This window comes from Nelumbo lutea, chromosome 1 (genome assembly GCF_056320005.1).
Source record: "Nelumbo lutea isolate HS-2025 chromosome 1, American lotus-T2T, whole genome shotgun sequence".
In the NCBI taxonomy this organism is placed as follows: Eukaryota; Viridiplantae; Streptophyta; class Magnoliopsida; order Proteales; family Nelumbonaceae; genus Nelumbo; species Nelumbo lutea.
In genome coordinates, this window is record NC_142684.1 from 22,693,522 (window position 1) to 22,819,647 (window position 126,126).

General features: G+C 37.9%; 3 protein-coding genes and 1 pseudogene across 5 annotated transcripts in view; 3 read left to right on the forward strand and 1 right to left on the reverse strand.

The window, feature by feature from the left end:
* OGG1 (8-oxoguanine-DNA glycosylase 1) overlaps window positions 1–1,153 on the forward strand; it is a 17,338-nt gene extending 16,185 nt beyond the window's left edge. Inside the window, exons 3-5 of one of the 3 annotated variants that reach the window (XM_088964888.1) lie at window positions 334–519; window positions 642–804; window positions 892–1,153. In XM_088964888.1, coding sequence (XP_088821014.1) covers window positions 334–384 — 51 coding nt within the window. In that variant the 3' untranslated portion in view covers window positions 385–519; window positions 642–804; window positions 892–1,153. Of the gene's footprint in view, window positions 1–299; window positions 520–614; window positions 805–891 lie in introns of all 3 variants that reach the window. The other 2 variants (XM_088964887.1, XM_088964886.1) reach the window with 2 other exon arrangements.
* A 9,118-nt stretch (window positions 1,154–10,271) lies between these two features.
* LOC148873932 (uncharacterized) lies at window positions 10,272–15,522 on the forward strand. Its single transcript, XM_088966073.1, has 4 exons — window positions 10,272–11,636; window positions 11,754–13,094; window positions 14,300–14,414; window positions 15,137–15,522. Exons 1-4 carry the CDS (start codon window positions 10,881–10,883, stop codon window positions 15,361–15,363), a joined length of 2,439 nt encoding a protein of 812 aa, XP_088822199.1. The 5' UTR covers window positions 10,272–10,880; the 3' UTR covers window positions 15,364–15,522.
* A 3,138-nt stretch (window positions 15,523–18,660) lies between these two features.
* LOC148873933 (uncharacterized) lies at window positions 18,661–96,580 on the reverse strand. Its single transcript, XM_088948308.1, has 39 exons — window positions 96,401–96,580; window positions 96,221–96,316; window positions 95,983–96,095; window positions 95,826–95,835; window positions 95,480–95,572; window positions 85,424–85,567; window positions 83,890–83,948; window positions 83,686–83,748; window positions 80,697–81,150; window positions 74,578–74,806; window positions 73,580–73,668; window positions 72,898–73,223; window positions 64,737–65,114; window positions 64,391–64,622; window positions 64,053–64,109; window positions 63,810–63,879; window positions 63,211–63,299; window positions 52,619–52,686; window positions 51,293–51,398; window positions 51,022–51,109; window positions 50,798–50,916; window positions 49,591–49,745; window positions 48,967–49,432; window positions 48,858–48,863; window positions 48,594–48,667; window positions 47,897–47,978; window positions 47,589–47,697; window positions 47,081–47,477; window positions 46,377–46,767; window positions 45,797–46,229; window positions 29,864–29,973; window positions 28,684–28,771; window positions 28,265–28,522; window positions 27,034–27,134; window positions 24,308–24,418; window positions 19,799–19,878; window positions 19,241–19,577; window positions 19,051–19,102; window positions 18,661–18,770 (listed from the first exon to the last, which is right to left on the reverse strand). The coding sequence occupies exons 1-39, from the start codon at window positions 96,578–96,580 to the stop codon at window positions 18,661–18,663; spliced, it is 6,423 nt and encodes a 2,140-aa protein (XP_088804434.1).
* Window positions 96,581–109,524: 12,944 nt separating this feature from the next.
* On the forward strand, window positions 109,525–110,505 carry LOC148873934 (secreted RxLR effector protein 161 pseudogene; annotated as a pseudogene).
* The last annotated feature ends 15,621 nt before the right edge of the window (window positions 110,506–126,126 follow it).

The following is a 126,126-nucleotide window of genomic DNA, read 5'->3' on the forward strand; positions in this document are numbered from 1 at the left end:
CCCATACCAACTGGCCTTGAAAATAAAGCTGATAATCCAAATGCAACTTTATTGTCATTTGGCTTCACTTAGCCTCTTTCTTTAGAGGGTGGGTGGTGGAGTAAAGAATTTTGTGTGTGTGTCTGCTTTGGCAAGTTCAATGATCTAAGGTTATAAAGCTTATTGTTGAATGTCATGATTCATGTGTGCATAGTTTCTTTTTTGGCAATGATAAAGCTGCATCTTGCCAACTGTTATGCTCAGTGATCCTCATCAAGTTCTCATTTGCAATTGTTCATTTTAATGGGGTTGAGCAAAAGATTGCTACTCGATACCTCATTCCAGAACTTGCAGGTGCACGTCTTACCCCCAAGCTTTGCGGTCGTGTGGCTGAGGCATTTGTGAGCAAATTTGGAAAATATGCTGGCTGGGCACAAACTTTACTTTTCATTGCTGAGTTGCCTTCTCAAAAAGCCTTCCTACCATCAGGGTGCTTGAGTGCCAAGGAAATCAAAGCTGCCAAGGGAGATGGGGATGCAGGTAACAGAAGATTGGTATTTTTGGAAGTTAATAGAACTTCCTAAGTGGAATTGTAAACCTGATTTTTTGATTATTCCTCTTTTATGGATTTTTAGTAACTGCTTATTCATTGATTTCTCAAGAGGCTGATTCATAAATATGACTGTGTCTGGACTGGGAGTGGTATGGATGAAAGACTTAACAACAGTTTTGGACTTGTTGAAATTAAATGGAATCAGATTCTTTGTTGAACGTGTTGTACTATGTACTGGTAGAGATTGATTTCCAAGTAGATGACTCTCTGAGGTATCTTTATTAGCCTCTTTCTTCTGTTCTTTATTTTTGTTTTACCCATTTCTGTTATCTAGTAATTTTCTCTTTTGCTCATCACAGGTAAATGGAATGATTGACGGCGGTAGTTGGTTTGTCATCAGTGTAAGTGCAGCTTTGTTTCTTTATCCAATAGAGCCGCACTTCATTTGTATATATATTTGAGCTCTGATTCTTGTAATTCCAGTATTTCGCCTTTGATAGTAGACCAATTATGAGATCTGTTTAGTGTTTGGTGGAGTTGCAACAAGGTTACTTATATGAAGTCAAATTGCAACTTATTTGTCAGGCAAGTTAAAAGTAGAATTTGAGTATCGTTAAAGCATATTGCAATCTCTCTAGCACACATACACATGCACATGTACATCAAGCTGATCCTTTTGTCTTGATTGAAAAAAATTCTTTTGTTAGAATGGTTAGTACAAGTTTTTTCATCGGATAAGAGACAAACCCCATTTATAAAGGAATCTGCCCCTTATCATTTCTGGCCCTATGGTTGGTGGTTATGTAATAGCGCTAGGCCTTTGAGGCCAGTGTACATCGCAATATAAGTTACTTTTTCTCTCATAGTCAACTTTAGATATTGTTGTGATATAATGAAAAATTAGCGGGGACTCGTGTAGTGTACGGGCTTTGTTAAGCAAAAGCTAAACAATATAAATACATAAGAGTATACAATTGTTTTATATTATAATTATTTATATTTTATATACTATTTTTTAATAATTTTTTTGCAATATAAAAATAATAATAATTAATTTCAGTTAGGATGATTCGTCAAACTAATGAAATTGATGAAATTGACCAACCCAACCTAACTTGACTTGAGTTGTCAGTTTTTTAGTATTTTCCTGTTAGCCTTGGTTCAGCAATTTCCCAACCCGACCAAGTTGGGTCAGTTTCGGTTTGGTCATTTGTAAATTGACTAAATATTTTATATTATAAATTTAAATTATTTATTTATTTTTAATAATACTGCTATAAGTTTTTAAATTTAAAAATCATTTTTAAGCATAAATCTTTTGAGTTGATTGTCCAAATTCATACAACCCAAGTTGGCCAATTTTTATTAATGGTCAGTTGGTTTCGGGTAGACCCCCGGGTTGGGCTTTTCCTCTTTATAAGCAGAAAATGACTAGGCCCTAAGCCTAAGCCTGGCCCAACCATTAGGCCTAGATCTTGAGCCCAAGCTTGAACCCCAATCTAGACAAATATTTTATATTATATTAATTATACATTTATTAATAATGTATTATATATTTTATAATAGGGCAGATTTCTTAAATTACCCCTACTATTTAGCTAATTGACTAACTATACCCTTATTGTTTATCTATTGTCTTGCACCACCGCTACCGTTTCTAACAATTGTCTAAAACCTCCTTTGTCGTTAATGCTCCATCATAAACCATTCACATGTGACATCATGTGACTTACATTTTTTAAAAATCCCTAATTTACCCTTTTATGGTAAAAAATGCATTTTTTTCGGTGTTCCCTTTTCTCTTTCCTTGCTCTGCATTTTTTTTCTAGGAGAGAGAAATATCACAGGCACATAGTCAATCAAATTCGAGAAAGATGCATGTGTTCTCTCTCTCTCTCTGATTTTGAACTTGGTTTCAGTTTTATTGGTTTCTGGTATGTGGTTTCATATATCTGATATCTAGGTCATTGCGAAAGGTATGGAATATGATATCCTCTTGTGCCCAAGAAACACTAGAGCTTCGTCTCGATTTTTAGGTGAATCTTGCAAAGGAGAGAGCAGATGGGTTTTGGTGATGACTTCTGTACGTGTGGGTTTTAGAACATTTTTCACAACGCAGCAAGGCCATTTCTGAAAAATTCTCTCAATGTTATTGCTTAAAAAAGAAAAAGAAAACTAGTGATATGATCAGAAAATTGAAACATTGTTGGATCCTATTACACCGGAAGGGTTGAGGTTTCTTGTGATTGGAAGTCGGTGGCCGATGGGAGTGCGAAGTTGCACAATGTTTTGGAAGCGGGTAAGATTTTCAAGGTCCCTAAGACGGTAAAAGCTGAGATTTGAGGCTTTTGGGGTGGGTGGAAAGGAGATGGGTTTTGCACATAAAAGAAGTAAGAACGTGTAGGAATCGAATTGGGAAGATTGATGGCTGGTTTTCTTCTAGAAGCATAAGGGCAAGGTAGGGGAGACAGGAAAAGGGAGGAGCTCGTCGTCTTTGTTAGTGGGGCAATTGGGTATCAACATCGACCTTTTGTTCCCAAAATACCAATTCTGGTTAATGTTCTCATGACTGACGACAACCACATAACTATTTCCATGAACCTCAGGCTGCAACCCATCTCCTTGGCAAGGTCAACAATCGAGAAGGAATCTGGGTTCATAAGAAGCTCCCCCAGCTTGGTCCTCTGCAAATGGGTTCATTGAAGCAACAAAAGGTCACAGTCCCTCCTTTGTCCTCTTTGCAAATGGGTTGATACGAAGCAACAATGGTCATTGTACAGACCCTCAAATGGGTTCATACGATGCTTCCCCAGCTTGGAACTAGAACCCTTGCCGGTTCTTACTTGCTCCTGTATGGGCTGTTGATAGAGAAGATGCCTCATTTGAGTCACCCGAAGGTCATCTCTTCCATGACCCTTGCTGTTTCTGATGCGTAATCCCGACCTATCCTCCAAATGGGACTGTTCCAACAACGATAGAGTTACGATCTGCTTCCTGTCTTCTTAAAATTTGGGTTTTATTTTGAAAAATTGAGGAATAATGAAGGGCAAATTTGACATTTTATTTTTTCTGTTAGCACTTACCCACGATGTCAATTGCTTGAAACAATAGGGGTGGTGCAAAACAATAGTTAAACAATAAGGTTGTCAATTAAATAAAAAGTAAGGGTAGTATAAGAAATTTGCCTTTTATAATATTCCACATATTATAATATATGGTACAATTTTCAATACTAATTTTATTATTATATAATATATATTTTATGTATTATTAGTATATTATATTTTTTACTATATATAATATTATTGGGTCTGGCTTATTTGGGGAAACTCGAACCCAGCACAAAAAATAGTGAGCCCCAATGTTTAAAGCTCAAGCATACTTGAGGCCAATAAAAAGGTCATATCTTATCCACTTGGGTTGTCAAATAAAAAAATAAAAAAGATGGAATTTCAATTGATTGAAACACTTGATACACAAATTTTTTCATATCAAAAGTATTTGATACTTTCGAGATAAAAAAAAAAACTTTATTCAATCATCGTCAAAAGAGAATTTGAGAACCCTAAGGCTGTGTTTGGTTTGAAGGAAAAGGTAGGGAAAGGAAGGAAAAGACAGGAAAACTTATACAATGTTTGTAAAGGTTTCCCTACCTTTTCCTTCAAACCAAACATAAGGTTAAAAAAAAGGTGTGATAAGGTCAGATCGTTCTACAATACAAATTGAGAGCCCAACTTGTAGCTAAACAAATTTTGGGGTTTTTATTGATTTCCCCCACCTTGTAAATATAAGTTTTGTATAATTGGGAACAATGACATGGGAGGAATTTATCAAAATCAAAGTTTTAGAAACAAACTCAGAAATAAAAGGCTTAAGCCACCGGATTCTAATCAGTGTGGTTCAATTGCCTAGGTTGAACGGTTCAAACCATTGATTTAAATATACACTGGCCAAGGGTGTGGGGTGGGAGATTCACGTGTATCCTAAAATATACAATGTATTTTATATCTCAGTGTATTAGTGGTTTGCTGACCAATTCAACAGTTTTTACAAAACAACAGATTAAGGGGAAAATGGAAATAGCTAAGTAATTGGTTTCTCAATTGAATAATTTGACCACTCAGGTCAATAACGGTTTTAAAACCATGATAAAAAATAGGGATACCGTAGAATTGGTGGGGATTTAAAAAATAAAAATTTGAGGGGGGAAACAAATTCCCAGAAATGTTTTGCTTTTACGTAACAAAGGAATTTTAATCAATTAAAATGTTGTGCAAAGGGTCTTTGTGGAGGCAGTACTGTAGTAGCACATTGGTATCTTTCTTACCACTAAATTTTTGGAATAAAAATGAAATAAGAAGGTTAAATCCCGCTGAAATAAGAAGACTAACTGATAGTGGCTCAATTGGTAAGATCTCCAACTCGTTGTAACATAGATATGGGATCAAATCCCACTGCCACTTGGGTTGACAGTTGAGAGGGTTAGGGGGATGGGGATGGGCCATTCCGTTGTGAGATCACATCTTCGCCCCACAAGGAGCCACCCCGATGCATGATATTATAGGGACTAGTACTATCATTGGGAGATGTTTCCAATACATGGCGGAGATGTGCTGTGGGGTGTTGTGGGACGGCTCCTTGTGGGGTTGAGATGTGAACTCCCCCGTTGTGCCCTAGAAAAACAAAAAAGGGTTAAATGGATAAAAACCTTTTTTGGTCAAAAGCCGTTGATTTGGTCAACAATCCAGTGACTTGGGTGGTCGAATTGTCAATCCGGAATACATTTTTTGGCTGTTATTTTATTATTATTATTTTTTTAAGTTAGGATGGACCATCTATTCGAACCGGATGGTCGGGCCATTTGAGTTGGAAACCGATCCCAGAACGATTCCCTATCAAGTCCGGTTTGGTTTTAACAACCTTGATAAAAACCTAGATAGATGTGAAAAGTTATGTATGATTCTTTTTTGCAATATACTAGGCCAGTCGTGAAACACAATGTAGTCTCCATACATGTGGGACCTACTATCAAGCTGATGTAGAATACCATGATAGGTTCAATATCTTCTAAACGATATGAAAACTACTGACTATGTCCTTGTGGGGAGCTCCCTACTTTAGGAATTCACATCTGCGCCCCACAAAGGGCATCCAACTAGGGGTGGCAACGAGCTGAGCTTTTCACGATCTACTCGAGCTCGGCTCGTGGAAAGCTCATCTCAGCTCGGTTTCAATCGAGTTCGAGCTCGAACCCAATTTAGTGGCTTGATTATTAAATGAGCTGAGCTCGAGTCTACTAGAACTCGGCTCGTAAGTCGGCTCGAATATATATATATATAATTTTTTTTTATTTTTTTATAAAATATTTTTTTCTCAAAATCAAGCTCGAGCCTAATACTATTCGACTAGGATCAAATCCACCCCTACGTCCAACAAAGCCCACAATATATCCCAACCGTGTAGTGGGAACATCTCCCATTGACAACTTCAGGAGTGGTTCCCAATGCACGCAGAAATGTGCAGGTGGAGCACAGATGTGATCTCCTACTTTATTCGATTAGGAAGTTTATCCATCTTACCCCTTACTACTAGATCGTGAGGTTAGAACTTCTGAATTGCAACTTGGAACAGCCCAACTAAGGCAAACATCATCTTATTTCAGTCTAAATAGTAAATAGTTTTTAGGCTATGTTTGGATTGATAGAAAATGTGAGAAAAAGTTAGGAGAAAATTATCAAGGCTCCCTTTGGTGGAAGAAGTACAAATATAAATATGTATAGTACAAATACATACAAAATGATACAAAGTTTAAGGTTTTGCACTCTACATATTTGTATTTGTGCTCCTTCCAAACTGAGCCTAAAGAATTTAATGAGAGCAAAGAGAACCTTCTTTTTGGGCTTGGTCTAAGCATAGTTTATCTATATTTCATTGTAAAATATTTGTTTTCTACACCGTTTAATTTGTTTTGATGTAAATGGCAAAATATCTTTTTTTTCACTATAATAGGGGCAAAAATATGGTTGTGCTTGAATGGGTATGAACTTTTTTCCAAATACAATATCTTTATCTCTTTTCACAATGTCATTTACAAACTAATCAAAGGAGATTCAAAAAAACTTTTTTTTGCTATAAAAAAAGGATGAAAATAATAGCTGAATTATTTTTGTTTTATATTCATTTTAAATAAATTCAAATGAAACCTATACCGATGAGAGATTGGAGTTAAGAAGTGGGTTTGATCATGCGTCTATTGTTTTCCAGAAAGATGGTGGCCATCTTAACAACCAAGTCATAGGCATTAAGATGATAAAGTATGAGTTTGAAACTATGGACATTTATTGACTAAATGTTTTGTACTTTATTTGTTTTGAAAACTGGGAAAAGCAATAATGAACCCGTTTATTGATGCTTAGGCACCATTAGGCATTACATCAGCAAAATAATGAATAAATGTATATCCGTTGGGGGAAGCGCTAAAATGAAGCTTCCTCCAACGGTAGACATGCACATAAACCGAAGCCTACTTTTGCAAGTCCATATACATACGAATTCATATAATGGGGGAAATGTTGAAGCGGTGCCTATATGACCGTGTTTATTTAATAAATGTGCATGGTTCCAAAGACCCTCAGAATTAGAGGATAAACAACTGGATTTAGGCAAATTCATATCTCCTGCTACCGACAATTACTCACATAACACTATAGCTTTACATTGAGAACACCTCTTGTGAGGTGTGGGTAGGATTCTCTCGATTTAGGCATCTTTGGCATCATTGTGTTGGGTGCCGTTTCTCTGCCATGTCAGTACCACATAGACAATTATACTTTGCCAAACAATAATCTTGTTTGGTTGGACTAATCAAATACAATCTTTTGTAATTTGTATTACATTTTATTTCAGGTTATGTGAAAATTATTTTTTTGGAAGAAATACCATTTGGACCTTTATTGCTCAAGGGGATGTTAGGGTCAAATACAAGAACCTCCCTTGAAAATTCTGACAATCATAAAAACCTCTTCTATAGTTTTACTTTAGTAAAAACCTCCCTTCTATTTTCAAAAAAAAAAAACGACAAAAACCTCCCTTCCATCAATGAATAAAATGGAAAACGTTAAAGAATTTTTTTTCAAAATACCTATTTTACCCTCTCTCCATAATCCATTTGAACACTGTTCATCTTCTTCCTCAAACGCACTATGGTAGAATGGCTATACACTCCCCGTTGCACTTCTATACTCCTTCGCTCGAACAACCTAATAGGGACATTGATTCCACGAGGCCCAATCTGAGCTTGAGAAACCCCATTGCACTCCTGTACTCAAGAAGTTTTGCTAGAGGAGACACTGTCAGTATTAGATGCAGTGAGATCGGAGGGAACTGATGACTCGTTTGTTGGCATCCATTGCGAACTGGTCTTGTAAGCCAAAGCAATGGTAAGGAGATCAACAAAAGGTTTGAATCAGCAAAGAGAAATGAAGGAATAAAGAGCGGCCTGAAGAACTACGAAAATGGAGAGAGCAAGATCGAACATTGTTACTGTCTTCAATTTTTCTTTACGTCCTTTCCTTAAGGACTTGTACAAGAAAAGCAACTCATCTGTATGATACAAACTTTGCAAGGGAAAAAAAGGGGATGCAAGGACCCTAGACCAAACTCTCAGAAAAACAAATTTCTGCCAGACAAATCAAAAGATCGAGAAAATTCAAGACCAAGAATGCAGCTTTGTTCTCCTTCTAGAAAAAGAAATCAAATCAAGGTCTTAAAGGACTAGATTCAGCTAGAAATAGAATATTGGAATGAAAACAAAAGGAGAGAGTTAGAGAAAGATTGATGAGAAAAGAATGAACTATGATTTTAATTTAACAAACCCCCCTGCAATTTTGAAAGAAAAAAAAAAAAAACCTATAGTTACAAAACTCAGTGAGAGGTTTGTGGAATTGGCATCCATTGCATATTGAACAGTCTTTACAAAGTCGGAAATGCTTGAATCCCGATGTAATCTACCATCAAACAATGCCCTTCTACCTTCATCAATAATTGATTGCTGCAATGCGCGAATCACAATTTTCAGATCCAATGAGTTTTTTTGTCAACAGTGTAATCTGAACTTCTTGTTAAAGGATTTGTCATTTTGGTTTTGCCCGGTCAACGTTGCTGATCAATGGGTTTTGAGTTCTCCATCTAATCTATTCCTCCAGGACCATTAATCTTCCCTCTCAACGACGTCGTCCTCCTCCACTCTGGTGTAGCCTTTCTCATATTACTCAAATTGGGCGTTGGAGCGACCTTCATCTTACTAATCAGAAGTGAGAACTATTCCCCTTCAAATGAAACTGATAAACTCCGCGTAGAACAACATTTTTGAAGCTACTGAAACTTTGGCAGCATTGCCCGTCCTCGTCGAATCAAGCAAGTGGCGTGGTGGGTCGAGGGGTGATTGGACGTCTCCGCTAGACAGACTAAGACTGTTTGATCAAAGATGGCAGTGGTGTTGAAGCGGCTATTAAGGTAGTGGGCCTCGAAACAAGAGGAGGTGGGCATTGTCTAAAAGAAGAGGTGGAAGTGGAAGGGTACATGTACCTAGAAGTGATTTCTTTGGATTTCAGTCTCCGAGAACCAACGACGCCATTGTAGGAGGTAATAGGGGAGGCCTTTTTGGATTTCAATGAATCTCTTCTTGTTGTGAGGAGGTAAGCGAAGTGCATTGATGGAGATGCCTATTGCAATCTTCTGGAGGGGGGAGTGTATAGCCATTCTGCCACAATACATGTGAGGAAGAAGATGAACAGTGTTCGAGTGGATTATGGAGAGAGGGTAAAATAGGTATTTTGAAAAAAATATATCGATTTAACATTTTCCATCTTATTCATTGACAGAAGGGAGGTTTTTGTCAATTGTTTTGAAAATAAAAGGGAGGTTTTTGCAAAAGCAAAACTATAGGAGAGGTATTTATAATTGTTAGAAACTTCAGGAAAAGTTTGTGTATTTTACCCAAAATGCCCAAATGCATATGTTCAATAAAGTGCAACACTACATACCAACCAAACACTATCTTAATGTCTTTTAAGTGCTCTCAATTGACCCAATAGTTGAGATGTGAAAAACTTACTATTAGAGTAAGATAGCTGTTTGGAAGTTTACCCATTGCTTTGGAGCCATGAGTTTGAGATCTGACACCCTCCTAACATAAGACGTTCCACCACGGTAAGGGTTGCTGGACCGAGACCGGATGGTCCCGATCTGCTTCCCACAGACCGTACCTCACGCAGACATCACGGTTTTAGGAACATCTCCCAATAATAACACAAGGATGGAAGATATTCCTAATACACGGTGACCTGGGACTCATGTACAGCCTGCCCTGTCCTTTTCTGTCCCCTGCGCTAATTTGTGTTATGTTATGCCAATAAAACCTCTAAATTGCCCTTATGGAATATCAATTTTCCAGGTTTGTTGAGACAAAAAAGAGCATTTAGTGGGGTCCACCATGCGGTATGGGCTCTCGAGTTTCCATAACATTCCACCCAAAAAAATAGAGCGAATGCATTTTCAAGTGGGTCCCACAAAATTCCGATGTGTGGTTCAAGATCCACTTGTAAATTGTAATGGGCCATATAATAAGAAAAAAAAATCTATCTTGAACATTTCTCTCGGTAAGGTGGTATATCTGGACATGGACAAATAAAAAGACAAAAAACCCCTTATACAACAGTCTAGTTCCAAATCTGCACATGAGCACGACCGGGTTAGAATATGAGTAAAAATATCCGCTCTCATACGAAATCTTTCCTCCAGCGAAAAACCTCTTCAGTCTTGGAGCCATCGAACGACCTCCGTCATCCACTCAATCTCGTCCCTTCGGTTCTCATCCGACGGCTTCCGTAAGCCGCCGTATGGCTTCCAGCGTTTTTTTTCTTAAAACCCTAGATGGTTCGTACGTAGAACCCAGCACCAACAGCCTCTGTGACGCTCCCTCAAGAACTATGTGAATGGTGAATCCCTCTCAACTAACCGTTTCGCCCAATGGAAGATACATGTTGAAGCAACGGATAATCGAAATCGTCGTCAGATTGTGATGTCTCCGTCCGCCTTGAGAGATGAATTCTCAGTGGTCGGTTTTTGATGCTTTAATGGCGGGCTTTCATGGGTAGTGCGTTGTCTTGTTGATTTTGTTTCTTTTTTTCGTGTACGGGATGGGAGGAGGGTGACAGAGTCTGAGAAAGGTTGAATCTTGGGTCGATGGTTTGGTTTTACGGGCATCAGGGGAGTCTGTGCTGAGGCATCTGAATCGGTGTTCGAGAAGGTTTGCAGAGAGTTTTGTTTCTTCTAGCGTATTTCCCCCATGCCTTCCGTTGGTATGAGGAGGTCGACTAGGGTTTTTGTGCCGAAATCGATCGGGAAGGATGATGGGGCTAGGGTTTTACGGTCGGGAAAGCGGTTGTGGTCGGAGCCCGAGAAGCCTAAGCTGGGCAGGGGCTCGGATGGGGACGAGTGGTTTCGGTTGCTGGATAATTCTGGCGACGGAGACAATGTTTCATTCTGCAAGGACAATGACAGGCATGAGGTTGATCGGAACAGAGAAGTGCCCGTAATGGAGTTGGGAGGTGAAATGGGGTCTCCGGAAACTTCGGATGCAATTCCTGGAGCTTCGATGGCTGATGACAGTGTAGATAGGTTGTACGGCGTTGTTTACCATCGAAAGCGCCGGAGATTGGATATTTACAGGGCAGAGAAGCTTTCCGACGATCGAATGTATGGCATTTCGTTTGTCCGGAAACAACGAAGAGACGTACTTCCGGTGTTGTCAACTGATTCATCGAGAGTTTCAGATGGTGCTTCGGAGTATCTTCTGGCGGGAAAACCAGCTCCACAGGGGCATTTGGAGCAACACGCGTTTCTCGATGGTTTCCTCCGCCAAGGGTTGCTTTTGATCATTGTTGAATCCTCTTGCAGCAATTCTCAACGGCTTGCATGTTTTCTGTACTCTGTTCTTAGCTACATGGCGCGGGCCAGGCTGAGACTGTCGAAGTTTGCTGCATTTACTTGTTTAAGCCCGATCGCCCGAGTTTTTTCTTGTCAAGGCATCTATTTCTTGCATGTAGGTGGACTCTTCGAATTATCTGTACTTATGCTTTTTTTTCTGATTTCAGTTTTTGTTACTGTCTCTGTTCCGATTTTGTTCTTTTTACTGAAATTCCTGTTTTTCTGCTCCCAGGATCATTATTGTAACAAAGGATGGAAAAATGATCTGTCATCGTTTGGGTTGTGCAAGATTTTTGGGGCTCAACAGTTTATACCTCTGTTTTCTGTTGATTTTTGTGCGATTCCGCTCTCTTTTATGTGTTTGCATTCCACTATGCTTCTTAAGTCTGCTTATTGTCCTCGTGTTCATCTTCAATATCTGATGCATTTCTGCACAAACCCTCCTAGATTTAATAAAGATCAACAGTCTCCTTCATATGTTCCTACTGAGGTAGATAATTATATAAGCAAAATTGTGGCTTCTGGAAATATTTCTGTTCAGAGGATTGGGGCTGGTCAAATTTCTAGAACTCCTGGATTAGGTGGCCGGGTTGTATCCGGTAGACACAGGGTGCATTCCCGTGGTGTTCACAAGAGAAGGAATAATCTCAGGGGAAGACCTAAAAGTCCATCAGTTGACTTGCACAAGTCTTCTAGTTACAGAGGTGCAAATTTTCGTACAGTTAGGGATGGTTGCACTTCTTTATTGTCTCCCATATGCAATCGCAAGCGGAGGAAGCCTTTGGGAGAAAATATGAAGGAACTGAAGTCTACCTTAGAAGAAATTAGGCAGAACATGGATTCAATGGTCTGCAGTGCCAATATCTTGGTTATTGAATCACACAAATGTTATCGACATGAAGGGGCAAAGGTTACATTAGAGTGTTCAGCACCAAACAAATGGTTTTTAGTTGGGCGCACAAAAGGATCCTTGAGATTTTTGCATAAAGCACAGAAAGTGATGAAACCCAGCACATCCAATCGTTTCACCCAGGCTATTATATGGGCAGGGGAAAATGGTTGGAAACTAGAGTTTTCTGATAGAAGAGATTGGTTTATATTTAAAGAGCTTTATAGAGAATGTTATGACCGGAATGTGCAAGCTGCCTCTGTGAAGACTATCCCTGTGCCTGGGGTACGTGAAGTACAAGGATACGAGGATATCAAATATATTCCATTTATTCGAGGTGATACTTATGTCATGACAAATGACCTTGAAGTAAATAGAGCTTTAACAAAAATGACTCCAAATTATGACATTGAATCTGATGATGAGGAATGGCTAAACAAGCTTAACAATGAGTGTTGTGATGGAGAGGATGGTAGGGCTGACTGTATCTCAATAGAGAACTTTGAGAAAATAATTGATGTGTTTGAGAAAGCTGCATATTGTAGTCCAGATGATATCTCAGATGAGAATAAAAATATTGACCTCTGTTTTACTTTGGGGAGGAGGGAAATGTTGGCAAAAGTTTACGAGTACTGGCTCAAAAAGAGGAAGCAGAGACGTTCAGCTCTGGTTAGGGTTTTTCAGGTAAAAGTGCCACATTATTATTTTTTGATCAATTAAAAGTGCCGCATTATTTATGTTTGGTTTTATATGTATAATTGTCTACCCTTTTGTTCTGGTATTTTCTCATCGTATTGAGGCTTCTACGATTAAGCAGTGCCTATCTATCTTACAATTCTTTGGTAGTTGAGGATGTGGAAATCAACATAATGTTAAAAACAATATTTTTGTACTCTGTACCTTTGAATCATCTTTTAACATGTATTACTGATTATATTTTTCAAGAAATTGACTATCTTGGAATTTTCTTCTTTTTGCTCTTCAATTTTCTTTTTTCCTCGTACTCATGTGGAATGTTCGACGCTGTTGATGCTATTTACAATACTGGGCAGACACTCATCCCAAATGGTATCAAAAGCATTTCTTCATCAGCAGGTCTTTTCATATTGGTATCCCATGAAGATCTTTCATGTCACGCCCGTAATCTAACTTTTAAGAGGAAAATTTAAGTGTAAATTTGTTTCTTCAATACCAAGCCAACTTTTCGCAACATGGTTGTTTGCATTTACTTTCAATTCTAATATTTCTACAATACCCAGCAAAAAAAGGAGAGAAAAGGATAAATAAAAAAATCTGTTATGTCTATGATATATTACAATTCTGTTATGTCTATGTATATTTGCTGAATTAGAAAAGCTTCATGCTGTAACTATGGCACATAGACCCAAACATTTTGACAAAGAGTTGACTGCTCTTTTGGGGAAAGACATTTCCTCATGCCACGAGTTATGAGAGTTGGCTGCTCGTTAGATCTCATGTGGCAGAAAAGTTATGACTTTAGCCGCAATTCAGCAAAGATGCATCTTTCAAACATTATGAGGAAGAGGCTTGGAATTGGCACAGGATGTAAGAAATACCCTGTCCAGGAAAGAAAGGATTGAAATTCCAAGCAAGGTTAATTATCAAAAAAAAAAAAAATCCAAGCAAGGTCTAAAAGATGTACTTTGTTTGTTGGCAGTCAGTTGTCCTGATCTTGCTGGAAACCATGTCCTTAATTCGTCATCCTTTTTGGTTATTATTTATAAATGCTGTTTGTCCTTTCTTCCTTCCGGATGTTAAGTCTCTCCCTTTGCTATAAATGGGTACCCTAGGCTTTTCATGAACTTAAGTGTATATGGTTATTGGACTTCTCCTTTTATGCTGAACTTGAATGATCCTTCCTAATACAGTTTCAACCACCGAGGAGAGCTCAAGTGGTGCCAAAGCCCTTTATCCGCAAGAAAAGATCGTTCAAGCGACAAACAAGTAAATTTGGTAGAGGAAAACAGCCAAGTTACTTACAAGGTACATATCTATTAACTCAGTTGCGTTATCTTTGGTTAATGTTGGTGCAGAAACAGAGGGATGCAAGGAAAACTTAAGCTGTGTTAGCACAAGATTCCAACAGCAAATATTGTTGTAATGGGCCAGCAAATAAAAGCTTAAGTTTTAGTGGACTAAGAGGAGTGCCAATTTCCTTGGCAGATTCACTGGCCAAACAAGGGGTGGGAAGAGTCAATCTATTCTGCGCAATATTGTAAATTAAAATTTACCTTTAGGGAGGGTTAAGAGATTTTATCCCTCCCCTTGTATTTTTTTCTCTTAATATCTAATAATGAAAGAGTCTGTTAATTATAAAAAAAAAAAGCTTGAGTTGGGCCAAAATCAAAAAGAAAAAGTGCTTGAAGCTGTAAAACAGCCTTATGTAAAAGTTGCTTCTTTTTCTGTTTAAGCTCTCTATAAGAGATTTATGTGTGTATGTGTGTGTGTGAAGAGGGGGGGGGGGGGAGTTATCTCTCCCATATTCTATAATAGCCTTCTCCGTTGGAACTAGGGAGAATTTCTCCAATCTGAGTAGTCGGAGATATATTTTTGGCCTTTTATAGCCAAGACTTTGTTTTTTTCTGCTTCTACAAAGAAACAAACACCGCTATTTTTGTAGTTGGCCAACATCTAACTATTTGGATACTATCTGGGTGTAGCCTCTATAATCTCTCTGACCCAATTTATCTTTTGGCCATATGCAGCCTTAGCAGCGGAGCAGGATACGAAGGCAGCCAAGCATAAGCTCCAGGAAGCTGAAGCATCTGCAAGCAGGTCCATGGAGGTGGCAATATCTAAACGCCAAAGAGCACAGAAGCTCATGGAGATTGCTGAAGCGGCTGTATATAAAGCAACTCTTGCTCTCAGGATAGCCGAAACGGCCAGCATAACAGAATCCCAGGATGTTGCCGTGTCATCTTTTCTGTGTTGAACAATAATCTCAATTCACAGATGTATTTTGACTCAAGAATTCTTGTAATTTTGTATATAAGATATGTAATTTATGTGACAAGAAACTTGTATAACATGAATTTTTGGTGTTTGCGCGAAAGGAAAAGAAATACAGCGAATTGAAGCCTTTTGAAGGTCACTGTATGAATAACATCACTTTAACCAGAGAGGAGTGTTTACCTCGTCATTCTGGAGTTGACTGGGGCCGAATCACTGAGTTGAATTAATATAGTAGTTTGGAGAAATTATTTGGTCTTTCCAAGTGCTTTATAATTTGCATTGCTTTCTAGGCTGTGTTTGGATAAGATTCTGCTAGCAAAGAATTATTATTTCGAAGAATTCAGTTATAAGCAAAATCACTTATTAAAATGAATTCCGATCTAACTAGACCTGAATTCTTCCATTTTAGGACTAAAGGAGCAAAAGTGAATCCAGTAGACCTATACTTAACACCTTATGTATTAAATATTCAACTTTTACCCTTTTGCTTAGATTTGGTAAGTGATTTGACCCGAGATCCCAATCCCATTGGAAAGATGAAAACACCCCTAGACCTATGTATTGATTTTAGCTTTATAAAATTGTATTAAGTAAAAGGGTTTGATTGTCATTTTGCTAGGCATGTCCCCAATTTATAAAAATCAGACTACCCAGAACAATCCCATTTGTTTGTCTTAACTTTTTATGCTTTACACTTTACGACCTACATGGTTGTTTTATTGGGTTTGAATTTGAGTCTTTTACTGATCTGGAAAGTAGATTTTAGGGTTGATTCTAGCATCTTGTGGTGAACATGGATCCATATTGAATCCGATAGGATTTGGGTGAAACCATATTTAGTCCAACTATAAAGAAGGCAAACTCAGATTACCTTGCAGCCCAAATCTTGTCTTGAAGCCTAATCCAATAAACAATAGTATATCTAACTACATATTCTTTGTTGGAAAAATTGTGGAAAAGAAAAAGAGAATGAGTCCTTGCCTACTCAATATAAGCATCATTAGACGATTATAGCTCTTGGCCTCTTGCTTGATGTAATAGAAAAATCTTGGGCTGATAAACATGAGAATGCTGGTCAAGTCTGAGAAGGTGAGGTTTGTATCCAGCCTGAGAGCAACCAACAAAGTTTTTATTTAGTTTTGAGCTCTACTAGAATCTTTGCCACAATCTAAGTAAACATTGGTTTTTTAATTGAAAATAGAATAGTTATAAGCATATCTAAGAAAGGCCATTTACCAAATGTTTTTCTCAGTCACGTGGGTCTGGGGAGGGGTGGACGGGATGCAGACATGATCTTTGTCTTTTTTATTGCACGAAGTAACGGTTCCAAGACTCAAACCCACATTTACCAATTGAAGAAGAACTTGTGAATCAACAAAAACCAGGACTCAGAATCTGTCTGGTTGCTTTCAATTTTTCATTATTGTTCTTCCTCATGACTGGTGGTTCAATTGTTCCTTCCATCAAAATCATCCAAAAACCAGGACCAGAAATCTGACTAGTTGATTTCATTATTTGATTTACAGACTTGTGCCCACCTGGTAAGTTGATTTTTCTTGTTGCATGCTAATCCAATAGGAAACTAATACCAAAAAGAAAAAGAAAAAAGAAAGGAAACTTTTTAAACATGGCCAGCTTAGGTAGGCCTTACACAATAAGAGAAGCATACCAAAAAACAGTACCATAAGAGAAATCATAGGACTGTGAAGTGTTAATTATCCAGCTCACTCAATATTTATCTGATCAGGTTGTATGGTGGAATCAGGCAACATTAGGGATGCAACCTGGGTTGGCCCAAGTTAACATTTTACATTGCTTAGGACTTGGGCTTTCAGGCCAGGCCCATTGGCTCCATTCAACTTTTGATAAAAGCCAAACGCGAATCTGCCCCAAGTTGCACCCTCATCAGGCTGATTGCTATTATAATTTTGTTTATTATAAAAACAAGTCCACATGCTTCGTTTATAATCGGACCAAATTCAGAACCAAGGATGCAAGTTGGGCCGAGTTTGGTTAAAATGAGGTATGGCCTAATCCTAACCAACCCGCATTTGTTGAATCCACATCCTAACTAACCAGTAACCAACTCGTAGGAATGGTCACAGGGTGGGGTGGGGATGGGATTTGCTCCCCAAGTCCCCATCCCCATTCTTGTCCTTGCCAATGGAGACAGTTTTCCTCATTCCGCAGGGATCCAGTCCCACTCCCTGCCTTTTTTTTTATGATGTCAAATTCATTTTATTTTTTATTTCTATTTTATTCCATTTTTAAATAAATAGTTGTAATTTACAATCCTATCAAAATAGATTTAAATATGATCAAACGGATTCAACCATATTTTCTAAATATATTAACTGATTAACACAGACACACACGCATCAAGTAATTGGCCTATAGTATTCACACAGCAAATTAGACATTCAATCTCTTCTATCTTTTTCCCTTCCAATACAATGAGCCTGGGTGCCAATTGGACTTACAAATGAACCATGTCCAATCCAACCCGACGAATATTTAGGACCACTTTGGTATGGTCCAATTCAATGTCTGGATCGTCCAATCTGTTCAAATTTGTTTTAATTTAGATTAATTATAATCCAAACCTGGTCCATTGACACCTACATTCTTCTATCAATGGATTAAATATTGGCTTGATCCAACTCAATCCAATATAAATTCATTATGGATGGACCAGGTCCAATTCAATCTGTCTTGCTGGTCTGTCCAATCTGTCCAAATTGATTTTGGTTTGGACAGTGTCCAATCCAAAACCGGCACACCCCTATATGAACTTTAAATGGAATCCATGTAATAATCAATTATGGAACATGTCAACACTGAAAATCAGAGGGAGAAAATCAGAATGCATGTTTTATCTTACGTGATGATTTCTATACCAAGGAACCTTTTAGAAAACAGAAACCTTGGTGTCAGTGTAGAGAGTATAAAGTTTCTTTAAACCCCAAATTAACATGGGGCTGGGGTTAAGGACTAGAGAGAGAATTCAAGAAACGATTTTAGTTATAAAGGCTTTTATTTGCATCTCCACTGAATTGATAAATTACAAAAATGTTTTTTAGGATTTTGATTGGTCATGGTGGGTTCCATGCCTATCTGAGTATTTGGAACTTTGATGAACAAGAATAACTAAAGAACAACATTTCCTGCAACAATTATAAGCAGGAGAAAAAAAAACGATACATCTTCAAAAAAAAGTAGGCTATTAAATATTCCGTGTACATATCAATTATCAAACCAGCTGCTGGAGTAGGGAGTTTCAGCTGCACATTGCTTCCACAGCAAGCTTCTTTGTCAAGTTGGGGCACAAGTATTTATTGAAGTTCTCTTCAGATAACGCTATGGTACAACCATTTTGTTCAGGCAAATCTGCAATAGCAAACAAACAAATTTAGTAATCTAGAGATGAGCCAGTCCAATAACTAAATTCCTGAAAAATATGTAAGATCTGATATACAAAAGTCAGACTCAATACATGGTTAGGTTGGATGGTTTATACAAGGCTTGTTTGGTCGTTGGATCCTACTTTAACAAAGAAAACAAAGAAGTGCAAGAAGAAAAGCTTATAGAAAGATTGGAGCTGAGTGCTTTTGGGGCTTCATTTGATCCAAGAGTCCTGGTATATTGGGCTTTGCTCCAATCACACTACCACTAACATATTCCGTCAAGAACTTTACTGGTGGAACCACATCATTCGTGCACTAGTAAATGTTTAGATGTTAAAACATCATTACATTTGGATTTTTGGGCTCATTGGGTTTTGATATGATGGTAGGGCAATTTCTGACCAAGGTGACGAATTGAAAGATGATCAATGTATTCTGTTACTGATTCCTTACCTTCTCAACAACAGAAGAAGAATTAGGATCATGGCAATCACCCTTGCTGTAAGATCCACATGTTCCAGTAGGAGTTCCAAAGCTTGCAAACTTTACGCCGGTAATGACAGTTTTGGGAGGACATTTCAGATCAACAGTTGCTTTGGATTTGCTACCACCGTTGATACCCTTACGCCAAGATTCAGGATTAATAGGGGGAAAATCTTCTGAAATGAGAGCACAAACATCAGACACTCGTCGTTTTGAGAATTTAATCTCAGTTGGATTTCCACCTTTCTCCTCAAAGATCACCAAAATATTTCCTGATGGCCGAAACCAAGACCGTGGAACATGGTACCTGTTCCAAAAAGAAGAAATTGCCAGGATAATCAGATTTATACACACATTCACAGCAAACTCATGAATAACTCTATTATCAGTTGAAGAAATCTGAAAAACTTTAGGAGGTAAGGCAGAAAAACATTTAAGGGCAATACACCTGCTTAAAATGATTTTTTATTTAAGAGATTATTTCAAAAAGGGAACTATTGTTGTCTTCTGAAATACTAGGATGCTAACTGGGTTCCATCTGACAAATTCCTCATTTTGAACAAAGAATCCTTAATGTTTTCAGAGCTATCTTTATTGTCAAACACTGTCTGTAGCATCATGCATAGTATGGCCGTAAGGGTAAATTAAGTTCTACTGACCAAAATTAAATAAAAAGAAGAAAGGAAAATTCAAGAAGAAGAAGAACAAATTAAGTTCTTGGTGTTGAAAATAGGTTGGGATAACAATCAATTTATGCCAATTAAAATCAGCTTCAGTTATATCATTAAGAAACATGGATTCAACTTGGGACTTGCCCAGAGCCCTGGTACAAGTCAACTTTGAGTGTCAACTGGGTGTTGAAAATAGGCTGGGATAATACCAATTTATGCCAAATAAAATCAGCTTCAGTTATATCGTTAAGAAACATGGGTTCAACGTGGGACTTGCCTAGAGCCCTGGTACAAGTCAACTTTAAGTGTCAACTGGGTAAATGGTGTAGACTTCCTAGAGAAGGTCATTCCAAAACTAATCATTTATCCTTTATTTCCAAATTGATGCAGCTCTCCTATGTACTTGATCTTTGAGAACTCAATTGAGTTAGTGAATGGTAATAGTATCAGGAGGTACTCGGAAAAACATTAAATGCTTGGTGAGTGCCTACAAAACCATGTTTTCTTAAGCAAAAAACCAGGTATTATTTCCAGTTTAGTTTCTTCGTAACAACTCTAATATAATTAGGTTGGTTTGACATTAAGGTCTCTAGAGAACTACTAAAATTTGGGCATATAGAAAGAACATAGATGACAGAAATGTGAATTTCCTGCTTCGTGTTTTTGGGTTCAGCATTTTAAGTTACCATCTTTGAGTTGGTTCTCCACATCCAGTGTTACATTTGTCTGGGAAAAATTTGCCTCTATAATTGCATTCAGGAGGGCACTCATCATATATAGAACTTGTCCTTGGCCAGTATCTTCCAATTGCTTCTCCATTCAGCCAAGCTTGTCCTTGTCCTGTAAAATGGGGACAAAGTAGTAACTTCTCAAAAACAGTTTAGAGAAAAACTTTCTTCAGAAAGGAAGTATAGACTAACTAAATCCAGTGCTTGCAGCAGGGCTGGCAGGCATTCAAGTGATAATCAAATGGTGCAGTAGTCATTTGCTTTTGCTACTTGGGAGCTGAAACACAGCATAATGCATCAAAAGTGCTACAGGAAAGACATTGTAACTTGTAGGAACATCATAAACTGCTTGTATTAAAAATCTTAATCAATCACCCAGCTCAATTAAAGCCTTGTCCCAATTATATGGGGTTGGAGCACAAAATGACAATTCGGAATCCACGTTAGCAAGAGGTTAGCAAAAAGTTTTAATGCCAGGTGCCAACTTAACACAACCCCCTTCCTTTATCGGTCTTGGCAGTAAGACAAGCTCAACATTGGCCATGTACCAAACATCTTAATCAATCACCTCATGAGCATAAAATATTCACTTTCCTTCTCATTTGTTGTTTATCTTGAATTTATTACCTACTATCTATGCTACGAGGATGTTGATATGTCCAACATTACAGTGTCTAGGAAATAAACTTTTGAGAACTCCCAAAATGGAAAAATGTTGTCACAGTATGTGCTATTTATCATGAGAAATGTTTCTATTGTAAGAACAGACGTATATAGTACTGCACTTGTAATAAACGTATTTCAGTAATAGTGAGATATAGAATTATGGGGTATTTTTGTAATTATATACCTTTCTGATTCATTAAATACTAGAGAATGACCCCCGTACTAAGTGCGGGGCTAGTATTTTCCTATTTTTTATTCATATATTCTAATAAATTTTGTTTGACACACTGTACTAAGTACATGGCTACTACACCTAAGTATAATTTTGTTTGAAATTTACTATTTATTTGGAATATCTAATTTAAGTTTGTTATTTAATGTTTAATTTGTAATTGACAACCTATTTCATATTTCATACCCAAAAAAAAAAACGGAACCTACACCTTTGAGAGTCCTTTATTCGAATTTAAAAAAAATTAAATCAGAAAGATTATAGGCCTACATATTTTGAGGTGAATACTTTTTCTTTATAAGTAGCTGTGTATAGGGCAATTAATTTGATCTATTTTATTTGACACTCGTACTTAGTACGGGTCAAGTTTTTTATTGATTTAAAAGATTAAATCATGTTTTATCTGTAATTAATAATCCATTTTATCTAAAAGAATGGACCCCACACCATTTTATCTAATAGGCCATTTATTGGTTTGAATTCACTAATACTTAAGTGGGTAGTTTTTATATTCAATAAATAGCCATGTGTGCCTTCTTTACAGAGTGGAGTTAACCACTTCCACCTTTTTTTTTTTTTTTTTTTTTTTTAGAATGAAAGTGGAAAGTGGAGTTTTGTATTTCCACTTTTTTCTGATAGTGGGAAGAACCACTTCTGAGATCCTATTTCTTGAATTAATAGGAAGCCATGTGTTTGAGCAGGGGGCTTTAGTTACTCCTAACAGAATTTATTTTAAAAAATCTGACTATTTCTTTTCCTCCAAATAACCAGAAAAAAGAAAAAATGCTGCAGGGATCATGTTCCACATAGGATTGCCTCCCTGTCAAACCTTTGATATGGCAAGCCTCCAAGAATTTCACCACTGACTCTGGGAAGCATATTTTAATCCCAAAGCAGTTTAACACTCTAACCCACAAAGAAGTAACCAGACCTCTCTTCAACAGGTCCTCAGCTGCCACCTAGACCTGGAATGAGGTCTTTGACAGGACTGCTTTGCACCTAGGAATGGCAACGGGTAGGGTACCCGTGCAAATTGCCCTACCCATTCCCAAATCCGCCTATGTATCCCTGATTCTAAACCCGTCTAACTTTTCCTCTCAAATTCCCCAACCCGTCCTGTCCCAAATCCGTTAAACCCGTCTCGACCCGTCCCACCCATTAAACCCCTTAACCAAATATTTTCTACTAGAAAAAAGTTTCTTAATGCTTATAGTGTGACTTGAACCTGAATTAATTAATGATAGCACCGATTCTCTTAACACTACTTTAAGCCACTAAACCATCTCATATTTTGTGTTTTTAATGAAGTAAAATAGATTGTATTAACTTTTGTGTTCAAAACAATCAATACATACATATGATTAACAATTCCAACTAAAAATTAAAAGAAATAATATTTAAAATTAGCATTTTATAACTAAATGAAATAAACAATCTACCAAATCCAAATTTAATAATAGAATAATTATCTTAGTACTTAAATTTTATAAATTTATGCATGATATATATAATAGGTTCATATTTATGCATCCCAGGTATCGGGTATCGGATACCCTGAAGTCAAAACCCAAACCCATCCCAACCCTATAGGTTTTTAATCTAAAATCCCAAACCCTATAGGGTTTTGATAAACGGGTCATATTAGGGTTGGGACATGTCGGATACCCGAAAATTCCCACGAAATTGCCATCCCTATTTGCACCAAACTTGAGAACTGGGGAAACTGCTATCTTCCCCTGGATTTAGATACTTGTACATTGACTCCACAGAGAAAGCTTTAGATCAATCCCACAACCATATTCTATTATACATTGATCTCCTATTTGGACTGACATTTTGAAGAGTCCTCAGTAACTTGGTGAGAGAATCAATTTCCTAGTCATTTAAGCCTTCTCCTAAACAAAGGGCTCCAAGCAAAGGACCTGTTGGTAACATTATAATTCTCCAATACCACTAATCTTTTTTTAGTAGCAATAACATACAGCTGAGGGAATTCATCCTTCAAAGATCTTACTCCAGCCCAAATATCCTCCCAAAATCCCACTCTAGCTCTACCCCCTTGCCTCAAAGCCCCAGAACTAAGAAAATTTCCATAGTTTACAAGGATTGAAAAAGTGGGAGTTTAGACACAAACCTTCATCCAATCCCTCCATATTTCTCTAAAATTCATCCTCCTTAACACATAATCCAACAAACCCCAATTGGCATGATCAAAAACCTTCTCCACATCCACCTTGCACAAAACCTAGGGGTGATCATTTCCAGCCTGGGACGGCCCAGCCTAGAAATTTATGGTCTTGGGCCTAGGTTTTGACGTTTAGGCCCAGTCCAGCCCGGGCCCACATCAGGCCCATAAATTTTAGGGCTAGGCATGGGCCAACACTTCAAGTCTGGTCTGCAATATATTATTTATATATACATGTTTTATATCATATTATATTACATAACTATTATAAAATGACACAATATTATATGCATGATAAATAAAGAAAATTTCCAACACAAATGTGATAATATCAATTTTTTTTGTTTAAATGTAACTACTGGGATGTGAAGATGATAAAATGAAAAAGTATGGCCCTTTAAAGAATGAAGTTGCAACTACATTAATTTTCATCCTCTTTGATGAATTTGCATAGTTGCTGAACAAAACAGAATGTTGGAACAGGATTCATGTAGCTGATCCCATATAGCTGGGACAAGCCTTAGATGATGATGACTGAAGAGAATTATGATATACCTTGTACCATGTGAGAGGTTTATTCTTTGGTGGTTCTGAAGTTGAAATCCACTTCACATTATTCAAGTCATTGGGGTTGTAAATGTTTAAGTGCTCTCCCTCCATTCCGATCTGGAAAATGAAAGTAAAGAAAGAGAGAGAGATAGAGAAGATAAAGAAGACTACACTTTCAGATCTTTACATGGATGCTTAATACCAATAATATTTCTATGCACAACAGAAAAAATGGGGGAATATGAAAAATTGTGTAATGCCATTGAGTTACCTATTGACTCTGAAGATAATGAGGTAATTCATTATTCCTGAAGACATGATATACAGAACAATGGAAAGACAAATCAACAAATAAATAGAAAGTTGTTTTTATAATATTTTTCAAGTCAGGGCACACTGATTACTGTCATTATGAATTAACCTCTGTAAACATTTGATAAGAACAACTTTAAAAAAGTAGATTAGAAGGATCAATATCCTTGTTACCTCCAGAAAGAGCACATTCGGAGATTGGAGTTATTAAAGAGATGACACTAGAAACAAAAAAAAGAAACAGAGAAATAAAGAAGAAAAACTTCATCTCCTACTATACTATGGAAATTGAACCCATTATTATAAGCAGATGGAAGGATCAATATCCTTGTTACCTCCAGAAAGAGCACATACTGGGTCCTGACGGTTTCACCATTTTATTCTATAAGAGATTTTGGGAAGTGGTGACAGAGGATTTGTCGAAAGTTCTAGATGAGTTTCACTCTGCCTCTTTGGAAAGGTCTTAATGCCACTTTCATTTCCCTGATCCCTAAAAAGAATGGGGCATCTGGTCTAAAAGATTTCAGGCCAATCAGTTTACAAGGCAGTGTGTAAAAAATCATTGCAAAATTGCTGGCTTCAAGGATGCGAAGGTTGATGGAGACCCTTATTTCCTCGTCTCAAGGAGATTTTATTCATAACAAACATATCCAAGATGGTGTTCTTATAGCTAATGAATTAAGTGACTCAAGGAAAAGAAGTGGGAAGAAGGGGCTGGTGTGCAAAATTGACTTGGAAAAAGCCTACGACCATGTTAACTGGGCTTTCCTAGACTACATGTTGAAGAGGATGCACTTTGGGCAAAAGTGGAGGAACTGGATGAAGGCGTGTGTTACTACTCCTAGATTCTCAATCCTTTTAAACGGTCCAGCAAAAGGCAATTTTAGAAGTTCTAGGGGTTTGCGGCAGGGAGATCCCCTCTCCCCCCTTTTATTCCTTTTTGTTATGGAAGGTTTGAGTAGGATGACTGCTAGGTCTGTGGAGGGGGGTTGTTTAGCAGGTTTTGAAATAGTTCCTAATGGATAAGAAATCCCTCTTCTCCAATTTGGTGATGACACCCTGTTTTTCTGTGGGGCTAAAGTTGATCAGATTTTAGCTTTGAGGAATATCCTCTACTGGTTTGAAGTGGTTTCAGGTTTAAAGGTTAACCTAGCTAAGAGTGAAATGTTGGCTGTTGGAGAGGTAAGTAACCTGCAGTCCCTAGCTGATTTGTTGGGTTGTAGGGTGGGGGCTCTATCTCCTTCTTATTTGGGGCTGCCTTTAGGGGCCAAGTGTAACTCCAAAAGCATTTGGTCTCCGGTGGTGGAAAGAATGACCAAAAAGTTTCATCTGGTCATCTGGGATCAGATCTGTAAGCCTTTCAATTCTGGCGGTTTGGGAGTCAGAAATGTGAAGAATTTCAATATGGCCCTTCTTGGGAAGTGGCCTTGGAGGTTTTTGCAGGAGCCTAATGAGTTATGGAGTCAAGTTATTGTGCAGAAATAGGTTCCGGCAAAGCCCAACCTCTCTTATGGTTGAGGTGTGGAAAGGGATTTGCAAAGTCTATCATCTTTTTCAGAAAGGTATGAAGTTCAAGCTAAGGAATGGATCCAGTTTGAAGTTCTGGTCCGACCCTTGGTGCTCTGAACCCCCTTTGAAAAATTTGTTTCCTGACTTATTTCAGCTGGCATCGGATAAAGATGCCTTGGTGGCGGATTGCTCTACTGGTCCACGAAACTCTTCAGTTTGGTCCCCCTCTTTTAGAAGAGATTTCAATGATTGGGAGATCCCGCAGGTTATTGAGTTGCTTTCAAGGTTACAGGGATGCAGGCTAAACCCTCTAGATCCAGATCAGTGTTTTTGGGGGTGGTCAAAGACTGAAGTATTCTTAGTAAAATCCGTCTATTCTGATTTGGTGCCTGAGTCTTCTAGCTCTTTCCCCAGTCCTTTGGTGTGGGGTAGTGTAGCCCCCTCTAAAGTTTTTTGTGTGGGTGGCTGCTGAAGACAAGTGTCTGACGAAAGTTATGCTGGTTAGAAAAGGAGTAGTGCTACCAGATGTGTCACCTGTATGCTGTGTGGGAGGGGTGAAGAAACCTCAAACCACCTGTTTCTTCATTGTGAATTTTCTGCAACAATTTAGGCCCATTTTCTCAAAGCAATTCACTGTTCTACATGTTTGCCTAATTCAGTAAAGGCTCTCTTAAAAGGCTGGAAAGTGGGGGGAATGAATAGAAAGGGAAGGATTCTGTGGAGGGCAATTCCTCTAGCAGTGCTATGGTCGATTTGGAAGGAAAGAAACAGAAGGATCTTCGATCAGAATCAGCTTCAAGTTGAAAGGGTGATAAATTTAATTGTTGATGAGCTTATAGCTAAACCATCTGCTTGTAAACCTTAAAAATTCATGATAATGCAAGTACTCTGGGATTGAGTTACAAAATTACCTTATAGATCCAAGAATTTGAAGACAAGTCAACAGTTCCATTGTTGAACCCCTCTATCACGACTCTGGTTAGTCCAGCTCCCACCCATTCATAAAATGGTCCTGCATTCTTAAAGAAACAAGAAAATAATACAGAAGGATCAGCAAACAATTGAAGAGGAGGGAAAGTTAGATATCATGTAAATAATACTTTTGATGCTACAAGTAGGTTAATATATTATTTGTTGGGTATGCTATTATTATGAGTAGTGATAGATAAAATTGCTTATTTTCAAAACTATAACATATTACATTCATTGATGAAAATTCAAGAACATAACCAATCCTAAGCTCTTGACACTCGGTTTCTTCAAGTATTTCAGAGATTCTGCTGTTATATCCATGTTTCAGATTTGTGAAAGATGTGATTCAGACCAATAAAAAATAGTAGAATAATTTAGATTATAGCAAAAGAAGTAAAGAAGAAGAAGAAGATAGCAAGAAGAAAAAGGAAGAATGGTGAAGAAAGGACAAAAGGAGGAGTTCGATAATCTCCTCTTTCCCCTATTCTAATATTTTATTAATCTTACTTAAGTTACATAATTTACAAGTCTGCCCTTAAGTGGGCATCCACCTCATCAGCTAAACATGAATTAAAAGCCCATAAAGAAAAGACCCTATAAGAACAAATAATAAGAAAGAACTAATCAATAAGACACTAATGGGATAGGGCCCATTCGGCTCAGTCTCTCTACACTCCCCCTCAAGCTAAGCATAGATATCAATCATGCTCGAATTGCTTATATAGTGAACCAACTTTCCTTTAGGAACACCCTTTGTCAAAACGTTAGCCAACTATTCTTCAGAAGCAACAAGTGGTAGGCAAACTTCTCCTGAAGCAAAACTCTCTCGTATAAAATGCCTGTCAACTTCTATATGCTTAGTTCTATCATGTTGAACAGGATTATGTGCAATGTGGATAGCGGCCTGGTTGTCACAATATATCATGGACTTCTCATAGTCTATACCCAGTTCTTCTAAAAGAGATCTCAACCACAAAAGTTCTGAAACTCCATGTGCCATTGCCCTGTACTCTGCTTCAACTAAGGATCTAGCCCCTACGGACTACTTCTTACTCCATGATACAATGTTCCTTTAACCTAAAGTGGACCTCCTATAATCAATACATCCAGCCTAGTTAGCATCAATGTATGCTTCCAGCTTCATGTGTCCATGTTTAGCAAACAAGATACCTTTCCTTGGAGTCCCTTTTAGATAGCACAAAATCCTCTTAGTAGCTACTAAATGTGTATCCCTGGGAGAATGCATGAATTGGCTAATTACACTAAGTGCATAGGAAATATCTGGTCGAGTCATACAAAGATATAATAACTTCCCAACTAATCTCTGGAACACTCCCCTATCAGTCAACAATTCACCATTAGTAGTTGATAGCTTATGATCTAGGTCTATAGAAGTAGAAGCTGGTCGAGCACCCAGTTTGCCAATCTCTGCAAGAAGATCAAGAACATACTTCCATTGAGAAATGAAGTTACCATCCTTAGATCTGGCAATTTCAATTCCCAAGAAATATCTGAGTTCTCCCAAGTCTTTAATTTCAACTCAGTGTTAAGAAAGCTTTTGAGATGAACAACTTCTTGAGTATCATTACCAGTAACCACAATATCATCAACATAGACAATCAGAAGGGTCACTAAGGAATCTCTCCTCTTAACAAACAGGGTATGATCCGACTGAGTCTGTGTGTACCAAAAAGTAACAAGAGCAGCCTGAAATCTGTCAAACCAGGCTCTAGAAAATTGCTTAAGGCCATAAAGGGACTTCTTCAATTTATAGACCTTCCCTTGCATCTCCTTCCTATACACCCTTGGAGGTAAAGACAGATAGACCTCTTCATGTATGTCCCCATTCAAGAAAGCATTTTTTACATTGAACTGATGAAGTGGCCAATCAAAAATAGTAGCTAAAGATATCAAAACTCAAACTAAAGTCATTTTGGCCACTGGGGCAAAAGTTTCCAGGTACTCAATACTGTACATCTAAGTGTATCCTTTAACAATCAAACGAGCCTTACATCTCTCAATAGTACCATTTGAATGATACTTGATAGTGAACACCCATTTACAGCCAACCAATTCCTTTCCCTCATGCAAATCCACAATTTCTCAGGTACTATTCTTATTCAAAGCATCTTGTGTTCTTTCCTCAAAGAGAGAGACGAGAGAAAAGAGAAGAGAGAGGAAAAGAGAAGGAAGAGAGAGATTCGATTGGGAATCAAAAACTATAGCTGGCGGCACCCAGCTTGTTATTTATATTCACTTAATATAAAAAGATCAGAAGTTACAAGTATGCCCCTGGCAGCACTTCCTAATAATAAACAAATAAAAAAGAAAGACAAGAAACTAGCTGACAGCATCTTGGCTGACTAGGCTGACAGCATACTAACAGCAACTGTAGAAAACAAATAAATAAGCTTCACAACACTCCCCCTCAAGTTGGTCTGTATATGTCTATCATGTCCAATTGTCACACAACTCATTGTGCCGTGAGTATGGAAGTCCTTTTGTGAGGACATCAGCAAGTTTTTTGATAAATCCAATAAATTGGAAGTAACCCCAAGTTTACATAATTGATATGCCTTAATCAACATATTAGTACTGAGAAAACAAGATGCAATAGCATACTGAAATGCTATAAATGGTTGAAAATGAATCGTACACTGTCGGTGTTTAGCCATTTGCGGGCAAAAATGAAGTTAGAATTGCATAAATGCAAAAGAGCATATAAAGAATATAAAATGGAAATTGAAAAATCAAAATATGGTAGCTTACTTGTAAACCAACAGTCATGCTTAGAAGAGCAATTTCATTGTTTCCTGCCTTGAGAGAAATTGGACTTTCAAATTTGAAGGTTGAATCAGCACCATGTCCAGATACACTAGCTGTATACGAATTGAAGTGAACTCACTATGGGAGATTATTCATACAAAAACACATATTTGATAATAAGATTATTTATGATAGTCATGACAAAAAGGACGTAATATATTGGCATTCACAAGAAGACATAAACCACACAAAGTGTGTACATATGAAAAAGAAAAGAACTAAATAAATTTGTACAGGGAAGATGAGGGCAAGTATTTCATATTACTGTGTATGGGTGTACCATTTTTTCTATTTAATTTTCCGTTTAGTCCCTCAAAAGTGACCATTCTGTAAATCTCCCTTTAGTAGGGACTCTTTAGTGACTAAACATAATTTACATTATAATATATAAGGCTGTTTAGTGGCTGTCAACTGGTTGCCACAAGTTCTCACATTGTTGTGTGCTTCTTCTCCTATTGTCTATTAGAATAGCACTGCTTAATACTATACGGATTTACATGGTATCAGAGCAGGTTTTGTACATGCTACAAAGAAGGCCTTAGGATCTGCTTGAGTGTCTTCAAAGGCAGATGTTTTCACATGGCTTGCAATTTTGGCAGTAAGAATCTTGTTGACAGTTGTTTATGTATTCAGGTTTAGTACCATAAGGGTACTGTTGTAATTTCTCCTCTATTTATATTGTTCGACTGTACTAGTATAAATAATAAAATCATTCTTTCGCCCCCTAAGTTCTAGAGGGCTTTCAGTCACTCGACTCACCTCTCTTCTCTTCTCTCTTCTCCTCTCCTCTCTTCACTTGCTCTTGCTCAACATGGTATCAGAGCAAGTCGTCCAGGCTTGAAGAGTGATGTCAAGCTAACTACTGTTGCATCCAGTGCTGTCTCCAATCGAACTCCTAATCTGATGAAATCAGTTCGACCCAGAAGTTACAGAGTCTTTTCGTCTTCCAGCTCAGAAATTGCTCCTCCTGTTTGCTCGACTGTAGAGAGACTATTGTTTGTAGTTTGTAGAGGGTGTTCTGTCTTCAGAAAGGCTATCATCTGAAACTAAAAGAAGTATTGCTCATCTTCTGTTTGGTTTGAGGATTCGTAGGAGTTCTGGTTTACCATAAGGGAGACTATCATCTGAAACTAAAAGAGGTACTATCATCCTTGTCTATTCGGCTGCCTATTGTTTGATGAACTGTTCGGCTACCCTACTGTTGTCTATTTGACTACCTACTGTTTGATGAACTGTTCGGCTGCCCTACTGTTAAGTGACTGAATTCCTTAACACAGTAACTGTATTCAAACCTTTTTTGTTGGTATTATGGACTGTTGATGGTCTGTTTAGCCGATTGATTGTCTGCTCAATATTAATCTTATTGATTGACTGTTCGGCTACCCTATTGATCTCCTTGACTGGTTAGCTATCAGGCCTACTAATTTGGTCATTCAGACCTGTTCTTGTACTGCAACAGTAGTGTGCATACTTGTTTCAGTGAAACCGTAGGTCAGAAGGACCTATTTCAGTACTGCAACAGCAGTGTTCAGTTTGTTGTTTGTTCTCAGTGAAACTGTAGGTCAGAAGGATTTGTTCTTGTACTGCAACAACAGTGTTCAGTTTGTTATTTGTTCTCAGTGAAACTGTAGGTCAGGAGGACCTATTCTTGTACTACAACTGCAGTGCTCTTTTTTTTTTTTTTTGTTCTTAGTGAAACCGGTGGTTAGAAGGACCTATCTCTGAAATAGCCTTGTACGGCTGTACTTTTTTGGTTGCTGTTTCAATTTTTATTTAGATATCATGGGCAAAGAAGATTCAGCCACATCTGGAGTTTCCTTAATGCTGAATGGAATGGGTGGGGGTGACCTATCCTTTCCTATGGCTGTTGTCCCTCTTTATGGTTTAAATTACCTGGAGTGGTCAAGAGGGATTAAATTATACATCACTGCAAGGGGGAAGATAGGCTTTATTAATGGGAGGATAAAAGAACCATCATCCGGGAGTGATGAATATGATAGATGGAATCAGGAGAACAATATTGTTATGTTCTGGCTCTTGGTTTCCATGCATCTCAAATCAGGAAGAATTTCATGTGGGCTGGAACTGCGAATGAAATCTGGGAACAAGCAAAGTCTACATATTCAGAATTGCGACACTATGCCAAAATTTATCAACTGCAGGCAGTATCTTCTACTTGTAGACAGGGGGAGAGGTGTTTATCGGTCTATTACTCTGACTTAACATCTATCTGGAAGGAGTTGGATCACTACCAAAGTGTGGATTGGAAGTGTGATGAGGATGCTAAGAAGTACAAACAGCTTGTCTCCCAACAAAGGGTGTTTGCATTCTTACATGGTTTGAATCCTATGTATGAATCTATCAGGGTTCAGATTCTCAGCTCTAAGGATCTCCCATCTGTTCAGGAAGTCTATGCTCTTATACAGTCTGAAGAAAGCAGGAGAAATTTGATGAACAGCCCTGGTGAGGATGCTGTTGTGTTGGTTGCAAAAGGAGGTGCATCTACTGGTGTGGGATCTAGTTCCCGTAAAGGAGATCTCCAGAAAAAAACAGAAGATAAGGAAAAATTGTGGTGCACTCATTGCTAGAAACCCTAACACACCAAAGATACCTGTTGGGATCTTCATGGGAAACCAAAATGGGCTCAAGATCTGACTAAGAAGCAAGGTTCAGAGGTGAATAAGAAGTACGGACAGCAAAATACAAAGAAACATCACATGGCCAACATGGCTACTCAGGAGAATCAGCCCCCCATTTCTACTGTGACTCAGACACATCTCACTGGACTGACCCGAGGGAGGACATTATGAATTCCTTCTGTGACCATTTAGAGCTCTATGGTAGAGCAATTCGTCAGATGGATGCTCCTCCCTCAACCTCATTTGCATCCACGTCAGGTAACCCTGCCACTGCTTTCCATGTTGCTTCTCACACCCCTGACTCTCCATGGATTATTGATTCTGGAGCATCAAAACATATGACTGTTACGTCCTCTTACTTTCAAACCTATCACCATCTTTCTGGAAGAGACAATGTGAGACTAGCCGATGGATCATACTCTTCCATAGCTGGTCAAGGAACTCTCTCTCTTCCTCTTGGCCTTACCCTTTCTGATGTTCTTCATGTTCCAAATTTTCCCATTAATTTGTTCTCTGTTAGTAGTGTTACTAATTCCTTGAGTTGCTCAGTGACTTTTTTCCCTTCTCATTGTGTGATTCAGGATCTGGCCTTGGGGAGAACGATTGGTAGGGGTCGTATGGCTGATGGACTTTACATGCTGGAGAATAAGGCTGGTCTTCATGTTACAGAGTCTATGAGTTAGTCTATGAGTCAGTCCTGTCAGAAAAAAATCTATTTATGGCATTGTCGTCTTGGTCATTTGTCTTTTGAGTCTTTGAAAGTTGTATTCCTAGAATTGTTTAAGTCAATGTCTGTTTCTGATTTTTCTTGTCAAACGTGTCAGTTGAGTAGGCATTGTAGAACTCATTTTCTTCAAAGAAATAGTAAATCTGAATCTCCGTTTCACATTGTTCATTCTGATGTGTGGGGCCTTGTTACTTTACCATCTGAGAGTGGCTACAAGTATTTCATTACCCTCATTGATGATTATTCTAGATATACTTGGGTATATCCAATGCGTACCAGGGAAGAAGTACCAAAAATCATTCAAGAATTCCAGCGGATGGTCTTCACTCAATTTCAAACTGAAATCCAAATTTTTCAATCAGACAATGCAAAAGAATTTTTTCATAGTGACCTCACGGAATTTTTTGCTTCGCATGGTTCCCTTCACCGTAGTTCTTGTGCCCGCACACCACAACAAAATGGTGTGGCCGAACGGAAGAACCGACATCTCCTTGAAGTGGCTCGGGGTTTATTACTTCATATGAATGTTCCCAAACGGTTTTGGATTGAAGCTGTTCTTTGTTCCACTTACCTTATAAACCGTATGCCCTCTCGTCGGTTAGAGTACAAAGCCCCACATCAACTTCTCTTTTCTAAGGCTCCCCTTCTTTCTATTCCTCCTCATGTCTTTGGTTGCCGGTGTTTTGTCCAAAATCTGTCTCCCACCCGTGGGAAATTGGATTCTCGTGCTATCCCTTGCATATTTCTTGGTTACTCCTTCACTCAAAAGGGATACTGTTGTTTTGATCCTGTTTCTCGTAAATTCTATGTCTCCATGGATGTTTCTTTCTTTGAAGATGAGCCTTTCTATCCTGTTTCTTCTCAGGGGGAGTGTAGGCATGAGGAGAAACTGGTTCAGCTTCCCTCTCTCCCTGATCCTCCACCTTTTCGTGTTTTTTCTCGTTGTCGCAAAGGCCAACCAAATTCAAGAGCTGTAGAGAATTCGGAAGCTGTACCTCCAGTGCCACCAGACTCCTCGGGGAGGATCATACTCACTCAGGTATTTTGGCTCCCAATGATGTTCTTGAATCTATTGAAAATGATTCCTCTACTGCTAATGATCTTGACCGTCCTATTGCTCACAGGAAGGGCGATAGATTGTGCACCACTAAACATCCCATTTCCAATTTTGTCCCCTATGAGAACATTTCACCCTCATTCCGTGCTTTCCTTACCTCTATTGACAGTGTTCCTATCCCTAAGAATGTGGTAGAAGCTCTTTCAGTTCCTGAATGGACAAATGCCATGAGGGAAGAAATTAATGCCCTTCACAAAAATGGCACATGAGAACTTGTTGATCTTCCTAAGGGAAATGTTCTAGTTGGATGTAAATGGGTGTTCACAGTCAAGCATAAGGCTGATGGAACAGTGGAAAGGTATAAAGCTCGCTTAGTGGCAAAGGGGTTTACTCAAGTGTATGGAGTTGATTATGCAAAAACTTTTGCCCCCGTTGGCAAGATGAATTCCATTAGAGTCCTTTTCTCTCTTGCTGCTAATCTGAATTGGGTTTTACACCAGCTGGACATCAAGAATGCATTCTTGAATGGTGACCTTGAAGAGGAAGTGTACATGATTCAACCTCCTGGTTTTCTAGCCCAAGGCAATGAACAGAAAGTGTGCAAGTTGAAGAAGTCCTTATACGGGATGAAACAATTACCAAGAGCTTGGTTCAGCAGATTCCATGTAGCAGTTCAGCACAAAGGATACATGCAATGTCAAACAGATTATACACTGTTTGTGAAAAAAGGTGAAGGTAAAATTGCTGCTCTAATTGTATATGTGGATGACATAATTGTTACTGGTGATTGGGAGGATGAAATTCAGAAATTGAAACTTTTTCTTGCCACTCAGTTTGAAGTGAAGGATCTACGACCTGCCAGATACTTCATTGGAATTGAAGTCGCCCGATCAAAGAAGGGTATCTTCATTTCTCAAAGGAAATATGTCCTAGATTTACTTCAGGACACTGGGAAGATGGGGGTGAAGCCAGTTGACTCTCCCATTGACCCCAACCATAAATTAGGTGACAACTGTGGTGAATCTCTCAAGGATGTGAAACAGTTTCAGAGGCTTGTAGGGAGATTGTTATACTTTTCTATGACTCACCCATACATTGCATATGCTGTTGGTCAGTCAGTTCATGTATGCTCCTAGGTCTTCTCATCTTGAAGCAGCAGAGATAATCCTCCAATATCTAAAGAAGTATCCGGGTACTCGTTTGTTATTTCAAAAGCATGGACATTTGAAAGTTGAAGTTTTACATATGCAGATTGGGCTGGATCCCAAAGAGACAGAAAGTCTACCAGTGGCTACTGCACCTTTATAGGAGGGAACCTTGTTACATGGAGGAGTAAAAAGCAAAATGTGGTGGCTAGATCCAGTGCTGAAGCTGAATATTGTGCTATGGCCCATGGAGTCGCTGAAGGCATGTGGATAAAGAATTTGTTGGGGGAGTTGGGTTTCCTAGTGACCAAACCTATAACTCTATTTTGTGATAACAAAGCAGCTATAAGCATTGCTGCCAATCCGGTGCTACATGATAGAACAAAGCACATCGAAGTTGACAAGCATTTTATCAGAGAGAAAGTTATCACAGGCGAAGTGTGTACCTCCTATGTCACTTCTGAGAACCAGCTTGTAGACATCTTTACAAAGGGTTTTGTTAGCGTAGGGGTATTTCTGTCTTTATACCTTGATTGATGTTGCTGATCTGTAATGTTGTGTTGAAATATGTGCTCTTAACTTAAGTAAGGGCACATAGGTCTTTTCAGTTATGTTTTTAATATTAACATAAATTCTTATTGGCCGAATGGGAGAGGACATGCTGACTCTTTCAGTTCGAACCAGAATTCTCTCTTTCTCTTTCTCTATCATTCTCTCTTCTTCTACATAACTGAACTCAGTCAGGCCAAACTCTAAGGCAGACCTGAATTCTAACAGGTTTAAACCTTTCTAGACATCATGATCTTTGTGACAAGTTGGGCATGATTGATATCTATGCTCCAACTTGAGGGGGAGTGTTGATAGTTGTTTATGTATTCAGGTTTAGTACCATAAGGGTACTGTTGTAATTTCTCCTCTATTTATATTGTTCGACTGTACTAGTATAAATAATAAAATCATTCTTTCGCCCCCTAAGTTCTAGAGGGCTTTCAGTCACTCGACTCACCTCTCTTCTCTCTTCTCCTCTCCTCTCTTCACTTGCTCTTGCTCAACAAATCTAAAGTAAATTCTTTTGATTTGGTTCAATGAGAAATATTAGTTAAAGTGTTGGAATGTTTTCTCTGAATTTTCTGGTTAACTTTTGGGTTCTTTTCTATCAATCCACATATTTTCTATTTTCCAAAATCAAACAAGAAAACAATTTAGATCATACTGTTGATGTCTATGATTAGTTAGGTTTTCTGATTGATTCTTCTTGATTCATAATCACCTATAAGATATATCATCTCTATCAACGTATTAAAACTGATTTTCATTTGTGTGAAACTGTTTTTACTGCTTGAGGTGCTTAGACACCTATTCTGGATGCCAGAAGGGGGATCTTTTCTGAAATTTGTCACATTTTGTATGTTTGGTGATCAGAAACTTTTTTGTTCATTATCTATGGCTTCCGAAAAATCTGAAATCCTCTCTGTGAAGGTTAATAGGATAAACAATGCTATTTGGAAGTTTCACTTTCACTGTTTTTTTGGAAGGTCTATGGGGCTATTTCAATGGCTCTGAGGCTAAGTTTGCTTCTTCTAAGACTAGGACTTTGCAACGTGGCAGATCGACAATAATAAAATAGTTTCCTTGATTCTTAGTTCAGTTGGTATGAACATTGGAATGCAGATGAAAGGTTTTCAGCCTGTTAAGGAAATGTGGGAGTATCTTGAGAAGGTCTATCAACAATTATGCCATAGTTTTTGTTGAATATTAATCAGTTTTTTGATGTTTTTTATGAGTAGATGTTTTATGTTAGTTGTTAAATAGGAGGTAGGGACCACAGTAGTTATGTGAGTCCAAATTTTATTATGTTTTTGTGTCTTATATATTCTGTTTTATGTCTTGCCGCCCTATAAGGGCATAGTTTTCTTTGTACTGCTCTATTATTTTTAGTATAAATAATAAGTGAAGGGGGCGGCCAGATTATTGCTCTCTTTTCTTTCAACTTCTTTTATTCTCTTCTTCTCCTTCTCTCTTCCTTCTCTCTTCAAGAAACAACTTTTCTTTCATATTTTTTTATTTCAGTAGATTTCTACTTGGTATCAGAGCCTCGGCTAGGGTTTCTTGAAGCATTCTCATGCAGCCCTAGAACAGCGACTGCATGAAGTAGTAAAGGGCTGATCGATCTGCCATAGATTGCCTAGTTCTTGGATTTTTTGGTGGGATCTAGTCATTAGGAAGGTGATCTACTGTTCGACATCAAAATTAGGAAGAGTCTTGGGAGGCGTGGTTTGTTAGTTTTATTTTGATTTTCTGAAGAGAGCGGTTTGGTTTTTGGAATTTTTTGAGCCTCCTGGAGTGATTGGTTCACTCTTCTCTCTGTTGGGAGGCGTGGGGAGGAGATAGATTTCTCTCCAACTAGGGTTTTCTTCTTCCAGAAGGGTTGGTTTCTGTGTGTTTGATATTAATTTATTTTTTGAAGGTCTCCAATCTATTTTTTTCTTATTGTTGAACTGTTTGAAGTAAGATGGAGAGTTGAAATACCGAGATGAAATCTACCAGTACTGTGGGACTAGGTGTTGGGGGTAGTAGTGATATTTTTGGGTATGGGATCATTATTACAGTAAAACTTGATGGTACAAATTATTTGGAGTGGGCACAATCAGCTAAGATGGCTATTGGTGCCTGTGGAAAATTAGGGTATCTTACTAGGGAGAAGAAGAAACCTGATACAGACTCTTCCTGATGGGTGCATGAGAATTACATGGTAATGTCCTGGTTGTGTAATTCTATGTTACCTCATATTGCAAAAAATTTCCTATGGGCTAATACTGCTAAGGAGATTTGGGATGGATTGACTGAAACCTACTCTTAGAAGCAAAATAAAGCCAGAGCTTATCGGTTAAGAAATCAGGTGATAAGTATGAAACAGGGAGAAAAACCTCTTGTTGTGTATTTCTCCATGCTGAAAACCCTATGGCAGGAAATAAATCACTTAGAAACTATGGTATGGGAAAGTGTAAATGATGCAACAACTTATCACAGACTGGTAGAGAGGAGTAGGGTTTTTGAGTTCTTGGCAAGGCTGAACCCTGAATTTGACATTGCTAGGTAGCATATTCTTTCTAGGGAGGGTGTGACACTCTCTCAGGCCTATGCCTTTGTCTCTGGAGAGGAGAATAGGAGGAATGTAATGCTGAGACAGCCTGGGATTGACCAGTCGGCTATGGTTGGTACAACAAAACCTAAGCCGAATGGAGACAAGGGGAGTAGTAAGACTAGATGGGAAGATAAGAAGGACTTGGTGTGTGATTATTGCAAGAAGCCTAAGCATACTAGGTACACTTTTTGGAAGCTTCATCCAAATCTTATGCCTGCTCGGATAAGAGAAAAGAGGGGAAATGAAAATGTAGCCACTATAGGAGACTCTTCAGCCCCTCTTTCCCAAACTGATTGGGAATCCATTGCAGTAGCTGTAGTGAGAACAAAATTGGAGAGGTTTGGACAGATTATGAGTAAGAAAGGTTCACCTAGCTCTAGCCTTCCAGATGGACAGCAGAATGCAGGAGCCAACTACACCACTTCCTTTGCACATACAGGTAGTTCATATGCAATTGCAAATCTTGCATCAACATCGGGTAAGGAGGGACCTCCCAGGATTATAGACTCAGGAGCATTTGAGCACATGACTAATGCCCCTGCCCTTTTCAGTTCCTATCAGTTGTGTTCTGGTAGAGGCAGAGTCTCTACAGCAAATGGTTCACATATTCCCATTGCTGGGAAAGGGACAGTTGGAGTGACTAATGATATAACTCTATCTTTTGTTTTACATGTCCCTAGACTTCATACCAATCTATTGTTTGTTAGTTCTTTGACAAAGAATTTGAATTGTTTCATGACCTTTCTTCCTAGTAATTGTGTTTTGTAGGATCTGGAGTCAAAGAAAATGATTGGGAGTGGTCGTGAGGTGAATGGAGTCTACCTTCTGGATGAGATTCCGAGACATCAGGGCCATCATGTTCGCAACAATAGTAGTAGTGGGTCAGAGTCAGTGAACCAGATTATGCTCTGGCACACTCGCTTGGGACATCTTTCTTTTAGTTCTTTGAAATGTCTTTTCCCAAAGTTGTTTGAGTCTCTTTAGTTATCTACTTTAGAGTGTGAGAGTTGTTAGTTAGGAAAGCATTGTCGACAATCTTTTAAACCAAGTAATAAAAGAAATACTTTTGCTTTTAATATTATTCACACTGATGTATGGGGGCCATATCATATCCCTTCCATGGGAGGATTCCGTCACTCTCTCTTGTTTGTGGATGATTATACACGATATTCTTCGATATATTTGATGAGATCATGTGATGAGGTTCCTAACTTGGTACGGTAGTACCACCAGATGGTTCTCACACAATTTGGAGTGAGAACTAAGGTTTTTAGATTAGATAATGCTAGAGAGTACTTTGAGAAGGACCCGATCACATGTTTCCTAGAACATGAGGTAATTCATCAGAGCAGTTGTGCATATACACCACAACAAAATGGAGTTGTCGAGAGAAAAAACAGACACATTGTGGAGGTGGCAAGGAGTCCTATGGTGTGTGCTTCAGTTCTTGTGTAGTTCTGGGGAGATGCAGTTCTTACAACTGTGCATTTGATTAACCGTGTTCCTTCATAGACTTTGGGCTTTAAGGTGCCATTTAGTCTGCTTTTTCAGATGGGGAGATACTTCATATACCTCTGAGGGATTTTGGGTATGTTTCCTTTGTTCACATTCTTGGCCCTCATTGCAAGAAATTGGATCCTAAGGCCAAGAAATGTGTTTTTCTTGGGTATGATCAAAAACCAAAAGGGTTAATGCTGTTATGACCCAGTGTCGAGGAGCAGATTTGTCACAATAGATGTTACCTTCTTTGAATTCACCTTCTTCTTGAGTGGTTCTCCTCAGGGAGAGAGTTTTGGGGAGGAGAACTCACAATCTGTTCCTCTTCCTATTTCTTTGGTGCCTTCATTAGTTCAACCAACACCTGCACCTTCAGTTTCATTACCTGAGCCACTACAGGCAGCCTCACAGAAATATTAGCGCTGGCAGATGATAGTTGACTCCACACATCCTCAACCCACAACACTCTCTGTTAGTCCTTCTGAAACTCCAGATTTGGTAGATACAGTTCCAGGTATTCCTCTTGAGCCTGAGCCTGTTATGTTTTCTGATGATAATGTTCCTGTCCCTAACACCATTGTTGCAGTTGATCCCACTGACCTTGATCTTCCCATTGCACTTCGTAAGGGGAAAAGTGTACAACCCAATGCATTTCACACCATCTTTCCTACAATGCCTTATAACCCTTCTACCGTGCTTTTCTTTCTTCTCTAGATTATGTGTCTATACCTAGGAATGTTACTGAGGCTCTCTCCAAACCTGACAACCATGCAAGATGAGATGGATGCTTTGGTTAAAAACCAAACTTGGGAAATAGTTGATCTCCCCCCAAACAAGGAGACAGTCGGATGTAGATGGGTATTCACAGTGAAGTATAGGGCTGATGAAAAGATAGAGAGATACAAGGCAAGGTTGGTAGCAAAAGGGTATACTCAGACCTATGGTGTTGATTATCTAGAAAACTTTGCACCAGTAGGTAAGATGAGTTCAGTTCGTATCCTTTTATCTCTAGCAGCCACCTATTCATGGCCTTTGTTCCAGCTTGATGTCAAAAATGCCTTCCTCAATGGTGATTTACAAGAGGAGGTATATATGGACATTCCAGTAGGCTTTTATGAGAATGTTGGCAAGGGAAAGGTATGCAGACTCAGAAAACCTCTGTATGGACTGAAACAATCACCTAAGGTTTGATTTGATAGGTTCAGAGGGGCACTCATGCATTTTTTGATGATCTCAAAAAATCATTGCAGCAAGAATTTGAGATCAAAGATCTTGGTGAGCTCAAATACTTCTTGGGGATTGAAGTTGCAAGATCCAAGCATGGGATCTTCATTTCACAAAGGAAGTATGTACTTAACCTATTGCAAGAGACTGGGAAGTTGGGGACCAAACCAGTAGACACTCCTATTGATCCAAATCATAGAATTAATGGTGTGGATGATGCGTTGGTAAAGGATGCAGGGAGATATCAAAGAATGGTGGGCCGACTACTGTATTTGTGTATGACACGACCATATATTTCTTATACTGTCGGTGTTGTGAGTTAGTACATGCATGTACCTCGGGTTCAACACTGAGAAGCTATTGAGAGGATACTTGCATATCAGAAGAAGCACCCTGGCAGAGGCATTATTTTCTCAAATCATGAGAATCTGAAGCTAGAGTCATATACAGATGCAAACTGTGCAGGATGCTTAGATGACAGGAGGTCTACATCAGGAGTGTGTACCTTTGTAGGTGGAAACTTGATCTCCTGGAAGAGTAAGAAGCAAGTGGTTGTGGCAAGGTCAAGTGCAGAGGCTGAGTATAAATCCATGGCTCATGGTGTCTCAAAACTTCTTTGGGTTAGATTTCTCAAGTGAGATTGGGGTGAAAGTAGAGGAACCTATGATGTTATACTGTGACAATCAGGCTACAATCAATATTGCCCACATGAAAGGAGCGGCCAGATTAGTTTTCGGATTTCTCCCATTCTTTTCTATTTCTCTCCTCTTCTCTTCTCTGCAGAATTCTCTTTTCTCTTACTTTTCTTTCACAGATTACAAATCAGATTGGTTTTTGCAGTTTCTACTGGTAACTGAGAAAAGGGGAGGATCAGTTGAAGAGGGTGTTGGCATCAGTTATTCCTAGGAAGGGACTGTGAATCCACTTGTAGTCCGAGAGGAGTCGGAATCAACTAGTTCACCTCGAAAAGAATCTTTGGAGGAAGAAGCAACCCCAACGACAGGGATTATTCTGGGTAGCTAGGAAGAAAGGAGTGTGAAAAGCTCAACTCAAGTTCCACAAGAACCCGACCAGAGCACCACACATTCTGAAATTGGCCTATTTGGGAAGAGTTTCGTGTCGGAGGGTGGAGAGAGGGACGAGATCTCTAGTGATAAAGGAGATGAAGAGGTTTGCAGACCTGAAGAGGTAAGTCATCTTGTTATTTCTATCCCGTCAACCCTGCTCAAGACTGAGAGACAAAAGAAAATAGGAGTCCCAAAGGAAGGGATTTGGGGATGAAGAGGTGAAGAGAGTCAGGGGGGAAGAGAAAGAGGCAGGAAAAAGAGACAGAGGATTATTTACAGAACAAAGTTTATAATAGAAGAAAGGTGTCAGGTTCGTTTCAGGGGAAAACAGGGGTAGAACAGGTTGAGGCTTTAGAGGGGGAAAGAAAAAAGGGAGGGGAAGGGGAAAAAGGAAGAAAGGAGGACCTGGGGAAGACCACTGGGAGTGGAGGAGCTGGTCAGTTGATGGTGATTGATCTAGACAATCTAGTGGAAATGGAGGTGGCGATTGGGAAATTACTAGGCCTTCATTTTTGGGGAGGGGAGGTATTCGCGAGAATTGCTTTCGAGCGTTTTGAGAAGAATAAAAGAGAAGAAAAATTAAAAAGAGAGAGAAAATCAGACAGGAAAAAAATATAGGATGAGGAAGGGGGTGAGGAAAATTACTTTGCAGACGAAGAGTAATGGGACAGAGGTTGGGGGAGGCAAGAAGTAGGGGGAGCAAAATGAAGCTGTTATCCTGGAATGTCTAGGGCCTGAAGGAGGAGGAGCTGCACCCCTTTTGGTGTTATGGAAGGAAAGAAATAAAAGACTGTTCGAGGACAAATCAAAAGGCACTGAAGTTGTGGTGGCCTTGGTTGGAAATCTTGTTTCAAGCTGAGTCTCGATTCTCTCAGAATTTGAGCACTTTAACAGTGTAGATCTAGTAGAAAATTTCTGGGGTGTTCTTGAGATCCCAGCTTGTAATGTAACTTGTTTTCCTAGTGTCCTGTTGGTTGGGTGTTACCTTAACACCCAATAAGTTTGTACCTATCTTTTCTTTTTAATAAAACTTTTTTCATTACTCAAAAAATGTAAAAAGAAAACTGAAATTCAGAAGCTGTGGAAGTTATTAGATACTAAGTTCGAGGTGAAAGATCTAGGCTCGTTATGGTATTTCATTGGAATTGAAGTTGTCCACTTCAGAAAAAGGATCTTCATTTCACAAAGGAAATACATCCTAAATTATTACAGGATACAAGCAAGCTAGGAGCATAGTTGTCAAGGCATTGCCTAGGCAACTAGGCACCCTTGGCTGGGTGCCTCGCCCAAATGCCTTGACTTTTAGCAAATAGGTGCCCTTCTAGGCAACTAAGTGCTCACCTAGGGGACAAAAATGACAAAGTGGGCGCCTTTTATAATATCATTTATATTGTTGTATCTTATTAATGTATGTGCCAATACATTTTATTATATGCTATATATATATATATATATATATATATATATATATATATATATATACTATCGAAATTTAAAAGATCAAAAGGTTTTGATGAGATAAAAAGAAAAAAAAAAGAAAGAGGAAAGAAAGAATAGAATTATAAAGAGATTCTTTTTTTCCTATTCTCTCTCTCTCTCTAATTAATAAAATAGAAACTCCATCCTTGTATTTTCTATTTTACTTTCCATCTTGAATATTTATCAATGAAAGTTAATAACCTTCTTTAGCTGCTAATTGATATGAAATTGCTCTTTTAAATACTTATTACAATAGTATTATTTCTGAAAATAGTGAAATTAATATATGTAAAAGATTTTTATCTTTTAGATTCAATGACTTGTCACATTTTTAAAGGAAATTTAATGTTCTTAATAAAGAGAATTGCTAGTTTTTCAATTAATATACCTGTTGAATGGTATATAAAACTAGGGAACTAGCCAAAAGTTAGTTTTTTTTATATATATTATAAAATTTTTATTGCCAAGGTGTCAGGCGATTGGGCACCCCAATGTCGCTCACAATCACCTGACACCTTGAAACTATGGCTAGGAATCATCATGATCCATGCCTTATCCCAACTACATGGGGACATGCAAACTAGGATGAAGCCAACTAATTCGCCCATTGATCCAAATTATAGGTTGGGTGACTATCATGGGGAAACCACAAAAGATGTAAAGCAGTTCCAGTTGAGGGAAAACTCCTATATTGCTTATGTTGTGGGTGTCCTTAGTCAATTCATGCATGCCCCTAAGGCTACTCATTTGGAGGCTGTCAAGAGGATTCTAAGGTATATCAAGAAGTTCCCAGGAGTTGGTTTGTTGTTCTAGAAGCATGGGCATTTCAAGGTTGAAGTGTGTACAAATGTTGATTGGGTTGGATTAGTAGATGACAAAATGTCCACTAGTGGATACTATGCTTTTGTAGGAGGAAGCCTAGTCACATGGAGAAGTAAGAAACAAAGCGTGGTGGCTAGATCCAGTACAAAAGCTAAGTACAAAGCTATGTCCTATGGGGTTGCAGAGATCATGTGAATAAAGAACTTGTTGGGTGAAGTGGAGTTTGTAGTTGATAGCTATCCCCATGTCACTTTATTGTGACAATAAGGTTGCCATCAATATTGCAGCCAATTCAGTAATCCATGATAGAACAAAACACATCGAAGTGGACAAACATTTTATCAGGGAGAAGCTTGTGAATAAGGAAGTGTGCACTCCGTATGTTAATTCTGAAGAGAAACTTGTAGATATTTTTAGAAAGAGCCTACATCACCTGTAGCACAATGACTTGTTTGACAAGTTGGGCATGATTGACATCTATATCCTAACTTAAGGGGGGAGTGTCAACTATTGATATTTTGTAACCATGTGCCACAAGGGCACTATGGCCTTTTTCCTCTTTTTTATTAATTGTATAGGATTGCCCTTAATATAAATAGAATGGATGATGCCGCCAACCCTCCTTTTTGATTCTCAATCAAATTTTCTCTCTTCCTCCCCCCTCTTCTCGCTTCTCTCTTCTCTCTTTCTCTTATTCTCTTGACTCTCTACCAAGATAATAAATATGATTGATAAAAAACAATAAAACTTAACTATAAAAAGAAAATTAAATTCTAGGATACAATTTAATAAAAATATATTCTAACTACCAAACACAAGACAATCACTAGTTACATGAAGAATAGACTAGAATCTAAGCAAATAGACAGTTAAAGCAGTCGAGACTCGAGAAGAAGAAGAAGAAGAAGAAGAAAAAGAAGGGAGGAAGAAGAGTTTGTCAAAGAAGTCAGGTGTTTTACTGTTCACACCCTGAAGAGCCTTTCTTAACATTTGAAGAAAATTACAAATGGGCCTTTGAATAAGCGCCACAATACAAAAAGGATGAAAGGACATAAATGCCCTTACATTCTCAACACTCCCCCTCAAGCTGAGCATAGGTATTTGTCATGCCCATCTTGTTCAAATTGTTGTCAAGCTTTGATTTGGAGACACCTTTAGTAAGCCAATCGGCCAATTGATCTTCAGACCTCACAAAAGGTAAACAAATCTCTCCACTGGCAACCTCTATATGCTTTGTACGGTCATGTTGAACAGGATTGTGGGCTATGTTTATGACTGCTTGATTATCACAATATAATATCATTGGAGTATCAATCTGCACTCCCATTTCTGTCAACAAGTACTTCAGCCATAACAATTCAAAAACTCCATGAGCCATAGCTTTGTACTCTACCTCTGCACTAGATCGAGCTACAACTGATTGTTTCTTACTTCTCCAAGATACAACATTACCACCCACTAAGGTACAATAGCCAGAAGTAGACCGCCTATCATCAATAGAACGTGCCTATTCAACATCATAATAAGCCTCTACCTTGATATGCCCATGATTAGAATACAACATCCATTTTCTTGGACATCCTTTTAAATAGGCTAGTATTCTATTCACTGCTTGCATATGAGATGATCTAGGCTTGTGCATATATTGGCTAACCACACTCACAGCACATGATATATCTGGTCTAGTCAAACACAAGTAGAGAAGGTGACCGACAAGTCTTTGATACACAACTTTGTCAGGAAGGACATCTCCATCATCAACTCCCAACTTATGATTGGGATTAATTAGAGTTTCAGCTGGTTTACAATCCAATTTCCCTACTTCCTGAAGTAGATCAAGGACATATTTCCTCTGAGAAATATAAATGCCCCTCTTTGACCTTGCGACCTCAATCCCTAGGAAATACCAAAAATTTCCAAGATCTTTAATTTCAAATTCAATAGCAAGAAAAGACTTTAATTCAGCAATTCCAGAGATATCGTCCCCTATGATAATAATGTCATCAACATATACTATCAACATAGTCACTTTTCCATTCACTCTCCTGATAAACAAGGTATGGTCAACTTGAGATTAAGAAAAGCCAATTTTTAAGATAGCTTTTTTGAATCTGTCAAACCAAGCTCTAGGGGATTGTTTAAGGCCATAAAGGGATTTATTCAAATGACAAACCTTTCCTTCACTCCTAGGGATGTTCACTCCAGGAGGGAGTTCCATGTAAACTTCTTGAAAGTCGCCATTAAGGAATGCATTCTTAACATCCATTTGAGTTCATCTTGGCTATTGGAGCAAAGGTTTCCTGATAATCAATGCCATAAGATTGAGTGTACCCTTTTTCCACAAGTCAAGCTTTATACCTTTCAATTGAGCCATCAACTCTATGTTTCACTGTGTAAACCCACTTACATCCAACAGGAACTTTGCCCACTGAAAGAGAAACAATTTCCCATGTTTGATTTTTCTCAAGCGCCTCCATTTCCTGGTTCATAGTATCCTTCCAATGAGGGAACTGCATTGCCTCAGTAACACTGTGAGGGATAAAAACAGAAGCAATGGAAGAGATATAGGCACAATAAGAGGGAGATAAGGTATTATAAGAGACATAATTTGAGATAGGATATTTAGAACATGCCCTTTTTCCTTTACGAACCACAATAGGAAGGTTAAGGTTAGAAACCACACTAGAAGGCTCAATAACAGGTTCACCGCAAGTATTAGAAACAAGAAGAGGTTCAGAATCTAGATTACCTGAGTCTGGGAAGTCAGATTGTAATGGACATTCAATCTCTGAAGTCATCCTCTTTTTTCGTCTAACGAACCACTAGTGCCAAGACCGAGGAATAGGAGGAGGCATAGGAGTATTACCACCACCACAAGGAGGAAGAGAAGAAGGAGAAGGATCGACAATACTAGTTATAGCTGGAGCAGGAATCGGCATATAAAAAGGAGTCCCATCTTCACTAGCATTCTCCCCCTGAAGAGAAGGGCAAAAAGAGGAAAAGACTCAAAGAATGTAACATCTTTGGACACATGCCTTTTTCCAAAGTGAGAGTCATAACAACAGTACCCTTTTTGGACTGAAGAATATCCCAAGAAGACACACTTAATAGACTTTGGCTCAAATTTCAACCTAAAGGACTCATGTCATGGATGAAATAGATGCACCCAAAGACCTTAGGAAGAAGATGGAAGGTATCCTCATCAGGAAGAAGAAGCTGATGAGGAGACTGGAGATGAAGGGTCCGCGAAGGAAGTCTGTTAATAAGATATACAGTTGTTTGTACAACATCCCCCCAAAACCGAGTTGGGACATGCATCTGGAATAACAATCCCCTGGAAACTTCAACCACATGTTTGTTTTTCCTCTCTGATACCCCACTTTGTTGGGGGTATGAGGACATGAACTTTGGTGAATTGCTCCTTTCTCTTCAAGGAAAGTTTGTAAGTGTTTCTCAAAGTAATCATTGGCATTGTCAGATCTAATAATCTTAATCTTCTTTTCAAATTGTGTCTCCACCATATTAAAAAGGCCTTTTATAATTGAAGGAACTTCATCTCAGCTATTCATCAAATACTTCCAGGTATACCGCGAGTAGTCACCAACAAAGAGAATAAAATATTTATAACCACCCATACATGGAATAGAATAAGGTCCCCAAACATCAGTATGTATTAAATGGAAAGCAACATTACTTCTCTTATTACTTGCAAAATATGTGGTTACATTGCTTTAATAGTTGATAGACTTCACATTGTAGACCAGAACTAGACAAGGACTCAAAAGACACATGCCCAAGACAGTGATGCCACAATTTCAATTGACTTAGTTTTTCATCATGACAGGACTCAAACTGACACATTAACCCAAACTTTGGAGACTGATCAAGAAGATAAACTCCATCGGCTTCATGTCCACTGCCAATTGTCTTCCCCGTATTTAGATCCTGGAAGACATAATAAGATGGAAAGAATGTTATAGAACAATTATGAGACTTTGTAGGAGAGCTAACAGATAAGAGATTTCTATGTAGTTGTGGGACATGGAGAACTAATTTCAGAGAAAGATTGTTGGTAAGTTTAATTTTCCCAAACCCGAGATTGGGGTCTGAGATCCATCAGCAACAGTAATCTTACCTTATCCTAAAAAAAGTTTATACGCAGTAAAGTAGGAAGGCATACCAGTCATATGATCACTAGCTCCTGTGTCAACTATCTAAGAGCCAGAGGATGAGGCATGACACACAAGTGCAGTACTTGATTTTGTAAAGGCACTAGAAGGTGTATGTGAACCAGTAGATGTAGGCAACCCACTCTTTTCAAGATGGAGCAAGATGCCTCTCAATTTTTCCATCACATCAGAGGTGTCATGAGTAGATGCCTGTGTAGAAGAGTTTCCCTCAAGCATGTGAGTCTGAGAATCATGACTAGCTGTAGCAACATGAGCATTTACCTTCTTTTCGGTTTTAAACTTCTCAAGATTTATGTGGGGATTTAGTTTCCAGCACCTATCCTTGGTGTGCCTTGGCTTCTTGCAATATTCACAAACTACATCTTCAGGTTTACCAGAACTTTGTTTGGGTTTTGTAGACACAAGAGCTGTTTTGTCACTAGCAGGAACTTGCATCATGGAAATCCTCCTACTCTCCTCATTCTGCACCAAAGAAAATGCCGTGGATAATGACAAAATATCAGCACTAAGGATGTGTTTCCTGGTGAAATCATAATCGGAATTTAGTCCAGCAAGAAAACCAAAGGCTTGGTTTTTTTAATGCACTTCCTGTATTGTTTAGCATCAATAGGATCCTTCCACTCCAAAGCTCCTAAGTGGTTCATTTCTTTTCAATCTGATTGTAAGGAAGAGAAATACATGGCCACCGATTTCTCCCCCTGTCGCATATTACATGCTTCTCTTCGCAACTGATAGATTCTAGCCATGTTCTTCGTTTGAGAATAAGTTGAAGTTAACCTATCCCAAATGCCCTTAGCTGTTGGAAGGAACATATAGTTGCGGACAATGTGAGGCTAAATAGAGCATACCAGCCATGACATAACCAGCAAATTATCTTGCTCCCATTTGGAATAATTTGGATCAGCTGATTGAGACCATTCAACAAAATTTGTTCCATCAAGTTTTACAGTAGCAATTTGCCCTCCAGCACTGTCATTACTTCTCGGGAGGACATAGGTAGGTATGCACACATCCTTGTGTGAGTCCATTGATCACCACCCCTCTAAAAACACTTTTCTCACCAACACCACAATCTTTCAACACTAGCTGAACATCCAAACACCTTTCCTTGAAGGTTAAACATGGATTACAACAATAAATAGAAGAAAAGGAGATGCTGGCGGCAAAATAGGGGAAGAAAAAAATTTCCAAAACAAGTTTTAGGGCTCCAAAAAATCTGAGACTACTTCCTGTAGTCTGAGAAAATTACCACACTTCAAATGCAAGTGGGTTTAATAGCAACCAGCCCACCATGTGAGCATGCAAGCCCTAAACTCCAAATCTGTAATTTTCACCAATTTTCATCTAAAAAATCCAATAAAAATGTAGACAAGCTTCAAACCTCCATGAAATGTATATCAAAATTCCTCTAAAAATGAGGTGCATCAAGGGGTGTCAAATCCGCAAATGAACGCTGCCGACTGTACGGGCTGCTGACGTCAACCGGCAACGTGCTGACGTCAGCAGGTTCGTTTGTGAGTCACGACCAGCGACAGATGCTCTGATACCAAGTTAAAGCAGTCAAGACTGAAGAAGAAGAAGGAGAAGAAGATGAAGAAGAGTTTGTTGAAGAAGTCAGGTGTGTTACTGTTCACACCCTAAAGAGCTTTTCTTAACATTTGAAGAAAATTACAAATGGGCCTTTGAATAGGCGCCCAAATACAAAAAGGATGAAAGGACATAAATTCCCTTACATTCTCAACATAGACAATTTAATGAAGTCTGGAGTCATGATAATCCACTGAATTTTGTTTATGTTAAAATGGTTGAAGACTTGCCATAGGGTATATCTTTTGATATCATAGTATGCATAAAGCTAAAAAGAAAGATTCAGAAAGAAAGACACCTCTTGTAGAGGACCTAGAGGCAAAAGGGTTGGCTCATTATGGAGCAGCGCATCCTCACATAGCTTTATTGCTTTATGAAGCTCCTTTAGGTGTCCCCATTTTGGTAGTCTTGCTAAACCTGAATTCATTCAAGACGTACACATTTAGACTAAACACCTACACCATGCTTACAAGCTAAGAAATTAGCAAGTTATTTCTAGAACAAGAAATGTTAGTAAACTACCATATTCATCAGTTGGTGCATCATAATCATAGCTTGTAGTAATGAATGGCCCACCTGAAGTACGGCCAAAATTTGTTCCACCATGATACTGAGCCACAGAAAGGAGAGAACTAAATACTTTAATATTTCAGTGACAATAATACCATAAAATGTAAAATAGCACACTTGTTGGTAGAAATATAAATGGAATTAAGGAAAAGAAAGGAAAAGGAAACAACATAAAACAAGATACTCCATTTTAACTGTCAAAATCTGAAAATAAATATAATACCATGTAATAATTTTGTACGCTACCACCTTTCTGGAAAAAACGAGCAACAGCATAAGCAACATCTTCAGGTGGCCTGTGAGGATTTCTTGCCCCAAATGTTTTAAACCTGAAAATGTAAAATAGTATGATTATCATAATTAAGGAGAGTTCTGACTTCTGAGATTCATGAAACTTCATAGCATACATTCAATGAGCCATTCTTTAATGCCATTATGTCAAACTAATTTTTCTTTACTTCCGGGTCTAAATTTGAGTTCCTTCATTTTGCTAGTGAGAGGAATTTCATGGTTACCCATCCTCCCCTGGAAAGTTGTGGGATATCATAATTTTACATATAAATTTGACAGAAAGAAATCAAGAAACAAGTGACTGAATAAATAGTTTGTCCTTTATCATTTGAGTGGAATGAAAACCATTACAAGAAAATTTTAAAACAGTATTGGTCCAAAGTCATTTAGAAAGGCCACATAATCAAATAAACTGTACCTTTTTTATATTAGAAATTCATGTATATTGTGACTTTTATGAGACTTTAGGTGAGAAATGTAGTCAATGCCAGCACTTTTGCTAGCTCTTTTTATCTACTCATCGAGTTATTGATGTTTTTAAAGAAATATGGTTTTGAATAATCATGTGGAAATTTATATGTGCTTTTTTTTATTTGATTTAGAATCCAAGTTTACATATTCTGATGTGTCAAGTTTTATTTTTAATATTTTTTTTCAAAAGTTGCTCCTTACTTCATTTGGTCACACACTTTGCCTTGTGCTTAATGTGTTTGGAAGCCCTCTTACTTGCCTTGTGTCTCTTGCTTTTAAAACACTGCACTACACAAAACTAACTACTTGGCCAAACCCACAGACAATGCGTAAATTCACCAAAATACCCCTACTATCCAGAAACATAAAATACATAACAATTAGGAAGATCCCATGCTTGATCAGTTGGATCCTGCATTATTGGGTTTCGCAACTTTTTCTGAAAGAAGGTAAAGTATAATGTATTATATTTCAAAAAATATGGTCCTCTGTACAATGAGGTGCTGCCAAATATATGCCTTTAAAGGTCCCCCCCCAAAAAAAAAAAAAAAAAAAAAATATATATATATATATATATATATATATCCACCCCAAAAAAGAAGCAGAGGGTATATCCTCCTCAAATATAATGTGTACAGATAGCCAACTATTTAAAAGTTCTGCTAGAAGACCCCTGATTCTATAGTTGATTTCTGCTCAAAAGTTCTATCGTTCCTTTCATAACAGATAGCCCACATAACCAAAGCTGGAATAGCCGACCAACAGACTTTCCCTTCACTAGTCATACCTGCAACTTGCCACTCTTATAAAAGCTGCTTTACTGATCTCAGAAAGCACCAGCGCAAATTTAGAGCCCTGACAAAATGGTACCAGATAGGTACTAAAACCACAGTGCAAAATAACCAATGTTCCACAACATTGGTTAAACCAAAGTTATTCCGTATAGAAATTAATGAGCCTTGAATTAGGAAGAAAGAAAGCATAAAATTGGCATATTTAAAATAACGAGGAAAAAATATCATAATATTTTTATTCTTTTCCACCCTCCCGAGTTTAAGTTTCCCTTCATTTTCTCCTATTCACCTTTTTCTTCTTGTTCTTTTATTCTTTTATTGTTAGAAGCTGAAAATATTCCAAGATACATGCTTTCCTACCAAAAGAAACAATGTGTAGTAGACTTTATGCCAAACAAAAAAACAGTCACATGAAAATATAAACAACAAAAAGCTTTGATGCATAAAAGAAAATATTAATAAGACCAAAAAAATATAGATGAATCATTACCATCCAGGCCAATTCTCAGTCCAAATTTTTGGCTTGTCGACAGAATTGGGTTTGAATTGGTCACAATAAAATGAGTTACATGTGTTGATCTGCAAAAGTGAAGTAAAAATGATCAAGCTCTAAATTAAATACAGAATATTACTATAAAATAAGAACTTGAGATAAGCAAATAACATGAATTTTATCCATCTTAAAATATGAAAAGAATCATACAGAAAAAGCATATGGTCATGCAAACATCAAACGCAAGCAGGAGCTCATTTCAAGTATTTAAGACAAAAACACAGAAAAAATCCTCAAATTCAAAATAGGGGAATTTAATATCACGTGTTTTAGCAGTTTGTACCAATCTTGTTCTGAGATGAAGAAGAAGAAGAGGAAGCTGTCAAACTAGAGAGTGTAAACCCTACTAGTCGACCATAATCTATATTATATTGAAATTAGAGTACAAGGACAAAACTGCCCCTACTTAAGTATGGGACAAGTGAACTACAAAAGTAAAGCCAGAATTGCCACATCAGCATATAACTTAAAACATAATGAAAAGAATCCAATCTCTTGTAGGAGATTTTTCAGCCATACTAACTTACATGTAGTATGTGCCATGGCTCTGTATTCGGCTTCAGCACTACTCCTTGCCACAACAGTCAGCTTCTTATTCTTCCATGTCACCAGATTTCCTCCAAGAAATGTGCAGTAACCTGTATATCTTCTATCCGAGGTTGAGCTTGCCCAATCTACATTTGTATACCCAACTACCTCAAGTCTTCCTCCTAGTTTATACAATAACACATGGCCTGGAACTCCCTTCAGGTACCTTACAATTCTAAGAACTGCATTTGAGTGAGGCATCTAGGGGTTCTGCATAAATTGGCTCACCACACTAACAACAACAAAGGAGATGTCTGGTCTCGTGATGGTCAGGTAGTTCAACTTCCCCACTAACTGTCTATATCTTCTAGGATCATCAAATATTTCGCTTGTATCCTGCTCAACTTAGCAATCGGTTCCATGGGTGTTTCAGTTGGTTTCGCACCTAATAGTCCTGTTTCATCCAAAAGATCAAGGACATATTTTCTTTGGCACAGGTTTACACATTGTTTTGACCTAGCAACTTCTATACCCAAGAAATACTTCAACTTCCCAAGGTCTTTTTTTTTTTGAAAATGGTCTTGTAGAAAGTTCTTTAGTCTGTCAATCCCTAATCTGTCACTGCCAATTATGACTATATCATCCACATAGACTACTAATAAAATCTTTTTGCCTTCAGAATCATAGCTGAACACTGAGTGATCGACCTGACATTGTTTCATTCCAAAATTTTTCACCACTTCACTAAACTTCCAAAACCAAGTACGAGGAGATTGTTTCAGCCCATAAATTGTCTTTTTCAATCTACACACCTCACCATCCTCCCCCTGAGCAACAAACCCGGGTGGTTACTCCATATATTCCTCCTCTATAAGGTCACCATAGAGGAAGGCATTTTTAATGTCAAGCTGAAACAGGGGCCAATCATACATAACTGCCAAGGAAACTAAGACACAGACTGAACCAATCTTTGCCACAGGGGAGGTTTCCATATAATCCACCCCATACAACTGAGAATAACCTTTAGCAACTAGTCGGGCCTTCAACCGTTCCACACTACCATCTGGCAAGTATTTAACAGTATACACCCATTTACAACCTACAACATGCTTACCTGGAGGAAGAGTAGTGAGCTCCCATATGTGAGTATGCTGAAGAGCAAAGAGTTCATCCTCCATTGCTTGACGCCACTTGGGTGAAGGGCCTCCTAGACATCCTTGGGTATAGATATAGAGGACAACAGAGAAACAAACTGCCAATGTGAAGCAGAAAGGTGAGAGACAGAAATAAAATTGGAAATGGGATGTAGGGTACAACTATGTTTACCTTTCTGTAAAGCAATGGGAAGATCAAGTTCTGAAGGTTCTGGGACAAGAGCAACAACAGGATCCGCAGACAAGGTAAAAGTCGGAGGAGGTGCCAATGTTTGTCATGAGTATACACGTGCTGGATCGGTGGTTGTTTAGTAGGAATCTACACTGGAGGAGGTGAAGGTTCAGTCACAATAGGAACAACTGGAATGGGATCACTAACTGGAAGAGGAAGAGGAATCAATGGTGGAGAGGACAATACTTCAGGTCCCGAAAAGAATGGTACGGACTCAAAAAAGGTGATATTAGGACAGACAAAAGACTTCCGAGTGATGGGATTGTAACACTTGTACCATTTCAAGGTCTGAGAATAGCCAAGAAAGATACACTTAATAGAGTTTACATCCAGCTTGTCTAAACCAGGACTCAGATTGTGAACAAAGTACACACACCCAAAGACCCAGGGTGTTAATGGAAAGGGAGACAAGGTGGGGAACAAAACAGAAAAGGGAGACCGACCGTGAAGGATGAAGGAGGGCATCTGATTAATAAGGAAACAAGCAGTAAGCACGGTGCAACTCCAAAATCATTTAGGAACATTCATATGATGAAGAATAGACTGAGCAATTTCAAGGAGATGAAAATTCTTTCGTTCAGCTACCATTTTTTTGAGGGGTAGATGCATACAAAGTTTGATGAATGATGCCATGTTGTTCCAAATATTGTTGAGAGGAAGTAAAAAGTATTCACGACCATTATCTGAATGAAGAAATTTTATTGGAACACCAAATTGCATACGTATTTCAGCATGGGATTTTTGAAAAATAGAAAATAATTCACTCCTTTCTTTCATTAAATAAATCCATGTCATCCTTGAATAATCATCAATAAAAATGACAAAATACTTGTAACCATTATAGGACTAATTTTAGTCGGACACCAAACATCTGAATGGAGTATAGCAAAAGGACTCAACATACGACTATCAACTCTAGGAGTGAAGGAAACCCAATGGTGTTTCCCATATTGGCACGACTCACACGGTAAAGAAGACAAATGACTCAAAGAAGGAAATAGTAGCTTGAGTGCCTTGAGAGATGGATGTCCCAGTTGACAATGCCATTGGAGAAGAGTTAAGGAAGTTTGAAGTATAACTGACGATCTACCACCATCAAGATATTACAATTCACCGGCCTCATGCCATCCACCAATCTTCTTCCTCGTCTTGAGATCCTGAAAAATACAAGATGAAGGAAAAAATGTAATAGATCAATTAAGGGTCTTAGTTAATTTACTAACTGACATGAGATTGAATGGAAATTTAGGCACATATAGAACAAATGATAAAGAAAGAGATGCAGTGCCAACTTTACCAACACCACAGATGGGAGAAGAAGAACCATTGGCTAGGGTAACACTTTGAGATGTGGAAGTTTCAGAGAGGGAAGAAAACACACCTGGAGTCCCGATCGTGTGTTCAAAGGCTCTAAAATCAATAATCTAGGGAGAAAGTTTGAGGACAGGTACTCTAATGAATGATCCCATGATCAAGGAGACAGGATGCCAAGGGTTTTGAAAAGTATTCCTTGGCATTATCAGATCTAAGAATCTTGATCTTGGTTTCAAATTGGGTTAGTATCATTTGATGGAAAGCTTGGGTCAGAGAGGGGACCTTATCTCGAGAGTGCATAAGATAGACCCATGAAAAACGGGTATAGTCATCAACAAATAATAAGAAATATCTATACCCCTCCATGGTGGGAGTATGGTAGGCCCCCCAAACATCAGTATGCACAATCTCAAAAGGAAGGTTGCTTCTTTTATTACTTAAAGGATAAGATGATCTACTGTGTTTTGCAAATTCACAACTTTCACATTTTAACCAAGACACTTCTACTGACTCAAACAAGTTTGGAAAAAGACTTTTTAAAGACCGAAAAGATAAATGACCTAAGCGGTTGTGCCAAAGCATAATCTTACTACAAGACTGAGAAGCAAACAATTTCCCTGCTTCACTCTGCTCCCCCTGTAAATGTTCTAGTAGGTAGACTCCATTCATCTCACGGCCAATCCCAATCACCTTCTTCATTTTCAGATCCTGAAAAATACACCGATAAGGGAAAAAAGATACCGAACAGTTTTGATTTTTAGTAATACTACTAACTAAAAGTAAGTTAGCATTAAGCTTGGGAACATGCAAAACCGAGGATAGGGTGATGGTATCTGATAATCTAATGCCTCCCTTGCTAGAAATTGGTACAAGAGAGCCATCAGCAATAGAAACTTTGTCTCTCCTAGAGGATTAGCAATAGGTGCTAAATAGAGAAGATATGATGGTCATATGATCTGAAGCACTTGAATCTATTACCCAGGAAGGTCTAGTATTACCTGGGACAGAAGCATGGCAAGCATTAGCTCTTGTACTTGTATGAGCAAGGGCTGAAGTAGGCTGAGCTGAATTACTAAATTCATTTTCTAGCTGAGTTAGAGCATCTTGGACTGCAGCTAGGGTATCTAGAGGAGTGCCTCTTGTGCCTAATGAAGTTGTACTATCAGTGTTGATAACCATATTAGCATTCCCTTTCTTATTTTTGAGCTTTGTTGGAACAAGATGAGGATGCAGTTTCCAATAGGTGTCCTTAGTATGTTTAGGTTTCTTGCAGTGTTCACATACTAAGTCCTTCTTAGCTTCCTTCTTCTCCTTACCCTCCTCCCCTCAGATTTAGGTCTAACTACTGCCAAGGCTGATTCGGAGGGTTGTTGCTACAACATAACCTTTCTCCTAGTTTCTTCACCATGCACTAGGGAATAGGCTTGTGATAAAGTCACAGTATCTCTTGTCAACAACTGCTATCTCACAATGTCATATTCAGAATTCAGACCGGCTAGGAACTCAAAAACTCTGTTATTTTCAACCTACTATCTATATGTTTGTGCATCTTTTTGACTCTCCCAATCAATTGTTTCAAGATGGTCAATTTCATGCCACAGAGATTTTAAGGTTGAAAAGTAAACAGAGACCCGCTTCTCTCCTTGCCTCAGAATTTTAACCTCACATTTCATCTCATAAGCCCTAGCAACATTAAGGGGATGAGAGTAGCTTTCCTTCATAACATTTCATATTTCCTTAGTTGTTTTGGCCCACAAGTAGTTTTGGCTGATGTGTGGCTGCATAGAGTTGCACAGCCATGCCATCACCAAAAAAGTCTCTTGAACCCACTTAGCATAAGTAGGGTCCTCCTTGGTCAGTTCCTTCACAACAGCCATGCCATCACCAAAAAATTCTCTTGAACCCACTTAGCATAAGTAGGGTACTCCTTGGTCGGTTCCTTCACATCCCCTAGCAAGAAAGTTCAGTTTTCCTCTACCCCCAATAGCCATCACGGCTGATTGGGCTCATTCTAAGTAGTTTGATCCATCAAATTTAACAATTGTAATCTGAAAGGTGTTCTCAGTCATGTTACCTAAACCACCACTCCTAAAGACACCTTCCCCTTGGTTCTTGAACTCCATTTTAGGTTAGGAAACCTATTGTAATCAGAAAACTATACCCCAAGGCTGATAATAGCTGACCTAGGACAAGGATTTTGTAGTTACCCAGAACTAGATTACAGTCAACTACTGTCCTGGAATTAATATCAGTCCTGGACTTTAGGTTTTTTTTTTCTCCTAAAAATAGGTGAAAAAGAAGAGATTTTCTAGCCGTACTTATCTGAATGAACAACAAGGACTTTTTGAATATCAGTTTCAAAGAAAAAGAACTTACTTTCTGAAGAAAAGTAGCCAATTTATCTCTTACTGCTGCCGGCCTCAAGAAAAGAAGGAACTTGCCCAGAAAAAGCTGATTGCTTTTACTGCTATCGGCCTCAAGAAAAGGAGAAATTTGCCCAGAAAACTAATTGCTTCCTTCAGTCTACAAACTTGATCAATCAACTACTGTTGGCACCTCCAATCTTGATCAAAGAATCGATCTTGATCACTCAATTCCTGCCTGATTCTTCCTGATTACAAGAAGCACTCTCCAATCTTAGGACAACTGCTAAAAAACTTCTTGTAACCTCCAAGAATCAGCTAAAGTAAGGATCTTTCTGAACTTCCAGCCCTAAATAATTCTCATGTGGTTGGCTGAATTAAATCCACCTGAGAAAACCCTAGATCAAATGCTTTGATACCAACTCGTAAGAAGTAGCACTGTTACTGTGTGACCAGAGAAGTACTACAGGTTCGAAGAGAAGGAGAGAGAGAGAAAAGAAGAGTGAAGAGTGAAGAGAGGAGGAGAAGAAAGAAGGGGTTCGGTGATTGATGATCTGTCGCCCCATACACTTCTTTATTTATAGCTTTAGGTTCCTTACAAGAATAGGAAATAAACATAAAGTCCTAGTCCTACTAAAACAAAACTTAGAAACAATAAGGCCAGCCGGCCTAACTTAAAAGAAATTAGAAACAACTAGGTGTGGGTATGGAACCACACACACTAGAGCCTAAGTGTGGGTATGGAACCCCACACTCATGGCTAACCAACTACTTCTTCATATCTAAGAACATAAAGTTGACACTTATCTTGGGTTCCAAATTGTTCCACAACCATGTCATGATTTTGGCATCTTCTTGTTCCCAGTCATCAAACCCTGGAGATTCAGCTGATGGTTTATCTTCCTTCACATGTTTCACTTTCCTCTTTTCCTTGAGAGAAACTTCCATTGATTTAGCCCATGTCACATAATTTTAAGGGATATGATATCCATCACATGGACGCCCAAAGATTGCGGAATAAGAGGGGCAAATTTCAAAAATTTTTCTCTCCCTTCAACTGGGAATCGCATTCCCTATTTAGAAAATCATATTTTCAAGGATCATTCTTGAACCATAAACTGAACCAGATCTGAACCAAAAGGAGTAGGAAGGGATTATACCTGATACGGAGAAACAGTATCTCCCAATGGAGGTGTTCACGCCCAAGGAAGGATCCAAAATCTGCTCCCACTGAAAATGGCGCAGTGCAGGATGGAGCAGAATCAACAGTGTTCTTCCAAATGAACTTGACCCTTCGCAAGAATCAATAGGATGGCTTGTGAATACAGCTCCAATCAATCTTTTCTCCAAAAGATTGGTATCAAGATCAAATCTTGATTACTCCTGTAGAGAGTAGGAGATCGAACTGCTGGAGGCGGTGGCTGCAGGAAGGAGGCGGCAAGAGAGTATTCGCAGGGTGCAAAATTCTCTCTTCTTGTGATTTCAGCTCTGAAGACAAGAATGTGTTGGTTGCATATCAAAAGGCTGCCGCCCCCTCCTCCTTTTATAATCTTAAAGGGATCAGCTCCTAATCCCATTAGGAGTTGATAATGCAAATCATATTTGGATTAGAAGTCCCTTTAAGTGATAAGGGATAACCCTTATCTTATCTGTAGATCAGATCAGCCATCTCCTAATTTAACTAGGAGGCTTCCAGATCTAAATCTTATTTAGATCTTGGACTCTCTAAGTGGATAGGGTCAGGGCCCAATCCTATTAGGTGATCCATCTCAGAATTCGCCCCTTTTAATTGACTGATCAAATCAACCCAGTTCAAAATGGGCTTAAAGCCCATTTAAGGTTATGTATTCACTTAGCCTTCCAAACTGCTACCCAGTTGGGCTTCCTTGTATGGCATGGGACCCAAACATTGATCTACACATCAGCCACATGGGTTTGGCCCTGCCTTTATTACAAGGCCTGGCCGAATACACTGTTATGGACAGTGCACCCCCTGAAACCCATCTTATGGGCTCTATGGGCCCAACACTTACCCTAAGTGATCCCTGGGCCAAGCCACCTTGTAACACCTAGGGACTGTGGGCAGATGCAAGATTAGCCCATCAGGTATTATCCTCAATGGTCTTACACTTAACTTCTCAGCCCATAATGATCATACATTACCCGACAAGAGAGGACCTCTCCCTCGGCTGCAAGGAACAGTGTTGCACTCTCTGCTTATATGGATCCCGAGAATTAAAACCTTTTGCAAATCATTTTGAAACCATAATATATATACTTTTATATAAAATATGTTTTGCAAAACAAATCTCAACGATTGAAATTAGTTGCCGACAGTCTTGGTTTCCATCAGTGAGAGTGCATCCCCGATCATTACCTTTATCCGACAAAGGGGCTGATCATGTCACTATGATCACCCACTCAGATGAATTCTCAGACTGTCCCAACATATCTAGGTTTTGACCCCCGCTAAGGATCTCATTGAATGGTATATCAAAGACAACCCAATTCGACACCTAGTGTAGTATCATAATCGAGTCTAGGGGTCGGGTGTAACTTTCCAGTTTTGCCCATCAATCTCCAAGGTTCAGGGTAATACTGGAAATCTGGTCTAGTTCAAAGATTCAATTAATCCTACACTGTATGTGCCTAGGGTCTCATCCTAGCAGATGAGACAAGCCACCCCGACCGACTTGGTGGCACCACAGTGTCAACCTTGTCAGGACAGGTCTCCCCAGACCGACCCACTGGCTGTGAATATTCTAAACTAACACGAGTCTCATTAAGTGTCCAGTTTAAGGGTATTACACAGAAATATACCAAGGGAACATGAATCAAATATGCACTTTTATTCATTTACAATAAACTCATAAAGTACATCATCTTGATTGAAGTTAAGGGCATACAAAACTGTCTAACATAATTTTCACCATTAAGTTTAATTGAAATCATTTGCACACCTAGATAGTCTGAGGGGATCATCACACCAAATTTCTGATCATTACCACCATCTTCAATTGCTGCCATTGTGTCCCCCAATACTATTTCTAATGCTGAATTATCAACCACCAAACAAATACTGCTGTCAAGTCAACACTACAACAGTCTCCAAATCACTTATAACAGTCTCTCAACCAGTCACAATCAACAAACTTGATGAAAACTAGCATTCAGATCAAACACTTAATGTAAACTACCATTCAGACACATTCGGCTACCATTCAGATCAAAAACCTTGATGTAAACTACTGACAATTAATCACCATGACTATAACTCAAACAACCACACGAACCCTCTTGAAACTACTCAATAGAGGGTAAACACTACAAACACCACCACACGACTACTAGGGTTGTCACTCATGGTGACAACAGTATTAAAATGATATCCTGGGGCTGCCGCACCTTCCTAACACCTGTAATGAGAATTGCGGCAGTCCTGGAAAAAATAAAATATTGCTGCAGTCACCTAGTGGTGTACCTTATATTTCGCAGCCCAGAGAAGGAGAAAAAAGAAGGAAAGATCACAGGTCAGAATACTTGAAGCCACAGCCTTCTTCTCCTTTGTTTAGCACTCTGATACCATGTTTTAGCAATTCGTACCAGTCTTGTTCTGAGAGAAAGAAAGAGAGAATAATAATAAGAGGAAGAAGAAGAGGAAGCTGTCGAACTAGAGAGTGTAAACCCTATTAGTCGACCATAATCTATATTATATTGTAATTAGAGTACAAGGACAAAACTGCCCCTACTTAAGTATGGGACAAGTGAACTACAAAAGTAAAACCAGAATTGCCACATCAGCATATAACTTAAAACATAATAAAAAGACTAATCTACCCTTACTCGACCAACTCTAACATCATGAATAACAGAGCATATGGTAAATCTACTCCCATAGCCACAAAACGCCTTCTAATGCAGGAATTCCACAAACCAGCCTAATCATCAAAGCCCAGCTTGGCTGGACAGGCCCAACTATCTCTTTTAAACCCTAGGCCTTCCTTTTAGCACCACTCTACTCTCACTTAAGGCCAATGGGCCATGTAACTCAGCCCATGTTTGACCCAGTTTTATAAACCAGAAGGGAAGAAACTAGAAAGAATATTCTAGGAAGATACTTAAAAAGATATTTTGTGCTTTTTCATTTTATTTGTTATTCTTTTGTTGCTTGAGGTGGAAGCTACAACTAGAGTTTCCTGCAAAGGGAACCTTGTTTCTCCATAAATAGTTATTTTGTCTCTCATTTTAAGTTAGTGAAGGATGAATTATTCAATGAAGTTTGTTCCCTGATATTCTCTCTCTCTCTGTTGGTCCCAGTTATCTGGTTGGAAGTTGGGAGGGTTGAACAGGATATGGACTTTGGCCTTTGGCATTTTATAAACGAAGTGGCTACTGTCAAACTTGAACCTACATTCTCTTTCTTGTCTACCTAAGATCTTACCACTGTACCAAGCAGTGGTTCCCAGACGTTGGCAAGATTATCCATTGTTGCATGGACACAGACAAAATCCACAAAGCATGCCCAGGAGCCTGACTTGGAAAGACAGAAAACAAGGGCTCATTAGCATGTCTATGAGCAAGTACAAACTGTTGAGATTTAATCTCACTAGAAATTAAATTTCTTGAGTTTGATTGATTGATTACACAGCTTGATTTTCTTATTATTCCTTTTGGTTTTATAAAAATAGTTTTCTACAATTTTGGTTTTCTCATTAAAAAACTCTAATTTTCCCTTTTTTATTCAAGTCCCACATGGAAAAGTTACAAGATTTCTTTTAGATTTATATGTATGAACTTTCCTACACCCATTAGTAGCATATAGAGAGTGTGTAGACATTTTACCGCACAAAATGCATGTGTGCACAGCACAATGTGGCGTTTTAGAGGCACACTTTGCTCACAATTCACACACACCCACATGAACACATAGGGATGCAATTAGAAGGCTTGACCATGACCATTGATTTTTCACCTTTTCACCTAACAGACAAGATTTAATCAGGTGTGATCAACATACATATTTGAATTCCCAATGGTTACAGATTGTTAAAACAGTAATCACTTGTACAAGAGCCTCTTCAAGTGACTTTTCAAAGTGACTCTCCAGTATCTATAAATAAATGCAAGTTATAGGATATATTCCACACTAAAATTTTTCTTTTTGTAGTTGTTTCTCTCAATATGAATGGCTATTGTCATTTAGAAGATTTCTTTGGAGGAACTTCAACTTTGTTAGTTGTAGCTCCTTACTGAAGGCTCCATTGCATGCTAGAACATATTTGCCTGCAATCTAGCAGCAAACGCAGTGTATTTGAGTGGGGGCAAATAACGTTCTGTAGTCTAGTAAGAAGAAGGAAGAAAAAATAGAAAAGGATGAAAAAAGGAGAAGAAGAGAAAGGAGAAAAGAGAAGAAAGAGTTCTATTCAAAAGTACTATGGCTGGTGGCACCTAAGTTAGTATTTATACTTAAGGTGACAGCATACAATAAAAAGATAAGAAAAAGGCAAAATTACCCCTATGGCTATACATAACACATTTCAACACTCCCCCTCAAGTTGGAGCATATATGTCAATCATGCCCAACTTGTCACACAACTCATTATGACACAAGTAGCGTAGACCTTTTGTAAGGACATTTCTAGCTGTTCCTTGGAACTGATGTAAAGAGTGCACATTTCACCCTTCTCAAGTTTTTCTCTTATAAAGTGCTTGTCAACTTTAATATGCTTGGTCCTGTCATGAAGAACTGGGTTGGCAGCAATATTAATGGCTGCCTTGTTGTCACAGTAAAGGGACATTGAACTATCAACAGAGAAGCCCAATTCACCAATCAAATTTTTACCCAAAGCACTTCTGCAACCCCATGAGCTACAGCTCCATATTCAGCATCAGCACTAGATCTAGCCACTACACTCTGTTTTTTTCTTCTCTAAGTGACTTTAGTTTCCACCAACAAAGGTACAATACCCACTAGTAGACTTCATGTCATCAACCGCACCAGCCCAATCTGCATCTATGTAAACTTCCACTTTCATATGATCATATTTCTTGAACAAAATACCAGTCCCTGGATACTTCTTTAGATGTCTTAGGACTCTCTTTGCTTCCTCCAAATGGGAAGCCTTTGGAGCATGCATAAACTGACTAAAAACACCAACAACATATGCTATTGCCGGTTGAGTCATTGACAAGTAGAGGATTCTTCCTACTAACCTTTGAAACTTCTTGATATCTGTCACAGGTTCTCCAACGCAATCACCTAGTTTGTGATTTTCATCAATAGGGGAATCTGCAGGCTTTGCTCCCAGCTTCCCTGCATCTTGTAAGAGATCTAGGATATGTTTCCTTTGAGAAATGAAGATGCCCTTATGAGAACGAACAACCTCAATTCCAAGGAAATAATGTAATTGCCCTAGGTCCTTAACTTCGAATTGCACAGTAAGGGATTTTTTCACTTTCTGAATCTCAGAGTCCTAGTTCCCTGTAATTACTATGTCATCTACATACACGATTAGGACCACAATGTTCTCTTGGTCCCTCTTTACAAATAGAGTATGGCTAGGCTGACACTACTTGAACCCGATTTTCTGAAAATCCAAGTGAAATTTGCTAAACCAGGTCCTAGGGGATTGCTTCAGTCCATATAGGGTTTTCTTTAGTTTGCAAACTTTTCCTTCACACCCTTGTGCTATAACCCGGGAGGCTGAATCATAGATCCCCATTCAGGAAAGCATTTTTAATGTCCAGTTGATGAAGCTCCCAATCAAAGTTAACAACCAAGGATAATATGATCCGAATAGAGTTCATTTTAGCAACTGATGCAAAGGTTTCTAAATAGTCAACTCCAAATACCTATGTGTACCCTTTTGCAACAGAAGAAAAACAGCCTTTTGAAAAGAAATGATCGTTTAAAAAGTTGCAGAAAATCAAAAGAAAGTAGTAGAAATCAGGTTTCAAGAAGCGAGAAGAGGAAAAAGAAGGTGGTGGCAACTAGGGTTCAGAGAGAGATTTTCGAGCATAATCTCCTCTTACACCCCTAATTCCATTTCATTAAGTTAAACTCTAGTAATTTACAAAGAGGCCCCTAGTTGGGCAGAAAATTAAAAACATAACATAAGAAAGAATAAGAGCTTAGATTAAGGCCCATTACAACAAAGAACATAAAAGATAAAAAAAGATAAACAACCTTTGGGCCATTCGGCCCGTCTTCTTTACACTCCCCTCAAGCTGAGCATAGATGTCAATCATGCCAAGCTTTCTAGTATCAGGTTGAAGTTTAGCCTTTGGAATGCCCTTGGTGAGGAAATCAGCTAATTGTCCTTCAGAAGTGATGAAAGGTAGACACACTTCTCCAGAAGTCGCTCTTTCTCGAATGAAGTGTCTATCAACTTCAATATGTTTGGTTCTATCATGTTACACTGGATTGTGAGCAATATTGATGGCAGCCTGATTATCACAGTATAACATCAATGGCTTATCATGCTCAATACCCAGTTCCTCCATCAAGAATCTAAGCCATAGTAGTTCAGAAACTCCATGAGCCATGGCTCTGTATTCAGATTCAACTGAAGATTGGGCAACAACTGATTGTTTCTTGCTTCTCCAAGAGACAATATTACCTGCCACCAAGCTGCAGTATCCAGAGGTAGATCTTCTGTCATCAATATTTCCAACCCAATCAGCATCTGTGTAGGCTTCAATGTTCATATGACTATGCTTAGCAAATAGAATTCCCTTTCTAGGGGAACCCTTCAAATAACACAGAATCCGCTCTGTTGCTGCCATGTGAGTGTCCTTGGGAGCATGCATGAACTGACTAATGCAACTGATAGCATATGCAATGTCTGGTTGAGTCATGCATAGATAGAGAAGTTTTCCAAGTAGCCTCTAGAAGACTCCCTTATCTTTCAACAATATTCCATTTGAAGCAGAGAGTTTATGACTCATATAAATAGGAGTAGCAACTGGTCTAGCACCCATCTTCCCTATTTCAGAGAGTAAGTCAAGTACATTCTTTCTCTGAGAGATAAGGATCCCATCTTTGGATCTAGCAACTTCTACGCCAAGAAAGTATCTCAATTCCCCTAGATCTTTGATCTCAAACTCTGTATTAAGAAAAGATTTGAGATCATTAATCCTTGATACATCATTACCAGTCACAACAATATCATCAACATACACAATCAGGTAAACTGCCAAGGATCCTCTCCTCTTCACAAAGAGGGTATGATCAGATTGAGTTTGTACATAGCCAAATCTAACAAGGGCAGCTCTAAACCTTTCAAACCATGCCCTAGGGGACTGTTTAAGTCCATAAAGAGATTTCTTCAGCCTGTAGACCTTCCCTTTCATATCTATTTCATCCATCCCTGGAGGAAGAGACATATAGACCTCCTCATGTAACTCTCCATTCCGAAATGCATTCTTTACATCCAGTTGATAAAGTGGCCAGTCTGAGTGTGCAGCCAGAGATAACAAAACTCTCACAAAAGTCATCTTGGCAATAGGAGCAAAGGTCTCCAGATAGTCAATCCCATATGCCTGTGCATAACCTTTTGCAACCATCCTAGCCTTGTACCTTTCAACAGTGCCATCAGCATGATATTTGATGGTAAAAACTCACTTACAACCTACTGGATCCTTCCCTTCAGGTAAATCAACCACTTCCCAAGTGTCATTCTTGTGCGGGGCATCAATTTCTGTTCTCATAGCATCCCTCCATTCTGGAATAGTAAGAGCTTCTGACCCAGACCTGGGAATTGGGTTAGAAGCAACAGAAGAAATGTATCCAAATAATAAAGGAGAGAACAAACTATAAGAAAGGTGTTTGCAATTGCAATGTGCAACACACTTCCTTTTTCCTTTCCTAATAGCAATAGGGATATCAAGGTCAAGAAAGGATGACTCCAAAGGGGCTGTATCAGTACCTGTTGTCTCTTCTGTGACTAGAAGTGCATGAGGCTCATGTGGTGCAGGGGAAACAATCTACTCCTAGTTCTCTACCATTGGTACAACCTGAGATTAAAAAGAGGATGAGGAGGTAAAGGAGGAGGGATAGGAACACTAGAATGAGAATGAAATAACTGATCCTCCCTTGACTCAATTGAAGGAGGAAGAGTCTCAACAAAAGACTTAGCTGGGACAGAAAGGGGGAGAGTAAACAACTGTGACAAATTCTCCCCCTTTGGACAATGCCTCTCCCGAGAAGAATCATGAAAGGAAGAGAGTTCGTCAAAGGTGACATCCATTGAGACATACCAAGTGCCAGTCTTTGGATCAAAACAACAATAACCCTTTTGTGTGGGGGAATAACCAAGGAAGATACACTTGGGGACTTTTGGTTCAAATTTATGTCTCTAGATACTTGGAATATGTACATAACAAGTGCAGCCAAAGACACGAAGCGGAATAGGAAAAAGATCCTTGTCCAGATGAAGAAGACTGAAGGGAGACTTAAACCCCAAAACCTTGGATGGCATAGGTTGCAGTGAGAACATCACCCCAAAATTTTGTAGGGACATGTGAGGCAAATAAGATACTTCTTGCAACTTCAACAATATGCCGATTTTTTCTTTTAGCAACTCCATTTTGTTTTGGGGTCCTAACACAGGAGCTTTGGTGAATAACCCCCAAATTAGTGAGATAGCAGGTCAGGTTTTTCTCAAAATATTCTTTTGCATTGTCAGATCTGAAAATTTTAATTCTGGTATCAAATTGGATTAGAACAAATTCATGGAATTGCCTCACAAGTTTGGGAACTTCATCACGGGACTTTTATTACTCAAAGGAATGGAGAAGAAGAGTGCACAATATGGAATGGAGAAGAAGATCTTTTATTACTCAAAAGATAACTACTTCTACAATGTTTTAACAATTCACATGACTTACAATGAAAACTGGACAGACTAATTCCCTTAAATAGTTTTGGGAATACATGACTTAATGTAGAAAAAGAAAAATGACCAAAACGAAAATGACATAACATGACTCGATTGATGGACTCTGTAGATGTAGACCCAAAAGCAGCTTTTCTAGGTTGTCCATGTCTCTGTCCAGGAGTGTCCAGTAGATATATTCCATTAGCCTCATGGCCACTCCCAATCACTTTTTGAGACTCCAGATCTTAAAAAACACAGTAGGAAGGAAAGAAGGTTACACAACAGTTCAATGACTTAGGCTACTTACAAATAACAAATTTGTATTTAACTTAGGTACATGAAGAGCAGAAGGAAGTACCAAGGAATCTGTAGCCTTGATGGTTCCCTTGCCGTAGATAGGGGCAAGAGAGTCATTGGCTAGAGTGATTTTGTCACGGCCAGGAAGGCAGGAAATTGTAATCATTCATGGATAGTGGGAGATGAGAAAAACAGAAAGAGAAGGAAAGGGAGATATGATTGAGAGAAAAAGAAAACTGTCTCTAGCTGTCGCCAGTTCACTATTTATATTAACTTGATAAAAAAGAATAGAAATTACAAGTATGCCCCTGGCGGCACACCCTAGAAACAAACTAATAAGAAAAATGGAAAGATAACTAACCGACAATATCTTAAGAGGACAACCTACTAACAACAACTATAAAGTAACAATTAAATAAGCCTTACAACACTCCCCCTCAAGTTGGTCTGAATATGTCTATCATGCCCAGCTTGTCACATAACTCATTGTGCCGCGAGTATGGAAGCCTTTTTGTGAGGACATCAGCAAGTTGATCCTTGGAGTTGACATAAGGGATGCAAATTTCTCTTTTTTCCAATTTTTCCCCTATGAAGTGTTTGTCCACCTCAATGTGTTCCTCTCATGTAGGATAGGGTTGCTGACGTGTTTATTGCTGCCTTGTTGTCACAGTAAAGAGACATAGGATTATGAACAACAACTCCAAGCTCCCCTAGAAGATTCTTTAGCCAAAGGACTTCAGCCACCCCATGTGCCATAGCTCTATATTTAGCTTCAGCGCTTGACCTTGCTACCACACTTTTTTTTTTTTGCTTTTCCAAGTCACTAGGTTTCCTCCCACAAATGTACAATACCCACTCGTGGACTTTCTATCATCCACAGCACCTGCCCAATCAACATCTGTAAAGACTTCCATCTTTAGGTGATTATGTTTATTGAATAGTAGACCTGTTCTGGGATATTTTTTCAAGTATCTAAGAATTCTCCCTGCTGCCTCCATGTGTGGTTTCTTAGGAGAGTGCATGAATTGGCTTAGAACCCCAACTGAATAGTCGGGTCATGGACAAATAAATCAGCTTTCCCACTAACCTTTGGAACTGTTTCACATCTTTCAGAGGTTCACCATCACAATCACCCAACTTGTGGTCAACATCCATGGGAGTATCTGCTGGCCTTGCACCTAATTTGCCTGTGTCCTGTAATAGATCAAGGGTGTATTTCCTTTAGGAGATAAAGATACCCTTTTTGAGCGGGCGACTTCAATCCCAAGGAAATACTTCAGGGGATCTAGATCTTTCACTTCAAATTTAGATGCAAGGAATTGTTTCAATTTTTGTATTTCTGAACTCCAAATTCCTGTAATGATGATATCATCCACATACACTATCAATACAACAACATGTTCCTGACATCTCTTCACAAAGAGTGTATGATGAGACTGACATTGTTTAAAGCCCGTCTGCTGAACCGCCATGTGAAACTTACTGAATCAAGCTCTGGGTGATTGTTTTAAGCCATAAAGAGACTTTCGCAAATTGCACACCTTATTTTCACTTCCCTTGGCACAAAATCCAGGGGGTTGAACCATGTATACTTCCTCCTCTAAGTCACCATTCAGAAAAGCATTCTTTATGTCCAGTTGATGCAATTCCCATTCAAGATTAGCAGCTAATGACATGAGAACCCTAATTGAGTTCATCTTAGCTACTGGAGCAAAAGTCTCATCATAGTCAACCCCGTACACTTGTGTGTACCCTTTGGCTACTAATCTTGCTTTGTACCTTTCAATTGTTCTGTCTGCCTTGTGTTTAACCATAAACACCCATTTACACCCCACGGGGTCTTTCCCCTTCGGAAGATCCACCAATTCCCAAGTTTGATTTTTGTGAAAAGCATTAATCTCCTCCATGGCATCTGTCCATTCGGGGCATTTTAAGGCTTCTACAATGTTTTTTGGAACAGGGATGCAATCAACTATAGATAGGAAGGCTTGGTATGAGGGGGAAATGTGATCATAGGAGACACAATGGGTAATGGGGTGTTTGGTAGTGCATGACCTGACTCCCTTTCGTTGAGCAATAGGAATGTCAAGGTCATCCACAATAGGAGTAGGGGTATCGGTAGGTGCAACAAGGATTGGACTTACCTCCTGGGAGTCTAATGGTGTCGGTTGCTCAATGTTTGGCTACTCCACATCTCTATCACATTGCTGATCTCTACGGTGTGTACGTTGGAAGACACGAAAGGGAGCAAGGTCTGGAATAGAAGGAAGAGATACTTGGTGGACCTGAACCTGCTTCTCCTCTTCCACACTACTACTCTCCCCCTGAGGAGAAGCAGGGAAGAATGGCTCAGACTCAAAGGACACATCCATAGACACAAAAAACTTATGACTAACGGGATCAAAGCACCGATACCCTTTTTGAGAGGAGGGATACCCCAGAAAGATACAAATAATGGACCGAGGGTCTAACTTACCTGGAGATGGGAAAAAATCATGGACAAAGGCACGACAACCAAAGACTCTCATGGGAATGGAAAATAAAGGGGACTGAGGGTACAATAACTGATGAGGGACCATGTAGTTCAGCACTTTGGAAGGCATGCGATTGATGACATAAGCAGCTGCAAGTATAGCATCCACCCAAAACCTTTTTGGGACATTCATGTGTAACATTATCCCGTGAGCTACCTGAAGGAGGTGTCTGTTTTTTCTATCTGTAACACCATTTTGTTTTGGTGTTCTGGTGCATGAGCTCCTATGAATAGATCCGTGGGAAACAAAGAACTCATTGAGTTCACCATGGAAGTATTATTTTGCATTGTCGGATTGGAAGATCTATATTTCAACATGGAACTGCGTAAATACCATCCTCTGGAAGTCTTTCACAATCTTTGAAACTTCGTCTATACTACGCATAGGAAATACCAATGTATAGCGAGAGTAATCATCGATCAATGTGATAAAGTACTTATATCCGCTCTCAGAGATTACATTAGTAGGCCCCCATACATCAGAGTACACAACATGAAAATGAACACTTGATCTTTATTACTTGAGTGAAAAGTTGTTTTACATTGTTTGCTCAACTGACACGTTTGACACTGGAACTCTGACACTGAACATGACTTAAATAAAACCGGAAACAAAGACTTTATTATTTCAAACGAAACATGACCTAAACGACTATGCCACAAAAAAATTTAACTCTTATTTGACTGACTATGTGACTCTGAGGATGACACCGAGAGACCAGCTTTGTTGTCGAGAATGTAGAGACCATCCACTAGGCTCCCTCTACCAATCATCCTCCCAAAAGTTAGGTCCTGAAAAATACATGAGCCAAGAAAAAAGGTTACACTACAGTTTAAAGAGCTTGTGATACTACTAATTGAAAGCAAATTTATAGGAAGTTGAGGGACATGCAATACACAATTCAGGTTAAGGCCATGGGGAAGAGATATTGATCATTGGCCTGCAATGGAGAAAAATGAGCCATCTGCAAGTCTCACTCTATCCCTTCCTGACAAAAGGCTATAAGTCTGAAACAAGTTTGGCTTACCGGTCATGTAGTTGGAGGCCCCTGAGTCAATGATCCAAGGGGAACCCATGGGAGTGACATGGAATGTAGAAGCCGTATTACCTGATGTAGAGGGAGTACCAGTGACCGAGCTATCCATTTGTCGCAAAGCCCTACCATAAGACTCCAGGTGTTCTCTGAAGGAATTCATTATATCTTCCTTGGGGTCAGAATTATTAAGGTGGTCCCAGGTAGTACCGGCAACCTGAGTATCTTGGGTTGCCACATGTGCTGGATTTTGTGTTGTGTTCATCTTCTTCTGACCTTGACCTTTACCCTGTTCTTGGTTCTTCATTGCCCACTTGGGTTTCCCGTGGATGTCCCAACATGTGTCACGTGTATGCCGTGAACGCCGACAGTGGGTACAAAACAACTTGTCTTTATCATCAGTCATCTTAGTGTCACTTTTCTTCCCCATGGAGTTATTATTCATCGCAGCCAAAGCAACTTGTTGCTCCCCCTCAGTTGTAACCATCACACTCCGCCTACTTTCTTCCGATTGAGCAAGGGAGTATACCTCATGAACCGATGACAACTCTTTGCTTCCTAGGATTTGAGCCCTCAGAGGTTCATAGGCAGGGTTCAGTCCCAACAAGAAGGTAAACACACATTGCTGAGAGACCAGCTTCCTGTAGGCCTTAGCATCATCATCATGTTTCCACTCTATAGCCTGATAATATGAAGACAAACTACGGTTTCCCTGTTTATAGGTTGAAGATTCAGCTTGTAACTGGTAAACCTTGGCATAATGCCTTTGCTTAGAATAGGTAGTTTTGGCCTGTTCCCAAATCTCACTAAAGGTGTCTGCCCACATAAAGTTCTTCTTCACATCAGGTTCCATGGCTGCAAGGAGCCAAGACATCACCAAACTGTTTTCTTGGTCCCACCTATCATGTCCAGCTGTCTCACCCTTGGGTTCTTTCATCCTTCCATTTATGTAACCAACTTTTCCCCTTGCCGTTACATAGAGTTTTACACTTTTAGCCCACTCCAGGTAGTTCAAACCATTTAAAGGGGTAATTGGCATGAGAAACATTATGTTTCCACCTCCCATACCAGCTGTGCTGCGGGTCGGTGTAACCCCGATGAAGTTGATTCATAATTTGCCATAGAATACTGCTGAGAATAGTCCAAATCCCACACAACTACACAACAGCCACAAGCAGAATACCAACCCTCAAGAAATTTACTTCTGGGATGTGAGGAAGAAAACAAGAAACTGCTGAAATCAACTCTGTGATGGTTCAATCATTAAACTAGCCCGGTAATCGGTCCAACACAGCCAAAGCAGATGTTACTATCAGTCCGACTACAGCCTATACAGTCTAACAATCCAGCATCCAAACGAATATATAGAACCAAGGAATAAGGCCTTCACACCATTGGCCAAAAAAAACAAAAAAAACAAGAACACGCCTATCCAACACCTGTACGAAGGTGCCAACTAGAAATCGACTTCACAACATCGAACAGAGAAGAAAGGGAGTCTCTATCAGCATCACCCTTCTTCGACTAGGGTTTCCTTGATATTACGACCAAGGAAGAACCCACAGGAGGTGCCGCCAGTAATCTGCTAGGGTTTCTCTGTCATCCACGTCCAAGAATTTAAAGAAGGAAAAAAAAAAGTTAAGCAGGTTCAAAACAAGAGGGACTGAAATTCTTTTACAGCCCAAAAACTTGCTCTGATACCATGTAATCATTCATGGAGAGTGGGAGACGAGAGAGAGAGAGAAAGAGAAGGAAAGGGAGATACGATTGAGAGAAAAAGAAAACTCTCTGGCTACCGCCAGTTCACTATTTATATTAACTTAACAAAAAATAATAGAAATTACAAGTATGCCCCTAGCGGCACACCCTAGAAACAAACTAATAAGAAAAAAGGAAAAATAACTAACTGACAGTATCTTAAGAGGACAACCTACTAACAACAACTATAAAGTAACAATTAAATAAGCCTTACAACAGAAATAAATCATAAGAAACAAACAAAGTGGAAAGGCTGGTCATATGATCAGAAGCACCAGAATCAATAATCCAAGGGATCCTATGATTACCTGAAATAGTTGCATGATTGACAGAAGCCCGTATACCTGAATGAGAAAATGCAGAAGAGGTTGAATTTCTTGGAGGGCTGGAAAAAGAGGCCACACCCTCTAGATGACTGATCATCCTTCCAAACTTCTCATATTCTGTCGTCATAGCTGCTAAATGCTCACTAGCAGTCATCTCTTCAGTTAGGCATCTGTCACTATCTGGACCAGTAGAAATATTGACACTCCCTACCTTCATATTATCAAACTTCTTTTGAAATCAAAGAGGAAGAAGCTCAGGATGCAATCTCCAACACTTTTCTTTAGTGTGTTTTGGTTTCTTATTGTTGAATGGGCCGATTTGTGTTTAGTTTATTTTCTTTTAAATTAAGAAGTTGTTGGGCCTTGGGCCTATTAGTTTTTATTTTTAAAAGAGTTATAACTATTTAGTTTGAGTTTCCGCCCTACTAAGGGCATCTTTGTAATATCTCATATTTAAGTTAAATATAAATAGAATGAGGGGCTGGCGGCTAGGATTATGACACAATCCTAGTTGGTCTAGAGTTTCTCATCAGAATCAGGAAAAACTGGAGAAAGGGAAAGAGTCTTATTTTTGTTGGACTTCAATTTTGACCTAGGTAGTGACACCCTAATTTTTTAGGGTTCCTTGGAGTTTTTTATAAGGGGCAATTCAAGTCCCACGTGGTTTGGAGGCTCCTAGAGAGGGCGGTTGCTTTTTCTCTCTCTTCTCCCATCCCACCGAAAAGGAATCTTTCATGGGAAGAAAGTCTAGGACACCAGAGGAGTGTCGTTGGTTCCAGAAGGTGTTTTGTTTGTTCTTGCTGCATTTTTTATTTGTTTCTATACCCTTTTGAAAAGCACAAGAGTAGAAAGAGGGACTGGAACTAGGAGAGGGATAGACTGGAACTGGGTTACTTCTGAATCAGAGGGATATAGCTAGTTCCAGTTCAGCCGCAAGCGGACAACAAGGTACAGGTAGCACAGGTGGAGCTCACTCTACCTCCTTTGCCCACACAAGTAGTTCACATGTCACTGCAAATATTTTTCTACTTCAAGTAAGGAGAGATCTCCTTGGATTATAGACTCTAGAGCCTCAGAGCACATGACCCACTGCTCCACTATTTTCTCCTCTTACCAGCTCTGTTCTAGCAGAGATAGGGTCTCCATAGCTGATGGATCCCATGTTCCTATTGCTGGGAAGGGATCTGTCAAGATTAATGATTCCATTTGTTTACCCCTGTCCTCCATGTTCCTAGATTGAGCACTAATTTATTATCTGTTAGTAGTTTAACTAAGAATCTGAACTGCTCAGTAATTTTTTCTCCTGGACGCTATATTTTGCAGGATCTGGATTCAAAGAGGACGATTGGGAGTGGTCGTGAAGTGAATGGAATCTACCTCCTGGATGCTCTTCCTCTTCACCAAAGTAATCATGTTTGCAGGGACAGTGAGTCAAAATCTGTGGATCAGATTATGCTTTGGCATAATCGTCTGGGTCATTTGTCTTTTTTTTCGTTGAGTTCTTTGTTTCCAATACTGTTTGAGTTTGTGAGTCTGTCATGTTTGAAGTGTGAAGGTTGTGAACTTGGAAAGCATTGTAGACACTCTTTTAAACCTAGTAATAAAAGATGTTCTTCTCCTTTTGATGTTATTCATTCGGATGTGTGGGGCCCTTATCATGTTCCCTCTATGGGCGGCTATTGCTATTTTCTCCTGTTTGTTGATGATTTCTCTCGATATTCCTGGATTTATCTAATGAAATCCCGCGATGAAGTACTATCCTTGGTGAGGCAATTTCACCAAATGATACTAACACAGTTTGGAACGAGAATAAAGATGTTCAGAGCTGACAATGCTAGGGAATATTTTGAGAGATATCTTGCCTCATATCTGTTGGAGTATGGTGTTGTCCACTAGAGTAGTTGCTCCTACAGTCCACAGCAGAACGGTGTTGCAGAGAGGAAGAACAGACACATTGTTGAGACGACAAGAAGCATGATGATCACAGCTACAGTTCCGATTCATTTTTGGGGTGATGCAGTTCTCACGGCAGTATATCTGATTAACAAGGTGCCTTCTCGTATACTTGGATTCAGCACTCCATTCAGCCTTCTTTTTCCTCAGGGGGAGATGTTTCATATTTCTTTAAGGGTGTTTGGGTGCATCTGCTTTGCACATATCCTTGGTCCTTACCATTCGAAGCTTGATCCCAAGGCAAAGAAATGTGTCTTCCTTGGATATGCAGAGAATCAGAAAGGGTACCGCTACTATGATCCAGTCTCTAGGAACCAGTATGTTACTATGGACATTACCTTTTTTGAATTTACATACTTCTCAAGGAATCCTTCTCAGGGGGAGTGTTTTAGGGAAGTAAGTATACAGTCTATCCCTCTCCCAGTTCCAGTCCCTGTGTCTACTCCTGTGCTTGACCACCACCCGATGTCACCTACCTTGCCACCTCCTTTGCGTTCCGTCTCACAGCATTACTCACAACAGAGACTTCATAAGGTAGTTGATTCCACTACAGCAGAACTCACACCACTTTCTGTCGATCCCTTGGAGACTCCAGATTTGGCTAATATGGATTCAAGTATTCCTCTTGATCCCACTACCATTTCAGTTCCCATAGGTCCTACTAACACTGTTACAGATAACCTTGATCTCCCTATTGCTCTTAGAAAAGGGAAGAGAAAGTGCACTGCTCATTGTATTTCACAATACTTATCCTACAGTAGACTTTCTCCTTCCTACCGTGCTTTTCTCTCTTCTCTTGATTTAGTGTCTATACCCAAAGGTGTTAGTGAGGCTCTCTCCAAACCTGAGTGGAAGACAACTATGCAGGAAGAGATGGAGGCTTTGATTAAGAATCAGACATGGGAGATTGTGGACCTACCAGAAGGCAAGGAGACAGTTGGATGCATATGGGTTTACACAGTAAAGTATAAGGCAGATGGAAGTATAGAGAGGTACAAGGCAAGACTTGTTGCGAAAGGGTACACACACACCTATGGCATTGATTATCTAGAGACATTTGCACCAATTGCAAAGATGACCTCTGTTCGAATACTCCTTTCTTTGTTGCCTCATACTCTTGGCCCTTGTTTCAACTGGATGTGAAGAATGCTTTCCTAAATGGAGATCTACAAAAAAAGGTGTATATGGATCTTCCAGCTGGTTTTTATGATAATGCTGAAAAAGGAAAGGTATGCAAGCTGAAGAAGTCACTGTATGGCTTGAAACAATCTCCTAGAGCATGGTTTGACAGATTCAGAAAGGCCCTGATTGTTTTTGGCTACACTTAAACACAATCTGATCACACCTTGTTTATGAAGCGCAGGGGATCTTTGGTGTCAATCCTAATTGTTTATGTGGATGATATTGTTGTCACTGGGAATGATCTGAGTGAGATTGATAGTCTGAAGAGGAACTTGCATAAGGAATTTGAGATTAAGGATCTTGGAGAACTGAGATACTTCTTAGGCATCGAAGTTGCAAGATCGAAACATGGAATTTTTATCTCTCAAAGGAAGTATGTCTTGGACCTTCTCCAAGAGATAGGGAAGCTTGGAACAAAGGCAGTTAGCACCCCCATTGATCAGAACCATAGAATCAGTGCATCAGAAGGTGAACCAGTAAAGGACCTTGGGAGATACCAAAGACTTGTGGGTCGGCTACTATACTTGTGTATGACAAGACCGAACATCTCTTATGCAGTAAGTGTAGTGAGTCAATACATGCATGCTCCATGAGACCAGCACTGGAAGGCAGTTGACAGGATCCTTGCTTATTTGAAGGGACATCCAGGCAGAGGCATATTGTTTACTGATCATGGACAGTTGAAGCTAGAGGCTTATACAGATGCGGATTGTGCAGGATGCCTTGATGACAGAAGATCAACTTCAGGAGTGTGCACCCTAGTTAGGGGTAACCTAGTATCATGGAAGAGTAAAAAACAAACAGTTGTGGCAATATCAAGTGCAGAAGCTGAATATAGGGCCATGGCACATGGAGTTTCAGAACTTCTCTAAATCCGTTCTCTGTTAGAAGTAATCGGTGTGCAGGCAGAAGAACCTATAATGCTATACTGCGATAACCATGTAGCAATTAATATTGCCCATAATTCAGTCCAGCATGACCAAACTAAGCACATTAAAGTAGATAGACATTTTATCAGAGAAAAGGTAACTTCTAGAGAAGTTTGTCTTCCATACATTTCTTTTGATCTGCAGCTTGTTGATGCTCTCACAAAAGGTGTTGCAAAGAATAAGCTGGAGCATGATCTACGCAAGTTGGGAATGTGTGACATCTACTCCCAACTTGAGGGGGAGGGTTGAATGGGCTGATTTGTGTTTAGTTTATTTTCTTTTAAATTAAGAAGTTGTTGGGCCTTGGGCCCATTAGTTTTTATTTTTAAAAGAGTTGTAACTATTTAGTTTGAGTTGCCGCCCTACTAAGGGCATCTTTGTAATATCTCATATTTAAGTTAAATATAAATAGAATGAGGGGCTGGCGGCTAGGGTTATGACACACAATCCTAGTTGACCTTCTCTTTTCTTCCCTTTTCTCTTCCTATTGCTGAAATCTACAACTTTCTCCTCTTCCTTTCACAAGAAGCTTGACCGAATCAGCAGATTGTGGTTTCTACTCTTACAGTACTCACAAATAATTTCTTTCTTCCCTAAGCTACTTGGAGTCCCCGTAACACCCTTGGGTTTCACTCCCATATTAGCAAAGTGATCATTTATACCAGCCCCTTGAACCTAGACAAATCTCTTGCTTTCTTCACTACTTACCAAGGCATAGGCTTGAGACAGTGAAGCACTATCCTTGGATAAGATATTTTGCTTTGTGATGTCATACTTTGGATTCAGCCCTGTCAAAAACTCAAACACCTTGTTTCTCTCAAAAAGTTTTCTATAGGTCTTAGCATCATTAGTGGTGTCCCGGGCTACAACTTCTATCAAATCAATTTCTTGCCATAGAAATTCCAGTATTGATAAATAAACAACTAAAGGTTTCTCCCCCTATCTCAAATACTTCACATCACTCCTCAGCTTATAAGCCCTGTCCACATTTAATTTCTAGGAATAGATTTCAGCAACACTATCCCAAATTTCCTTTGCTGAATTCATCCACAAATAGTGTTGACAAATCTGCGGTTGCATTGAGTTCACAAGCCATCCAATAACAGTATAATTTTCTTGCATCCATTTTTCATATGATGGATTATCTTCCGAGGGAGACTTTTTGCTCACAGAGATAAAACCCCATTTGCCTCTACTACCGATATGAATTTTTACTAATTCTGAAGGGCTCATCTTCTTAAAATACTTCGAAAATAACTTCTAACAACTTCCAATAACAACAAATGAAGACTGAAGAAAAACTATGTTGTGAGTCAACCTCTATGCAGTTGTACCTTCTACCTGCATCACACCTGGAACCCGAGAGAAACAGAGAAATCTCAACCGCTCCTTGTAGACTTCACAGAACACCAATCCACTTGAATCGATCTTCAAGATGAAGGATGAGAAGACTTTCAATCATTGAGCGCCCAAGTCAAACTCCCTGTGGGGCCTGCAATCAGATTTCTCCAGAAAATTAGGGTTTTGGGCAACACACTTGAATTTGTCAGGAGGACGACCAAACCAGTTCCCTTCTCTCCCAAAACCACTAACAACTGGGCTAAAATAGGTTTCTTTAACTATTCATCCAATTCAAAAAAAAAAGGTGAAAAAAAAAAGAAAAAGTCAAGCCTGCTCTAATACCAAGAAGAAAAACTGCCTTTTGAAAAGAAAGGACTGTTTAAAAAGTTGTAGAAAATCAAAAGAAAGTAGCACAAATCAGGTTTCAAGAAGAGAGAAGAGGAAGAAGAAGGTGGTGCCAACTAAGGTTCAGAGAGAGGTTTTCGAACATAATCTCCTCTTACACCCCTGATTCCATTTCATTAAGTTAAACTTTAGTAATTTACAGAGAGGCCCCTGGTTGGGCAGAAAATTAAAAACATAAGAAAGAATAAGAGCCTGGATTAAGGTCCATTACAGCAAAGAACATAAAAGATAAAAAAAGATAAACAGCTTATGGGCCATTCGACTCATCTTCTCTATAGCAACCAACCTGACCTTATACCTCTCAACCATCCCATCAGCCTTGTGTTTCACTATGAATACCCGTTTATACCCCATCGTCTTTTTGCCTTCAAGAAGATCCACTAACTCCCAAGTGTTGTTTTTGTGTAGAACACAAATCTCCTCCATTGCATTTGTCCATTTAGGGGTAGACAAGACGTATACAACACTTTTGGGAATGGAGACACAATCAATGGTGGTCAAAAAAGCATAGAATGAGGGTGAGATGTTTTCATAAGATAAGAAATGGGCAATAGGATGTTTAGTAGTACATAATCTAATGCCCTTTCTATGAGCGATGGGAACATTAAGGTCATCAATAGGATTATCAATAGTAACATCAAGGGGAACAAGGGTACTTGGATCCTCCTCCAAGGAGTCAAATGATGCTAGATGCATAGTTTCTAACTGCTCCACACCCTTTGAACTTAGCTGTCCCTTATAGCACCTTAGAAAAAACACGAAATGGAGTGGAGTCATGGAATGAAAGGCAATGGAACTTGAGAAACATGCCTTTCCTCCTACACCTTATTCTCCCCCTGAGGAGAGGCCAGGAAGAAAGGGTCAGACTCAAAAAAGGACACATTCATTGATACAAAGTACTTTCAAGAGACAAGATTAAAGCATTTGTCACCTTTTTGGGAGGATGGGTAACCCAATAAAATATATAGGATAGAATTGGGGTCCAACTTACCTCGACTTGGAGGAAAATTATGAACAAAGCATTTATAGCCAAACACACACACAAGAATAGAAAACAAAGAAGATTGAGGGAACAAGAGTTGATGTGGGGCCTTGTATTGTAAGAGACGAGAGGGCATGTGATTAATGACATAAGCCACATCCATCATAGTGTCAACCCAAAACCACTTGGGAACATTCATATGCAGATCATACTACGAGCAACTTCAAGAAGATGTCGGTTCTTCCTTTCTGCAACACCATTTTGTTGTTGTGTTTTGGCATAAGATCTTCGATGAAGAGATCCATGGGATGCAAAGAAATCAACTAGATCATGATGAAAATATTCTTTTTGCATTATCAGATTGAAAAGTTTGTATCTCAACATGAAACTGAACAAAAACCATGCAATGAAATTCCTTCACAATTCGGGGCACCTCTTCTCGGGAATGCATAAGATATATCCAGGTATATCTAGAATAATCATAAGTTAATAAAATACTTGTATCCGGCCTCAGTGGGTATGTTTACTGGGCCCTAAACATCAGAGTGCACAACATGAAAAGACAAAATGGATCTTTCATTACTTAAAGGAAAATTTGTTCTATAATGTTTGCTCAATTGACAAGTTTGACATTGCAATTTAGAAGTAGAGACAAACTTAAATAGATTAGGAAACATAACTTTCAAGGACTTAAAAGACAAATAACCAAGGCAATTATGCCACAACCACACTTGACTCTTAGTGGACTGACTCAAAAGACTCACAAAAGTTGATGTTATAGGACCAACTTTATTCTCCAAAATGTAGAGGCCATCAACTATGTCTCCTTTACCAATCTTCCTCCTCGAGGCCAAATCTTGAAAAACACAAGAGCGAGGAAAGAATGTTACACAACAATTCAGGGATTGAGTGATACTACTAATGGATAGCAAGTTAATAGGAAGTTTGGGAACATAGAGAATATGGGGTAAGATAAGACCATCAAGAAGAGATATCGATCCCTGACCAACAATGGTGGAGAAGGATCCATCTGCTAGTCTCACTTTATCCATACCAGAGAGAAGAGTATAGGTCTAAAATAAATTGGACTTACCAGTCATATGATTAGATGCCCCTGAGTCAATGATCCAAGGGGAATCTAGAATGGAGGTAGTAGACACATGAAATGCAGAAGCACTTTTACCTTATGTAAACGCAAAAAAGGTAGATGGGGTAGGAGCTGACCTACCCATTTGTCCCAGGGTGCTGCCGTATAGTTCCAATTGATCTATGAAAGAGTTAATGGTGTCTTCCTTAGGGTCTAAACCAACAGACCAACAGAATGCTCTTGGGAAGTACCAGTAGTCAAGTTACTTGACTTATAATCTTAAGTGGCTAGATTTGTAGAGGAAAATTTCTTCTAAGTAGGCTTCTTTGAAGTACCTTGATTCTTGGTTGCCCACTTGGGTTTCCCAACTAACCCCCAACAAGTCTCCTGGGTGTGTCTAGACTTTTGACAATGAGTACACCATAGTTTATCTTTATCATCATTCTTTCTTGAATCACTTTTATTTTATTCCAGTGTTGCCCCCTCTTGCAGCTAGTTCAACTGGCTGCTCCCCCTCGGAAGCATTCATCAGATTTCTTCTACTCTCTTCAAATTGAACCAAGGCATATACCTCCTGTACAAAGGGAAGTTCACTACTTCCCAAAATCTGCACCGGAGAGGTTCATAAACTAGGTTCAGCCCCCAAAAGAAGGCAAACACACATTGTTGAGAGACAAGTTTCTTATAAGCTTTAGCATCCTCATCATTTTTCCATTCAATCGCTTGATAACGACTCAACTCCTTCCATATAGAGGTAAGAGATGAATAGTAGGAAGATAGGCTACAGTCTCCTTGCTTACAAGTAGATGATTCTGCTTGAAGTTGGTATATCTTAGCATGATGTCTCTATTCTGAGTAGGTTTCCTTGGCCTGTTCCCAAATCTCACAAGCTGTATTAGCCCATATTAAGTTTTCTTCACATGCGGCAATATAGAACCCAATAGCCATGACATAACCATACTATTCTCTTGATCCCATCTATCATGTTCAGCTGTACCAGATTTTGGTTATTTTACTTTCCCATTTGTATAACCAGCCTTTCCCCTAGCTGTCACATATAATTTGATGCCTTTTGACCATTCCAAGTAATTCAGTCCATCAAAGGGAATGATAGGCATCGAGAAATGTATGTTGTCCATCCCTCCATTCAGGGTTCCTTGAGGAGAAGAAATACTGAAAGATGCTAAATCTTCAATAGACATTAGACTCACTGTATTGTTGCTGATTTCCCAAAAACAGGACTGAGAAAACTGAGATTCTGTACCTCTACAACACTGTTATTAGAACAAAAAATAGTCCAACAAGCCAACTAGACAGAGGACAACACTTTAAACAAGAAAACAACAGAACTTCAGTCACCTTTGAATAAAGAGAGGCTTTAATAAACCAATTCAGTAGGACTGAGGTCAGAAAACCTTAGCCAAATAGCTATCAACTTGTAGCAACAAAAAGAACCAGTCTCTACAACTCTAAACTGTAAATATTCACAGCTATAGCACACTGAAACATGAATGTAAGAGTACATACCTGGAGTACATCAATAAACTCTTGACCCACAGTCCATAAGAAAGGAGGCAAACCCCAAAGTATTCACTGCATTTGGCTACCACCAAAAACTCCACAGAGCCTCTTGATACAACGACCAAGAGAGAAAGAAAAAACACATAAGCACGAGCCTAGTTCAATCAACTGAGGCTTTAATTATTCTTCCAGTAAAAAAAAAGGCGATTTTAGATGAAAAAACTAATCTGAGAAGCTTGATCCTAGATTAGTGCTCTGATAGACTGATACCATGTAGTCCAGCAAGAAGAAGGAAGAAAAAATAGAAAGGAAGAAGAAAGGAGAAAAGAGAATAAAAGAGTTCTATTCAAAAGTACCGTGGCTGGAGGCACCTAAGTTAGTATTTATAATTAGGGCAGCAGCATATAATAAAAATATAAAGAACGGACAAAAACACCCCTACGGCTGTACATAACACATTTCAACACGTTCTAAAGACAATATCTTTAGATACGCCTAAGAGCTTCAGTCATTCCTTTTGAAACTAATTTCCCAACATGAACTATTAAAATACTCCATATTTTGTTAAATTTTAACATTATAATTCTATAGAAAAAGTTTTTAAAAGCTTTCCTTCATTACTAAATAACATTTTCCCTAGGAAAAAGGAATTCAATCTGTACCTTAATTGTTCATTTACATGAATTAAGTAATGAGAAAAAGAAAAATGGCACATAGAAGTATCCCTCCAGAATCCATGGAGTGTTGGTGTCCAATGTAGACCTGGACATTTCATCCATTTAGGAGAGTCCATGGAAGTCTAAGCTTATCATAGAAAATTCAGTTGATCCAATCATGTCCAGAGAGGGCCATATAATAACTTAATCCATTTTTTCCTTCTCCTTTCATAATATTTTACTTTTTGTTAGTTTCCCATATTCATTAAAAGGCTCTTTATGTATTTTGACTATTTATTGAATAGTAAGGTGAGTGTACTGAATAGGAGAAGGATGCCCCCCTAAAAGTTTTATTTTGTACTTCAACTTCGTGAATCCCACCAAATCCACTCCTAGATGGTGTTCCCAAAAGAAAATAAGAGTTTTGAATATAGATTCAGAATCGTTCAACTAAGGAATGCATATTGTGAAAGAAAAATATTAATAAATAGCTTTTATATAACACCTTTTTAAGTGTCAGACCAGTAGAATTGATCAAGAAGAGATGGAGAAGATAGAGAAGAGAAGAGGAGGAAGAAAAGATGAAAGACAACTGCATGTGAGCCAAAAAAGAATAGGTCCATCAGCCCTCTATTCAATATTTATACAAAGAAAGTAAAAAGACAATAATGACCCTATGTCAATACTTAAACAAAGAAACACAAAAGTTGCAAAATCAGATAAATTGCCATTTATATTAAAAAGCAGAAAGAAAAAATGATGAACCACTCACCACAGGATCAGGAGCATCATACTGTTGGCACATTATCCAAGGCACACCTATATCTTGAGAAAGAGCCATTCTTGCAGCCCACATGGCATATGGCTTTCCCCCATTTCCATATACCCTTTCAATGTCCCCATATTCATTTTCTATCTACAATAAATAAAAATATACAAATGTAAACATTGAAATCATGGTCATCCAAAAAGGGAAACAGTAAACGTGCTAATAAAAGTCCATGACAAATAAGTACCATAAAAATACATAAATATTTTAGGCCTGGATAAACTTTCCGCATTAAAGTTGTCAAATTATGAAGGCTATTAAATAATTATAATCCTCTATCAATACAATTAACTAAAATACCTAAAGCGCTGATGAAGAATCCAGAAGAAAATATTTAATAGAGACAAATTTCTAAGTCCAAACATTAACTTGTGTTTTAATTTGAAAGCTTCAGGGTTCCCTTGTTTTGTACCAATTCTGTAATCTGTAGTGGAGTGGAATTTAAGTCTCAATACTGTAACTGTTTGAATAGATTTCAAGCCCTTGGGGTGGATGGGTATTCATTTGAATTTCATGGAATTTCGTCAAAGGTGGAATTGATTTCCATTTCTACTCCCCACATTCCATACTATCCAAGCACAGCCCAATAAGGGTGGTTTAATCAGACAGCTTGGTGGAAGCGGTCAGGAATTTCCGGTAGAGTGGGTACTGGTGGAGTAATCAGGAATGGAAATGGAGTGATTTTGGTACCTTACATAGATCCAGTTAAACAGGAAGATGCACTAAAGGCTGAAATGTTAGCTCTCCTTTATGGCTTAAAGATGGCATCTTCATTAAACTTTAGAGATATCATGGTGGAAGGAAATTCCAAGACAACAGACTGTTTATAAGATAGCAATCCAGGTCCATGGAGATATAGAAACATTCTAAGAGACACAAAGAGAATGCTAGGGAAGCTGAGATTGAGAACTCAAATATGGTGGGCCCCAAGGGAAGGGAACAGCCTAGTAGATATGCTACCTAAAGAAGGGGTGAGCAGGTCAAATATTTTCTGGGGGGTCACAGAGGTCCAACAGATTAGCATGTTAAAGAAATAGATGTATTTGGGATGGTAGCAGGAGCTACCCTTGTTATATCTGTATATTTGACATTCTTTTTCTTATTCAATAAAGTGAATCATAATTATAAAAAAAAAAAAACAGATAACTTGCTCTGACACCTACCCTCCTCATTGGAGTGAGCTAAATATGGTTGCAATTAGGTCAATGTTGTCCAGGTTGAGAGATTTGAATCCCTGATTGGTTCAGATGATGAACCACAAAAACTACAGCACCAAGTTCAGAATATTTCATATCTAAGTTTTCTCTTTCCTGGTTGGATATGGATCCACACCAGCCTTTACCCAGCCATTACTGATATGGGTTCAGTATATCAATTGCATAAGATTTAAAAAGGAATTTTTGAAATGAAAAAGAGTCCAATGACATAGGATGACAAAAAGGAAGTCACGCTAGGAAGGAATATGGTGGGTAAAGAAGGAGAAACAATGAAAATTATGAAATTTGTAGATTATAAAAGAAAATAGGCTAACAAATGCTTAAGAATTAGTTAGGATGGCTATAGCATGTTTAGGTAAGTGATTGGTGAGTTTAAGATGGGGAAATGGTGAAGTTTTGAAGGTGTTTAGGTAGGGGAGGGAACCTAGTTATAGATACAACCTTTAGCAATACAAGGTGCACCTGGAAATAGCCCTTTCACTACAGCCCAATAATTTCTTTTATGCATAACAACGACCAGAATCGTGCAAGGCCAAAACCGAAATTGTATACTTTTGTTCGAAACTAGGAAGTGAAAGAGCCCTACTTAATTTTCAAACCTTGTCATCTTGAAAGTAAGAAAAGCTGTATGAATTCTAATTTTTCTTATCTACCTTGACTGGGTTTCCAAATTTTTAAGTCAGTTGAAAAACAGTTCACTTGATGTATGAAACTGTTTGAGATTAGATGCAAAACAGCAAAACAGCAAACAAGAGAGGAAGAGAAGAGAGAGAGCTGCTGCAATGAGTGTAGAGAGTGAGAGGTTCGAACATTACCTCACTCTAACACTAAACATTTTATTAAGGTGTTAATCTTTGATAAATTACAGAGAAGCCCTTGAGTGGGCAGAAAAATACAAAAAACAGAACATTACAGAGTATGGGCCCAGAATAAGGCCCATAACAAAGAGAAACATAACATAACATGAAATGACAGCCTATGGGCCATTTGGCCCATCTCCTCTACACTCCCCCTCAAACTGAGCATAGAAGTTAATCATCCCTAGCTTGCTAGTGTCATGATGAAACCTTGTCTTGGAAATGCCCTTGGTGAGAAAATCTGCCAATTGTCCTTCAGAAGTAATGAATGGAAGACACTTCACCGGAGAAGACTCTTTCTCGAATAAAGTGTCGATCAACTTCAATATGTTTGGTTCGATCATGTTGTACCGGGTTGTGAGCAATGTTGATGGCAGCCTGATTATCACAGTACAACATCATGGGTTTGTCATGATCAATCCCAAGTTCTTCCATTAAGGACCTTAGCCACAACAATTCCGAGACTCCATGTGCCATGGCTCTATACTCTGCTTCTGCGGAGGATCGGGCCACAATAGATTGTTTCTTACTCCTCCAAGAGACAACATTACCAGCCACCAGACTGCAATACCCTGAAGTAGATCTTCTATCATCAATATTTCCAGCCCAATCAACATCAGTATAGGCTTCAAATTTCAGATGACCATGCTTGGTAAATAGAATTCCTTTTCCTGGAAAGCCTTTCAGATAGCACAAAATCCGTTCTGCTACTGCCATATGAGTATCTCAAGGAGCATGCATGAACTGGCTAATACAACTGACAGCATACGCAATATCTGGCCTAGTCATGCACAGGTACAGAAGCTTCCCAAGAAGTCTCTGAAAGACCCCTTTGTCTTCCAACAAAGTTCCATCCGAAGCTGAAAGTTTGTGACTCATATCAATGGGAGTTGCAGCTGGTCTTGCACCCAGTTTTCCAGTTTCAAATAACAAATCAATGACATATTTCCTTTGGGAAATAAGAATCCCATCCTTGGATCTGGCAACTTCTATGCCAAGGAAGTATCTCAACTCCCCCAGATCCTTAATCTCAAATTCTGTACGAAGGAAAGACTTAAGGGCCAGAATGCCTGAGGCATCATCACCAGTCACTATAATGTCATCAACATACACAATGAGATACACTGATCCACTTTTCTTCACAAACAGAGTATAATCTGACTGTGTCTGAACATAGCCGAATTTAACAAATGCAGCTCTAAATCTCTCAAACTAGGCTCTATGAGATTGTTTGAGACCATAAAGTGATTTCTTCAATTTACATACCTTTCCTTGCATATCTTTCCCATACATCCCAGGAGGAAGACACATGTAGACCTCCTCATGTAAGTCACCATTCAGAAATGCATTCTTTACATCTAACTGATAGAGAGGCCAATCAAAGTGAACTGCTAGAGATAAAAGAACCCTCACAGATGTCATCTTGGCAACAGAGGCAAAGGTGTTAGGCAGTTTTGTATGCCCTTAGCTTCAATCAAAATTGATGTACTTTATGAGTTTATTGTAAATGAATAAAAGTGCATATTTGATTCATGTTCCCTTGGTATGTTTCTATGTAATACACTTAAACTGGACACTTATTGAGACTCGTGTTAATTTAGAATGTTCACAGCCAGTGGGTCGGTCTGGGGAGACCTATCCTAACAAAGCTGACACTGTGGTGCCACCAAGTCGGTTGGGGTGGCTTGTCTCAGCTACCGGGGTGAGACCCTAGGCACATAAAGTGTGGGATTAATTGAATCTTTGAACTGGACCAGATTTCCAGTATTGCCCTGGACCTTGGAGATTGATGGGCAAAACTGAAAAGTTACACCCGACCCCTAGACTCGATTATGATACTACACTAGGTGTCGGATCGGGCTGTCTTTGATGTACCAATCAGTGAGATCCTTAGCGGGGGTCAAAACCTGGGTATGTTGGGACAATCCGAGAATTCATCTGAGTGGGTGATCATAGTGACAGGATCAGCCCCTTTGTCGGACAAAGGTAATGATCGGGGATGCACTCTCACTGTTGGAAACCAAGACTGCCGGCAGCCGATTTCAACCGTTGAGATTTGTTTTGCAAAGTATATTTTATATGAGATATAAAAGTATATACATTATGGTTTCTAAAATGTTTGCAAAAAAGTTTTAATTCCCGGGATCCATATAAGTGGAGAGTGCAACACTGTTCCTTGCAGCCGAGGGAGAGGTCCTCTCTTGTCGGACAGTGTATGATCATTAAGGGCTGAGAGGTTAAGTGTGAGACCATTGAGGATAATACCTGATGGGCTAATCTTGCATCTGCCCACAGTCCCTGGGTGTTACAAGTTGGCTTGGCCCAGGGACCACTTAGGGTAAGTGTTGGGCCCATAGAGCCCATTCGATGGGTTTCAGGGGGTGCACTGTCTTTAACAGTGTATTCGACCAGGCCTTGTAACAAAGGCTGGGCCGAACCCATGTGGCTGATGTGTAGATCAATGCTTGGGTCCCATGCCATACAAGGAAGCCCAACTGGGCAGCAGTTAGGAAGGTTAAGTGAGCACATAAGCTTAATGGGCCTAAAGCCCATTTCGAACTGGGCTATTTATTTAGTTAATTAAATGGGCGAATTTTGAGATGGATTAGCAGATAGGATAGGGTCTTGATCCTATCCACTCAGAGAGTCCAGATCTGAATGTGATTCAGATCTAGAAACCTCCTAATGGGATTAGGAGAAAGCTAATCCAATCTGCAGATAAGATAAGGGTTTATCCTTATCATTAGAAGAGAAGGTTGATCCAAATATGATTTGGATAAGCAGTTCCTAATGGGATTAGGAGCTGATCTTTTAAATTAACAAAAAGAAGGAGGGGGCGGCAGCCTTGAGAAGAGATACATCAGATCCTCTTTAATGCTGAAATCAAGAAGAGAGAATTCTGCACCTTGCGAATACTCTCTTGCCGCCTCCCTGTTCTTGTTGCCCTGTTTGCTAGTTCGATCTCCAATTGTGGGAGAAGTCAAGATTGGATCTTGACATCAGTTCTTTGAGAAAGGATTGAAAAGGAAGCTGTGCTCACGTACCATTCTACTGATTCTTGCGAAGGACAGAGTTCTTGGGGAAGAACACTGCTGATTCTGCTCCATCCTGCACTGCGCCATCTTCAGTGGGAGTAGTCTTTGGATCCTTCCTTGGGCGTGAACACCTTCGTTGGGAGATATTACTTCTCCATATCAGGTATAATTCTCTCATATTCCTTTTGGTTCAAATTTGGTTCAGTTTAAGGTTCAAGATTGATCCTTGAAAATATGATTTTCTAAATAGGGAATGTGATTCCCAGTTGAAGGGAGAGAAAATTTTTGAAATTCGCCCCTTATTCCGCAATCTTTGGGCGTCCATGGGATGGATCTCTCATCCCTTCAAAAGGTCTCCAGGCAGTCAATCCCATATGTCTGTGTGTAGCCTTTTGCAACAAGTCAGGCCTTGTACCTCTCAATAGTTTCATCAGCCCTGTATTTAATGGTAAAAACCCAATTGCACCCAACTGGATCCTTCCCATCAGGCAAATTCACCACCTCCTAAGTACCATTTGCATGTAGAGCATCCATTTCAGTCTCCATGGCATCTCTCCATTCTGGAATCCCAAGGGCTTCTGAGACAGACCTAGGAATGGGGTTAGAAGCAACAGAAGAGAGATAGGCAAAGTATGAAGGAGAAAGCAGGCATAAGAAAGGTGTTTGGAAATGCAGTGTGCAGTACACTTCTATTTCCCTTTCCTAACAGCAATGGGGACATCAAAGTCTGGGAAGGATGATTCCAAAGGAGCTGAAGCAGTACTTGTTATCTCATCTGTGATTGGGAATGTATGAGCCTCATCTGTTGTAAGGGAAACTACTTGCTCATTCCTAGATCTCTGCCTTTGATACACTTTGGGATTATGGATAGGACGAGGAGGTAAAGAAATAAGGGCACTAGGACAAGAGGTATGAAGTGATTGATCCTCCTTTGATTCATTTGGTGAGGATACAGGTTTGTCAAGAGACTCAACTGGGACAGGAAGAGGAAGAGCAAAAACTTGTAACAGACTCTCCCCCTGTAGACAATGTCCTTCCTAAGAGGAACCATAAAAAGGAGAAAATTCATCAAAGGTAACATCCATAGAGACATGTCGGGTGCCAGTCTTTGGATCAAAGCAACAATAACCCTTTTGTGTGGGGGATTAACCAAGGAAGATGCATTTGTGGGCTTTCGGTTCAAAGTTATGTCTTTGCACACTTGGAATGTGAACATAGCAGGTACAACCAAACACACGAAGAGGAATTGGGAAGAGATTCTTGTCTGGATGAAGAAGACTGAAGGGGGATTTAAACCCTAAAACCCTGGATGGCATACGGTTTATGAGATAGGTAGCAGTAAGTACAGCATCACCCCAAAATCTTGTGGGAACATGTGAGGCAAACAAAAGGCTCTTTGCAACTTCAACAATATGTCTATTTTTTCTCTCAGCAACTCCATTTTGTTCAGGGGTTCTAAGAAATGAGCTTTGATGAATAACCCCCATATCAGAGAGATACAAGGATAAACTCTTCTCAAAATACTCTTTTGCTTTGTCAGATCTAAAAAGCTTAATTCTGGTATCAAATTGAGTTAAAACAAGCTCATGAAATTACCTCACAAGTCTTGGGACTTCATCCCGGGATTTCATTAAGTATATCCAAGTGAATCTAGAAAAGTCATCAATAAACAAGATAAAATATCTGTAACCCCCCATAGAGGATAAGTGGTAAGGCCCCACACATCAGAGTGCACAATATGAAAAGGAAAAGATGATATTTTATTGTTCATAGGGTAATTTTTTCTACAATGCTTTGATAACTGACAGGACTCACAATTGAGACTGGACACATTGACTCCCTTAAACAATTTTGGAAACAAATGACTTAAAGCAGAAAAAGGTAAATGACCCAACCGACAATGACTCAACATAATTTGACTGACAGACTCTGGAAAAGTAGAACCAAAAGCAACATTCTTGGAATGACCAAAGCATTGGCCAGGGGTGTCGAGCAAGTATATTCCATTCGCTTCATGGCCACTCCCAATCACCTTTTGAGACTTCAGGTCCTGAAACACACAGTGAGAAGGGAAAAATGTTACACAACAATTCAATGACTTGGTCAGGCTACTTACAGATAATAAGTTGGTATTTAATTTAGGTACATGAAGAGTGGAAGATAAGAGTAAGGAGTCTGTAGCCTTGACAGTTCTCTTGCTAGAAATAGGGGCAAGAAAACCATCAGCTAAGGTGATTTTGTCACGACCAGGAAGTAAATCATATGAAACAAACAAAGTGGAAAGGTTGGTCATGTGATTAGAAGCACCTGATTCTATGATCCAAGGGGTTTTGTGATTACCTGAGGTGGATGCATGGTTAGTAGAAGCCCTTATACTTGAGTGAGCAAATGCAGTGGTTGTTGGACTTCCAGAAGGGTTGGATGATGAAGTTACACCTTCAAGCTAACTGATCATCTTTCCAAACTTCTCATATTCAGCTTTCATGGCTGCCAACTGTGCACTGGTAGACTCAACCTATGTATCTGTGCTTGTGGCTACATGTGCACTTCCTGCCTTTCTACTATCATTCTTCTTCTGGAATCTGATAGGTACAAGATTAGGATGCAATTTCTAGCACTTGTCCTTTGTGTGTTTCGGCTTCTTACAATATTCACACACCACCTCCCTTCTTCCTGTGCCACTGTGAGCTCTTGTAACCCCTTTGGGTTTAATTCCCATATTTGCAAAATGATCATTGATACTGGCTCCTTGAACCTGCACTTGCCTCCTACTTTCTTCACTACTGACCAAAGTATATGCTTGTGACAATGAAACATCTTTTTTGGACAAGATGTTTTGCTTTGTAATGTCATATTCAGAGTTCAGCCCTGTCAAGAACTCAAAGACCCTATTCCTTTCAACCAATTTTCTGTATGTTTTAGCATCATTGGGGGTATCCCATGTCACAGCCTCTATCAAATCAATCTCTTGCCATAGAGATTTCAAGGTTGAGAAGTATACTGCAAGTGACTTCTCCCCCTGCCTTAGATTCTTCACATCACTTCTCAGTTTGTAGGCTCTGGCAACATTCAACTTATGGGACTAAGTTTTTGCAACACTATCCCAAATTTCTTTAGCCGAGTTCATCCACAGGTAATGTTGGCTAATCTGTGGCTGTATTAAGTTCACAAGCCACCCAATCACTGTGTAATTCTCCTGCACCCATTTCTCATAAAGGGATCCTCCTCTGGGGGAGCTTTCTTGCTCCCAGAGATAAACCCCCACTTTCCTCTACTGCAAATATGAATTTTTATGGATTGTGACCAGGCCAAATAATTGGTTCCATCCAATTTAACTGTAGTTACAGCCAACAAGGAATCAATTGTAGTTCCTGAATTATGTCCATATTCAACAGTGCTCTTGTTCTCAATTTTAAGAAGTCCATTATGTAACAGCTTCAATTAGGGTTTCGACAAGCCTTTAAAATTTATCTGATTTCAAAGAACTCAGATTGAGTTGAAACAATAGCAAACACAACAATACACAAACTCAGTTCAGAACTGACAGCCGTGAGAACCAAGTTCGGTGGCAGCACTTTCAAAGAGAAGAAACCCTGATTCAGCCTTCAAGGAACAATCAACAGGCCTCCAAACAATATGTATTCTTGGTTCCCAACAATAATTTTCCAAGAAGAACAAAGAAAACAGTCCACAATACCTAAGAGGACTTTTTACAAACACTATGTATGCAACAGTCAACACTTTACTGTTAACAAGCAGAAATCACTTCAAGAACACTTTGTCTAGGTCCAAGAAGCAGCTGAACTAAAGTAGAGGCTTGTTCCACTTAATTTAGATCAGTTTTTCAACAGTTTGGAAGCCCAATAACAGCCGAACTACACTTCCAGAATAACCCAGAAATCAGTCCAGCAACAGTGGGCCGAATGGAGGTGTGCTTCGAATGCTTTAACAGTCCTCCCAAATAACAAAATTAACTCAGCAAAGAACTGAGAAAACAACTTACAGTATCTCTGGTTTGAACTTCAAACCAGGCCGAACACTTTGCTCTCTGAGCTAGCTTCGAAATCCCATTTCTCTGATTTCAAATCAGGCTAAAAAACTTGCTCTCTAATTCCTTCTAGTCACCGAACCCTTCTCCAAGTGTATAGAAACTTGGGCACCCTCCAATGACATCCAAGAACCAGGCGAATGACTATAAACATTCAGCCCTAGAACCTCCTCATGCAGTTGGCTGAATTAGAACCACATGAGGGACACGCCAAGCAACGACCCGCTCTGATACCAAGTTGAAAAACAGTTCACTTGATGTATGGAACTGTTTGAGATTAGATGCAAAATAGCAAAACAGCAAACAAGAGAGGAAGAGAAGAGAGAGAGCTGCTGCAATGAGTGTTAGAGAGTGAGAGGTTCGAACATTACCTCACTCTAACACTTAAACATTTTATTAAGGTGTTAATCTTTGATAAATTACAGAGAAGCTCTTGAGTGGGCAGAAAAATACAAAAAATAGAACATTACAGAGTATGGGCCCAGAATAAGGCCCATAACAAAGAGAAACATAACATAACATGAAATGACAGTCTATGGGCCATTCGGTCCATCTCCTCTACAAAGCCTGTTTAGAGTCACAAGTGTCTATCATATATCAAACATAAGAAACGATTTAAGGGCTCATAATTTAACATTGGATATGGCACTAAACAGAAGGGAATGGCAAAACAGGATTCATGTAGCCAACCCCATATAGTCGGGAAAAGGCTTAGATAATGAAGATATAGGTATTGAATGAAAACAGAATTGATTTTGAATGTTAGTAGCCTTGGGAAGAAAAATCAGCCTACAATGACAAAATACTCCCACTGAACTGTTTGCAGATCACATTAATCTTGCCTGAGCCAAGATGATGGGACCACCCTGTGATGCAAAAAGTTTCTCCTTCTTCATCATGTTCACTATGAATGTTGTAAAGTTCTGCATGTGATTCTGAATGACAAAAGGCCCCATGAATCAGAAAGAGCAAAACCGACATATCTTATAGGAAAATCATTTTTCCATTATTTCTAGAAAGGATTTCAGCTCTCATTAGATGTTTTTGAAACATTGAACACACATGCACCCTTGATAAGCATACAAGAGCATATCGGTTCAATACTTTAAGGGTTCGCTATCGGTTCAATAACTTGAAGGGTTCGCTATCGGTTCGGAAGACTGTTCCGGACACATAATGCAACCAAACAGGTACACCACTGCAAATGTGCCATCAATACATGATTAAGATTTTAATCCACAAATAAAAAAATTGAAAGTGCTAAAAAGTACATAAGAATAAAAATTAAGTACACTTTTATAATGAAACAAATTAAAATTAGACCATATACAGCCACTAAATATACCCGAAATTCCACTCAGCTGCAACAAAGGGTCCAATCCTCAGTATCAAGTACATCCCAGCTCTCTGAACAATCCTCACGAACTTGACCAGATTGTAGCGCTTCTTGAAATAATACTACAATTTCAAAGATAACAAATTAAAGTTTCTTCTGAACATAATATAGAAAAAAAAAAAAGAAAATAATGAGAGCTGATTTCGAAGCTAATTGCACTCAATAAAACATCCCTTGATTCACTCACATTGCCAGGCGAAAGCTCATGTCCGTTCCAGAATACATAAGTTTCAATTGCATCAGTCCCTCCCTTTTTGGCAGTTTTAACCAGTCCTGGCCACATCTACTCCATTAAGCATCTACCGTTATCAGAGAAGCAATATATAATCCAGATACAGAGCAAATTTAATAAAAGAAAGAAACTCACTCCAGGAACGCTGCGAGGGTAATGAATGGAAGAGGAAATAATGAGCTTTCGCTGGCCATCGAAGATGAGAGAGCGACTGTCGTAGGTAATATTGACAGCTAAAGAAAATGCAGAAAAGCAGAAGAAGAGCAAGAACAGGGGAGCTATGGAGACAGGGGTGAAGGGGTTCTTTTCCACCATTGTAGAGTGCAGTTAGAAGCTCATCTCAGCTCAACTACTCCAAAGACCAAAAGGGTCCAAGAATCAATGCAGAAAAAATCTAACAAGAATGAAGAAACCACATCTATACTATAGTAAAAAACGGGCGTTGGTGTAACCGTGTAAGCAAAGACGGAATGGTCAGTACAATTCAACGAGATTCATGGGGCACTAGAGAGAGAAAGAGAGAGATGCGTGTGTTTGCAGAAAAACTGCAGGGAGGTCCTGTGACAACCGACAACTGCTATTGTCTGTATGCATTGGAAGAAACGATGACTTCATAGTCAGAGTTTAGCTAGCTTTCACAGTTTCACTTTCACTTGCGACTTGCGAGAATAACGATTGTGTCATTCATTATTGACTGGCTGATGACCCGTATCCAGTACGGGAGGACTATGAGTGGGTATTTTGTTCATTTGTTGGGATTCAATCATTTACTTAACCTACTTACCTATTACCAAAACACTCATGTAGTTTTGAATTACTTTTCAAGGTTCAAACTTCAAAGTATGACGGGGTGTATTGATGGGATTTTTGGACTGCAATCCTTAGAATTTTTTGTTTTTCTGCAGCCGCCTCCTAGTCTATTAGTGGCCCCCCTATAAACCACAGGCGAGGCATCAATCCCTAGGGGTGGACTGAATCATAAAAGTCCTTTTTTTAGGATTTTTGACTGCAATTTCCCTCGGAATTTTTTTGCAACCCCCCTATAAACCACATCCTCCCTATGAATTTGATATCAATCCACGGGCTTTGGCATCAGTCCACCAATAAGAAATCTTAGCTCCACCTAAGGGTGGACTGAATCATAAAAAACCCCTTTTTTTATCCCATGCTTTTTATATTTTTTAGTTTTTAGTTTTAATTTAATCAATAAAAACATCAATTTCTTGAAAACACCTTTAAACAAATGTGTCAGAGATTCTAAGAGATAATACATTATGCCCAAAGGTCCTCAGCCAGGCTTGGGCAGAATAGCAGAGCAAGTACAAGTATTAGTAGCATAGCAAAAATGCGTTCCTCGTCATTACTATGTTTGTTCGCGGTAATTATGGCCTCTCGGGAGAATTGATGACTGCATCTTTGATGCACTGCTAGTACTAGTACATCTGAGAATTCTTAATTGGCTAGTTGTAAATAGCCCCAGGGCTATGGAACAAAGGATTATCCCGGATCTACACCGAGGTATTGACGGTGATTCTCAAATATCACAGAACAGAATGTGTATCAATACTTTGAACCTTGGCTTTACTTAATCAATCCTTTATCTACAACAATTTGTATTTTCATCTAGGAATTGCCATATGTGATTGCCCGAGGGTAAATTTAGAATCATTTTCTCATATATGTTTTACTTTCTCCCATTTCAGTAAATCACTTATCCATGGAGGAGGAAAATTAAGCAAATTATATGAGACTAAAATATATTTACTATTTTGCAAAATTTAGGTTACTTTTAGAAATTATCTCACATGCCCAACTAACATTCCTAGGCAAAAGAATATGGATAAATGTATTTATCTTAGTAATACTTCCCTAGAAAACACTGGTCTAAATAAATATATTTACGAGTAGGGGTGTCAATTGGACCGGATTTGGTTCAATCCAATTCGGTCCAATATGAGTCCATTACAAATGGACCAAGTCCAATCCAATCAAATAAATACTTTGGACTATTTTAGGACTAGTCCAATTCAATGTTTGGTCCATCTAATTTGTTCGAATTAGTTTTAATTTAGATTGGTTCCAACCAAAACCTAGTCCATTAACACCTATATTCTTATCTTCTACCAATGAATTAGATATTGGTTCAATTCGACCCAATCCAATATAAATCAATTATGAATGCCAATCCAATCTAATAAATAATTTGGATCATTAAGTATAGACTGGTCAATTCAATATGTCTTATTGGTCATCCAATCCGTCCAAATTGATTTTGATTTGAATAGGGCCCAACCCAAAACCAGTCCATTGACACCCCAATTTACCAAGGTAAACAACTCCCTAGTACCTGGAATAATAAGAGGCAAGGTAAGGACAACATTAAGGAAAAGATTGATGGAGCTCTTTGCAACTTGCATTGGAATTCTATGCTTCAACTAGTTGTAGTTCAAATTTTTCTACACTAGGATCAGATCACTTGCTTCTAAAGCTTGGACACTGAGAACCCCCCTTCTAGGCACAGGCCTGGGTATAAATATGAGGAAATGAGGACTCTTCATCCTGATTTTGAAAACACTGTTATGGATTGCTAGAATTGCGAACAACAAGGATCAACTTAGCAAAGTGCAATGCTCTATAGAAGAAGCTCTCTTGGTGGAGTAAACATTGTGTTGGAAATCTAAAAAAGAACATTGCTAAGACTATAAAAGAGTTAGAGCGGGAGTTGAATAGGGAGAAGGAGAAATATAACAATGAGGAAATTTGTAGACTTGAAGCTAAGCTAAACACCTTGCTTACTCAAGAAGAGGTGTTATGGGCTCAAAGGGCTAGAGTGAATTGGCTAAAATTAGGAGACATAAAATATTAGAGTTTTCTATGCAATGACCTAGAAAAGAAGGGCTAACAACGAAATTATTAAGATTAAGAATAGTATTGGTCTTTGAAATGAAGGGCATGAGGATATTGTAGAGATGTTGTTTGGCCATTTTGAAGAGGTTTTTAAGACAAGTAACACTTTAGATATCAAGGATTTGTTAGAAGCTTGTGAAAGGAAAATTACTCTAGAGGATAACCTGGCTCTAGATGCCAAGGTTTCTAATTTGTAAATAAAAGAAGCACTCTTTTACACGGAAATCTCAAAAGCTCTAGGCTAGATGGTCTCCCTAACTCTTTTTTTCATAAGTGTTAGGATGTTTGTAAGGCAGTGATAGAGTTTTTCAACTCTAGTAGGGGAGTTAAATTCCACCCTCTTTACTTTAATTCCAAAAGTCAATAACCCCCAACTCCCAGTCCAATTTAGGCCTATAAGTCTATGTAATACTCTGTATAGAATAATTGCAAAAATCTTAGCAAGTTGACTTAAGCCCCTATAGGATAAGCTCATAAGTGCCAAATAAAGTGCTTCAATTCCAAGCCAAGTAATCAATGACAACACCCTGATTGCTCATGAGCTCATCCACTACCTCAAAACAAGTAAAAGTTAGAAGGGCTTGATGGATATCATGCTAAACATTAGTAAGGCCTGCGATAGAGTGGAATTGACTTTCTTGGAAATAGTATTATTCAAAGTGGGGTTTGCTAAAAAATGGGTAGGGTGGATCATGGAGTGTGTTTATTGTCTCCTATCAAATTGATAGTTAGTGGTATCCTAGGCCTTCCCTTCAAGCCTAAGCAGGGGCTGAGGTAAGGAGACCCCTTGTCTCCATAACTCTTTCTATTGTGCTCTACACTAAAGTCCTTTCTGCAAAGTTGCATTCTCTTGTTAATCAGGCCTCACCTCTGGAATTAAATTAAATCACCATTGTTTCACAATTTCTCATCCTTTTTTTTTATGGATGATAGCTATATTTTCTCAAAGGCATCAACTAAAAAAGGTGTAGTGTTGGTGAAAGTTCTCCGAGAATATGAAATGGTTTTGGGCCAATAGTGAATTTTTCAAAATTTAAAGTTGTTTTAGTAAAAACTTTCACCCAAGGCTGAGAAGAGTGGTTGTTTCTATTCTGCAAATTAAGCAAGTTCAAAATCCTTCTAAGTAACTGGGTCTTCCTAGAAAATCTGGCCAATAAAAAAAAAGATTAATCTTTAATGGGCTCATTAAAAGGGTGGATCAAAATGGAAACTCTTGGTATGACCTCTTTTCTCATGATGGAAAAGAGGTGCTTCTAAAGTCGGTTATCACTACATTTCCCACTTATGCTATGTCTTACTTCTTGCTTTCTAAGTTAGTCTGTGACAAAATTGTAGCTATTTAGAGGGAGTTCTGGTGGAAGAAAAATTCAAGTGGTAATAGAAAAAATCTACATCTTAGTTGGGACTTAATTTATTGAAGCAACCTTGATGGTGGGTGGCCTAGTCTTTAGAGATCCCTATACTTTCAACTTGGCCTTGTCAGCTAATATAGCCTGGAAACTTGCTACAAAACAAGAGAGCATTTAGCTAAAGGTAATCTATGTTAAATGTTTTAAAGGGAAGGATTTTTTAAGGGATTCTCTTACTAGGTCTGCCTCTTAGGGGTGGAAAAGCATCTTAGAAGGCAAGAAAATCATTTAAAATGGCTATTACTGGGGCAATCAATCAAGGAGTAGGAGTGTCTATCTGGGGTGATTCTTGCCTATAGTCAGTCGCCAGCCACAAATTCATTGGCTTCAACCTTAGGGGTGAGAATTCGATTTATTTGGTTAAAAATCAAACCGAATAAACTGAAATTTTAAAAATCAAATTGAAAAAACTAAAAATCGAATAAAAACCGAATTTTACAAAAACCAATTTTTTTTGTTCGATTTTCTGTTATTTTGGTTAAAACCGAATTTTAATGATATATTCTATTATATATATATATATTATAACACATAATATATATTATATAGTATATGTTGCATATTATATATTATATCTTACTTATTGTATATTATATATTACATATTATATACTAAAGTTTAGTTTATTTAGTTAAACCAAATTTGTAATTCGAAATACCAAAACAAAATATTCAAAAACTGAATTAACCAAAAATCAAACAAATTGAACTGAACAAATCGAAACCAAAATTTTTGGTTCGGTTTTTCAATTTTAACCAAATAATGTTCACCCCTACCAAACCTGGTCCATGCTCTCCTTCTTTGATGAGTGGTCTCCTAAATCCCTCTTATAGATCTTGGAATTAATATTTTATCAGAAGTGTCTTCAATGATTTCATTTCAAATCAAATCCTCTATCCCCTTGGCTTTTATGAATTGGCAAGATAAGCTTTTTTGGCGTTCCTCCAACAATGGTAAGTTTACTATGAGATCTACTTTGTAGCAAGATCCCTCTTGATAAATGGTAGCCAGTATAATAATCATCAAACCCATAGCAAGAATCAATGGAAGCAACATTGGTCCATTCCAGCTGAACCAAAAATGAAATCCTTCATTTGGAGAACTGTTCATAATGGCTTAATCGTGTATTCAAACATAGCTAGAAGGGATCTCCTTCCCTTGGGCCTATGTTGTTTGTGCTCAAAGAAAATTGAAACCACAATCCATGCTTTGGTGTCTTGTGATCATGCTAGGATATTTTGGGTAGACAATGTTTTCAATGCTAGAGTAGGTGAGGTGGACAATAATATGAATTTTCTAATTGGTTTTTCTCTTGGCTAGATTTGTGTGCATTACATAAGGATAGAAATTTGAATCTTTCAATTCAGATGATATTGTTGGTTTAGAATATTTGGAAATCCAAGAATACCTAATTTTTAGATGATTCTAACAATTCTTTTGCTTTTAATATCAATGCATTCCATAGAGATGTGATGATATGGATCAAGGATTTGACAAAATGTTATCTAGATTCTCAATACAATGAGAGACCCAATAGCAGTCTTTCTTTTGGGAAACCTCTAGAATTGGGAACTTTCAGAATTAACACAAGTGGAGGATATTTTTTTGTTCACAAATAAAGCCAATTTTAGCACTATTATTAGGGATTGGTGTGGTTCATGTGTAACTTGACTTGGGCCTATATCAACCTTCTTGGCAATCCAAGATGAAGCAATAGCTATCAGGAAAGGAATTTAGTTAGTTAAGTGTTGTGGCTTCTATAAGGTATTCCTTGAATCAAGCTGCTAGAACTTAATCAAGAGCAAGAACTAGAAGATCTTAGAGTCTAGTCCTGAAGAAATTTGATTTTAAATGATATTTTTTATGTGGCCTCTGATATGTATATCTCTTTTTGTATGTTAACAGGAAAATTAACACTCTGGTTCATGTCCTAGCTTGGAGAGGATTGTAGGATCATGGTCTATTTTTGTTTAATTGTCCTAATTGGTTAACTTCTTTGGCTAGGATGGATCATGTTACTTAGGACATAGGACCAAGGTTTTTACCCCAAAATACCCCTAGTAGTTCTCTTATCAACATTTTAGGAAACAAAACCCTCTTCCCACATTATAACTTGGTTTGGAAAATGTGTGGATCATTCATGATAAAACAACTCTTAAGGGTATTTTTGAAATAAAAAAACCTTGGACCAATGCCCTTTCATATTTTCCACTCACTTTAAGAGGTCATGTATTCCCAAATGGAAATACAAATCGCTCCTGATGGAGGGTTGATTATAAAAGGTGTCTAAGTACAAATTAGGTTTGATAGATAATTAGGCCATGTTTGAATAAGTTTTTACTTGAGTTTTTGGATGAAAAGTAAAAGACAAATAAATGCGTTAAATGTTGGGTAAGAGTTTGTTTAAGAAATACCATAATGCAAAAGGCTAAAATTGGGGCTTTGTTCTTTTAGTTTTAGATTTAAAAGCACAAATTTGAAGGCCAAATACAACATAAAATAATCCATTTTATTTAGAAGATTGGGACCTTTATAAAGACCTAAAAGCCTTCGCGTTAGAGTTTTGAGTTTGGGAAGTAAATTAGATTCCGTTGTGATTAAAGGATACATGAGTTAGTTTTGATTTTAAAGCCAATTTATTATCTGTGGAACTTGCCAATTGCTAGATCTAGACATGTATAACAAATGTTACCTTTTATATGATAATATATTACATAATACAGGAAATAGAGAAATTTAGAGTTGTTAAAGAATTAGTCTACTTGATAAAACCAAACAAAACAAACCGATTGTGCCAGTTCTATTTGAGAGTTGTGTCCAAATTAATAATCGGGTTTGGGACCAGTTCTTGCTATTCTTATAACTCCTTATTTTCTTATAATTTTTCTTTTATTTTATGTCTAAATGGGTAAATCTTGTAGACACTATATAAGAGAATTTTGGTTAAAAACATTTGTTAACATATAAGTAGCTTACGATTTATTGACATTTGTATTAAGGTTATATTATAAAAAATGAAGTTTCAAGTTATTATCATAGGTAATTATAAATGTCAAGTATAATTGGGTTAGACATGATTATCCCAATTAATAATTGGTTTAGTCTTTGGTATATTGTTATAGAACCAATTAATAATCATTTTGGTTTGGGACTGATTCACCCTGTCTAGAACTAGACCCAACCCATTGACAACTCATGGAAAATTCAAAGTATGCAATTTTCTTATCTTGCACCCTTAGCAAATGAATCTAACCTTACTTAGAAAAATGGATTGTGAATTTTTTAGGGTGAAAATTGAGAAAGATTGCACTTTATGCCCTCTTAAGTTGCTTATCAATGGAATAAAGTAGAACCTATAAGAGAACAAGTTGTTAGACAATGTATGCCCTCAACTCCAATCAGACTGATATGTTTTAACTTTAATTGAATGAAATCATAAAATTGTTATTCATGTGTGTTTTTTGTATGTTTCTATGTATTACCCCTTAAATTGGACATTTATAAGACTTGTGTTGGTTTAGAATATTCTCAGACATTTGATGAACTTGGGGAGTTTATCATGCCAAGGCTGACATTAGTGTACTATCTCTTGAGAAATTTTAGGCAATGGTGTTTTTAGTCTTTACCTCTTTCCTTTGTACTCTTTTTGTATTTGGGTGCCCAAGTAGGGGCCTCTTTGTAATTTCTTGTTTTAAAATATGAAGTGCCTTTTGAGGGTGTGAACAATAACAAAAAAACACACATTCGACACATTCATCTTCTTCTTCTCCTTTCTCTCTTTCTTTCTTTCTTTTTCATACAAACCCTAGATTTACAACACTAGTTTCCAACTTGGTATCAGAGCGGGTAAAGGCACTTGGGAATACCTTTCTTGCTGACTCTCTTTCATGAGATGAACTATTGATGTCAAACCACCGCCAGATGACATCAAAAGTCCATACAGGTGTTGGCATCAATACATGAATCATATATGGTTTGATTTTCCCTTATTTTAGAAGATGGTTGGTATGACTCTTGTCTTTGTTTGAAGTTTCTATCATTTTTAGTAGATTTTTCAAGCATAAAATCGCAAAAAATCCAAGTCTGATGTTGAGCCTTATACACTTTGTTTAAGCCTTAAATAAAAAATCCAGATATGATGTCAAGCCTTTTTTTTACCTTGGGAGCAACAGAAAGTGGTCCTATATTTTTCTAAGCCCTAGACAATTTTTGGGAGATTTTCTTCTCCCTTTATTTTGGCGCCAGCTTAGTTTTTTGGCCTTTTTTGCCTCTTAACCATGTGGTGGCCTAGTTTCCTGGATCCTTAGTTGTGGTTAAGTATTTGGGGCCCCTTTTGGTTGAGGTGAAAGTGTTTTGATAGATTATGGAATCGTCTAAGGATGTATAGATGGTTTCCAGTGAAGGAATGAGAGATCCATCGTATCGATGCCCAAATCTTGCGGAATAAAGGGGAAATTTTCAAAATTTTTCTTTCCCTTCAACTAGGAATCGCATTCCCTATTTAGAAAATCATATTTTCAAGAATCATTCTTGAATCATAAACTGAACCAGATCTGAACCAAAAGGATTAGGAGAGGATTATACCTGATATGGAGAAATAGTATCTCTCAACGAAGGTGTTCACGCCCAAGGAAGGATCCAAAGACTGCTCCCACTAAAGATGGCATAGTGCAGGATGGAGCAGAATCAACAGTATTCTTCTCCAAGAATTCTGTCCTTTGCAAGAAACAACAGGATGGCACGTGAGCACAACTTCCTATCAATTCTTTCTCAAAGAACTGATGTCAAGATCGAATCTTGACTTCTCCCACAACTAGAGATAGAACTGGATGTCTGGTGGTTGCATGAAGGAGGCGGCAAGAAAGATCTTTGTAGGGATTGCAGAAATCTTTCTTTTGTGATTTTAGCTCTGAAGAGGATCTGATTATGTCATTCTTCTAAAGGCTACCACCCCCTCCTTCTTTTGTAACCCTAAAAGATCAGCTCCTAATCCAATTAAGAGCTGCTGATCCAAATCATATTTGGATCAGACCTTTTTTTAGGTGATAAGGATAAACCCTTATCTTATCTGCAGATTAGATCAGCCTTCTCCTAATCTCATTAGGAGGTTTCTAGATCTGAATATGATTCAAATCTAGACTCTCTGAGTGGATAGGGTTAAGACCCTATCCTATCTGCTGATCCATCTCAGAATTTGCCCATATTTAACTTGTTAAATAAGTCTAGTTCAAAATGGGCTTTAGGCCCATTAAGCTTATGTGCTCACTTAACCTTCCTAACTGCTACCCAGTTGGGCTTCCTTGTATGGCATGGGACCCAAGCATTGAATTACACACCAACTACATGGGTCCGGCCCAACCTTTGTTACAAGGCCTGGCCGAATACACTATTATGTACAGTGCACCCCTGAAACCCATCAAATGGGCTCTATGGGCCCAACACTTATCCTAAGTGGTCTCTGGGCCAAGCCACCTTGTAACACCCAGGGACTGTGGGTAGATGCAAGATTAGCCCATCAAGTATTATTCTCAATGATCTTACACTTAACCTATCAGCCCATAATGATCATACACTGCCCGACAAGAGAGGACCTCTCCCTCGGCTACAAGGAACAGTGTTGCACTCTCTGCTTATATGGATCCCGGGAATTAAAACCTTCTTGCAAACATTTTAGAAACCATAATATATATACTTTTATATCTCATATAAAATACACTTTGTAAAACAAACCTCAACGATTGAAATCGACTGCCGGTAGTCTTGGTTTCCATCAGTGAGAGTGCATCCCTGATCATTACCTTTGTTCGACAAAGGGGCTGATCCTGTCACTATGATCACCCACTCAGATGAATTCTCAGACTGTCCCAACATACCCAGGTTTTGAGCCCCGCTAAGGATCTCACTAATTGGTACATCAAAGACAACCCAATCTGACACCTAATATAGTATCATAATCGAGTCTAGGGGTCGGGTGTAACTTTTCAGTTTTGCCCATCAATCTTCAAGGTCCAAGGCAATACTGGAAATCTGGTCCAGTTCAAAGATTCAATTAATCCTACACTATATGTGCCTAGGGTTTCACCCTGACAGCTGAGACAGGCCACCCCAACCGACTTGGTGGTACCACAGTGTCAGCCTTATCAGGATAGGTCTCCCTAGACTGACCCACTAGTTGTGAACATTCTAAACTAACACGAGTCTCATTAAGTGTCTAGTTTAAGGGTATTACACAGAAACATACCAAGGGAACATGAATCAAATATGTACTTATATTCATTTACAATAAACTCATAAAGTACATCATTCTGATTGAAACTAAGGGCATACAAAACTGTCTAACATCCAGTGTGTTTCTAGGAAATGTTTGAAGTGGTCCCAATCTACTAAATTTACCATCACTGGAAGAGGTAAATTGGGATTCAACATAGGAAAGGAGGTGAAGCCAAATTTGGAAGATCTGAAATATGCGAAGTGGGAACAAGATAACTCATTTATAATGTCATGGTTTATTTGCTCAATGCAACCTCATATTACCCAAAACTACATGTTTCTTCTAATGGCCAAAGATATTTGGGATAGAGTTGTTGCCACTTATTCCCATGTTAACAATACAACTAGAGTGTATTGGCTTACGAGGGAAGCTTGCAGTATGTGTCAGGGGGATAGATTTGTGGCTATATATTTCTCTTCTCTATAGTCTATTTGGGAACAAATGGATCACCTAAAGACTCTTGTATGGAAAGACCCTGAAAATTGTGAGCAATATCAAAAGTATATAGAGGAGAATAGTCTTTTATTTTTTGGCTTGCTTGAATCCATAGTTTGATTTTACTAGGCAACATATTCTTAGTGTCGGCATTGTCACTCTTGCTTCTACGTACTCCCTTGTACAAGGGGAAGAGAGTAGAAGGACAACCATGATGCAACCTCCTATGATTGATCACTCTGCCTTTATGTCATCTCGATCCAAGCAAAATACTAGTAAGCACCCTATTATTGAAAAGGCTAAGGGTGTGGTTTGTGATTATTGCAAGAAGCCAAGACATACTAAGGAAAAGTGTTGGAAGCTCAATCCTCACTTAAAACCAGAAAAATACAAAACCAAGAGGAAGGGAAATGCTCACTTGGCTATAGTTTGTAATGGTGCTCAACCTTCCGATGTTCCCGACTCCTTTGATGTAATGAATAAACTTAGGAATATACTGTTGTAATTGGAGAAGGGTGGTAAATCCTCCTCATCTGGTTTTGGACTTAGTAATCCATCTAGTTCATATGCCAAGACAGGTACTGCACTTGCTTGTTCTACATCTTTTAGTCATTTGATTGTAGATTCCGGAGCTAGTGCCCATATGACTGGTATGCCTTTACATTTTACCTCATATAAGTTAAATTGGGTCAGAGTGAAGTCAAACTCACTCATAACATTTCTCTTGAATCGGTTCTTCATGTGCCCCAATTACATAAAAATTTGTTGTCTATTAATTCTCTTACAAAATCCCATAATTCCTTAGTGACCTATTTATCTACCCATAGTGTTTTTCAGAACCTGAGCACAAGGAAGATGATTGGAAGTGGGCATGAAACTAATTTAGTCTACAACCTTGATGGACCTTTATAGCATGGATTATTGAGCTAGACTGAGTCTTTTTCAAATGAGAAAATGAGTCTTTTGAAATTATGGCATTGTCTTCTTGGTCATATGTCTTTTAATTCTGTAAAACTTTTATTTCCAAACTTATTTAACTCAATGTCAAAGTTGAAATTTGAATGTGAAGCTTGCCATCTATCAAAACAATGAAGAACCACATATTTTATGAGTAGTAAAAGAAGTAATGTTGCATTTCATTTGATTCATACTGATGTTTGGGGCCCATATGCTATCCCTTGCATAGGTGGGTATATACTTCATCCTCTTCATTGATGACTATAGCCGGTATCAATGGCTCTATTTAATGACAAGTTGAGATGAAGTTCCTACGGTGGTTCAAGACTTCATGAATATGGTAGAGACAGTTTGAGAAAAGAATTAAGATAATAAGATCTGACAATGCCGATGAATACTTTGAACATCATTTGTATAGATTTCTTGAAGATCGGGGCATTATTCACCAGATTTCATGTAGTTATACTCCACAACAAAATGGGATAACTGAAAGGAAGAATAGGCATGTTGTTGAAGTTACTCAAGGTTTATTGTTCTAGACTCATGTTCCCACCCATTTCTAAGGATGTTACCTTTTTGGAGTCCTCTTTTTTCTAGTCATCATGTCCTTCTCTTTAGGGGGAGAATGCAAGTGAAAATTGAACTCTCTTCTGCCTTCTTGTTCCTATCTCTTTTGTTCCTCCTCCTCCCTCTCTTCCCTATAATGATGGTATTCCTTCTCCTCCCCTTCCCCCTCCTCCTATATATCAGCCTCGGTCTTGGTAGTAATTTTTCATCAGGTGCAATAAGAGGGTGGCTCCTGAAGTAGAATGCCTATCACAATATGATCTTCCAGACTCAGGTAATCTTGAACCTCTTGATAATTCTATTATTGACGCTAACCTTGATCTTCCTATTGCCATTCGAAAAGGGAAGAGGACATGTAGCAAGTATCATATTACTAACTATGTGTCTTATGATGCTCTCTCACCTTCCTATTGTGCTTATATTTCTGTCATCTCTTTTGTGTCCACCCCTCATAGTGTTACAGAGGCAATGCAATCCCTTGATTGAAAGGAAGCTATGAACCAAGAGATAGAGGCCCTAATAATGAACCATACTTGGGAGGTTATTCCTTGTCCTAAGAATAAGACTTATGTTGGGTATAAGTGGGTCTACACTGTTAAGCACAAGGCAAATGGCTTAATTGAGAGGTACAAAGCTACAAAGCTCAACTTGTAGCCAAAGGACACATACAAACTTATGTTGATTATCTAGAAACCTTTGCTCAAATTGCTAAAATGAACTCTATTCATGTGATCAAGTCTCTTGCTGCCCATTACTCTTTGTCTTTATATCAAATGAATGTAAAGAATGTCTTTCTCGATGGGGATTTACAAGATGAAGTGTATATGGACTTACAACCTGGGGTGAGCTTTCCTAACAGTGAAGGAAAAGTTTGTTGCTTGAAGAAGTCCTTGTATAGGCTCAAGCAATCTCATAGAGCTTGGTTTGACAAGTTCAAAAATGCTATCATAAAGATTGAGTTTTCTCAATCTTAGGCAGACTACACTTTATTCATTAGAAGATTTAATGGAAGAGTAACTATGTTAATAGTATATGTTAATAACATTGTTGTGGCAGGTGACGATATCACAGGTATCTCCCAATTAAAGTCCTTCCTTGCTTCCGAATTTGAGATTAAGAACCTTGGTGATTTCTGATAATTTCTTGGCATTGAAATTGCAAGATCTAAAAAGGGAATTTTTCTATCGCAAAGGAAATATGTACTTGACTTGCTTCATAAAGTTGAGAAATTAGGGTATAAATCTATAGAAACTACAATTGATCCCAACCACAAGTTGAGTGCTACTAAAGGAGAAGCTCTTTTAGATAGAGGGGTATATCAAAGATTGGTGGGCTGCCTTCTGTATTTCTGTTTGACTAAACCTGACATATCCTATGTTGTTGGAGTGGTTAGCCAATATATGCATGAACCTAGGACCTCTCATATGCAAGCAGTTAATAGAATTTTAACCTATCTGAAAGGATGCCTTGGTAAAGTGATGTTATATTCCAACCACAACCATCTAAAGATTGATGCTTACACAGATGTAGATTGGGCAGGGTTCATTGATGATAGAAGATTAACATATGGTTATTATGCATTAGTCGGAGGCAATGTGGTTTCATGGAGAAGTAAGAAACAAACAGTGGTTACTTGCTCTAGTGTTGAGGCAAAATATAGGGCAATGGCTTATGGATTGTCTGAACTACTCTAGTTGAAGACTTTATTGGCTGAGATGGGCATCCAAGTGGATATCCGAATGAGACTATATTGTGACAATCAAGCAGCCATAAACATTGCTCGCAATCTTGTTCAACATGGTCGTACAAAGCATATTGAGGTGGACAAACAATTTATTAGAGAAAAAAATGTTGGTGGAGAGATTTGCCTTCCTTTTGTAAGATCGAAAGACCAACTAGACGATTGCCTCACTAAAGGTGTTCAACACCCAAAGTTTGCTAAGAACCTTGCCAAGTTGGGCATGATTGATATATTTGTTCAACTTGAGGGAAAGTGTTGAGAAACTTTAGGCAATGGTGTTTTTAGTCTTTACCTCTTCCCTTTGTACTCTTTTTGTATTTAGGCACCCAAGTAGGGTCCTCTTTGTAATTTCTTGTTTCAAAATATAAAGTGCCTTTTGAGTGTGTGAATAGTAACAAAAAACATACCACTCAACGCATTCCTCTTCTTCTTCTCCTTTCTCTCTTTCTTTCTTTCTTTCTCATACAAACCCTAGATTTACAACACTAGTTTCCAACTTTGTCAAATTAGTAGAGAAGTTTATCTCAATTGCTAGGGTTAGACACAAAGTATAGTTAGGGGTATTTTCTGAAATGCTGAACAATAACCATTTTTAGTTATTCCTTAGACCTTGGAGATAGATGAGCAAAATTGAAAAGTTACACTTAACTCTAAACCTGATAATAGTACTGCACCAAGTGTTGGACTAAGCTATTTTTGATATACTAACCAATGAGATCCACTAAGGGTCAAATACCTAGGTATGTTGGAGTGGTTTGGAGCATTAGTTGAGTGGGTGATCATTATGATAGGATTAACACTTTGTCAAGCAAAGAGAGTATCCTAATTTAAACTATCTCTTATGGAAACCTAAAACTGTTGGTAGTGGATATTAATGTGTTTTGAAATCAATTTATAAAATATATTGATGTTTATAAATAGTTATTTTATAAAAAGTGTTTGCAAAAGGTTTTAATCCCGATATCCATCTAAGCAGATAATACAACACTACATTTAACAGTTAAGTATGAAGTCCTTCTCTATGATCGAGAAATGTATAGATATTATGGGTTGTAAAGTTAAGAGCAAAAGATCATTTGGACCTAATGGGCTTATTTCTCACATTAAGTCATTGACATTAGGCTTCATAGGTGGTTGAAATCAAAGTAAAAGTTCACTTATACTTAAGTGTTGGACGTGTTCAAAGCCCAATTCGATTAGTTTAGAAGTTGACCTAATGAAATTTGGACCATGTGATCCTCTGCATGGGCCAAACCTATATGAATCAGTGTAAGAATTTAGTGGGTCCCATGCCATACAATATTCAAGTCTAATGAGCTAGCGAGTTATGTGAAATAAGGTTGCTTGAGTAATGAACCCAATTCATTATAAAGACTAGTGTGAACATGACTAGTTTAAATAAACATGTGCATGCTTGGGCCATATGTGTCAAATTGCTTATGTGCTTAGGTCTTTTTTAATTCTAATAAGATTAAGAGGGTTTCCAAATTAGACAACTTCTAATTAAGTTAGAAACCAAATTTGGAAACTCCTAATAGGATTACAACTTTCCAACTTTATATAAGATAGAGTAGGAGAAGATTTTGAGAGAGATTATCATCCATTCTCATAGATTAAAACCCTAGTTCAACCAGGCCTTAAAGGGAGACTTTTTCTCTCTTATTTCTCTGTGTTCCAGCAAAAACCTAGTGTACTCAAGACATTAACAACTGCACACAAAGTATCATCAATGCAAAATTGATTCACATAGATTGCTGCATCGAGTTCTTGATTGGGGTTGCATCATCTTCAGCTTGGGACTCAATTTGGACTTGGATTTTAGATGTCAATTATCACTTTGGGATATGCAACTTGTGGTATCCATATCAGGTACAAACCCAATTCAATAGAAAATCAAATTGGGTCATCTAATCCTACATTGATCCTAGGAGAAAATAAATTTTCAATGATAATTTCGATTCTCCAATTCTTGGACTAATAAAAGAATTGAATTTCACATCTATAAATCCAACAAGGTTTGATGGGAAAAAATCAGTCCTTTCAACACAAGTTTCAATGAAATAGTAACAATAACAATTTTTTAAACCCCCAACCCCCAAACTTTACTCCAGGTGGACAAGTTAGTCACCTTTAGATCTTATTAACTATTATCAAAAGGAAAATTATCAAATAATACAGGGAAGGACTTAGCCTGCCTTGCCCTAGACCCAAAGCTTACAAAGTTCTCTCTTATCAACTCAGACCCGCCCAATAAAAAGAAAAGCATTATGGCCAAATAACACAAAACAACCAACAAGTCTACCTAGAAAATCTTTAAGAAGTCTAGTTTAACAAAAAATGTCCAAAGCCATCAAGGTCCCATCACCATGAAAGTTGTAAAAAGCAAAAGCAAAATTGGCCCATCTCAACTCTCACTACACCCTACATCCATTGATACCAGGATTGCCCCTGCAAGCACCATCCACATTTAATTTTAAGTGAAGATCATTAATGTTTTAAAATTTATTCCAACTTTCATATTTTCAATTTTTCTAGTCATCCATGGCTCGGCCCATGGCCCACTGGGCCATACTAGACTTCCCTTTTGAAGGATTTTGGTCCAAGCAGGCACGACCCACTACAATGCAAGTGACCCACAAAAGTGGGCAATGCGCATTACACCTCTAGTGAAACCATGGTTTTCAAAATCGGACCGGACTGGATGGTTGGACCGGAAAAATAGGAATCAATCAGGTGGCGGGTTCTAGTTTTCCCCAAAACCCGATTTTTGCCAAAAAAATTATTGATTTGGTCAGTAAACTGCTGACCCGAGTAGTTGAACTGTTCAACGGTTTTGACCAATTTTTATTTTTTTTAAATTTTTGTCAGAATGAACCATCCATTTGATTGGAACGGTCAGACCGTTCAACCCAAGAGCTGAACCCTTGACCGATTCGTTGCCCGGATCTGTTTTAAATACCTTGAGTGAAATATAAAATCGAAAATAGGCTTATATGAGCCAAAAAATAATCAACTTTCCACCGAAGCACTTTTAATAAGAGAAGAAGAAAGAAACCCCTACCTTAGTAAATACGGTTACATATTTACATCTGTTTCGAAATAACCAAAAAAAATGATGGCTGAAGTTATTGTAATGAGGTGATGAATTTGAGAATCTTTGGAACCTACGCTCCATAATTTAAACCTGTCATAATGTTCTGACTTTTACAATCTGTAATAGCAGAGGGTAAAAGGTTTATCTATCAGATCAAAAAGGCATGTTCATTCATTACAACATCCGTTTAAATTTGGTGGAGCCCAGCCTTTGTATTATTTAGGTAGGGTTCCACAATCAGATGGCAATAGCTGCACATGGTTCGCCATGGGAATTTAATGCCTCAATAAGATGGGAAAAGTGTCTTTTGAAAGGACACACTTGTTATCCAAATGTAACTCCAGTGCCCTAATAAAACCCAACAATGCAGTTAGGGTTGTGTCGGTGGAGAGGATATTTAATCCAGGACTCTTGAGAGTCCCCCATCAACTGCTGGATTCTGAAAGGGATTGTTCTTCTTGGTTGCTCTTTGAACCAGTACACATCCAAATCGGGACAAATGCAATGTAAAGAGTTGAAAACCAGGGCAAAGATGTTTTGATTGTATTACCTTAGGAGGAAATCCTCTTTTCCATGATGGATTTTGTAACTATGTTGCATGCTATATATATATATATATATATATATATATATTAAAATTGGTCTGTCCACATCATCATACCTCTCCTTCGTAATTTTCTGTTTTTATGAATTTTTTATTTTTTTTAATTTTACATAATTACCCATTAAGCCAATAAGGAAATTACATATGCTTAACTATTTCTAGCAACCATAAAGAAAGAGGATTTGCTTTTCTAATGTTTAGCCAAGTGGCACCACTTTCCCTTGCTTCCTCCTAAATTGTCTCTAATTCCTATTTATCTACTAAATTATCTCTAACTTCTATTTATCTCTTATATATATATATATATATATATATATATATATATATATATATATATATATATATATATATTAAAATTGGTGTCAGCATGCCTCTCCTTTGAGAGAAGCTACTTATCTATTTTCTCTTTTTTTTTTTAATTTTTATTTTTTAATTCCATGTTATTTTTGAAACAACCAATGAGAAGCACTTTCCCAATCACCTAAATAATCTCTTCTCCTAAAATTTCTCCCAAACTACCTCCCCTACTATCCCTCACTTTTTCCAAAATAATCTCTAATTCCTATTTATCTTCTAAATTATCTCTAATTCCCATTTATCCTCTCCCCTATTTTTTTATCTATATCTATCTAAAGAAAGTTTGGATTAAAAAATTTAAGACTTATTTAAATAATCTAACAAAATTATAAAATAAATTATTTATTAAAAACACAAAAAATAATTTTATATTTTTACAAAATATATCATGAAATTATGTACTAACAATTTAAAATATATTTTTCCGGATTATGAATTTAAAAGTTTTTTAAATATTTAATAATATGTAATAGATTTAAATAAATAAAATTAAAATAACAAAAAACAATAAATATCTTATAGATTATTTAAATATTTAAATAACTAAATATTTACCAAAACTAGATTTCAAATAGTTAAAATAATAAAATTATGTAATAAATTTAAAGAATTTCTTCAAAGTAGAAAAATAATTATAACATAATATTAAAATTAATAATAATTTAATATATTACAAAATTAATAATGAAATAATGTAATAATAGTATAAATTATGATTTTATGGATAATTAAATTCAATAAATAATTAATATTTTAAAACTTAAATATTTTACATAATATTTAAGTATTTAAATAATTAAGTATTTTAGATAACAAAATATTTAACATAACTAGGTTTTAAATAGTTAAAATAAAGAAATTATGTAATAAGTTTAAAAATTTCTAAAAAGTAGTAAAATAATTATAACATAATATTGAAATTAATAATAATTTAATATTTTTACATAATATTGTAAATAAATATTTTCACTTATATCAAGTAATAATTCGAAAAAATAACTTTCAAAAATATATTTATTAATAATAATTTTAAACTCTTAATTTGTATTTATTATATAATTATATATACTAAAATTAATATTTATTGTCTTTTGCAATAAATGTATTTTTAGTGATTATGTATAAATTTATTTTATTTTGTTATTTAATAGAAAACTTTCAATAATTATTGGAGATTAAATTACTGTTATTAAAAATTTTAGATTTATTTTATTGTACTTATTGTATTTATTGTATTTTTGTTATAAGTTTTTGATTAATATGTAGTAGAGATTAAACTATTATTTGACATTATACTATTTATTGATTAGGTTAATATATTTTTAGTACTTATTGTATTTTTGTAATTTTTCTATTTTTCATTATCAATATATTTTTAATAATTATGTATTTTTGCTATAAATTTTCAATAATTATTGGAGATTAAACTATTGTTATTTATCAAAAATAAGAGTATGAATTTAGCTGAAATTATGAGTGTTCATGAGTCGGTTTTGTCATAGGCTATTTGGCCAACCAAATTGACTTGGTATGGTTAGGGAGTTAGTTAACTAAAACCAACTAACCTTTTGTGAAAACCGACCGACTCAAGTTGTATCGGTTTGGGTCGATTTTTTGGTTTGGTCAATCTGTTCAAAAGATTTAAACTTAAAAATGTAATTTAATTTTAAAAATTACAATGCAATTATTAAATAATAAATTTAAAAATTAGATTTATGATATAAAACATTTTAGACTAAGAAATATGGGAAAATTCCCACTTTCCATATTAAAGTTTATATTTAAAATATAAAATATTAATATATATCCATGGTTAGGTCATTCGATTTTGGTTGGTTTATAAATGACCAAAGTGAAACTAATCCAACTTGGTTGAATTGGGAATTTTTTTAACCAAAGCCAACCTAAAATACTAGAAAACTAACCAACTCGGGTCGAGTTAATCGGGTTGGTTGGTTTCACCAGTTTGATTAATAAACCTAATTGAAATTAATTATTGTTACTTTTGTATTATAAAAATTCTATTAAAAGTAGTATATAAAATATGAATAATTATTAATTATTTAAAAAGTTGAAAATATAAAAACAATAGTATACTCTTATGTGTTTCTATTAGGGTTATTTATTAGAATACAATTTTAGGGATGGTAATTTTACCCATCTCGGATGGAGACTCGACTTCCCCGACCCGATGAGGATAGGGCTGGGGATTGTTTTGGAAGGGTGGGGGAAGGGGCAGGGTTGGGATGGGGATTGAGGTCCCCGCCCCACCCCGGCCCCGATTATATATATATATATATCAAAACATATTTAAAGCATTATTTATAATTTAAAATTTTTATTTATTTAAAAAAATACTATTATCTAAATACATCTTGGGGTTTCGGGTCCCACGGGGAACCCATCCCCGTCGAGGATCAGGGGTGGGGGTTAATTTCAGAATTGGGGTTAGGGATGAGGAATATGATCCCCATCCCGTTGCCATTCTTGCACACCTTATAGTTTTACATATTTACTTAAACCTACCTTATAGTTTTCATTTTACTCAAACATCCCATATATCTTACAACTTATACTTAATCAATATTTCATTAAGGAGTGTTTGTTTTGCCATTAGGCCCATAACTTTTTATTCCAAAAATACCCCTCACTTTTTTTGTATAAAAACAAAATTGACCAAACATAGTCAATAGAGTGGTTGTTTGTGTCTTATTAAGGGCAAAAATGGTATTTTTATTTTTATTTTCTTTTGATTAAATTTATTTAAATAAACATTAGGGTCAACACTATCATTTTCCACTATCATCTAATGAAAGATTGATTAAATCCATTGCAAATTATAAATGGTATTTTAGTAAAATGCTAACTATAGGGTAGACTTTAATAAATCCATTAAACTATAAGGGGTATTTTAGTATATGACCCTTTCTATTATTTAGCTTTCTCTTAATAAATCCCGTGCATCACATGGGTTTCCGCTAGTATATATATTAAAATTGGTTTGTCTATGTCACCATACCTCTCCTTGCATCAAACCCCCTTTCTAATTTTCTGTTTTTTTTTTATTTTTTATTTTTTTAATTCCACATAGTTACCCATTAAGCTAATAAGGAAATCACATATGCTTAATTATTTCTAACAATCATAAAGAAAGAGGTATTTGCTTTTCTAATGTTTAGCCCAAGTGGCACCACTTTCCCCCACTTCCTCCTAAACTATCAATAATTCCTATTTATCCCCTCCCCCACTTTTTATCTATATCTATCTAAAGAAAGTTCCAATTAAAAAAATTCAGAATTATTTAAATGTTATAACAAAATTATATACTAAATTTAAAATATTTATTCAAAATACAAAAAATTAATAGATTTAATAATACTCATTTTATTAACAATCAATATCTATAACAATTCATCATGAAATTATGTAGTAACAATATAAATTATAATTTTACAAATTATTCAATTTAAATGTAATTCAAATAATAAAAATTTCACATTAAAAAATAAAGCAATATTTCAATATTTCAATAACTAAAAATCTTAAATAAAAAACATTAAAAAATGCTAAATAATATAACAAAATATTTAATATTGTAATAACATTCCAATAAATAAAATTCAAATAATGAAAATTTTTAAATATTTTACATATTATTTAAATATTTAAATAACAAAATATTTAACATGACAAAATTTTAAATAGTTAAAATAACGAAATTATGTAATAAATTAAATAAAATCTTAAAAGTAGAAAACTAAGTATAATAGAATTCATAATATTCATATTAATAATAAATTAATATTTTACAAAATTAATAACGAATTATGTAATAATAGTACAATTATAATTGTATGGATTATTAAATTCAATAGATAATTAATATTTTAAGAATTTAAACAACAATATGATTTCAATAACTAAATAATATTGTAATTGTAAATAACTAATTTCACTTATATCAATTAATAATTATAGAAAATAACTATCAACAAAATTATATTTTTTAGTAATAATTTTACAATAATAGTGTATATTCATTATATATTTATATATAATATAATTAATATTTATTTTATTTTCAGTAATTATTTATTGATTTTATAAATGTGCTTTCAATAACTATTTATAAATGTATTTTTATTTTTGTTATTTAATAGAAAATTATCAATAATTATTGGAGATTAAACAATTATAATTTAACTTTTGAAATTTAATAATTATATATTTTTTATAATTTATATATTAATATTTATTAGAGATTAAACTATTATTTAAGATTATACTATTTATTGAATAATTTAGTATATTTTCAGTTTTTATTATATTTTCATAATTATTGTATTTTTATTATATATCTATTATATTTTCATTATAAACTTATTTTCAATGATTTTGTACGTTTGATACAAATTTTCAATAATTATTGGAGATTAAACTATTGTTATTTATTTGAGATTAGACTATAAATTTAGTTGAAATTAGGAGTCTTCAGTGATTGGTTTAGTTGTAGACTATTTCGCCAACCAAATTGATTTGGTCAAGTCTACAGTTTGTCACTCAAAACTGATTGACCATGTGCAAAAACCCACCAACTCGGGTTATATCGATTTGGGTCTATTTTTGGTTTAGTTTGTTTGTTCAAAAGATTTAAACTTAAAAATTAACTTTTAAGTTTCATAAATTACAATGATATTATTAAAAAATAAATTACAAAAATTAAATCTATGATATAAAATATTTTAGACTTACAAATATGGGAATTTTCCTACTTTCCCGTATTAAAAATTAAATTTAAAATATAAAATATTAATATATATTTATTAAACCAAAGCCGATCTGAAATACTAGAAAACCTACCAACTAGGGTTGAGTTTGATTGGATTGTTTATTAAAAAGTTAAAATATAAAACAATTATATACTCTTATGTATTTCTATTATTTAACTTTCGTTTAACAAAGCATGGTCCCCATCACCATGCGTCTCCTTGCTCAAGTATCCCCACCATGCATTCTCTTTAACTTTCTCTCCTCTCTCTTTTCCACTACTCCCATTAAGCCATGTCACCCAACTACTTAAAAGTATTCCTATAATCTCTCTCCCAAGGTATCTCAATTAACCCAAAAGGAAAGTATCATGTTGCCCCAATCCCTAATCAATTCCCAAATGCATCCCCCCAATCTATATCCACTCTCTCTCATTTAAAATATTTATATTAATTAATAAATAGTTAAATACAGTTAATATTTAATCCCTCCCATATTCAATGAGTATTAAATAGTGTTATTACCAAAATTTAATAAATACAGTTAGTAAATTACCAGAAATTAAATATTCGTATTATTATGGTTAGTAAATTACCAAAAATTAATAAATATTGTTATTAATTAACTCATTAACAACATTTTATAGAAACTGAAAACTCTTTAACTAATTTCTATAAAATTGAGAATTATATTTAACAATTATCAAAAAGTATAAAAGTTTAGTTATTGTTATTATTATAATTAATAACCAAATACAAATGGGGGAACAAAATATTATAATGTTAGAAAATGAAATTATTAATTAATATATATTGAAAAATAAAAGATAAATTAGTGTAATTTTTTTATTAAACTACCAAATAAAAAATATATTTAATAAACAATTAAAAAAATCAATAAATCCCCATAGTTACACAAATGTAATAAAATTTTCAAAAAAATTCATAAAACTACGTTTTCGTAAAATAACATTTTTGAAATTAAAAGTTATAAAGTATTTGAAAGTTTATTGAAAATACATTAAATAATTATTGAAAATTATTACAATATTTTGGAAATTTTAGGAAAACTTAATACATTTGATAGATTTTGGGAAACCATTTAAAAACTATGTAATTTTCAATGCAAATTATTAAAGATAAATGATTATGGGAAATGGAAAACTATAATTTGAACAAATAATTACACAAATTAATAAGATAAATTAGTATAATATTGGAAAAAGGAAATCATTGGTTAGTTTATATTAGAAATTATAAGATAAATTAGTATAATTCTGTAAGTAAACCATTTAAAAATAAAACAAATTATTTAATAAAAATTTAAATAAATTTTCAAAATTAAACAAGTACAATCATTTTTCTAAAATTTTAATAAAATTAAAATTTTGAATATTAAAGACAATTTAGTGTACTTTTAGAAATTTACCATGTGGTTGATACTCAATATATCAATTTGATCATTTCTATCATCAAATTGAATATTCGGTTGACGGGGACAGTGTTTTCAAAGCTAGATCAATCCAGATGATTAGACCGGAAAAATTGGGAATCGGACACCGTTTCACCTCAAAACTGCTTTTTGTCCAAAAGTCGTTTATTTGGTTAGCGAATTGCTAACCTAGGCGGTCGAACCGTCAACCCAGATAACAGTTTTTAGCCTTTTTTGTTTTTCTAATTTTTTTTTGTCATAGCGAATCATCCATTCGGACCGAACAGTCAAACTGTTCGACCCTCGAACATTTCCCTATCCGGTCCAATTTTAAAAACCTTGGACGGGGAGTGGGTGCCTTGCCTTGAGGTTGGCTTGGTGTGCGGCATGGCCTAACCCAAGGCCCGACCCATGGACCAGCCTGACCCACGGCACGGCATAGGCCCGTGCAGGCTCAAGCCGTGGGCCATGCCAAACTGACCCCCCAAATTATCCTAGAAGAGGGAGGCATGGTCCGAGATGCCTCATGGGCCAACATGACACGACTAGCACTTTGTGCGGGCCACATGTGTGTCGTGTCGTGTCAACTCAACATGACCCAATTCACACCTCTACTTGTACCCGCCCAATACTGGGGACATGTGAACGGATGAGAGATCCATCCCATGGACACCCAAAGATTGCGGAATAAGGAGCGAATTTCAAAAATTTTTCTCTCCCTTCAACTGGGAATCACATTCCCTATTTAGAAAATCATATTTTCAAGGATCATTCTTGAACCTTAAACTGAACCAGATCTGAACCAAAAAGAATAGGAGAGAATTATACCTGATACGGAGAAGTAATATCTCCCAACGAAGGTGTTCACGCCCAAGGAAGGATCCAAAGACTGCTCCCACTGAAGATGGTGCAGTGCAGGATGGAGCAGAATCAGCAGTGTTCTTCCCCAAGAACTCTGTCCTTCGCAAGAATCAGTAGAATGGTACGTGAGCACAGCTTCCTTTTAATCCTTTCTCAAAGAACTGATGTCAATATCCAATCTTGACTTCTCCCACAACTGGAGATCGAACTGGCAAACAGGGCGGCAAGAATAGGGAGGCAGCAAGAGAGTATTCGCCGGGTGCAGAATTCTCTCTTCTTGATTTTAGCACTAAAGAGGATCTGATGTATCTCTTCTAAAGGCTGCCGCACCCTCCTTCTTTTTGTTAACTTAAAAGATCAGCTCCTAATCCCATTAGGAGCTGCTTATCCAAATCATATTTGGATCAGCCTTCTCTTCTAGTGATAAGGATAAACCTTTATCTTATCTGCAGATTAGATTAGCTTTCTCCTAATCCCATTAGGAGGTTTCTAGATCTGAATCACATTCAGATCTGGACTCTCTGAGTGGATAGGATTAAGACCCTATCCTATCTTCTAATCCATCTCAGAATTCGTCCCATTAATTAACTAAATAAATAGCCCAGTTCGAAATGGGCTTGAGGCCCCTTAAGCTTATGTGCTCACTTAACCTTCCTAACTGCTGCCCATTTGGGCTTCCTTGTATGGCGTGGGACCCAAGCATTGATCTACACATCAGCCACATGGGTTCGGCCCAGCCTTTGTTACAAGGCCTGGTCGAATACACTGTTAAAGACAGTGCACCCCCTGAAACCCATCGAATGGGCTCTATGGGCCCAACACTTACCCTAAGTGGTCCCTAGGCCAAACCACCTCGTAACACCCAGGGACTGTGGGCAAATGCAAGATTAGCCCATCAGGTATTATCCTCAATGGTCTTACACTTAACCTCTCAGCCCTTAATGATCATACACTACCCGACAAGAGAGGACCTCTCCCTCGGCTGCAAGGAACAATGTTGCACTCTCCACTTATATGGATCCCGGGAATTAAAACCTTTTTGCAAACATTTTAGAAACCATTATATATATACTTTTATATCTCATATAAAATATACTTTGCAAAAAAAATCTCAACGGTTGAAATCGGCTACCGACAGTCTTGGTTTCCAACAGTGAGAGTGCATCCCCGATCATTACCTTTGTCCGACAAAGGGGCTGATCCTGTCACTATGATCAGCCACTCAGATGAATTCTCGGATTGTCCCAACATACCCAGGTTTTGACCCCCGCTAAGGATCTCACTGATTGGTACATCAAAGACAACCCGATCCGACACCTAGTGCAGTATCATAATCGAGTCTAGGGGTCGGGTGTAACTTTCCAGTTTTGCCCATCAATCTCCAAGGTCCAGGGCAATACTAGAAATCTGGTCCAGTTCAAAAATTCAGTTAATCCCACACTGTATGTGCGTAGAGTCTCACCCCGGTAGCTGAGACAAGCCACCCCAACCGACTTGGTAGCACCACAGTGTCAGCCATGTCAAGATAGGTCTCCCCAGACCGACCCACTGGCTGTGAACATTCTAAACTAACACGAGTCTCAATAAGTGTCCAGTTTAAGGGTATTACACAGAAACTTACCAAGGAAACATGAATCAAATGTGCACTTTTATTCAATTACAATAAACTCATAAAGTAGATCAATTTTGATTGAAGCTAAGGGCATACAAAACTGTCTAACAGCTCCCACTTGCACTTAGGTCCAATCAGGTACTAGCCGGAGTTCCATGCTTTCCACGTGTTTCTCAAACACTTTCTGTGACAGTGGCTTAGTCAATGGGTCTACCACATTCTCCGCTGATGCTACCTCTTATTATCATCCTCCCGTAGGTCCAGTGTTGTCATACAACAATGGAATGGGTGATGTGCTGAATTCCAAATTCATGAATGAACACCTTCATTCATAAGGCAGCCTCACTTACGGCAATGCGCTCGGCTTGGGTTGTGGACTATTAATTTGCAACTTAGGACCCATGTTTGCTGCTTTTCCAGCAAACAACACACGATCCTATCGTGGAAACATATCCAGATGTAGACTTTCTATCATCTGGGTCTGATTGGAAATCGACATCTGTATACCCTTGGATCTGTAGTGAGCTATCGTCGAATACTAGACAAAACTCTTTTGTCCTTCGAAGGTACTTAAGTATGTTTTTCACAGCAGTCCAATGCTTCTGCCCTGGGTTGGCCTGAAATCTGCTTACTACACTCACTGCCTGAGCTATGTCAGGACGAGTGCACAACATGGCATACATGATGCTCCCTACGGTAGAGGCATAGGGAACATCTTTCATACCATCAATCTCCTCAGAAGTCTTGGGAGACATCTTCTTGGAGAGAGTGGCTCCGTGCCTGAAAGGAACATTTCCTTTCTTGGAGTTTTCCATGCTGTATCTTTTGACTATTTTGTCAATGTAGGCAGATTGGGATAATCCTATTATCCGCTTCGATCTATCTCTATAGAGTCGAAGACCCAGTATATAGGATGCTTCTCCAAGATCTTTCATGGAGAATTGCTGTGATAGCTATATTTTCACCATAGTTAACATACCTACATCATTCCCAATGAGTAGAATGTCATCAACATATAGAACCAAGAAGGTAACCTTATCTCCACTGTACTTCCTGTAGACACAGGGTTCATTCGGATTCTGCTTGAAGTCAAATGATTTGACGGCAGAGTCAAAACGGATGTTCCAACTTCTAGAAGCTTGCTTAAGTCCATAAATGAATCTATTAAGTTTACATACCATGTTTTCCTGACCTACAGCAATGAAGCCTTGTGGTTGCTGCATATAGATATCTTCAGTAAGATCTCCATTCAGGAATGCAGTTTTGACATCCATTTGCCAAATCTCATAATCATGGTATGCTGCTACAACTAGCAAGATCCTAATGGATTTAAGCATGGCCACAGGCGAAAAGGTTTCCTCATAATCGATGCCCTCTTTCTGAGTGTACCCTTTCGCCACCAGACAAGCCTTGAAGGTCTCAACCTTACCATCGGGGCCCTTCTTCCTCTTGTAAATCCATTTGCAACCGATTGCTTTTACCCCAGAGGGCGGATCTACTAGATTCCAGACTCCACTGGTCTCCATTGAGTCCATCTCTGCTCTCATGGCCTCCACCCACTTCTGGGAATCTATGTCCAACATAGCTTTCGTGTAAGTCACGGGATCCTCCTCACTAGTCAAGGTTTCTACCAGGTAACTATCCTGGTCATAACCATAACGGACTGGTGACCTGGATACCCGAGTGGATCTTCTAGGTTGGTCACTACCGGGAACTTGTGGGACATCTCCCACTGCTCCTAAGCTCTCCTCATCAAGAACAACTTCCTGACAATGGGTGTCCAGGATATAGTCGGTTTCCAAGAATTGCGCATTACAACTGCAGAACACTTTCTGCTCACTTGGGTCATAGAATAGGTAACCTACAGAGTCTTTTGGGTAGCCTACAAATAGGCAACGGCTGGTCTTGGATTCCAACTTGTCTACACTCGTTCTTTTAACGGTGCTGGACAACCCCAAATCTTCAAGTGTCTGACACTTGGTTTCTTTCCGGTCCAAAGTTCATATGGAGTATTCGGAACCGATTTGGTTGGAACCCGATTCAGCACGTAGATCGCAGTCTCTAATGCGTAACCCCAAAAGGATGTGGGTAACTCTGAGTGTATGAGAAGTGATCGGACCATATCCAATAAGGTCCTATTCCTCATCTCTGAAACACCGTTAAGTTGTGGCGTAGCAGGAGGAGCTAATTGTAATACTATACCATTGTCCTTTAAGTAGTCCCTAAATTCGTCAGAGAGATACTCACCACCTCGATCTGATCGAAGGGCCTTAATTTCTCTCCCTAGCTGTTTCACGACCTCTTTTCTAAACTCTTTGAACTTTTCAAAGGATTCAGACTTGTGTCTCATTAGGTACACGTAACCGTATCGTGAAAAATCATCTGTGAAGGTGATGAAATACACGTGTTGATTTCGTGTCCTAACACTCATGGGACCACATACATCAGTATGTATTAGGTCAAGTGTGCCTGCACATCTTTCAGGCTTACCGTTAAATGGCCGTTTTGTCATCTTGCCTTGTAGGCAAGGCTCACAGGTGGGAAGATCTTCTACGGTTAGAAAATCCAAAGGACCATCCTTTACCAACCTTGTGATTCGGTCAACACCGATGTGGCCAAGTTGGTAATGCCACAGACACGTGGGATTAACTGTATCACGGGCTCTCTTCTTGGGGATTTCAACCGACGTAGTTTCGGTTATGTTAGTTTCTAGAGAAGGAAGTACAACATAGAGACCGTTCTCCAGTTCCCCGTATGCGATGAATCTGTTGTTTCTTTTAATAGTAATCGTATTACTAAAGAAGACAGAATAACCATCTGCACACAGTTTTGAGACAGAAATCAAATT

What these genes read in the sequence shown, in the direction of transcription:
- LOC148873932 (XM_088966073.1), top strand. Translation starts at nt 10,881, where the DNA reads ATGCCTTCCGTTGGTATGAGGAGGTCGACTAGGGTTTTTGTGCCGAAA. An exon ending in CTCTGGTTAGGGTTTTTCAG is followed by an intron (nt 13,095 to 14,299) that starts GTAAAAGTGCCA and finishes TTCCTAATACAG; the next exon opens with TTTCAACCACCGAGGAGAGC. An exon ending in ACAGCCAAGTTACTTACAAG is followed by an intron (nt 14,415 to 15,136) that starts GTACATATCTAT and finishes GGCCATATGCAG; the next exon opens with CCTTAGCAGCGGAGCAGGAT.
- LOC148873933 (XM_088948308.1), bottom strand. Translation starts at nt 96,580, where the DNA reads ATGGTGGAAAAGAACCCCTTCACCCCTGTCTCCATAGCTCCCCTGTTC. An exon ending in GGGAAATCAGCAACAATACA is followed by an intron (nt 81,151 to 83,685) that starts GTGAGTCTAATG and finishes GTTTTTTCTAAG; the next exon opens with GTGCTATAAGGGACAGCTAA. An exon ending in AATTTGTCAGATGGAACCCA is followed by an intron (nt 19,578 to 19,798) that starts GTTAGCATCCTA and finishes TTTTTGGAACAG; the next exon opens with GTACCATGTTCCACGGTCTT.